At 37.9% G+C, this 112168-nt stretch overlaps 1 protein-coding gene across 7 annotated transcripts; it reads right to left on the bottom strand.

Annotated features, from left to right (window-relative positions):
- Positions 1–41703: 41703 nt before the first annotated feature.
- Positions 41704–108748, bottom strand: TRMT11 (tRNA methyltransferase 11 homolog). Of its 7 annotated transcripts, none has more exons than XR_004029350.1 (15): positions 108553–108676; positions 101339–101404; positions 99109–99182; positions 97009–97090; positions 96828–96920; positions 96459–96593; positions 95532–95688; positions 86665–86745; positions 83720–83884; positions 82286–82367; positions 82037–82168; positions 73878–73998; positions 51404–51623; positions 49478–49528; positions 41704–43580 (listed from the first exon to the last, which is right to left on the bottom strand). XR_004029350.1 is itself a non-coding variant. In XM_003255671.2 (13 exons), exons 1-13 carry the CDS (start codon positions 108622–108624, stop codon positions 51492–51494), a joined length of 1392 nt encoding a protein of 463 aa, XP_003255719.1. In that variant the 5' UTR covers positions 108625–108676; the 3' UTR covers positions 51053–51491. The 7 variants fall into 7 exon arrangements, 4 of the variants coding, with proteins under 4 accessions (XP_003255719.1, XP_030665504.1, XP_030665503.1 ...); XR_004029352.1 differs by lacking the exon at positions 49478–49528 and having other exon boundaries at positions 41704–42900; positions 43516–43580; XR_004029351.1 differs by lacking the exon at positions 49478–49528.
- Between the last annotated feature and the right edge of the window lie 3420 nt (positions 108749–112168).

Genomic DNA, 112168 nt, shown 5'->3' with positions numbered 1-112168 from the left:
GGGAAAAAAAAAAAAAAAAAGATTACATGTAAAGAGCTTTGCAGAGAGTATAATATGTAGTGAGAGCTCAATAAATAATTTTAAAATTACAAAATAAGACAAGGTGATATTGGTCTGTAAATAAATACAACCAAAACTAGCAATTTATGCAATTATCCAAATAATTGAGAACTAATTCTCATTCTTGAATTAGCTAGGTAATTTGAAATAACCAGCTATTTTAGATATAAAAAGTGATGTAGGTTTCAGATGAAAACAGTTTGGGATTTGATTTCTCTAGCAACATAAGTCAATTCTCTTTTTCCCGTTAAGTATATAAAATCAATCTAAATGTCTTTTCTCACCAAACCCCCTACATTTCTTGGACTTTGGCTCTCCCATTTTACTCTCTAATTAAAAGATGCTCATATTGTTTACTGTTTACTATAAAGAGATGTCTAGAAGGAAAGTACCTACACACAAAGCGGACATTTGGATATCTGAGAAGCCTAAAGGCTCACATATAGCTTTGCACACTTAAATTACTGGGCGATTGATAGAAACCCACAGGAATAGTTACCAAGGTAATCTTGAATAGATTTGCCCTGGTGTTCAGTAAATGCTACTGACTGACTCACTTATCAATCTGTATAGTCCAGTGCTTTTCAACTCCATCTGCATGTTAGAATCATCTGGGATCTTTTAAAACCCCTTACACCTTCTGGTAGATTGGTCTAAGTAGCGGCCTTATCATCTGTATTTTTTTAAGTTCTCCAGGTGATTCAAATGTACATCCAGAGTTGAAAACCATTGGCATAAGGTTATAATTTGAAAAAGGAAAAAAGAAAATACTTGTTATATACAGGGATGATGAAGATGGTCACAGTCTGATTTTTATTTCCATTAATAGTTTTGAAAGGAGAAAATAATCTCTGTCATAAAATTTAATTCAATTTAACTGTAATGCTTACTGCGTGCTTACTACATACCATATAGAGAGTATATATACTATATATACTATATAGAGAGAGTATATATACTATATATACTATATAGAGTATATATACTCTATATACTATATAGAGTATATATAGTATATATACTATATAGAGAGAGTATATATACTATATATACTATATAGAGAGAGTATATATACTATATATACTATATAGAGAGCATATATATACTATATATACTATATAGAGAGAGTATATATACTATATATACTATAGAGAGTATATATACTATATATACTATAGAGAGTATATATACTATAGAGAGAGTATATATACTATATATACTATAGAGAGAGTATATATACTATATATACTATAGAGAGAGTATATATACTATATATACCATATAGAGAGAGTATATATACTATATATACTATATAGAGAGAGTATATATACTATATACACTATATAGAGTATATATACTATATATACTATACACGGAGAGTATACTATATAGAGAGTACATATACTATATATACTATATATAGGGAGTATATATACTATATATACTATATGCTAATATTGCACATTGTGCTAATAATGGTCATAAATATTTTTTAAAAGTAAATAACACAGTTATTGGCAGAGGGAATAATCTGATGAGAGAGGCTATGCATACACACAAAAACATCATTAGAGATAACCATAATGCAATAATATGAACAATTAAATAGTCTGATTCCAAAGCTCTTAAGGAGGTCAGGAGAAATGGCCAAAGTGGTCAGAATCTCTGGGGAAGCTGGAACCTTGGGGAAACTAAAGTCTTGAAGTGGTAGGATTTGCAGAAACAGAGAGAAAAGAGGAAGAAACTTCAGCATTTCTTTTGGGATGTGTAATACGTTGGGAAGAATTCAGTTTTCAAGCTGTTTTTCTAACTGAGCCTCATTTGTGGCTACCTAGTTTAAAAGCAAGAACAGCCTGGCCCTGCCTCCTACAAGGCTCTCCTTTCTTCATAATTCATTGCCTGTGTGGCACGTGAACAAACACACACCATGATAAAACGACAGCCTCTTCCTGCAAAGGAAAAGTTTCTGAGATCAACTTACGGAGAAAAACAAAAACAAAGAAGCAATCCTATAAAAATCAAATATTTTTAAAACTTGAATTTGTTTCATTTTCACTCGTTGTCCAAGTGGGCTTCCTGACATTTTATTTTCTTGGCTAATGTTCTTTAGTTTACCATTTGTCTTCATCCCTTTGATTTGACTGTGCCCTCCCTTTAAAGTGTTGGCAGTACTTACTTTAAAGTAGGTTTTATTCTTGGTTTAGAATTTTTTTTCTTTAATTTGCAATTTGTGGTTGGGAAATGATCTGCTTTTTGTTTCAGGTTGTTTAATATTTTCCAATACAATGTTCTTCTTGCACTCCAGTGGGTTCATTTGCAAAACATTTAATGTGATTTGTGTCTTTGAAGAACAGTGTATTCCATTAGAACAAAAGTGAGCTCCTGCATAGAGCTTATGATGGTTTATAATTGGTAAACTATTAATTTGACCAAGTTTGTGAACTAATAAAGGGAGTAGGAAACTCTTAGATATTTACTCTTTTTCTTGTATTCATTAATTTATTCATTTAACAGCTCCTGCCTCTAAATAACTTATAATTCTTTGCAGGATTGGGAAGGAGTAGAAAAATATAAAAGAGAACCAGAACACAATATGAATAATACCATGGTAAAGGTATGCACAGGGAGCTATGGGGAGGCCAGAGAGGAAACCCTTCTCAGAGTGGTGCCCCCACTATAGTCAAAGCAAAGGGTTACAGCTGAACAAGTAAAAGAGAAAAGACCACCTCAGGCCTTCAGAGGAAGCAATATATACACATACCTAAAGTCATGTGATGTAATGAAACTTAGAGAATAGAGGAAGTGGTCAAGATAAGACAAAGAAGTGAACAGGAGTCAAGTATGAAAGACCTAGTATGCAATGCCGAAGAGCATGAACTTAACTCTGTAACAACATGGAATCGCTGAAGTACTGTAGGCAGGGAAATGCACGATCTGACTTATCCAGGTAGTGATTTGGAAAATGGACTGAGGGCAGGGAGATGAGATGAGGTAGATGCAGCAATCTGCTTGAGAAATAATGAGACTATGAACCATAGTAGTAGAAATTCAAATGTAGAAAAAGGGGTGAATTTGAGAGGTAGTAGGAGGTAGAACTGACAAAATTTGGTGAATGACTTGACGAGGACAGGTATGGGAATGGAGAAAGGGCAATCAAGAATGTTATCTAGGTTTCCAGCTCAGGACACTGGATGGATGTGATGCCTGTAACTAATCTATCCACTCTTACACTCATTGTGGCCTCAATAGATTTTGCTAGGAACTAAGTGAAACAAATGTGTTTAGGTAATAATGGATGTTTAAGTAATTCATTCATGATCTGATGTATTAAACCGGGCAAATTTTCATTCACACTTTTATTTAGATAATATCTGAATTGAGTAGTTCTTCCTTTTCATCTGTTAGTTTAAAGTAAATCAGCTTAAGAATTAGAGACTAGAAAATGCATCCTTTTAATAGGAAGCATCTAAGGACATTTTCCTCCAACTGTTAAAACCATAGACCTCTGATACCACTTCTCGTTCATTTGTTTTGTGCTTTGTTTTGTTTTGTTTGTGTCATTTTTGTTGTTGTTTTTAGGAAGATTTTACTTTTTAGAGCAGCAGTAGGTTGAGAGGAAGTTACAGACCACACATGCATCATCTCCACTATCATCAATATTTTCCAAGTGATACATCTGTTACAATTGATGAAACTATATTGACACATCATCGCCCAAAGTACACATTTCTTTAGGGTTCACTCCTGATGTACAGGGTGTTTGGACAAACGTATGCTGACATATATCTATCATGATAGTATCATACAGAGTATGTTTACTGCCCTAAATCATCCATTTGTTTTAACCTCTGAGTCTAGACAAGAGACAACAGGCAGGCATCACCTTGAACTCAGCCAGGATGTCAACGAGTGGCCTATTGCAGCTTACTGACACTGTAGGCTTTCATGAGTACATGGAAGACATTAAGGCACGATCAGGGCCTGAGGAAACAACTTTTCTCATGTTAAATATGTTATGCCACCTCACATAGCAAACATTTTTCTAATGTTTGTTATGTTCAGAAGTTAAAGGAATTTGAAACAGCAAGAGACCAAAAGAAAATGGGAAAAGGCCTCCTATGAAATTAGAATAGGTTCATTCCCTAAATAGCTAATGATCTAGAGTACTGCCTGGCACATGTTAACTGATTCTATATGTCAGGAACCAAGGCAGATCCCTCCCCTAGCAGAATGTACAGGCTTGTAAAAAAGATGGACATTTTTAGGGGAATAATTTTTTTCAGCTTTACTGAGGTATAATTGAAAAATTAAAATTATATATGTTCAAGGTGTACAACATGACGTTTTGATATTTGTATACACTGGGAAATGATTACCACAATCAAGCTAATTAACATACCCATCACCTCACATAATTACCATTTTGTTAGGGAGGAGCAAGAACACTTACGATCTACTCTCAGTAAATTTCACATATGCAGAATATCATTATTATTAACTATAGTCACCATGCTGTACCTCAGGTCTCCAGAACTTATTTACCTTTTAAGCAAAAGTGTGTGCCTTTTGGCCAGCATCTCTGCATTTCTCCCACCACTCAATTTCTGGTAACCACCCTTGTACTCTCTGTTTCTATGAGTTTGACTCTTTTAGACTCACACAGATCATGCAACGTTTGTCTTTCTGTGTCTGGCTTGTTGCATTTAGCACAATATCCTCCAGGTTCATCCATGTTGCCACAAATGGTAGGATTTTCATCTTAAGGCTGAAACAAAATTACTCTTATCTTACACCATACACAAAAGTCAACTCAAAATGTGTAAAAGACCTAAATATAAGATTATGTTTTCTTAGAAGACAGGAAAAGCTCTTGGACATTGGCCTTCGTAATGATTTTTTTTATATCATACCAAAAACTCGGGCCAAAAAGCAAAATACATAAATGAGACTACATCAAACCAAACAGCTCTGCACAGTAAAGGAAACAAGCGACAAAATGAAACAGTAGCCTATGGATTGGAATGTATCTGATAAGGGGTTAATATTCCAAAATTTATAAAGAACTCACACAACTCAAGAGTGAAAAAACAAATCACCTGATCATAAAATGGGCAAAAGACATTTTTCCAAAGAAGACATAAAAATAGTCAATGGGTGTATGAAAAGGTGCTCAACATCATTACTCACGAAGGATATGCAAATCAAAACCACCATCAGATACCACCTTCCACTGTTATGATGGCTGGTATCAAAAAGTCAGAAGATAACAAATGTTGGTGAGGGTTTGGAAAAAAGCGAACTCTTATACACTGTTGATGGGAATGTAGATTGGTACAGTCATTATGGAAAACAGTATGGACACTTCTAAAGAAATTAAAAGTAAAACTACTATATGACCCAGCAATCTATTTTCTAGGCATGTAGCCAAAGGAAATAAAATCACCACCTTCTAAAGATACCTGCACTCCTGTATTCATTGCAGCATTATTCACAAGAGCTAAGATATGGAAACAACCTAAGTATCTGTCAACGGACAAATGGAAAAAGAAACTGTGGTGCATATATACAATGGAATATTAGTCAGTCCTAAAAAAGAATGATATCTTGCCATTTGCCACAATATGCATCAGAACTGGAGAACATTATGAGACACAGAAAATAATTTCTCTTATGTGTGGAATATTTTTTAAATCAAATGTACAGAAAGAGAGAGCAAAATAGTGTTTACCAGTGGTTGGGAGGGAAGGAAATAGGGAGATGTAATTCAGAGAATACAGAGTAGCAGATATGTACGACGAATAAGTCTAGTGATCTAATGTACAACATGAGGACTTTATGTAATAAAATTGTTCTGTATGTGAAATTCACGCTGAGTAGCTTTAGCTGTTCTTGCCACAAAAACAAAAATGGCAAAGTGTGTGAGCTGATGTATATGTTAATTTGCTTCACTATAATAATCTGTTTACTATCTATATGTATCCCATAACATCATGTCATATACCTTACATATACGTATAATATAATGTATTTATTATATTATTATAATGCACAATATAATGTATTTATAATAAATACACTTAACCAATAATATACATATAATATAATGTATTTATAATATTATTATAATGCACAATATAATGTATTTATAATAAATACACTTAACCAATAATAAAAGTTTGCTGAAAATTCGGAAAAGGAAGGTATGGAATACTAAGGAAGTAAATAGCAGATTACCTAACTGAAGGGATCAAATCTAGTGCAAAGAGTCATAGATCTTCCACAGCAAAAGATATTAATGCTTAGGCTTAGGTACACTGGGGCCAGGGAAATGGACAGTACTCCAGACAGAAAGAAAGGTTAGAAACTACCCATCATTTCTGTTTCTTTGAACCCTGGTTAATAGAATATATAATATTGCTGTAATATACTATATTATATTATCAATATATTATTGTGTATTTTATTAAAATATAATATTATATATTACAATGTAATATCAATTGTGCACTTTATATTACAGTGTAATATCAATTACCACATCATTGAGGTAAACTCAATGATGGCACTTCAGGTTGCCTCATAGAGAGAAACCATGATGGGACACCAGTTTGTCAGGGACCAAAAGAATGTCAGAAAAGTGAAACTCTCCAAATAAGCTGAGGCTTCCAGCAAACAATCATGGTTAAAAACAAGAAGAGGTTTTAATATACCCATTAGCCATTTTCATGTCTCCTTTGGAAAAATATCTATTCAAGTCTTTTGCCCATTTTATAATCAGGTGATTTGTTTCTTCACTCTTGAGTTGTATGAGTTCTTTATAAATTTTGGATATTAACCCCTTATGAGATATGTGGTTTGCAAATATTTTTTTCTAATCTGTAGGCTGCTGTTTCATGTTGCTTATTGTTTCCTTGTTAACCACTTCTTTATTTAACTACTTCTTGTTTTTAACTATAATTTGTCAATGACGCTTATTGTATTAGGGTGAATCTTTGTACCTGCTTCTTTATCTGTTGAAAACAATGACCTTTGAATTAAAAGCTAGAGAACAATTTAAATAGGACATAAAATTCCAAAATGGCAAAAAAAAAAATAGAATAAAATAAAGTCTCTTTTATAAATTTGATTAAGTTTCAAGGCTCTCTGAGTCCCCATTATACATTTGATAAAGTTTCCTGGCTCAAAACTAGAACACTGAGAAACCTGACATAAAGTAGATCACAATTTGATTATAAATCATTTTAGAGCATAGAGGATATGCCCTAAGACTAATTTTCAATGTGAAAAAGAAACTATAAAAAGTAAACATGATAATGATTTGGGACAAGATTCTGCAAGGTGGCAACCAAGTCTTCCAACAAGAGAACACAAAGAGAATGGTCAATTGCTATTACATTATTACACATGTATATTATAGTGCACAATTGATATTACATTGTAATATATTAGTATTTTAATAAAATACACAATAATATATTGATAATACAATATAGTATATTATATTACAGCAATATTATATATTCTATTAACCAGGGTTCAAAGAAACAGAAACAATAGGACATACATATTATCAGAGTCACCCCTAAGGCTCTAACGATGGAGCTGTCCACTTTTGGTGGTATTAGCACAATATGCAAGACCGTCTCTAAACTAGGCTCAAGATCTGTCATTTAGTTGATTGTAAGGAATGCTACTTGATGACAGATTGCACTGTCCACACTCAACCTTATGGCTAGTTGCATCAGAGAATGCTGAATTCATAATAGGAAGCTCATATCACATAGTATCTTGGTGTCCCATGGTTAGGCATTTAGTCTTTGGGTGGTCCAGTAGCAAGCCAGAAACTGTTTTGAAAAGGAAAATTATTACTTGAAGAAGAGAGCATAGATTAGTTCCAAAACCCTACAGATCTGCATTATGATTCTCCTTTTAGTACTTGCCAGAAGCTCCAAACAGCATCCCTGTTTGCTATGCACATATTATCACTGGATCTGCTGGAACATAAGGCCCAGGTGTTAGGGCGGCAGTCACTGAAGCTGGAATTGCTGCAGGGCCTCCTCTCTCTCTGGTCCACATTCAAAACTGGCAGCCTATTGGGTAACTCAGTACATAGGTGGGAGTAGTATACTCAAATGTAGTATATGTGCCCTCCAAAAAATTGTTTTAACTGCATACAAAGCATTTTACCTCTTTATTCATTGTAGATGGTGTTAGATACAGAAACTTATCATCCCCTTACTCCAGACCACTGAACCCCCGGAACCTCACTGAAGGCCCCTGAATTTTTGTAGGGTTTATGTCCCACTCTCTAGTTTACATATTTCTCATTAAGGTATCTGATATGCTACTTTCTGCTTATTAGAGCCAGTCAATATTGTAATGTAGAAGACCAGTGTCCCCTACATTTTTGTGCAATGTCAAGCTAATCAATTTCTCTGTGGACTGTATAATAAAAGAAAGGAGAATTGACATAGCCCTGACTCAAGAGCATGAAGTCTACTCTTGGCTGTGCCAGATAAGAGCAGACTGTTTCCAGCGGCCTTTGCATATTGGTATGGAAGAAAAGGCATTTTTCAGGTCACTAGCTACACACCAAGTGCCAAGGGCTGTGTTTATTTATTCCAGTAAAGATACCATTTTTTGGACAGCAGTTGAAATTAGAATTACCTCCCGATTAAATTTATGGTTCATAGTCATTCTCCAAGATCCATTCAATGTCTGTACAGACCAAACAGGTAGGTAAAATGGGTATGTGGTAGGTATCACCCAGTACATTTCAAGTCTTTGGCAGTGGCACAAGTCTCTGCAATTCATCCCAGGGATGCAATATCACTTCTAGTTTACTATCTTTGTAGTAATGAGAAGTTCCAGAGGCTTCCACTTTATCCTTCTTACCATAATGGCTCTAACCCTAGGGGTCAGAGAGCCGATGTGGAGATTCTGATAGTTGCCAAGTATGTCTATTCCCATTATACATTCAGGAACTGGGGAAATAACTACAGGGGGGTCAACTGACCGACTGGGCCCACTGTGAGTTAAACTTGGGCTCAGACATCATCTGTATCTTGAACACTGAATGCTCCCATTTTAACTAGTGGGCTACCGTGGGTAGTTTAGGTCACAAGAGCTAACATAATTAAGACAGAGTATTTAGTAATTACTGAAATATCTGGGCATTTCCTTTTCCACAGTGCATAGTCACTCTAACAAATAGCCACAGGCCTCTTTGAGAAAACACGTGGATGAAGATTTATAGTATTTACTTGCAGCAATGATGCAGAGTCCTTCCTCAAGGAGACCTGGACTCCCCTTCAATCAAGGGGCTCTAAATCTGTGAATTAGCTTAGGTCAGTATACTTGGTGAGTGACCCTGACTCCCCATTATGGAAACTTAAGTCAGATTTTTGGCTATAAGAACTAGAGTTTTTCAGGCTGTGAGCGGTGGTTTATGCCTGTTGATTTCCAGCACTTTGAGAGGCCAAGGTGGAAGGATTACTTGAGGCCAGAAGTTTGAAACCAGCCTAGGCAACATACTGAGACCCTTTCTCTACCAAAAAATACTAAGACAAAAAAAAAAAAAAGCAAAATAACTGAATGCCTGTAGTTCTAGCTATTCAGGAGGCTGAGTGGGGAGGACCACTTGAGCCCTCCCTCCTCCTCATCATGCCTTGGAATCTGTGGCATCTCAACCTCATTAAATACGGGTAGTAGTGTGCTCACGCCAGCTCACTCCAGCTCACAAGAGCATGGTGTTAAATTTTCAGAAGTTTCATGAGCCAATTGTTAAATACAGCCATTATTTTTAAATTAAACGTATAAACTTACAACTTCAGTAAAAAAAATAAATCCCCTACCATAGAAAAATAAATAAATAAGGAGCTTAGCTATCTTGTCCTGGGATTTTCATGTTTAAAATGATTCTCTCTGGAGACACTGTAACAGAGGCCTACCTCCTGAAGGCTTAGGGTTATGATTTATTTTACCTTTATGGTCCAGGGACTCACCAGCTGAGAATTTAACAAGCAACTACATCTTTCTAAGTCCATAGTTTACTCATCTAAAAGACATAAATAATATTTGCCCCCAAAAGGGTTATCATGAGAATTGAATGTGACAATGTATTTTAAAAGTTGCACAATGCAGAACATGCAGAAAATTCTTAATAAATATTAGCTGTTACTATTATCCTATGAAAGAAAAACATGACTCGTTACCGTGAGTTCTTCCTACAAAAGTGTGACGTGGCCATCATACACTGTCCAGAGTGCCAGGACAAGAGCCCTCAAACTTCAAAATCTCCCAGGGTCACTTTTTGCCCCATGACTTTTCTGTAGCAGCTGTGCTCGCTCAAGTTGACGGAAGTTTTATACCTTCGGCTCCTTTGATGGGGCTACGTGCATACTCACGGCACTGGCCAAGTGTGTCCTCAAAGCAGCTTGACTCTCTAACCTTGAGTAAACTCAGCAATCCAGGGCCCATGACAAATGCGCAGTAAGGACGACGTTACAACAGAGGCGTTGCTTGATTTATTGTGTCTTATGAAATAGAAACCTCTTCACATCATGAGAATTAGTGATGGAATTTTAAAAAGAATAACAAAATGAAATCAGGAACGGAAGAAAAAAATGCCTGAGTCCAACTCAAAAAAAAAAAACCTTTCTAATAAAAAATGCAAACCAGATGCAGTTAGAGATGACTGATAATTAAGGATGATAAATGACTAATGTTTTCTATTGAATTACTAAGTGCACAGCATTGTTCCTACATGAGGGAACGATTTACATATGGCTGCTGGGCTATGCTTTCGCCTAAATTTGATTTCACAGGCAATTTTCCCATTCTCAAAGTGCCCTCTCTCTCCCAGAGTCTTGCATTTCCCCCAGGAAAGTGACTCTTACCTTTCAGAGGTCTCTTTTATAAGAATGGATGGGCTAGATTATGAGTAAATATTCTCTCCAATGAGCATAAAATTTATGCAATGAAGCCACAATAAGTAGAATATAAACCCTGTTTCCTCAGTGGGGTGATGCATTAGCACAGAGCTACCCATATTCCCAAACCCCAGTCTATCTTGAAACTAAGGATGTGTCTTGTTGAGCAGGGGGTAGGTGCACAGTCTATGATTAAGCATTTCTTTAAAGCCCAGAACAATCTCTGACTCTCACCATATTTATGATTGCAGCCTCTTTTCTGAGAGTTCTAGTCTGTGCCACATAACTTAGTATTAATGATATACTGATTTTTACTGGTAATAATTGCTTAATCTATACTAACATTATCTCCCCAAACTAGGTTGTGAAAAAGGTAGAGACTTGATCTGCTGCCTGCATTCACTTAATGTAGCACGAAGAATATCCTCAACAAATACTCAATGATTGGTTGACAACAGATGTTGTTCTAACATGATCGTTAGGATTATGATTGATTAGGATTATAAACTGTCTGGGCGCGGTGGCTCACGCCTGTAGTCCCAGCTCTTTGGGAGGCTGAGGCAGGTAGATTACTTGAGGTCAGGAGTTTGAGACCAGCCTGGCCAATACGGCAAAACCCCATCTCTAAAAAATACAAAAATTAGCCAAGTGCGCTGGTATGCACCTGTAATCCCAGCTACTCTGGAAGCTGAGGCAAGAGAATCACTACTTCAGCCTGGGCAAGAAAGAGAAACTCTGTCAGAAAGAAGAGGAAGAAGAGGAAGAAGAGGAAAAAGAAAGTAGTCAAATGATAAATCCCTCCTCTACCTGAATAGTCCTACTTAAAACTTAACCTTAGCCGTTCCCAAAGTTGCTGTGTATCAATTATTGTCATTTGAAATTGTCAGCTGAGTCATTAAATCATCACTCTAACATAGTGAAGAAAACAATGTTTACTTTATATGTGTTGAAGGAAAAACTGTCCCAGTATAGAATAAAGGAAATGCATTAGAATATAATTAGAATACATTTCTCTTAGAAGAGGAATCTTATTTTTTTTTTTTTTAAGTAGGGATGTGGTTTCACTGTTGGTCAGGCTGGTCTCAAATTGCTGACCTCAAGTGATCCACCCACCTCAGCCTCCCAAAGTGCTGGGATTATAGGCATGAGTCACCATGCCCAGTGAGACAGGATCTTGTTCTTTCACCCAGGCTGGAGTGCAGTGGCATGACCATGGTTCACTGCAGCCTTGACCTCCCAGCCTCAAGCAGTACTCCTACCTCAGCCTCCAGAGTAGCTGAGACTATAGGCGTTTGCCACCACACCAGGCTGATTTTTTCATTTTTTGTAGAGACAGGGTCTCAAACTCCTGGACTTAAGTGATTCTCCTGCCATGGCCTCTCAAAATACTGTAATTACAGGCATGAACCACCACACCCAGCCAGAAGAGGAATCTTGATTTCTCCAGGGCACCCACCCAGCTAGGGCCAGTAACACTTTCTATCCAGCCAGTAAGAGGAGTTTGGTTTAATTCAACTTATTACCTGAAAATATTCTATAGGGAAAGATTTAGAGAAATTTTCATGTGGATTCTTTTTCAGTTCATTTAACTATCTTGGACAATAAAACTTTCTTTACATTTACTGCCTTGCTTGTAAAAGGGGAAGAATTCTGCGTTCCAGATAGAGGTTTCCAGTAAATGTTGACAGAATTATATGAAAGAAATTACACAAGAAAGGAACGTGATCTCTTGGAGCCTCTTATCTCCTTTGTGTGTCCATGTGCCTTGTTTGATTTCCTAGTCACACTCTTTCAAAGCCCAGTTGTTGCACATCTGGAACAGGGCAGGTTGGATGCTGTAGTGATGACAAAGTTAAAGGAAAGTCACTCTTCAGTTCAGCATCAGACAGCCAAATTGCTCTGCTAGTTTTACATGTAAAAATTGGCCCCAGCTGCTCTGACTTCTTTTGGCTCCTGATTTAGAACACTAAATAAAGACAAATAATTAATCAGCCCATTGGAAAGAAAGTAAACAAATGTCATGTGATTTAGAGACTGAGGTTGCAATAGTTTGGGTCACCAGAGTTATTGCATATCTTCTTTCAGACTTTTCTTGTGAAGTGTTGGGTTAAATAGGGTAACTGAGCCAAATCTCCTGAAACACTCCACAGAGTTTGGATCTGGCTGTGGGATCTATGTCTTTATGCTGCCATGGCCAGAGAAAACATTACTCAGATTGACTTTTGATATTTGCAAAACCTTCTATTGACTAATAGTCTGGTTTTTGTGGAGATGATCAGAATAGAGGGGAGTCTCTCCCTTAATATTCTACAAGCTGATTTTTCTATTTGATTCCTCACAGGTGGAAATGATTAGCTGCCAAAATTAAATCCATTTTAATTCAGGTAGTAATTAGCCAACTGCTAATCAAAAAAACTCTACAATGGTTGAACTAGGGTTAGGAGAGACACACACAGGACATTAGACATTTTTTATTTATATGGTACCTGTACCATAAAAGCAACAATTCTACCATGTAAAGGTAGAGGCTATAATCAGTACATTTTTAGGCAATGGGTAGTTACTCGAGTTTAGAGACAAAGGGGTGAAAGGATGGTGTTTTGAAGTTTTGTGGAGTGAAAACCACTAGCTCATCTTTTTTATTTGCAAGTTGCAGAAATTCAACTCAACCTAGTTCAAACTAAAGGAATACCTGGCTGGCATAATTGAGGAAGTCAAGATAGGAACTGGCAGTGCTTGATCCAAAGGTTCTATCTATCAATGCCATCCAAATTATCTCTTTTCTCTTGACTCAATGGTCTCTTGATTTGGCTTCATTTTCAAAAAGACACATTCACTGATGGCATTATATGGGCACAATTATTGTCACATAGGCAGATATGGCCCAGCTCTTCTGTCCTACACTGATCTCTGATTGGTCAGGTATAGGGCACCTGCCCAGCCCAGGGAACAGTCAAGCCAGACTATAAGAGCTGTAACTGGGAGACAGATGGTTCTCACAAGGAAATGTGGGTTCTGCTACTAGAAAAGAGAAGACATCACTACGCATATCATTGCATCCTGTTTCTCCCTACCTCCCACCCCCAATCCCCCACAACGTACTAATCTTACTAGCACACTAAGTAGAAAAAGGGGATGCATACAATTCTAGTTGACAAAAATATAGTGGCAGAAGCAGTTAATATTCACCAACCGTATGAATACTCATAAAATACATTTCTCTGCCTCCTCTGCAGTTCCTTGGGGCCCTCTAATTAGATCTAGCCAAATATGCTGAACCACAGCGACACATGTCACTTCTGGGCTAAGGCAGTTAAAGGCCATGTGCTTTTTCCATCTTCCATCTCCTTTGTAACCATGACCTTGGAGAATCTATGGTCCAGATGGATGGACAAACTGGATCCACATGAGCAAAAAATAAACTTTATTTTATTTGGGGGGGAAACTTGGGGATTTGTCTGTTGCAGCAGCTAGAGGTAATTACCTTCACTACAATATTACCATTTCTCAGCAGCCTGTATCAGTCCATTCTCACATTACTATAAAGATCTACCTGAGACTGCATAATTTATAAAGAAAAGAGGTTTAATTGGCTCACGGTTCCACAGGCTGTACAGGAAGCATGACTGGGGAGGCCTCAGGAAACTTACAATCATGGAGGAAGGCAAAGGGGAAGCAGGCAAGCCCTACATGGCTGGAGCAGGGGGAAGAGAGATAAGTGGGGGAGGGAGGCTGCTACACACTTTTAAACAATCAGATCTAATGAGAACTCACTATCACAAGAACAGCAAGGGGGAAATCCGTCCCCATGATCCAATCACCTCCCACCAGGCCCCTCCTCCAACACTGGGGATTACAATTCAACATGAGATTTGGGCGGGGACACAAATCCATGCCATTTCACAGCCTCTGCAGAGCAATAAGAACTAGCAGTTAAATAAAACCTTATTTATGGATCTCACATAGTTATTTCAATGTAAAGACTTCTTTACATTGACACTTTCCTTTAATAAGAGAGTGAAAAGCAGTTGTTTCAAGGTATCCTGCATGTGTCTTCCTGATTAATTTGCAGACAATATGCAAATTTTTCTTGCACAGAGCACTTAATTGGCATTTAGAACAAAATAGCAGAAACTCGACACCCTAAAAAGGATGTTCGGCTTATGTCACAATGATTTTTTTGAGGTCTTATGAGAACTTTTCTAAAATGTATTATTTATCTATCAACTATTATTTTTTAAAAATTAATAAAAATTGTGCAGACGGAAGACAATCATGAAAATCAATTATTTTTATATACTTCAATAAATTAAAAAATGAACTGAATGAATACTGACTTTTAGATATTTTTCTAACAGCTAGTCTTGAAAATAATTGTTTAATTATTTGTTCTTTTTATTTGCTTTTTTTCCCTAAAGTCTGATGCAGGCAGGATCCAGTTCACTGAGGATTCTGGTGAATTAAGTAAGCTACTATTTACATAGGTTTCATTGAAATAAAAAATTGAGACTTTGTCATTTTGGATGCATGTTCTGTCTGATTGAGGAAAATAACACATAAAAAAATTCTTAAGAAAAAAAGCCTGACAAAGATATTTTACACTAAGAATGTAGAAAAACAGACATTGCCCCATGGCCTAACTAGCAAAAATAATAAAAAGCTAACTCCTAGGCCCTAGTGTCTTTTCTCTCCATTTGAATGGCCTTCTTGGTAATCTTTCTTAGCTCTAGGTGGTACTTAAAAAATTTGAGCTTAGATATTTCCACACCTACCCCAAGAAGTCTACCTTGATGAGAAAAGTCTAGATATAACTTATTTATTCAACAAATATCATGCTCCTGTCAGAAGAAACAAAACCTGTGCCCTGTGCTTAAGAAAGCTTCAGTCCAATGCTATCCAGTGGTTATGGGTAATAAGAAGTGCTTTCAGAGCATTAAACACAGAGACACATACAGGAGTTGGAGAAAGCATCCCTGAGGGAAACGATATCTCCGCGTTGTCCTCAGGGACAACTATCCTGGTGAAAATGCAAAAGAAGGGGATTCCAGGCAGAGAGCTCAAGCACAGAGGGAAAGGGAGCAAGGAAGATAGCTGGTTGCATTTCTTATGTAATCAGGAGATTCAGGAATCTATTTGGAACCAACTGGCAGCTCACCAAACATCTTTTCAAAAGACTTGATTTTACAACAAAGTTGTGCTTTATTTCTCAAAAGGAACATTCACAGGGTGTTGCATGAATCTTGGTTTGAGAACTTTTCTTTGCCCTTCAGTTCATCCCAAGAAGCTAAGATAAGGCATTTCACATTGTTACTCCTGCAAGGACTGTCAGGAACCCCAGGAGAGCCAGCCAGAAGGTAGGCAGACAATGACCTGCAGGTTGAACTAATTGGTGACTAATAAGAACAAACCTGCACCTAAACCCTGTGTGGTTCAGTGAGCTGCCTTCTGGTCCTTGACTGTGGAGTGGACCTTTACCTAGTTGTGCCAACACCTGAATGTGGCTAAATTGGTACAGATCTGCCACTCTCATGAAAACAACACTTAGAGGCCATATTTTCTGGAGGGGAGATCAGTAATATATTTTAATATGAAGGTGGCATATATCTATAAGACGCGTACACACTTTATTCATTTTTCCATCACAAAGATCATTGCTTATGGAAACCACAAGAGATTTCATTAAATGTTTCACTTTTCATTTGATTTCTCTCCCTCCTTTATCAGTCTATACCAAGTCACCAGATGCATGTTTGTTTGTTTTACGTTTGATTATTCACATATAGCCTCCCTTGTTTTAAAAGGATTTCTGGGTAGTTTACAAAACATATGAAACACAGAAGAATGGTATAAATTAAGAGTAACAAAAGAGTAAGTGGTAAGAGAGGCATACTGTTTAAAGAAAAACACAGGTACAACAGAGTTACATACTATTATGCCAATTTATTTATATCTCATTTTTTCTTTTTTTTTTTAAGACAAGGTCTCACTCTGTTGCCCAAGCTGAAGTGCCACAGTGCAATGTCAGCTCACTGGAGCCTCAACCTCCCAGGCTCAAATTGTCCTCCCACCTCAGCCTCCTGGGTAGCTCGTACTACAGTTGCACACCACCACACCTGTATGCCAGTTTACTTAAATAGAGAGATGCATATATATATATAGAAGACTGCAAAAATATTCTGGGTTTGTTTGGTTTGGTTTTTGGTTTTGCTTTTGCTTTTCTATAGCTTCCAAATATTCTAAGATAAATATGCATTATTTTACAACCAGAAAGTCTTTTTTTATAGACTAGGTGAGAAAGGAATAGGAACATATGTGCACACACACAAAGCCAAAAATCTCAAAACCATATTCCATAAAGTTAAATACACTTTTGATAGATGAGTCACAAATATAGTCCACAATGCCTAATGGCTACTGTCAAAGAGAAACTTGATTAGCTACCTGTTTCATATTGTTCACTATTAAATTATTTGTTAAGGAGAAATACCCATATTCCTAATATTAACATCCAAAAGAGTCTCCTGGAGTGATATGGTTTGGCTACGCCCCCACTCAGATCTCATCTGGAATTGTAGTTTCCATAATCCCCACATGCCATGGGAGGGACCTGGTGGGAGGTCATTTAATCATGGAGGTGGTTACCCTTATGCTGGTCTCATGATAGTGAGTTCTCATGAGATTTGATGGTTTTATAAGGGGCTTTACCCCCTTTGCTGGGCACTTCTCCTTGCTGCTGCCATGTGAAGAAGGAGGTGTTTGCTTCCCCTTCTGCTATGATTGTAAGTTTTTTGAGGCCTCCCCAGCCATGCTGAACTGTGAGTCAATTAAACATATTTCCTTTATAAATTACCCAGTCTTGGGTATGTCTTTAGTTGCAGAATGAGAACAGACTAATACACAGAGTCCTCCCTAAGACACTGAAAAATAATACAACATACTTATAAGAATCATAAAAGTATCTTGGCTTACTGTATAACTAGTCAACTTTTTGATATCCACTGACTGTAATAGAAGACTAAAAAAATAAACTAGGAACAATTTTATATTCATGTCACATGAATTGTTTGAATACTAGGTAAGTAACTATTCCAAAGTGGTTTCATGTTGTGACTTTGTGATTTAAATATCCATTTGAGAATGGATAACAAGAGTGGGTCACACGTAATTTCCCATTAACGGACTCTATTAAGTTAAAAAAAAAAAAGTAATTTTCCCTGACACTTAAAAATTAAAAATGGAATTATCAATATGTATTTGGCATGCTGCGTTCAATGATTTAGACTGTATTTTCCAAGAGAAAAGAGTTCAGTAGTCTCTCTCTCTTTGGTAGTCTCTCATTGTAGTAGTCATAAGGAAAGCAGAGACTGTAGGAGAGCACTCATTCTCCTGGGCTCAGAGTGGACAATGCTCCCCCCTGTAGTGGTACTCAACTTGGGCTCACAGTGTATCTGCTATAATATAAAGCTGCATTTCCAATTGCATTTGACACCCAGCCGTTGACACCTACAGGGAAAATGCCTTCCACAGGGGCATAGAGCTAGAAAGTTGCTCCTAGAAATCTTCGTCAGGGGATCACTAAAATTCAAGTAGGATCTTCCATAATCTGAATCCCAAAGATTCTATCATTTCATGTAACTTTTGTGAAGATTAAAGAAGACAAATATTTGTTTTCCAACTCTGTTGAAATCCTAAGACACACTGCTATGGACTGAATGTTTGTGTCCCCCAACCAAAATCCATATGTTGAAGTCTAAATTCCAACTGCGGTAGTATTTGAAGGTGAGGGTCTTTGGGAGGTAATTAGATCATGAGGGTGGAACATTCATGAATGGTATTAGTGTCCTTATAAGAAGAAACATAAGAGAGAGGATCTCTGCTCTCTGCCATGTGAGGATACAGTAAGACACATCTGCAAGCCAGGAAGAAAGTTGTCACCATAAACCAGATCTGCTGGCACCTAGATCTTGGACTTTCCAGCCTCCAGAACTGTGAGAAATAAATTTGTTATTTAAGCTACCCAGTATATTCTGTTATAGCAGCCTGAACTGAACTAAGATACACATATAAAATGTAATTGTTCTGGTTATTTTTATATATTCAATAGATGCTATTTTACAGACGAGCTCTTGGTAACAAGTTTAAGTTGTAATTTTCAACTCAGTAAGCATTTTTTGAACACCTACCATACTCAAGACATTCTGTTAGTTGCTGTGGAATCCACAAAGATAAGAACACAAGCATGGGATTTGCAGAAATAACACCGATTTCCTTTCACAATACAAGTGCTGAAAGAAAATATCAAACCACAATATGCTGCACTCAATGTTGGGGCTTCTACATTCATATGAGGATCAGACTCAGAAGCATGTGTTCTATGACCTTATGCTAAAGGGCAGCATTAGTTCAACTTCAGACCTCCCTAGAAATAGAAAATCCCCACCAATTTTTCAGGAAAAGCAAATCCTACTCAAACTGGAAGGAACACTGAGTAAATATTTTTGTCAGCTGGGATCCTAGTAGATGCTGTTAACTATATCACAGTGGTTCTCAGTGGTTTCTAAACCTGCTCTGAACTAGGTGCAAGTGATTCGAGGAGACAGAGCCACGAAGTGCTCAATCACACAGGTGGTTAGCACTGAGCTCAGACTGAAGTCAGACCCTCAAAATTTGGTGGCAGCAGCATCAGCATCATCTGAGAAGTTGTCAGAAATGCAAATCTCTGGCTCCATCCAAGACCTACTAACTCTCATACTCTGAGCTGGGGCATAGCTATCTGTGTGGTAAAAAACTCTCGAGATGATTCTGATCCATGTTGAAGTTTGAGTATCATTGATATACCATGACATGGAGGATATTTTAGCTGAGACTTGATTTTCTGAAACTGTTCTGACACTACAACTCAACCCTAAAGGACAATTGTAGTATGACTTCCAATCCCACATTCTTCTTCCCAATTCTTGGAAGAGTTCATTTTCGCTTCTGAGAGAAAAAAAAAAAAAAAAAGCAAACCCATTTACTCTCTCACTGATCATCGTGACAGCTTATATTCTTAGAACCAGGCCTGCACTGAATTATCTAAAAAGATCTCAAAGATCTTTAATATTCCACCAACACATGGGAAAATAAACCACTGACAATGTGTCAATGCCTTTTTTTGTTGTTTTTTGTTTTTGTTTTTGTTTTTGCTTTGCTTTTCTCTGACTGAGTTACTGAAAACAATTTATAGCTTTTATAATCCCAAGCTCTGTGGACTTACAGGAGATCTACTAAAAATGTCATAAATTCAAAGCAATTTGGTAAACAAAAAAAAAGGAATAAAAAGAATTCAAGCTAGGACATGAATGCCAATGGCCCAAGTGGTTTATGATTAAAACATGACGTCGACTTTTCATGATTTTTACAGCTAATTAGAAAGATTTATCAGTATCCAAAAGAAGCACCCCCACCCCCCGAGGAAACAGGGCTGCATGCAGTGATTAATGATAACCAGTTTTCACTGAGAGTGGAAAACTACTGCACTCCAAAGGCTCATGTGTGGAAGAAGAACTGTTACTTATGAAGGAAAGAACTGATCAGAGTTGAGGGTGTAAGAAGGCCATACATGACGCTCACTTGCTCCCTTCTTCCACATGTTTTTCATGACCAGCTCAGGTCCCATCGACTCCAAAAAGCCTCCCTCACTGACCTTTTCTTTCCTTCTCCTACAATCAAAATCACTGTGGCCTGCCAGCCACAGTGAATGGCATAGTGGCTGGGAGTCAGACCAGTCTGACTCTTTACTTGGCAAGTGTGTGCTGTTGGGCAAGCTCTTAATCTCTCTAAACCCCAGTTTCCCCATCTGTAAAAATATGGTGAATACTACTACTAACATCATAGAATTGTTATTTTCAGAATTAAATGAAATGACATATTTAAGTTGCTTGGCATATTGTTTCAGTAAATGCTGAATACATGGTGCTATTATATTGTCATTATTGCTCACATTTGGTTTATGTAGGATGGTGTCACTAACCAGATGTACGTTTCTGGAGAATAAGCAGTAGGTCTGTGACTTTCTGATATGAAAGAAAGGCAGAAGAAAAGAGAGGGAAGGAGAGAAAACCACTCAAAACTCTTCCCACTAACTGGATGATTCCTGGAATTCTGCCTATGGAGTTTTATTTCTTCATTTCAAGTTTCTGATCTCATGAGTCCATCTGATTTTGCAAACATTTCTCCCTTAGGATGAATGTAAAATCTGAGAGTCATTTTTATTCAAATTTAGAGAAAGAGAAATGTGTGAGAGTACCAGGTATATGGGAGAGGGCAAAAAGAAAGACAACAAGAGAAGAGGGTGTCTGTGCTGCAAAGTCAAGTCTGGCACACCGCCGAAGTTCTCTGAACTCTCACCACTCACAGCAAACTGGAAACCACTATAGGAACCAACTCGTCTCTTGATCTTGATACGGGAGTCCCAGAGAGAAAGCCAAAAAGTGGAAATTCCTTGGTTCTCTGATGGGAAGCACACCTCAAGCACTGTCTCCAGATACTTATCTCTTTCCTGCATTTAGTTTCTATCCAGAGAAATCAGAAAAGGAAAGGTAGCCCATGGCTACTATTTAATGTGTCATTTGTATGTTTGGTTTTATTTTGATTCATGTCATTCTGCTTTCACAGGACCCTCTAACTGCTCCAAACCCTCCCCAGGGGCCATTCGGAAAGTAGCCATATCTTAACTCTTCTAATGTGACTCTTCAAAAGTAAGGGTGATTTTAAAGGACATTTCTGCTGACAGATTCTCATTTGTTTCAATAAACCTAAAAAAAAAAAAAAGACCGTCTACAGAAACCAAAGGTATCACTACTGTCAACCTCTCACATCATGTCCACAGTTACTGCCTTCAAAAACAAAAGGAAAAGTGTTCCTTCAAAGTCTCCAATAACCAGAGAAGATGATGCCTCTGAAGGCTGGCAAGTCCCAGATGACATGGTCTGAAAACAGAGACACTCTGCTGGCGGCAGCAACTGGAGAGGCGCCAACACGAAGCTGTTAACAAAGGGGAGTTAGGATAACACGCAGCTTCGCAGCTTGACGACTGTTTCCAAGTGCATGGCTTGGACAAGGGTCTGACAGCAAAACCAGGCATAATTCAGTGTTGGAGTTTTGTTGTTTTATTTGAGAAGCTGACTTTATTAAAAAATAATAATAATAAAGAAAAAGAAGAAAAAAAAGAAAAGAAAACGAGATAGAAACCAGAGATACCAAAATGATTATTGCTTTGGGGATATTTTCAGAATTTGCCCAGAAACAGTAAAGATAATGCAGGGCACAGTCAATAGACATTTGTTCTGGTGGTGTTCACAGCTTTGTCTTCTTGGCATCATGGACAACATGGCAGAGCCAAAAGAATTTCCTTTCCCTGATCACAAACTCCAAAGCCATCGGTCTACTGCTGTTGTAGCATGTGGCCCAACATTTATAGCCTGGTTCAGCTGTGTGCTTAGTCAAGCACAGCCTTACAGGTGGTTAAGGCAAAGCCAAGGAAGGGAAGGAGGTCAGTTATTTACTGAGCATCTTCTGTGACTTGGTGTTGTTTGGGGCTCCATTCCTTCAATCATCATGGAACCAAAATGATTGGATTTCCTCAGCTTCAAGGTGTATACCCTGGTACCCTAAATTATAAGAACTGTAAGTTCTGACTTTCCAAATTAGCAGACTCTTGCCTTTTCCCAGAGTTACCTTCTCATGTGTCCAAGAATCCCCAGATATCCTGATTCATCTGAACTAGTCGTGGCCTATCTGATAGGGCAGAAATGCAGATGGCTTTCAAGCCTGGACAACTCCACAACTGCTGGCTCAAAGGTTAGTTCCTACAGAAACCAATGCCAGACTGCTGTTACAGCCATCATTTCTAGAGTGCACCTGAACTTGGTAGACCTGGCATATTGTCACTCACTAAGTAAGAAGAAATAATCTTTTTGGGATTCACTTAGTAAAAATGGAAAGAAAAAAAGAAGGATACAGAAAGTCGAAATTCAAACATATTTTGTGGGACTTGGTTTTAAAATTTATAGGAAAATGCAAAGAGTTAAGAATGGCCAATATGCTCTTCAATGAAAAGGAAAAATAAGAAAAGGTAGGATGACTTGCTTAGACAGATATAAAATATCAAATCACATCTAAAGTTACGATGATTAAAACAATGTGGTATTGGCACAAAGATGTACTATGTATTGATGGAATAAGAAACAAAGCCTTAAAACAGACCCATGCATAAACTGATACTGACTTATGCCAAAGATGGCACTGCCAAGCAGTGGGGCATAGATGATGTTGACATCCCTAACTCACACCACACATTAAAATTACCTCCAAATGAACCACAGATATAAACAAACCTGAAAGGCAAAACAACAAACTTCCTAGAAGATAACATAGGAGATTATAGATAACCTCATGACCTGAGTCAAGAGAATACAGTATTTCTTAAACAAAACACAAAAAGGTTCTCACCATAAAGGAAAAATAATGTTTAACTGCCACAAAAATGAAAACTTCTGCTTATCAGACAGTATTATTAAATGAGTAAAAAGCTATAATACAAGTAGAAGAAAGGCTCATATGCAGAATATTTTTTAAAAACTTCTGAAACAATAAAAAATGATGGACAATCCAATAGAAAAATGAGCCAAAGACTTTAAAAGACACATCACATAAGAAGAAATCCAAATGATCTATACACATGGGAAGAGGTTCTCATCCTCATTAGGAGTCAGAAAAATAAAAATTATAAGCAGTAAGTGATGATTACACAATTCTGTGGATATGATAAAAACTAACATGCCAAAGAGTTGTACATTTTAAATGCCTGAATTGTATGGCATGGAAACAATATCTTATTAAAGCTATTATTTTTAAAAAACACAAGCAAAAGTAGTGTACACCTACCTACTCAAATGAATAAAATTTAAAGATTGTGTCAGTCAGAATGTGGAGCAATTAAAACTCTTAACCACTCCTGATGGGAGTGTAAATTGGTACAGCCACTTTGGAAAACAATTTGGCATAATCCATTAAAGTAGAAAATAGAGATACTTTATGTATGATCTAACAAGTAAATTCTGAGGTATCAACTCAACCAAATGCACATATATGTTCACCAGGAAACATGTAAAAGAATGTTTATAGCAATATTATTCATGAATGCCAGAAATTAGAAAAATGTAAATGTCCATCATCACTAGAATGGATACAAATCTTAAACTACAGTATAGTCACACAGTAAAATCCCACACAACAAAGAACATGAACAAACTTCAGCTAGAAGCAACAATATAAATGAATCTTCAAAACTGTTGAGCAAAATAAGCAGCTAAACTCTGAAGATGCCATCTTAAGTGGTAAAACTATACGGGTAAGCAATGAAGGATTATCTAAAAGTCAAGATATTGCTTACACTTAGAAGGCACACAGGTGATTCTGAAGTAGCACTTTGGCAATACTGTATTCTATTTCTTGATCTAAGTGGTGATTACATGAGGTTAACTTTGTGACAATTTATTGAGCAACAGGCATATTTTATGCATTTTACTGGCAAAACAATTTTTTTTTTTTTTTTGAGACGGAGTCTCACTCTCACCCAGGCTGGAGTGCAATGGCACGATCTCGGCAGCAATTCTCCTGCCTCAGCCTCCTGAATAGCTGTGATTACAGGCACACGCCACCACAACTGGCTAACTTTTGTATTTTTATTAGAGACACGGTTTCACCATGTTGGTCAGGCTGGTCTCGAACTCCTGACCTCATGATCCGCCTGCCTTGGCCTACAAAAGTGCTGGGATTACAGGTGTGAGCCACTGTGCCTGCCCCCCCCCTTTTTTTTTTTTTTTAAAGTCATGAATGAAGTTGGTCAGTTGCCCAGCATTGCAGCCATTAAGCAATTCACCCTTGTTTTTCACTGTGGCTAAAAACCAGACACCAATGTCCTGGCTGGCTGGGTGGATGGCACTCCCCCAAGCCTCATCACTGATAAGCCATGTGACTTGTCCACTGCTCTGCCCTCAGGACAAGTGTAACAATTCACCTAGGGCTTACAAGCATCTCTAGGCAAAGGACTACAGGATTATAACTCAGTCCGTGTTACAGACTACATAATTGTGTCTCCCCAAAATTTATGTTAAAACCCCAACCCCCAACGGGATGGTTTCAGAGGTGGGGCTTTTGAGAGTTAAATGAGGTCATGAGGGTGGGGCCCCCATGATAGGATTAGTGTCCCTGTGAGAGGAGAAACAGGTTAGAGCTCCCTCTCCCATCTCCCCTCTCGACCTACATACGTGCACCAAGAAAGGCCATATGAGGACATAACAAAGAGTGCCCTTCCCAAGAACTCAGCCATGCTGGCACCCTGATCTTGGATGTCCAGCTTCTAGAACTGTGAGGAATGGGTATTTGTCGTTTATGTCACTTGGTCCATAGTGTTCTGTTACGGCAGCCCAAACTGACTGACAGTCCATGTAAGGCCACACCCAAAAGGCCTGGAATTGTGATTCACTCACAGCCAGGCCCAGACAGGATGAGTTCTGACCCCACAGCATCCAGCCACACCCTGGCCTGGAGGCAGAGGTCAGCTTTGGTCCTGGCGCTCAAAGTAAGTTTCTTCTAGAGGGTTTCCTTGCTCCCCTACTTTCACAATCCAGCCTTGATCATTGCTCCCTCCAACCATCAAACAAAGGAAAGGGTCTGAACCCTAGTGCCTTTCCCTAAGAAGCCTCTGCTCCCATGCAAGTGTAAATAGCTATGCAGACACCCAGGACATTCCCAACTTTGTCTAGCAGCATTTGAGCTCCGCTTTTCTATAGTCTGAGCATCTGTCTCAGCAACTGTCCTTTTATGATCATGATAAATTCATGCTGGTACTATTATTTTCATTGTACATGTGAAGGACAACTTCAGTCTACAGTCATACCACCCTGAACGCTCCCAATCTCGTCTGAAGGACGTCAGAGAAACAAAGCAACTTGCCCAAGACTATACAGCTAAAGAATAGTAATAATATAATTTCTGTTATTAAGTATTATCTATTGAGCACTTGCTATGTAACAGGCACTGTTTTAAATACTTTGCAAGTATTCATTTTATAATTCTTCCCACAATCCTAGGAGATAAGTACTTCTATTATTCCCATTTCACAATTAAGAAAATTGAGGCACAGAGAAACTGTCATTTTCTCAAGATCATAATAATTAATGAATGAAGGAGTCAAGAAATGAACCAAGGTTGCTTAACCACAAGCTTTAGCCAGCAGTTCCCCAGAATTAAAGTGTAGGTTATAAGGTTTTCAAGTTTGAAATCTCCAGATGTACCAAAAGCAGGTCACTACCAGTGAGTGAAACACGAAGAGGGTATCCTACATGCTGCCTGAAGGCGTGGCTCTATGTGGTTGCCTCTCAGCCTGCAGGACTCAGCTCCCACTCCAGCCCTGCCTCATCATCATGGCAGGAGTTCTCCAGCAGTGGACACGTGATAGAAGAACAAGATTATTTGACCAATTATCTTCTCTCCTTTACACTACTCTAGCTAACATATTCCCTTTTTAGTAGGTAGACTTGTCGAACTATGTACCTAACAATAAAAGAAGAAGTTTCATATTCAGTTCTCTGGTTTTTTTAGCTGTCATTTTCATAGGCAAATGGTTCACACTTTGTGAGTGAGATATTATCCAGTGGCTCTATACACCTCTGCTGATAAGGACTCAGCTGTGAATAGAAATGCTCCTAGACTCAAAGCAGGATCACCAACGCTGCCTGGGGGATCAGCTCACACATCTAAAGTAAAAGCAGTTTCTGTTCTAGTATTAAGTAATTACAGCTAATTATAATTTTTAATGATCCTTGCTCCACACCAGAAGGTTCTAACTAAACAAACATAAAACAAGGCTGCTAAACAAATGATTAAGAGGTGGAACATAAGACAAAAACCACCTCTGGGTGGAACACATTATCACAGATTTTTAAAGTAAACATTGACCTTAGGATAAATCTGCAGCCTAAGAGCTGTCTCCTTCCTTTTCTATGAACCTGGGCCTAACTTACATGATTTTTTTGGCCTACAGAAACCCTGTGTCTGACCTGGTATTTGCACTTTATGGTTTGGCTGTTTTGATCTTGCCATAAATTGTCACGGTTATTAAATACAGTTTCAAAATTGTCTCTAATCTTTCGTGGTGACTTTTTTTTTCTATCTTGGAGGCAAATTAATTTTTTCCTGTGAGACTGCCTTTCCAGCTTCCGAATGCAAGTCAGTCAGGAAATGTGATCCAATAGCTCCTGCCTCACTTACCCTTACACAGCCTCAATCCAGGAGCCCACCGCTCTTGGCTACCCCGGCAGCTGTGTATTACATTTATTTGAATCCTATTTTGAGAATAGAAGGTACTAATCCTTCTGGAGCTGTTTACAAGTGCTTAAAGGGGTCCACAGAGCTGTGGTTTAATCCAGGGTATCGGTCAGCTCACAGGCAGATTTTCAGAGACACGTGCGCTGCCCTCAGACACATCAGAGGTCAAGGGTCCCAAATTGTTGCATGTGCCCTTTCTCCCTCCACCCCACGCCCACCTTTGCTCATGAGTCAGCACCATCACTCAGAGCTCACCACCATCTTCTCCCTCCCTCCCCCAATGCTCACAAGCCCACCATTCTCCTAACTTCTCCTCACCAAGGGTTGCCAATCTCTAGCTCCTTCTAATCCACTGACTGAAGGAACCTGCATGGCAGCTTCAGAAATGTAAGATGCCAAATCATATTGTAGGACACAGCCACATCAGTGACATGGCCTTGCTCCTCCTGTGGTCCTTCCTCGGCCCACTTCCGTTTTGATCCAACATCCCATGCCTCACTCTTGCTCCTAGATCTCTGACCCCAGTTCCACTCTGATGACACATTCAAGCTTCAGACTCAGAAGGCTCGGATCCTCCCAGATTTCTACCCTGGGCTGTAAAAGCTTTTGCTCACTGATTGTTTATTTTTCCATGGTTCAGAGTGATTTACAAAGTCATTAGGAATGACAACTTCTGTCTAGAGACCCTTGCCTCTCAAAGCATGGCCCATGAATCGGCAGCAGCTGGCTTCACCTCCAAGCATGATGGAAACAGAGAATCTCAGGCTTCACCTCAGACCCATATGTAATTTCACAAGATCCCCAGGGGATTTGTCTGCACATTAACATTTGAGAAGCTCTGGTCTAGAAAGCAGAAACATCTGTTGCAACACAAAGTTTAATTTATCCTTTTAAAAAAAAATCTCCAACTGTAAGATCTCTTCACAAAATCAAACAGAACTGTTACACCAACTGTAAGATCTCTTCACAAAATCAAACAGAACTGTTACAGAAATGTTTTCTTAATTTAAGGTCCATTGAATTTGGTTAATTAAAAATAAAAGCTAATAAGACTTTTCCCACATTCTTAGGGAAATTTAGTTTTTCTATACTACTCTGCATGGTACAACATGGTAGAGTCTGGATATCTAAACCTTAACATATCTTCTCATATTAATTGATACACAAAGCCCACTGAGTCCTTACTTTTAATCAAAAATAGCCTTTTCTTTTTTTCATGTTATAAAAGCAAAATGTATCTGATAGAAAAATCATAAAATACGTATCACTAGAATGAAATAAACAAGTCAATAAAATAAAATAAAGCAAAACTACTCAGAGATAACTATATGACATTGGAATACTTTCACTTATATGTAACATTATTATAAATAACAGATTATAAAATGTGATCACATGATATATACCCTTTATTATTATGAAACATGCCCAATAAATATTAATTTATGATATTGTTTAATGGCTGAAGAGTACTGATGATACAGGATATTAAATCAGCCAGTGTTTCACCAGAATCCATTGCCATCCTTTTCCAAAGGCATTTTGAAAATAGAATAGGAGCTATATGTTAGTTGTTCTTGAGGCTTGATTCAATTTATTTTTTATAAGGCAGTATTATTTATTCATTTAGCAAATTTATATCAGCTTCAGTCCTTTACATTCACTAATAAAAAATAAAGAAACACACTTACGGGAAAGATGTGTGAATTTTTATGCCGCTCTATGAATAATAAAACTAAAAACCTGTCAACTAAGTAATATCTTTTGACAGTCATTAAGTGGATTAGCCTGTATTAACATTGCTATTTTCCATATGATAGATTGATAAGTTATTCATGTGTCCTATTTGATTTGGGGCCAATTTTCAACTCACTTGGATGTTCTAAGAGCACCTGAAGACCTAAGTCCTAGGTTTAAAAGCTAAAATAAAACCACACTAAAGTTAAGTCTGAAGTTGCCACGAAAGTAGGCTACCTATATCCTGATGATTATTAATCAATATTAGTCTTTTCACAGATATATACATATTACAATAAAGTACCTCAAGGTAAGGGAGAAAACCTGTAAATAAAATTTGAACAATCACAAAGTGTAAAGTTGTAGTGATTCAAAAGTGTCCTCCCTCTCTGCCTTAGGAACAAAATTGGTATTTTTCCACAACACGAACTATATTTCGATTCCTTTGCTCAGCTAAGATTCTTTGGTCTGAATCAACAGAAAGAGATCCTGGCTACCTTAGGCAAATAAAAATGAAAAATATTGGCCAGGCATGGTGGCTCACACCTGTAATCGCAGCACTTTGGGCTGCCAAGGTGGACGGATCTCTTGAGGCCAGGAGTTAGAGACAAGCCTAACATAGTAAAACCTCATCTCTATCAAAAAAAATAGAAAATACAAAAATTAGCCAAGCGTGGCAGCATGCACCTGTAGTCCCAGCTATTCAAGAGGCTGAGGTGGGATCCATTGAGCCAAGGAAGTGGAGGTTGCAGTGAGCTGTGATGACGCCACTGCCCTCCAGCCTGGGTGAGAGAAGGAGATCCTGTCTCAAAACTGAAAAAGACTGGATATAGGCTAGCATAAAGGAAAAGCTGAAGAGCCAGGTCTTGGGCAGGATGGTGATCCAGAAGCTCTGGGATCCAGGCAGGAAATGGTCCTTTCAGCTAGTATGCTAGAGCAAATGAGCTTCAGTCTCATCAGAGGGTGTCCAGTTAACCTCACTTTGGAGGGGCCATCGGAGGAGAGAGGACTGTATGTGACAGATCCACCAGCCTGCTGGCTTCTGATGAGGAAGGTGCCATTACCAAATGAAGGAGAAATAGGTACCAGGGCAGATAACAGCAACAGTCAGTATTGTCTAATGTCAGATTGAACTGTTTACAGGTATTAATAGCTAAAAAAAAAAAAAAAATTGCCTGATCCTTAATTCATTCTGAGAACTGTCATGCAAGTAGAAAGTAAGGAAGCCTATGAATTTAAAACAGTGATTTACTGAGAGGCAAGATAAATGATTTCAGAGAAAACAGGCCATTTTACTTTAAATAAACAAATAATTCACCTAAATAACCAAAGTTTAAGAACTGTATTAATGACTTTAGCTATCTTTCTTCTCTGCCAGCAGACAACAGCTGTAGCATGTGTGGTATCGTGTTTTGAGTTGGGAACCATATTTCCCAGATTGTAACATCCATAGAAATCACCCGGGCATCTTGTTAAAATAAAGATTCTGCTTTGGCAGGTCTGACGTGGGGCCTGAGATCCTGCATTCCTAAAAAGCTCTGGGGCTTCAGATGTGCTGGTCCATAGCCAACACTTTGAATAGCCAAGTACAGGAGGACTGAGACTCGGCTCCTGTGGGGCTCTGTGATTCTCCCCTTCTGTTAAGCGGGCCCTCTTTTAGCCACTGTACTTCTCACCAGCACTTCCAGTTCCTAGAAACCACTTGCCTTTTGGCAACTCTTAGAAAAATCTGGTGGGGAAAGAAGTTGAAACTGCCCACTCCAATAAGTTTTGTGTATTTCACTCATGCCAGTGATCCCATATCCCTGAGCACAGAAACTACACAAACAATGCATTTGTTCTCTGATCTAAAAGCAAAGAACAAGTAGTCTATGTTGTGTTCTCAAAATGCTACAAGACTCAGAAATCTAATATAGTGACTTACCCCTAGCCCTTCAAATGGGGCACAGTTCTGTCATCAGGGTTGGGGGATTCATTTCTCAATCAAAAGAAAAAAGAAGAAACTTTGAAACTCAGCTATTGTGTGCCTTCTGGACAGAGCCCAGGCCTTGTCCTCACCTCCAGCAGTGACTAGCCACATCCTGTGAGCAGGGCCAACCCAGACTCTCTGGGTACTGTGACGCCCTTTGATCTGCATCGTGTCACATACACACTGAGTGATGGAGCCATTCATGAATGGACTATTCTCTCTGGAGAGAGGGCAGAGTCAACAGGGCTCTTAGACTACACTTGGTCTGAGTTGCCTGAAGGAGAGGTGGGGGTACTGCAAGGCCCCTCTGGCCTTTCACTTCTCTGGTGGACAGCTTGAGCCAGAGAGCCCGTGATAAGATAAAATTTAAAAAGAAACAGCAGATGTCAGATTCTGAGGTGAAACATTATTTTTAGAGACTGTAATAGAGCAGCTATCACTTACGAGAAAACATTCCTCAATGTTGACATTTGAGTTCTTGACCTAAAATTCTGAATTAAAAAAGTCTAATAAAAATCCTGCAACCAGGTCCACCGCATGAAGAAAGGAAGAATAAAACAGAACCTACTCATGAAGAGGAAAAGTTCCTGTGCTTTTCAGGTAAATCCATGGGGTTTATATACTCTTTCTCTGGTTCTTGATGGTTCTTGACAGTTCATGTTCACTAGAATGCGGGAGCATGGCAGACTAGTGACAACATCATGGTCTGCAGAAACAGTTCTTGCCCACGTTTCCATTGACCATGATTTTTATCCTTCTTTTCCTCCAGATAAATTTTCTGAGTATTTCCTCAGAGCTGTTTTTGGACGTGGTGACATGCAGTTCCATGCCAATGAAAGCCTCAGGGTTTTGTGGAGGATTTAATTTCATTCAACCAGACACTATGATTAGACATTGAGATGAATGGACTAGGGTCTTTATCCTAGAGAAACGTACTTACTGTCTAGAGGAGACGAAAGCCAATTGCTATTGATAGTACAGTAAAACAGTCAGAAGCACAGAGCTCATCAGTCAGATGTAGGTTCAAATCCCACCTCCATATTACTCACTATTAAACAGCTAAAGTTGCTTAAGCTTTGTGAATTTCCATTTCTTCATCTACAAAATTGATATAATAATCCCTAGGACATAAAATGGTTAGAAAGATTAAAGGTCACATAAAATGCACTTATCACAATGTCAGACACTTAGCATATACTAGTAATGATTAATATAAATACTGCAGCTAAGTGAATCTCTCACTCCCAGCCTCTGCCTTCTGTCCATGAACTGCTTTTCTTGCTATTCATGTTTTTGTTCTGTTTATAAAGGCTGCCACAGATACTCCTTTTAGCCAAATAATGCCCAGTCCAAAATATATCAGGAGAGTAAGGAGGATCGCCCTGAATAGTGTGATTTGCTCTTGGCATGCACCAACTCCGGGATCTTTCGGGGTCCAGAATCTTAGAGAGGATAGAAACTCAGAAATCTAGTAACTAACCCAATTTATAGTAAAGCTGTTATTTGTTCCAACTCCTGGGCATCGACAGGGAGACTAAGGGTCCCAATAAAGAGTAGAGGTAGGCTGGGTGCAGTGGCTCGTGCCTGTTATCCTAGCACTTTGGGAGGCCAAGGTAGAAAGATCACTTGAGGCCAGGATTCTGAGACCAGCCTGGGTAACATAACAAGAACCTGTCTCTACAAAAAAAAAAAAAAAAAAAAAAAAAAGTAAGTAGAGAAAGAGAGAGAGAAGAGGTGCAAGGAGCCAATTCATTCTTCGATTCAGTCTCCAGGGGAATACAAGAGAATAATTTCAAAACCCAAGGCAGGCTCTTAGGCCTCTCTGAGGTATAGTAACAAAATCCAGCCAGCTCAGCCATCTCCGTGGGTTCTATCCTTTTGAAATACCACTGGGGATGTATGTGTCCAGGAATTTATCCATTTCTTCTAGATTTTCTAGTTTATTTGCATAGAGATGCTTATAGTATTCTCAGATGGTAGTTTGTATTTCTGTGGGATCAGTTGAGATATCCTCTTTATCATTTTTTATTGTGTCTATTTGATTCTTCTCTCTTTTCTTATTAGTCTGGCTGGTGGTCTATTTATTTTGTTAATGTTTTCAAAAAACCAGCTCGTGGATTCATTGATTTTTTGAAGGGTTTTTCGTGTCCCTATCTCCTTCAGTTCTTACACTGTTGGCGGGAGTGTAAATTAGTTCAACCATTGTGGAAGACAGTGTGGCAATTCCTCAAGGATCTAGAACTAGAAATACCATTTGACCCAGCCATCCCATTACTGGGTATATACCCAAAGGATTATAAATCATTCTACTATAAAGACACATGCACATGTATGTTTACTGCAGCACTGTTCACAATAGCAAAGACTTTGAACCAACCCAAATGCCTATCAATGATAGACCAGATAAAGAAAATGTGGCACATATACACCATGGAATACTATGCAGCCATAAAAAAGGATGAGTTCATGTCTTTGCAGGGACATGGATGAAGCTGGAAATCATCAATCTCAGCAAACTAACACAGGAACAGAAAACCAAACACCACATGTTCTCACTCATAAGTGGGAGTTGAACAATGAGAACACATGGACACAGGGAGGAGAACATCACACACTGGGGCCTGTCGGGAGGTGGGGGGCTAGGGGAGGGATAGCATTAGGAGAAATACCTAATGTAGTGTTGGGTTGATGGGTGCAGCAAACCATCATGGCACGTGTATACCTATGTAACAATGCTGCATATTCTGCACATGTATCCCAGAACTTATATAATTGAAAAAAAGAAAAAGAAAAAAAGAAATACCACTGGGGAGATGGAGCTGCCTAGCTAAGCCTTCCAATCCTTGCCAGCCCTTTAGCAAAGCTGCTCTAATAGAAAGACTCTGAAGACGAAGGCAATGAGGAGATAATCTCCTAGGCCATTAGGTCTTGACCTAGGTTCCTTGAGCCCCAGTGCTGTCAAAATGCTAAAACCAACTCACACGCAGATGCTGGGTTTGATGGACTGAAGGCAGTGGTGTAGATGACACATTTTCTGTGTTTTCCTGAAGACTAATTATTGCCTAGGCAGAAGCATTTTAACTATTTTAATGGTTGCCAAACATATTACAAAGCTCCTGGTCTCAGTGAATTTCAAGCAACTTATTTAACCAAGCCTGTTTGGTTCATTGGACAGAATGATTTCTCCTCAAATTACAGAATTACAGTGTTCAGATCTCTGATTTATATTCAACACTAACCAAAAAGCCACTAATCCCTTCCAATCAATAGGGTACTCGAAGTTTCTCTAGACATCCCCTAATAGGGCAGCTAATACAACCAGTGCCTCCACCCAAATATCCCACCATAATTTATCAACACCAATTCTTCAAAAAGTACTGACTTTTCCCTAATACAGGAGATAAGTAGCTTCAAAGATACTAAGACATAAGAATTCAATTCAATTCCTGGCATCAGAAAATCAAGACAACCATAGACACCATCAGATTACTTCTCGCCACGGAGGACTAGGTGAGAGGAAAGAGGAAGAGAGGAGAGCTGCAAAGGCTTGCCAACCTTGAACTCTCTCCCAGAAATCCTGCAGCTTTGCTCAGGCTGCTTGGTAAAAGAAAGATAATGCTCAAGACAAGTTTATTATTTACTGAGCCTCTGCAAATAAATAATTGTCACTTAAAAAAGGAAGAAACATACAAAAGGCATAGGCTTAGGGTTCCTTTGATAAAATTGCACCAGAGTTCACTGAACAGAAAGACATTGATCCCTTCCATAATTACTGCACCAAGAAAGCCTCAGTGGGCCCAACCCAGAGCTCCTATCTCAATAGACACAGCTTTGGGGCCAGGTGCAGGCACACAGAAGTGAAAGCCATGTTATCACCGTTCTTTGCTTCCTATCTTCTGTGGATAAAGCAGGGCTCCAGCCCCTAGCTATCAGGCCAGTTCCCCTTCACACATGCACATTTAACTGCACATCAGAGTCTGCATTCCTTCCCAAGCAAAACTTCCTCTGAAGTAAATGGCAAGCTTTGCCTCAAGGAGGATGGTGACATCAGTCCTGAAGTAATAGTCTTACAGCAGTCTGTATTTTCTCCCAACTTTCATGCCTGGCCCATATCTTTACTTGATGGGAAACCACTCTACAAACAAGAAAGGAGTTGAGTAGCCCAGGAAATAAGCTTCAGCTGACCCCAAAGGTGACCAATCAGGAGGCTGCAAAGGAGGTCACATTCTTTGCTTAGGTATGCACCTAAGAGAGGCTACCACTTCTGGCTAAGTGATGGGAGAATTCAAGAGAGGATCTGAAAACTGGCAGAAAATAAATCTACCTTTTATCCTTCCCTATTGGCCCAATAATCTCCCCATATCTCAGCAGTGGAAGCTTTGAAATCAAATAAAAGGACTTCTTGGGCAACATCTTGAACAATTTGACTCCTTACCATGATTCAACTCCTCGCCTAATGGATTTAGTTTTAGGCTCTGTGTTTTCTCTTCCTTAGTCTTTATAACCCTTATAAACTTTTCCAAATGCATTCACACAAATCATCCCAACAGTTCTCATTCCAAGAGAGATAGCTATGGAAAGGTTATTATCTTACGTTAACAGTGAGAAATAAGACAAAGATGAATTCAGAGCTGTCCTGGGAGGACTGGGATGGGACGTCTTACTCCTGGTTCTTTGCTTTTGCCATTGTTCCACATGGGTGTTTCAATGATGGCTTCACATTGGGACTCTTGTATTATTTGACATTGAGCTAAGCCATCTGTGACAGTGGTTGTCTCAAGGCAGGGAGCTGGGTGTCTGAGAGACCCACGGGAAGGAACAGAAGAGGGAAACTTTTCTTTGGGTATACGCTTTTGAACTGTCTTGAATTTTAAACCACGTAAATTTATTGCTTATTCAAAAAATTTAAATAAAAAGCTTTAAAAAATGGACTGTAGAACTTTATAGAACACTGAGGACGCATGAAAAAGACGGCTGTAGAACTTTATGGGAGGAAACATAAACACTTAAAGAAACGGGTTTAGTCATACAAAGAAATCATATATACTGAAGGGAAAAAACGTCAATTCCTTTATGATCAGATGTTGCACCCCACAAAACCTCTCTGCCCTTCCCAATCTCACCTAGTACCTCATCCAGAGAACAGTGTATTGAAAGTGGTATAGTCTTGTTTTTTATTTTTTTTTAAGTGCCAGAGTTTGGGACTCAGAATAAATATGAGTTCTTAACAATTTAACATAAATGGGTTTAACCAAGAACTGTGTACAACTGTTCAACATAAGACATGTATCTTTTATTCATCTGATGTTCATAGTGGTTGCTGGCTGGCATATGCCAGGCACACAGTAAATAGTGAAGGAGAAGCAGGCAGGGAGTGTTAGAGAAAACCAGGCAGGCCACAAGCAAGGGCTAGAGGATTCCATGCTGTCCTTCCTCTCATCCTCATTAGTAATGGGTTTTTAAAAGGTCGTCAAGGCCAGGCACAGTGGCTCATGCCTGTAATCATAGCACTTTGGGAGGCCGAGGCAAGGGGATCAGTTCAGCCCAGGAGTTAAAGACCAGCCTGGACAACACGGAGAAACCCTGTCTCTACAAAACATATAAAAATTAGATGAGTCAAGTGGCATGTGCCTGTAGTCCCAGCTTCTCAGGAGGCTGAGGAGGGAGGATTGCTTAAACCCAGGAGGCTGTGGCTGCATTGAGCCAAGATTGCACCACTGCACTACAGCCTGGGCTATAGAGCCAGACCCTGTCTCAAAAAACAACAAAAATGTTCATCAGCATATGGTGACTCAAAAAGCCTAGTTGCTCTTGGTAAGCATCTTCAAGGAAAGATGGGAAAGAGAAGTGTTGGGAGTTCTGAGCTGTTTTCTTTCGGGAAGTACCCCGTGTCTTAGAAGACAGCAGAGTGGGCTCCAAGGTGAAGTTCGGAAATAGGCAACAGTGCTTGAATCACAAACCATTTTTTATTTATGACAGATTCCTTGAGGTTGATCAGTAAAATATCCTTTATGTATATCACCAGATTTTAAAATCATGACACTTCAACAGCTCATTTGTCTTGGAGTGGAGAAGCAGCTCCCTGAAACAGTGTTTGTATTTTGCCTTGGAGATAAGGACAAACATGAGCTGGCAACTCACAATCTTTATTTTCATCAGCTTGCTCTTCTGCAGGCCTACACCGTCAGCACTGTGTGAAGAGTGAAATCAATAAAAATCATCTCCCTCAGTGCAGGAGGCCAACATGAGACTGTTTCTTGGCTCTGGAGCAAGTGTCTGTCAGTCAGGGTCAGGGAGGTTTCTGCTGTATTTATCTGGGAAATCTCTTACCACAGTGTAACTGGGCACCTAAGGGGGCTCTATAGATGGGGAAATGGAAGCTTTGTGGTGTCAATGCCTTAATTCAAGCAGCCTCAGCTATGCAATTCACCCAACTTAGAAGAGAGCATTAACTGAGACCTAGAACCAAGGCAGAAACAGACCCTGGAGCAAAGGCGAAGTCACAAACTCCCTCTCCACAGGCACCCTTTGTCAAGGAACTCAAGCACTTCAGCCAAGGACACCATTTTGAAAGAAATTAAAACTTCCCAAAGAGCCTTGGCATTACCAAAGGGGAGAGAAGGTCACAGGGAGTGGGCTTCTCCCAGAATTAAGTGCAGATTCTGCAGCAGGGCATACGAGTCCTTTAGGATCTGGCTCTCATGACCTGTCCAGCTTCATTTCTCCTCTTTGGCTAATACATTTAGCTCCTGGCACACCAACTAGTTGAACTGTTACCTAAATATGCTTTTCCAGTGCTATTCTCTCTGCCTGGAATCCCCCTTCCTGCCCTCACCCGCTGACATGATCAAGCAACTTCCACTTCTTTAGGGGTTTACTTAGATGTCTTCTTTCAGACTTCTTCCTTGTCCAGGTCCTCTCTCACATGTGTTTTTAAATGTAGGTTTTATTATTATTCAGGTATGGTGAGACCAACAGATCAGAAGACAATTGTCATTGAAAAGACAGTTTGTTCCTTGAAGCTCCCAAGAGGAGAGGACACACCATGCCATGCAGGGCCATGTGGGGAAGCACCAGGGTCATTCCCGAGGCAGAGGGGAGGGGAAAATGTGGACAAGAACCTTTATTGTGGTTCCCAGAGGAAGGAACAGGTGAGGCAGGATAAGCAGGCATAGGATTAGCTAGTTTGAACAATTTCAGCAGGCTCTGGGGTATAGGAGTTGTCCCTAAGTTACCTGGTACCTGGCCCGAATGTGATTAGGTCTGAGAAATAGTGACTAAAAGCATAAAAGCTGTATAACAGAGGAAACAGAGTGGACTCTGGACTGGTTAGTTTGTATAAAAGACACACCTGAAGGGAGGTGAAACCTTTATCTCTAGGAACTGGCTGGTTCTAGTCTCTCCAGGATCAGCAAAGCCCCAGATGTCAAAATATCAGAAACACATGGTTAATACACTACCACTGATAGAAGTGGCTAGGTGCTCCTCTTTGACTCACCCTGGGCTTGCCCTGTGGAAAGACAGATCACACTATTTTAATTGACTACTTACCTCTTTGTTTCATACCACCGCCATCCTCCAGACCATGAGCTCATTGAGGATAGGACTATGTCTAATTCCTTGTTGAGAGGCAAAAAAAAGCACACAGAGATGAACTTGATACACTTCCAAGGTCTAGCCCTAGGTTCCAATACATCAGGTGACATCTGCCGCCATAGAAGCAAGTCTTCTGGGTCATTTACCCCTAGCAGGAATGGGTCAGGTCTTCCCCAGAAACCTGAATCATCACACAGCACCAGTCCTGCCCTTCTCGTTTCCTTAGGAACCCACTTAGGATCATGAAAGATCTTCTCTTTGGTTTCAGAAAGCCAGACTGGAGGCAAAAACATGGTTCTCCTGTTTTCAGGTTCTTGATCTGTTTCTCCAAAACTAAGAAAGAAAACAAGCTAACAAATGCAAGATCCAAAACCAGATCTTTGTTCATTTATTTTGGTCCAAAAGATAAGACTGTAGACTTAAATGTCATCAGACCTCATGACTTTGCTGGCAGCATTTCTGTGTGAAGCTTTTAACCAATCAGTTTAATCCAAATTAGTAGGAGCTTCAGAAAAGGCTTTTGGCTGGTCCATAGCTGGAAAGACATCATCATGAGCTCTGCCAAATGCATAAGGATATATAAGAAGGCGGGCAGAGGGAAATTGGCATTTTTTTTTGGCCAAGTATTTTTTAATAAATTAAAAAACAAATGAAACCCCAGATTTAACTAAAATTTTCCCCTATTCTGGCCTACTCTGTAATTTTTATGTTGCTGCCCAAAAGCTATTATGTAGTTACTTAATAAGAGAGAGGAAGGGGAAGTATTTTTAATTTTAAAGGATGAGAGGAGAGGAGAACCCTTTGGGTTTTTCTTTTTCTGCATCTGGAACCCAAACAGTGGTGGCCTGTGTATTTCTTTAGCAGGTTTTTCTTTAAGACAACTAACAATAGCTTATCAGTTTCTTTACATCCTAACTCTACAGTGTAGCTCACTAACTTATATAGCAAATGGAGCACGTCCACCCTTCCAGTTTGGGCAGAAGCACATCACCCAAAGCCAGTGTTGCTCTCGCAGCTTCAAGCAGCACAATGGAGAAATTTCATCTCATTAAGTAATTCTAGTATAAACTTCTTGTAATAAACTTGGAATGGCATGATCCAGTCTCAAGAGTATTGGGTCATGTCAATTCTCTTTGCCAAATATATATATCATGCTGGGGGAAAAATGGCACAGAAGGAATCTTAGAGCTCTACAATGTATTTTGACTCAGTGGCTTTTTGTTTTTTTTGTCCCATACAGGGATCTTCTGCTTCTCGCATAAGTAATCATTGCCTGGCTTTGCTCTTGGATACTCAAAAGCCTGCTATGCAGTTCTTCATGCTTGTACCATAGGCTCCTCTTGTTCAGGATGTCCAAACCTAAACTCATCCTTTTCCCATTATCATCTGTTAGTTTGTACCCACCCAGTGCCCTAGCTGGAATCTCGGATATCATCCCTGACTCCTCATCTGGTTCCCAACTACCAGGACCTACCTGCCCACTTCACCTTCTAAATATTTCTTCATTCAATCCCTACTACAACTGCTCTCTAACATGGATGACCGCATCAATCTTCTGATCAACATTCCAGCTTCTATTTACATCTCCCTCCATTCCAAACCACTTATCATCAGAGTGATGGCCTGACCAAGTCTGATAATATGGCTTCCCCAGTGAAAATCCAGGGTAGGGGGATTGGGTAGCATGCCCAAGGTAATCAAGCAGAAATGCAAACCCCTTCCTGCCTTGCTCTGACTTTACATTGTTGTTCCCCAGTTCACACTTCAACGACCATGAACTGCATGCAGTTTCCCTACATACCATGCTCTCTATTCCTTTGCTATGTCCTCTGCCTCACACATCGTTGTCTCCTCCCGGATCTCTCCCCAGCTTAACCTGGCTAACTACTACCTACCCTTCCAAACTCATTTCAGGGATGGTGCTGTAGGGATGTCCCAGTGTAATTATTCATTAAACTGTACTTATGCTTTATGCACTCTTTGGTATAAATAATGTATCTCACAATAAAGTTATTAAACCCAATATAAAAACTTCAAAAGGCAATTCAGGAAACACCTCCTCTTGGAACCATCTCCCATGCCCCCAGCCCCAGGGCAGGCTAGATTCCTTGCCTGCATGTTCCCACAGGGCCCCCTATATCTCACTGCACTTGATGCCTTGCTAGGATTATTTATCTCTACAACTACTGAAGGTTCCAAGCTTCTTCAGGGTAGGGATTATCATTTCTTACCTTTGACCCAGTAGTGCCTAGCATACCAATGAGGACAAAATATTTGTTGAATGAATGAATTAATGAGTAACATGCCTTCCATCTGTCTCTATTGTCTATTCCCACTGTTGGTTCAGATTCTCACATGGACTATTCATTTACCTCCTGGCCTATCTCAAGCACATTCTACATTCCATTGCCAAAATCACTTTTTTTTTTTTTTTGAGACCACATCTCACTCTGTCGCCCACACTGGAGTGCAGTGGCATAATCATAGTTTACTGTAACCTCTAACTCCTGGGCTCAAGTGATCTTCCCAACTCAGCCTCCTGAGTAGCTAGCACTACAGGCATGTGCCACCACACCTGGCCAATTTTATTTTTGTAATTATAGGGCCTCACTATGTTGCCCAGGCTGGTCTCATAATCCTGGCCCCAAGTGATCCTCCTGCCTCAGCCTCTCAAAGCTCTGAGAATATAGGCGTGAGCCACCGCAACGGACACCCCAAATCACCTTTCTGAAATCAGTCCCTATTCTCAAATCTTTAGTCCCATGACAACTTTCTATTGTCTATTTTTTTGAGATGAAGTCTTGCTCCATTGTCCAGGCTGGAGTGCAGTGGTGCAATCTTGGCTCACTGCAACCTCTGCCTCCCAAATTCAAGCGATTCTCCTGCCTCAGCCTCCCAAGTAGCTGGGATTACAGGCGTGTGCCACCACGCCCAGCTAATTTTTGTATTTTTAGCAGAGATGGTGTTTCACCATGTTGGCCAGGCTAGTCTCGAACTCCTGGCCTCAAGTGATGTGCCCACCCCCACCTCCCAAAGTGCTGGGATTACAGGCATGAACCACCATGCCCAGTCCAATACAAATTCTTTAGACTGACATTCAAGGTCTTTCGCAACATGACCCCAGCCTACCTTTTTCAAAGTCCTCTCCCACCATCATACACATGAACCCTTCCCTCTAGTTAGTCTAGTTAGGACCTATCATCTTCTGAACTTGACTCACACGTTCTCACATCTGAACTTTCCTCACACTATTCACACACACCCCCAATCTGAAATGTGCTTCCTTCCTCTCTCCACTTAACTGAGTTTTTAAAAACTTTGTAATGTTCTGGCTTAAGCACCATATCTTCTGTGAAATCTTTATTAAATATTCTACTCTGAAGAAAATTCTCATCCTTCGAAACTCCACTGAGGCTTCTCCTGGGTACTTAATTCATTCTGCCTTGTGTTAACTATCTTTTTATGTGTAGGTCTCATCACCCCAACCAGACTGTAAATTCCTTTGTCATTATTTAGATCCATGCATGGAACTCCCATAGACATCAACCAATCACCAATGGACAAGCCTTAGAACATGTATTACAGAAAAAATACAGTAACACAACTAATACAGAGGAACAACAATTGACATTAAAATAGAAAAAAAAATTAACACTCTTGGAATCTGTAGAAAAATGTAAAGAGAAAGAAAATTGAAGATAATACATCAGCTAGAATACTTATTTGCCTGCTTCAACATCAATAATAAAGCATACTAGGTAAAGTGGTCCTTTTCAACTGACTGTTACAACTCTCTCGGGTGCTGGTTTTGGAAAATCTTCTCAGCCTGAGACTCAAACTATTAATCACCAATTGTCTGAGTTAAAACCATCAATTAAAAGACTTACGCATCCCACAAAGGACAGAAGAATGCCCTGTTGAGAGGTAACTTTGGAGCAATGTGCTGAGCATTTCTGTGAAGGTTTGGTAAAGGGCTGCCAGAGAAAATATAGAACAAATGTAGAGCAAATTTCCAAAGGTCACAGATTCCAGATGCCTGTGGATGGTAGGAAGTATGGAAAGTCTGTCCAATGTCTTGATTGTAGCCCATGATTGAGTGGCTTTAGCAATAAAAGGTGTATCGTTGTCATACCAAATGGTCCAGAAAGCCAAACACATGACACAGATTAGTTTCAAGGGCCAAAGTGGTGTGGCTGGAGTCAAATGATTGCACTGGAACAGCAACCCTGTAACCTGAGAAAGTGTCAATAGCATTGATGAACAACCAATAGCTCTAAAGAGGGGTGGAGGAAGGTCTGAGGTAATCAATCTGCCAAGAGCAGTGGAGACAACACCCCATGCAGTGTGTTCTTCCTTACCAAGAGGCAACAAGGTCAACTTTTGGCAGGAGTCACAAGTTTAGCACCAAATGGTAGCCTTTGCATCAGAAACATCAAGTACTTTACTTGTGCCCTGTCTATAACAGTGGATGTGTTGCCATGTCCAGTACAATAATGGATCCAGGCAGTAATGATGGCAATCTGGGTGGTGCTAGCTAACCAAGTGATTCTAGCTGGTCTCATTAGGGAACGAGACTTTACAATGGATGTCAATATGAGTGACCCCGACAGTTCTATCAGCTGCCACAATTTGTTTCCACTGTTTAAAGCCCCTAAGGAAGGATGTCTTCAATCTGCAAATCTCTAGTTTTCCAAGTGGCGGATGAAACCATAGGTCTTTAGCAACAACCTAGCAGTCAGTAAAAACATAACAAGGCTCCTCAAGGAGGGTATTGGTCGGAGCTTTGAGAATGGCCTTGAATTCTACTTAATGACCAGATCAACTATATCCATTTTCAGTTCTGCTTACCTGGCACTGAGGTTGAACAGCCATCGCAGTCCATTGAAATGGCGCTGGTTTTCAGCTTAGCCAATCTATCAGTGAAAGAAGCAACAGGCATTTTGAGGAATCTCCTAAATGCCACCTAAATGTATTTTTAAAGCCCCTATATGTAACCTTTATGAAATGAGGGTGCTGAGTCAGGGGCTTTGTTTCAGGCAACAGAATGGGCGATAAAGCTTTCCCCCAAATGATTAGCTGCCACTTTTTCATGTAAATCCAAGAAGTCATTGGGGCTAGGTCTGTTGCATTAATGATTATTGCATATAATGATTTTATATGACAAGCAAGGCTAGTTGGGCCCTTTCCACTTTAGTAGTCATGAGGTCTGTTTGATCTACTCCAAAAAGGGAACGGCAGGCTAGATGGCTTAAGTGTTCAGTTTTGACAGATGCCCAGTAGTGAAACAGGAGAGTTGCCCGACTCCTTCGTGGAACTTGTGACAGGGGTGTGGCTCAAACCCCTTATGGGAAGGGGGGCACGCAGACAGGCAGATGCAGGAGCTGGGGCGAGCGCTTTTGGGCTCCAGCCACACAGTAGCATCTAGGAGTGTGTTAGCATTAATGGTCTTTTAGCAGTTGCCGTCTGTGGACAGCTAAGTGTTAAAACAGCTCAGTGGAGAGTCAGGGTGACAGCCCTTTACACCCTGCCCTCTTGATACCAGGGTCCTTGTCCAGCATGCAGTAAGAATCAGGTCACACACAAACTTGAAGGATGGTGAATATGGGGCTTTAACTGAGTGGTGGAGGTGGCTCTCAGCGGGATGGATGGGGAGCTGTTAAAGGGGATGGAGTGGGAAGATGATCTTCCCCTGGAGTTCAGCCGTCCTGCAACCAATCTCCTCTCCAACCATCTCCAGCGAAACTCTTGACGTTCAGATGCTCCTTCTCTTCTCTCCTTCTCTGCCACTCTTCTGCTTGTGGAGCCTAGGGTTTAGGGTTTATATGGGTATAGGATAAGGGGGCACGGCAGGCCAAATGGCAACATTTGGGCACAAAAACAGGAATGCCTGTTCCCAATTAGGGCCGTGGGTTTCCAGGCTTGAGGGTGGGGCCTTTGTCAGGGTGCTGCCCTCTTCTACCCAGTATTTCCCTGCTTCCTGTCCATATCAGTAGTAGCTAATACTTAGTTGTTTTTCAGAAGGCGTGTATCTGGCCAGCCATGTCAAGGAGTCCAGGCATCCAAAACTCCAAGGGCACCTCTGGATGAAGCGTATCTCCTTTTACCAGGGTCTCCAATCAGCAAAGTAATCAGTTACGGGATATTCTGTAGCTCAAAGGTATCATTAGGTTTGTGTAGCCTCAAAGATACTAGTACCTATCTAAATGGGGCTCTTTCTGGTTGGGCTCTAGCACTTATAGGGCAGAAAAGTTCAAGCATATAACATGTCATTTTCTGCTATATATTCAGATGCAAAAAAGAACAACAGTGCATTGAATTGGTTCAACAGGTTATACCCACAAGGTCATGTTAACTTTCCTTTCCTATTACGAACCTTGCCCAAACCCTATCAGTTGAAACCGAGTGGACCCTTCCCCAACAGGACTGTGTAAGATGGTGAACTGGGCACCTGTATTCAACACAGCCATACAAGTTTGCACCCCTTTCTCCTATAAAGTCCCCCAGCATATTCAGATGGGAACATGTGGTGGTTGGTCCTCCTTTGAGATAAGGAGTCCTGGGCCCTATCCCTAATCATCTTTCTCCTTAAAGCCGCTGAGGTCAGGTTAAAGGTGGAGGGAGAAACAAGGGAACATGGGGTTGGGGTGGGAGGCTCCATGTCAGTATGCAAGGCTTTACATCTACTTTTAGTATTAAGTAGTATAGCAGCTGCTTGGAGCTCAAATAAATGAAATTCCAATGATTTTGGTCCCCAAAACAAAGCAAAATCTGACAATGTTTTGGCATTGGGGACCCTTTGACTCAGCAACCATGGACACATGGTCTTCAGACTGAAGCCACTGGGTTTGTGTCCTTTGCCTGACTCTAGCTTGACTTACATTGACATTTTTCTTTTTTTTTAGGAGTTCGTCTTAATTGACAGCATCTTCACCAGTACCAAGAAATATCTCTTAAGTTCTGGCCCAGTTTTAACATAAAAGGTAGAGCACTTTTCCAAGGTTGGGGGACCAACTGCAAGAATTTATCTACAATTCTCTGGGTCAGTTTCTCATGCTTCAGTAGGTCGCCTTCATCAGCACAGTAAACTCAATTCAGGACAGTAAAAGACCAAATACTAGTTAATGCCTCTTCTATCCCTTCTCACAGGAGTTTGTCTCAGGGATATATCCCTGAGATGCCAATGCTCTCTGAAAGCAATCAAGACCCACTGGAAAAAAAAAAAAAATCCCTTATTATTTTCTCTGAATGGATATTAAGTCTGGCATGACAGACTGCCAGGAGGAGCTGAGCCATAAAATAGCCCACTTGTTGCCCTTGTTCCTTAACAACCATGATGTGCCCTGCCACCATATGTCCCAAGCAAAACAGCCAAAGTTCTAATGATTCACCTATTGTCTAAGAAGGTACACCCTTCAGCCCACTCAGGATATATCTTAGTACTAATTGTTATAGTGGGGTGTACTTGAAGCTAACTGGCAAACTGGTGAGGAAACACCTCTCCAAACGCCCAGAAAAGGGTTAGCAAAAAACAAGGGACCATTTGGGTAACTATCACTGGACCTACTTTCTGATACTTGGCCTGCAACCACTGCCCCATTTGCTCCTCATTAACAGGCAATGAAGTTGAGGACCATGTATCATCAGGTTGATCATGAAATCTGGTCAACATGCTTGCTAACAATTACTAAGGACTTCCTACGAATCATGTTAATGAGCCCCAAAGCCCTCCTCCTCTTCCAGAAAGCTATGTGTCTGTCAGCATCCCATCCTCATGACCAAAAACCATCAAGAACAGTGAAGGGTCTGAGATTTTGCTCTATTGCAAGCGCCTGCCATATTCATCGAAACTGGTAAAAGACATACTAGGTCGCATACAAAGAACTTTATTACTTATGGTACAGTAAGCAGGGCATGATAGTCTGCAATTTTTTTTTTTTTTTTTGAGATGGAGTCTCACTGTCACCCAGACTGGAGTGCAGTGGTGTAATCTCAGCTCACTGCAATCTCCGCCTCCCGGGTTCAAGCAATTCTCATGTCTCAGCCTCCAGAGTAGCTGGGATTACAGGCATGCACCATACCATGCCTGGGTAATTTTTGTATTTTTAGTAGAGATGGGGTTACACCATGTTGGCCCGGCTGATCTCAAACTCCTGACCTCAGGTGATCCGCCTGCCTCGGCCTCCCAAAGTGCTGGGATTACAGGCATGAGCCACTGTGCCTGGCCTGATAATCAGCATTTTAACAATCAGTTCTTCCTTATACCGAAGTCCCAGAAGAGTGACCAGATTAGGCCCAGATGGGTGCCTGCATTTACAGTAGGTTGTATTACAAAGAAGAAATATTAAGCTTAGGGAACCCAATCTTTTATAATGGGCAGTAAGCATGCCTTTACTCTGAAGGGAAGACACTATCTTCCAAGGTTGCACACAAACTTAAACCTCTGCTCCAGAAGTTAAAAGCGAGGGGGAGACAGGGGAGAGAAAGGCTCTATATCTTCCAAGATTGTTCACTATACAAATATCCTCAAAAACACAGTACGGGACACAAGAAGTCTGTGCCTTTCTTAGAAAGACATATAGAAATGCAAGAGATCTATGGCGAATTGCTTCTCAATTGGTATGTAGAAAAATGGAAAAATGCAAAGGCAATTTTGCTCTTTGTGCAGAAGTCACTCCAACTTGTGGTGAGATACTCCAAGATTTATACACAAATTTTAAGGGACTCCTAAGATTTTTAAAACTCACCAATAACAACTCTGCCCATATTGACCCACTTCACCAACTTACAACACATTACTTTGGCAGTCCATCAAAGCACAACTCCAATATCATAAGTACCATTTACATTTTCAATTTTAATTTTCTCCTCAGCCTTTTTCCTTTTCTTTTAATTTGACTAACTTCACACATAAGCCCAGCCAATCTTCACTGCTGCATGTTAGCCAAAATAGAGTTCTTCCAATAAATCCTCAGGAGAGAACCAGGGAAGCTTGATTAAAGGAGAGATTTTTAAAGTCATAGAGGTCAAAACAGGTTCCCTTTTAGGCAATTCAGTTTGGCATGACTGCAACATGATTATCTTAGTAAGAACTTTCAAATTTTAAAACAAAAATATACTAAGCACATCCTAGTATCGCAAGAAATAGGGCTAGCAGTTACATAAGGGAAGCTGACTTATCTTAACATTCATCTATTAAGCCCTATTTTGTTCCATGACCCAGGTTTAAAAGACTGCCATTACAATTAAACCTCCATCCCCCAAAGAACCCTGTCTACAAGGGCTTATAAAGGAAGGGATAAGAGCCAAATTCCAGGTTGGCCTCAGTTATGTCTAAATGTCAACTTGCTTATCCCACACAGTGAAACATACGAACATCGTAAGGCAGATCTCTTTTAAGGGAAAGGGGTCAGGTTCCCTAGTTTTTCACCCCAAAGGATAGACAGGAATGTGCTGGTCTCTATGATTCTATGACCAGATAGAATCACAGTATGTTTACCATTTCATTATAATTCTTTACACTCTAGACATTTATGTTCTCAAACCACTCTGTTTTAGAGAAGATCTCAATGTTTCAGTAAAGTACAAACACCATCAGTCTGCTGTTATTGTCTCCATGTGTATGTTCTGGATTAAGGCACTTTTTTTTGTTTGGATTACAAACCACATTACTTGATAAATATCTGAGAAAAATGGGAGTGAGTGAGTTGGAAATCAAAGTAGATTTCACTTATTCTATGAATACAATCCTTCTAAGAACAAAGATTCTTGCAAGTGTTTAGTTTTCTAAATAACTTTATAATGGAACAGAACCGTAACCCAGCAAAAAGAGCCAAGGTTCTTATTTTGGAATAATTTATTCTCTTTTGGTCAAGCAGGTCAACAATAAGGTCATCAATTGCCTTGGCAACACTCACCTCCATTTCCACCACTGCAATGCATTAATGAGTTTATTTATGCCTTGCTTTATCTACAAAGAATTTTTTTCCTATTAGAACTATTAACATGAGCCTAGTTCCACTGTGCTTTTTCAAGGAAGATTTATTACAATGGGATGGAAAATAAGATCATTTCCCAAAAAAGTCACCTTCAGTTTTCAACAGAGAAACATTATGCTTTATTCCATATCTCTTTGGATAAGCAATATTTGATAATATTTCCAGCATAAGATGTCAGCAGTTCTTCTAACACCAAACGACTAAGAACTTTTATTCAAGAGCCAGAGTTGCTTATATTGGCATCTATATAACACAACCTCAACATCTAATTTCCTGGTGTTGAAAAAAAGTCAAATCCCTGCTTCTTTAATTTACGAGTATAAAACATATTACCTTAAAAGCTATTTCCATGTCTCAAACTTTTAAAGCACAATTTTAACCCAATAAAATAAACACACCCACTACAATGCCTCCTGTGATGTTAACACATACTCTACTTTCCCCTACAAAACTTGAAATAAGGTTGTTGTTGTTTTTTGTTTTGTTTTTACTTATAATTGCCATCCTTCTTAAATATGTAAGGAATCTCAATATTTGACTGAGTTTTCTCAACAAGGAAATAGTGGCAATACTGACTTACTTCCCACAGCTTAAACAGTTTGAAAATGTTTTATTGCTCAATCCTTGTATTTAAAGAGTTAGTCACCAGGAAGTCAGTGGCAAGCTGGCCCAAAGCTGGGTCACTCTGGGCAGGAAGTGGCTGAGAAAATTGTAGCAGATTTTAAACTTTTCAAAATCTGCTGGCCACTTTGGCCAAACACAAAGACCACCTACTCCACTATTCCCTCCCAGCTATCACAGCAAAAAGTACTCACCAGAATAGACAGGAAGGAGACACCTCTGAGGAACACCACCAAGGTAACCGTCTGGAGTTTATGGATATTTAATATATGCCAGAAACAAAATTACACATTTTGTCATATTATAAACATTAAAATAGGCCAGTCCACAGACCACCTAGAATTCCTTCACAGATTATACTGTAAATCCAAACTACAGGACTTTCTGAAATGCAGGCAATTTGCTAGGTGATATTGTTGCTGTAAGCACATGAGGAATACAGTGGTAACAGAAAACCAGAGCAATCCTGGAAATGATCTGCTGTAACTTACGCCGAAAGTAATAAGATCCTAACGCCAAAAAATAAAATTCCGTCATTAAAATAAGAGGGCTTGAGACCTATGCTCTAAAACCAAAATAGTTTGGAAGTAATCAGGTTTCTTTTTTATTTATGAGTACCAACTAAACAAATTATACTCTGAGCCTAGTGACATTTCAGGAATGGGAAACTGAGCTTCCTGATTAATACGAAAATAAGCCTCATAATAGGAATTATAGTTTAGAAGACCTCAATTAGTAGTAATAACAAATAATTTCAAATATTTTTTAAGTGTTGGATAATTTTTAAGGATAATGTGACTAAAATTAATATTCCAACTTTCCAGAACTATTTGGACTAATTTTTGTGACCACCCAAAAAAGGGGCTAAGCTAAAATTTCATATTCCAAATTGAGTCAGTGACAAAGTTTCAAACTCACCTCCCATATAACCTCGAAACATTTTAAATAAGATGGTTTATAACAGAAAAACTGAAAATAAATCATCCTTGAATACTTTAAGATTTCCCCCCAGTGTACCACAAATCACATCCAGAAACCCAAACAAAATAATCAGTGAAATGTTTGAGATCTGCTGCTGGAATCCTGAACTATAAGACAAGAAAAGGAGAGAGACCAAAGCAGATAGCCTGATGTCTCTTTGCTTGGGCAGCACTAGACTTTTAGAGGTCCTAAGCTGTGCACATTAATACTCTGAGTCCATAAAAGTCAGCAGTAACACCAAAATAATAATAATAATAACTAATATAGGCTCTGGTTAGAGAGAGAGGATCCGTTTACTGCCACCCTGCTGAGGTACATTTGACCACCAAAGGCAAGAAAGCTATTAGCATCCTGAATTCATGGGTCTAGTGGTTTTCAAGCAAGATATTTTCATGATGGACACAATGTGGACTCAGCAAAGTTTCTCCTTCAAGAAAAATATAGCTTCTATTTCAAAGGGCACTGATTAGGCTTAATACCATTAGGGAACCATCAAGCATTTGTGTTGTTGTTACTGCTTTTAACTATCAGTTACTTTCTAAACCAAAAATTGTGGGTAGTTAACTTGACCAACAGTCAACGGTTAGGAATGCAGGAGCAAATCCAAGGTACAAAAGAGCTTCAAATGTAGACAGGCCTTAAGGAGTTTGGAATCTTTTTAGGTTGTCAGGTCTTAGCCTTTCTTATCATCACTATTAGCATTGTTATTACTTCCTTGTCTGGAATTTCTAAATAAAAATTTATTTCCCTCATCACATCCCCCCTGAAGACACCTAGATATGACACAATTTTAGAAATTCTCAATATGGTTTATTAGTGGCAATGTAAATCGATGACAATCAAAAACCAAATAAACATATCTACCAAATGAGTAAATTCTTCACTACTATTAATTGCTTATAATATATCCAGCAGATGTTTTAAAAGTCAACAATATTAATTCCCTTTGTAGATGAATTATAAAAAAATAACTGTTTTGAGTCTATCTCCATCAGTACTTGAAAGTACAAATATACATTAAATAAGATTATAAAGACTGTAATACATACAACAAAAAAGTCTATAAAACAAAGATAACTTTAAAAGCATTGCTCAATTTACTTTGTAGCTTTTCTATATAAAATATTTTAAAACCGTACCTATTTTCCGGATCATACATGAAAGTTCACATCCAGATGTCTTTTTAAATCAATTCTTATTCTTTCTTCATTGTCAAAATCTTAATTTTCATTCCTGGGTGGATTTTTCTTCCTTGGCAATTCTTTTTGTTACCCCACTAAAATATTTCTCACGGAAGGAATTATGACCTTGGTATGGCAGAAAATGATCACTTAGCAGATGTGAATACTGGTCCCGATTCTGTTTGGTTGGAAAATACAAAATGTAAAAATAATTTTAGTTAGCTCATACCAAAGCAGTTGTTTACCTTAAGCAAAATCTTAAGCAAAATCTCACTCTCTAGTGCATATTTATCTTCCTTCACTACCTGAATTAGAAATATGCCATCACTTTACATCCTTATCATGGTTGGATATCCAAAGTGTTTTCATTTACCTCATTAAAGCCTCACAAAAGTCCTCTGTACAGAGGACAAATGTCTTTTTTTTTTTTTGCCTCAGGGCAAAGAGTGGTTCCAGGTAACAGAGTCAAGGCTATAACTTTCTTCTGATTCCCAGTTCAGCACATACTGAAGTCATCTGTGCCTATGGATAAAAAGTACTAAACAAGGAAGCTTCTACTCAAGAAAAAGGTATGAACCAACAAAATAATGCATTTGTGTGAGGTCATAAAGACACACAAAATTGTCTGGAGGTATTTCTATATTCAGTTAATGAAATAAACAATTCGTGGAAACTTTAAGTGAACATAGTAGATGAAAATACAGGCTAAACAAGAGATTTCCACACTTGTAGACTTCACAGACAAGTAAGGACTACTGCTCAGACTGACATCTAATGGTAATAGCAACCTGGGTTAATGTCAAACATATTTTGGCTTAGAAAATTGAGGTTCCTGGCAGGAAACACTGAAACACTGGCTTCTCATCCAACTGTGAAAAATATCTAATTAGACATAAAATCTCATTTCCCATGTGCTTCTATAAATTCATATTCAATTACACCTGGATTAATGTGATTTTTGAGGACAGGTATGGAGACTTAAATGGAAAACACGAAGCCTAATTTTTTATCCAGATTTCAGTATCAAAATGGTAGCTAAAAATATAAAAATATATCTGGAATATAACAATCCTCAAAATATTTTTTCATTTTTGCAAAAATATTTTTGCCTGTATAAAATGAGTACCTTCATTTTTCCATCATACCTAACATTAATAAAAATCCAGATTTAGCCAAAATAATGTTGGCACATTTGTTTATTCAGAAACTATTTTTGCCATATATATTTTTAAAATCACACCAAAAACCCAGATTATTAAAAATTAAACATGCCCAGATTTCCTGATTCATCAGAGAAATAGGTAGCTACTGAAATTTTATGGCACCCAAGTATATTCCAGTTCCAAATTCCTGCAAACATATGAAAACATGTCAAAGGTTACTATTAATAACTTTATTAATTATTAATTAATAAATTATCTATTATTTTTAAATTATTAATAAAATATCTATTAATACATACAATCCCCAAAAAGATAAATTTTAGAGAGTTAACGTGTAGGTATACAACTAAAGATACCAAATGAAAGGTAACATTTGCTGGGTATTTTGTATGGACCAAAAACAATACTAAATGCTTTATATGTACTACCTAATAAAACTTGTCAGCTCTAAGAAATAAGTAAACGGTTAGTACCATTTTACAGATGAGGAATTATTTAAGAGTACAGGCCCAAGATAATACACCTGGTAAGTGGCAGAGCTAGGCTTTGAACACAGATCTGTTTGACTCTAAAGACCGCACCCTTAATTACAACGTAATGAGGTTTTCTCCAAAACAGCTATCTTTTTCCCCAACTCATGAAGCAGGAGGAGCGCTAAGAATATAGGTGATGGACTAAGGCCATGACAGCTGAACTGCCCACCAAGAAAGAAGTAGAACTGGACGAAAGGTCTTACTAATGAAGGCCTATTAACTAAGGATATATTTCAATGGCACAGACTTTCATATCAAGAGGAGGTATAAGAGCCACAGGGAAGCTGAAGGATAACAAAACCCTGAAAGAACAGGTGACTCCACAGGTGGACTCAAGTCTGGTCCACATATCAGGACTGTGCCAGGACAACGGCAACAAAGAACAATGTTCCACCATTTAACGTCAACTACTTCAACTTTCATCAAAAGTCTGACTGAAGTCCATCAACTACTCCTCCAGGTATTTGAAATTCTGTCCTTATGTCAGTAAGATCATTAGAAAACTTGACCACTTCCTGAGCTGTGTTAGCTTAATCCTGGCAGAATGTTTTTCTTCGGTTTTTATTTTAAAGCTATGTCCAGATGCTGTCATCTTTTCAGCTACTATGTTGATCCTCACAATTCTTGGCATCGTTCCCCATCCAGTCATCAAAATCAGAAACCTGGGTCAAATCCCTCTTCTCAGATTTGGTCAGTCCTAAAATCTTGGCTCGTATATCCTAAACATCTCAAATCCACTTCTCTCCACTCATAACTCCAATATTTAATCTAGGCCTCCCTCATCCTCGCCTCTTTTCCCTAAATGGCCAGCTGCCTTGCCTCCAGTGGTTCCTTCTCTAGTGTATTCTCCATACTGAGACCAAACCTAATTTATTAAAATGCAAATTTAATACGCCAACCGCTTGGCTAAAATCTAAATAAGTTCAAATTTTCCATAATTCTCAGGCTTTCCCTTGATATTTGGGACTTACATTCAATTACCTATCACTTTGCAGAATGATATCTCACTTTCCTCTGTACAAGGGGAATCAGAATGCAGTCAGGTCTTCTAGCTCTGCCCTCATGTCCACTACTCTCCTCATGGCCCCTCTAGGCCATGCAAGATCACCTCCCCCTCAAACTGCCTGTGGATTACTTCATGGAATATTCTAGAACTGCAGTAGTAAGGAGGCTAAGGTAGGACAGAAGCGTGATTCCAGCAAACTGACCCAGGCTCAGTTACTAGCTTGCCTAGCTGACCTAAGCTGTGGTTATGCAGCTCACAAGAGGGAGGCAGAAGACAAAGCCCAAAGCACAGTGGAAGATGGGCTTCCCCCATGGACCAAAGGAAGGGATTAATAATATAGTTTATCTTTGACCAGAGGAATAGAAATAGGGCAACTGTTGGTAATAAAATCAGAGAATATAAAGATTAGAGTCAGAGACTGGGAATGAACAGCAAAAGCCTGAAAAATCCAAAAGTAGTGATTAAAATGTATGCTAACGATTATTGAGAAAACATTCACTACTTAAGACATTCTTTACTGTAATAATTTAGACCTCTCAGAATAAAGGCAAAATAAGCCCTTAACCGACCATGTGTTCTACTCAGTGCTATGGGGACATGGTGGCAAAGACATACATGCTACTGGAGAAGTTGGGAAAGATCATTAACCTTAGAAATGCAACTCCTGGGGGGAAAATCCTATTTTCTTATTTCCCAGGTAGTAGAGCAGAATCAGTGTGAAGTGTACGTTTGGGTTCTGTGCTAAAATTCCCCTTTCTAGAAGACCAAATGACTCCTGATTGCAAAACACAACATCTATCATTTATAACAGAAACTCTGGAAAACCCAAAAGCTCCAAATCCCTTACACAGCCAGAGATCTGGCAGGCGCCAGTCTATTATCTAGCAGCACGAGTCCTGCTTCGAGTAAGACATTCCAAGGACTTTGGCTACTATTTTCACTTAAGTGGAAAGACCATAGTTCATAAAATGTTTCTCAAGAAACACTCAGTATGTCTATGGTCCAACACATATCACATATAATCATACATATAAATACCACATATCTATGAACGATACACATTTAAAATACACCCAGACCATACGAAATATACTATACTCTATGCAGCATTCAGAACTTATATTACCTTAATGCTAAAAAAAATGGCAAACTCATTTTTTTGTTTTCTCTTTTCTCTCTACCTCTCTTTCATCCTATCTTTGGTTTAGTTTGCCAGGGCTTACATCTGAGATGATGATATTCAACTCTACATATTTTTCATCACCTTTTCATGACTCTTCTCTATTCACATTCCCTGCGCATCTCAACCAGGAATATCTACAAGTTTTTTTTTTTTTTTTTTTTTTTTTTCCAGCACAGTATCTCAAAGGCCAAAGTGCTTACTTAGAAGGAGAAGAGTATCCTCAGCAAACACAATCTTTGATCTCCCCCATTAACTCAAGCTCATCCCAGTGTTTGACTTTTGGTTTCGCTAGCATTTCTAAATCTGTCTACCACTATTTATTGTGATATCATCTACATATCATAAAACCTGAGTTCTGCCAATGTTTAGTAAGCAAAACCTATTTGATGGAAAAATAAAAACACACAAGAATTAGGAAATGGCAAGAGAGAAGACTATGGTGATAAAAACACTACACTTTCCAAATTTCTTAACCATTGGTAGTAATTAAGATGATATGAATAAAATATTAAGACTATTGACTATACTATTATCATTTTTTATAATCAGAAGAGTTTCTGTAGGCAAATTTGTGCTAGCCATAAATGGCTACGTAAGGAAGATATACAGCATTCAGCCCTATCATTTATCTATCCTTTTAAGACAATCAGCAATTGTAAACATTATAAGAAATATACAAGTTATGATTCAAGAAAGGAAGATATATTTCCTACCAACTATGTGTTATTACATAATTATTTAATTTTCTGTATCTTTTTGCAGAAGAGTATTATCTAACTTTTACAGATAGGGACACAAGGGGGCTAAAGAGTTTAAATAATCTACCACAAATCACACAGCTGGTAAGTAGCATTGCCAGAATTGTAGCCTAAATCAGACTTCAAAACTCATGTTTTTCCCATTATGATTCTCTTTTTTTTAGTAGAAATTACATCAAAACAATGGCTAAAGAGTTAATTTCCCACATGGAGGATTAGTGGGTCATTCAAAATAGAGTTTGACATTTAGAGGACATTCCTCACTGAACAGCAACATTATGGTAGCACATATTTCAGATCTAAACTTTTAGGCAGGACTCCTTTAACCACTGTCCCACCCAGCCAATTTCCTGTCCTATCAGTACTGCTAATTCTAAACATAAACCACTCGAGGAATTTTAACACACTTGCCAAAGAAATCAAAGGAAGGCTTACAAATTGGTAGTTTACTTTTATGTGTACACTACCCTCTGCTGGCTGTAGCATAGCAATCCTTTAGAGTACTTCCTGATGTGAACTGAAATAGCTTACAGCACAGCAGACCATGCATCTGCCAGGAGCACCCTGTCTTGTTAGCTGTTTGTGAGTCCCGGATTGCTGTAAACATCTAGAGTCCCACAGTCCCAACATGACCAGGCTGGCCTTTTCCTCAGGGAATGTTAGCATTTATTCACACCATTTCATTTTTAAATAATGATGGAGAAATAGACAACTACATATTCACCTCATCGATTCTAACGTGTAACACTGTCTCAGTGTCCAACCTAAAATTCCAAATTACTCTCTAGAACAAGAAAGAAAAAGTATATAAACTTGACCTTATTCAAGTCAATCTTTATGTTTACAACTATATATCAAAAATACAGCATTAAAAAGAACCAAAAAAGATGCTAAAAGTATTTCAGCCACTTATAATAAATTTTAATCTAATGGGGAATTCATTCTCAAGAAAATAAATCAAGCTATATGTTCTGTAGTCACATTTGAAACTGCTGCTTTAAATGCAACTCATGACCCTCTGGATTATACTGCGAGAATACATACATAAAAAAAGGCTTCTCGAACTGACCATCATAAACTGCTCAGACTTCCAACATACAAAAGATTCTTCATTGAGAATTCCACTTAGATAAAACTATCCTCCTCATTACTGCCTTCTCCCAGAATTTGCTATTCTCTTTTATCACCTCCTTTTTAAATAAAGGGAAGGTGTTATAATTTTCCATAATACGTCAATTCAGCTGCTTTATTGGTTTGCTTCTCATGAGAAATGAGGCCTAGGGATCATAGGATTAAAATGTTTTTGTCCCACTGATTTTTGAAGAGTAATAACAGGGTAATGATAAAATTCAATGTATTTTCAAACAGAAAACTTTTGGCTAGCCATAACTATCTGTTCCTACTCTTCCTTCAAATGGATGATTTAAATACCACTGATATGATTGTTTTTATTCTAGAACGGCCTAGAGTAATCACTTAAAAGTTAGTATTCTTTCCATAAATATTTACTGCATGGTGAGCAAAAGAGTCAAGGTCTGTGAATTCACAGAGCTTGTATAGTGGTGGGAGAGACAGACATTAAACAATGTACATCCAGACATATATTTACAAACTGTGATTAAACACTGGGAAGAAAAGAATACAGGAAGAATAGAAGGAAACACCTATTCAGAAGGGGTGAAGGGAAAGGACAAGAAAAGCTTCTCTAAGGAAGTGACATTTATCTGAGACCTAGGAAGAGGAAACACAGTGTGTGTGAGAAGACTCTGAGACTAAAAGGAGGTAAATCCATTCTGGGACCTGAAAGATGACGACCAAGGTGGGTAACAACTGGTAAGCAAAAGGGAAGGTGGCACAAGATGAGACTGGACAGGCCAGAAGTAGATCAGGCTGACATAAAGGTTATGTAAAGGATTCTGAATTTTATTCTAAATTCTGCAGAAAGCCATTGATGAGATTTAAGCAGAGAAGTTTCCTTATCTATTTATATTCTGAAAGATACTCTGGCCACCATGTAGGGCATGGAATGGAGGGAGAAACTGCAGAAGCAGAGAAATCAGTAGAAGATTATTACAGGTCCTGGGAATGGGGTGGGGAGTAAAAACATATACAAGAAAACAATCATCCGCTCAGTTGTCCCAAGCCAGATTTCTGAAACATCACCCTTAGCTCATCTCCCTCACCCCAATTATCCAATTAGTCACCGAGTCCTGCCACATCTACCTCCCCCCAAAATTCTCAATTCCACCAAGTCCTCTACAATCTCTATTCTAGCTTCCTTGGTTTATAGCCTCATCATCTTTGCCTGACTATTACAGGAGGCTCCTCAGTGGTATCACAGCTAACTTTCCACAGCTCAAATTCACTAACATAGTGAAGCTAGGAGGACCTTCACAGAACACAGAGCTTCTGCCACTCTCCAAACATCCCCCATGGGCTTGCCCTTTTACCAACAGGATAAACTTGAAACTGTTCGGTAGGTAAGGTCCCTCAACACTGGGCTTCCCTCTCTTTAGTCTTCCAGGTCATCTCCAGCTGTTCCTCCCCCACTGCTCAGTATTTCCAGCTACACTGAAGTCCAGGGTTCCCCGCATGTACCACAATGCCTCTCATGCTTCTGTATGTTGCTTAAATTTTTGGCTTTCCAACCAAATTCCCCACCTCTCTTGCCTCAAGCACCATCTCCTTAGGTAGGTGCTTTCCTATGTTCACACAACACCTCTCATAGATCACTACAGAACACAAGATGCTATGTTGGAATATGGTTTGAATGGCCATTTCTCCTGATGTGCAAGTTTTCTAAGGATAAGAAGCTTTAGTCTGTTCAGCCCCAACACCTGACATGAATGGTCCCATAAACACATGTTGCGTGATGAAAACTATGGCCTTCCTCTCAAGGAACAGGTAATTAAGTAAGAGAAATAAAGTATACAAAAATAGGAAAAGTATATGAATGTAAAAATTGTTAAGTAAATGGCTTTTTTTCCTATTTCTCGTAGTACCTTCTCTAAAACTTCACCTGTCCTCAATTCTTACATTAGTATCTGCTTATTTACTCTCAGCAAAACAAAAACAAAAAAAACTTGCATCCTTCTTTACAGAGCAAACAGCAGTTATCAGATATGAATTTCCTCAACCTCCTTGCCCCAACCACCATGCCCATCCTCTACTACAAACCAGCTCCTACTCGCTTCAGTGTAAAGTCTCATCTCCTGCACCACTCCCGATCAATATAATGATAAAGTCAAAATTCTCTCCTGGTGTCCCTTCATTGCCAAGAGGTAATTTAATAGAATTCCTGAAACTTCAGTGAAAATATCTAACAATGATCATCAATTTATAAAATCACTATTCTTTAAAAATAAGATATTTCCACTTTCTAGAGGATGAAGTTGCAGAGCTCTACAGTCATTCAGCAGAAAACCAAATGGCTTCTATTTTAATTGTAGGTCAGGTTTAAGCTGTCCTTTTACTCACTGACAGTTCCTGATAATGAGATAATGATTTCTTCTACCTCACTAGTATTAACCTTAAGTCATTTATAGTCTCAAAGTGACAGTAGTTTATACAAAACAGCAGTTTCATTGCAAACGCTTGAATACAAATGGCTTATGAAATTTATTCTATGATAAGTGAAAACCAGTGATGCTGTCACCATAGTGAAAGCCACTAAACTAGAAGTGTTCATTTAATTTTGTGGGGAAAAGCTTTTTAGATTCATGGAACCGATTAAAGCTATGATACACATTCTTAAGTACGGTGTGAGGAAGAAGGCAAAGAGATGGAAGAGAAAAACAATGGGTCGGTTTATTTTCTTGTAATCAGCAGAGAGTGAAATGAAATGTAAATGACAGTGCTGAATATAATGGGGCTCAGTTCAGCTTCAGGGTAATTACCCATGTCCGGCTTTTGTTTAAAAATCCTGCTCTCCTTATCAAAGCTTCCCACTGTTTTACATCTGGTACTGGACAGTAGCTATAGAAACCACTTGTGCTAAAGTTATACAACTATAAACAGCACTAGGCCATTTCCAAACCAAGGACAAGCAGGTCAAAAGTCTGGCATCCAATACTGTTAAGAGAAACCTCTAGCATTATTCTTAATGGGAACAAGGTACCATTGGAAACCTTCATCCTTGAATTAGGTATTTACATACAATCTATACTTTTTAAAAATTTCACTACATGATAGTAAGTTACCTAAAATCTATGAAAGTATTAAAATCTTCATATCTAGAGTGCTCAAAATGAGTGACGACGATTAAACTTTGACATCTGGCACTCAATACATAATTTCTTAATAATTATAAAAAAAAATGGGGATATTAGTCCTTATCATGACAACATAGAAGTATTAACACTTTCTATATGCTATCTACTAGAATCTACACTTTATAAAAGTCAAAACTTTATCTCAAATGATAAAAGAATACAAAGTCAACACACTAAACATTTAATGACCACTTATTAGTTACTGTATCTAATATTTCATTAAAACTAAAAATCTTGTTTAACACTTTCTTGAGTAGCAATAAATGAGTAGCAGACCAAAACATGTGCAGGCATGCACATATATATGCTCTCACTTTAATGTAGAGACTATTCCTCTCCTAGGTGAGTTTTTTAAATTTCCATAATCCATTAAAATAAAAATTAATAAAAAGGAATATGCATTTATACAAAGATCAAAACCAGGCAAACCTATATTGCTTAGGGATGAATTCAATAGTGGTAATATTACAAAAGAAAAGCAAGATAATGATTACCATAACAGTCAGAATAGTGGTTACATTGCAGGAGGAGGTATTTATGATCAACAATGGCCACAAAAGGGAGGATCTTCTGGAGTGATGCATTACTCTATAACCTTGACCTTGGTGGCAGGTACATGTATGTTCACTTTATAATTACTAAATTGTACATTTATGTCTTATGTAAAAAATACACATTAAAAATCTCAGAGTTAGATTCTTAGAAGATCATAAAGTGAAAAGAGGACATAAGTTTACACGTGAATTTGAAAAACACCAGAAAGATAATTCTAAGTTAAATAAGCATATGACAAATAAGAAAAATACAAAAATATACAATGAAGAAAATCTGTCACTCATGCAAGAATTATAAAAGAAGCTCTAAAGGATTATGTTGATTCCACATAGAAACCTCCCATTTCTCTAAATCATTCATACCTTGGAATCCCTGAGTTATATTTATATTTTCAACTGACCTATGCCTAAGATTCTTATAACACTAGTACTTTAAAAACTGTTTTATTGGCATAGCTTAAAAACATGCTGGAACCATAAAGACATATGTTCTCTCAGGCTTCAGAGAACTGCTTATTTCTGCAAATAAAATAGTTCTTTCTAAACAGAACCATAAGATGCAGGATCCAGATATCTTAAATGCCTGCTTTCCTGGAGCTAGTGGGGAAGAGAGTTTTGCTTTTTCATGGTTTATCAAAAACAATAGTTTAAAACTATTATGATAGCATTAACTTAAAAAATCCCATTTGACAAAATCATTTTATTTGCCTAAGTATAAAAGAAAAATGATCCTCCATGATGTAAACTCAAGAAAAAGTACCACCAACAGCAAAAGAAAAATTCATTTGGAACCAAGTGGACCAAATGAACCTGAAAACTGAATTCAGGCAGCATGATATGCAGCATCACCAGGCTGCTGTCTGCTTCTCCGAGTCTTTTTTAAGTACCTCAAGTTAAGTCATAATTTATAAATAATGCAAATTGGTTTCCTTCTGACTCACTATGCAAAATAATTTTTAAAAAGACTCTCTCTTTCTCTCAGATACACACATGAACTTTGATGGTGATAAATATTGGATTGTATGAAGACCTAGAATGAGTTTATGTCCAATATGTCTTTAGTGTCACCATGCCTTGTTTTTCTCACCAATAAATGAGGTTATTACCTGTATCTATCTTACCCTTTGTTTTAAACGCTTCATACCTAATCTCTAATCTTTTATACCTCTAATCAAAAGGGAACCCACAGTTTGGGGAAGAGACAGGCAAAAATCACAATATATTTCAGAAAGAAAAGTCAATCAGAAGAGACTCACTTTAATTCAAATAGCTATGAAAGAAAAACACAACTAACAACATTAATCCTGAGAAAGGATAATGTCTAATGGAAACAGGCATCAGCATTAGGCCAGCAAAACACCAGAGTTTAGGATCAGCAACACTACTATCATTCTAATATGTAAACTATTTATCATAAAGACGAATTTCTTCCACTTCAAGCCATCTATAGGTCATTTTCTGAAGTGACCTCAGTGTCTATTATCTCCTTTGTTTTAAAAAATACTGTTATAAAGTTAATAGTTCTTTTGTCCTTCATGGCCTCAAAATCTTTCAGTCCTTTAGTTAAAACCCTCAGTTTTGGCCACACTCCATTCTGATTAATGCATTCATCAGCTTCATGTTACTGGACTCTTTCATTCAATCCAAAATAAAAAATTACATAAACTATCATCAACTGCCACTGTGACCTTCCAGTATTCCTCTTTTAAATAATCTAAACTTACGATGTAGCTATAAAAAAAAGACAACTGATTTATACATTATAACTTTAGTCTAAATTAATAGCCATATAATATCTTGAATTAAACGTACCCATACTTCAAAACTTCTCAAACCACTAGGAATATAAGGTAGCGTGTCAGGTAAATAAACCACAAAATAAATAGGGCACATGATGGCCCACTTAATGTAATAGTAATTTAAAATAACTTTTTATTTTTAATCATGTATCTATTATAGAGTAGACTACAAAAGTTGCATGAATTTTTTAAACAGATTTCAAGGAAATCTTGAAAAGGCTACCCTGGGTACTCTTTTCATCTGTTCAAGTACATTCTATGGAGAAGGTTGAGAGAGAATTGTTTCAGGTGACCATCATTGAAAACGTAACTATTATACCTCAGTCTGTTGTGGACAACTCTGGAGATCAGCCTTTTATCCTATACATTTCATATAAGAAAAATGTCTTATAGAAGTAACCACTGTGACTACAACCACATATAGCAGCATCAACTACATGTTGTATTAAGCGGGACAGCAAGATCTAGTAAAACAAACCGCCGGGCGTGGTGGCTCATGCCTGTAATCCCAGCACTTTGGGAGGCCGAGACTGGCGGATCACGAGGTCAGGAAATCGAGACCATCCTGGCTAACAGGGTGAAACCCCGTCTCTACTAAAAATACAAAAACGAAATTAGCTGGGCGGGGTGGCAGGCGCCTGTAGTCCCAGCTACTTGGGAGGCTGAGGCAGGAGAATGGCGTGAACCCGGGAGGCAGAGCTTGCAGTGCGCTGAGATTGCGCCACTGCACTCCATCCTGGGCAAGAGAGCGAAACTCCGTCTCAAAAAAAAAAAAAACAAAAAACCCAAAAAACCACATTCTACCATGGCCCCAAAAGTAACACTAGCTATACAGCAGGACAAGGAAAGACTATCTTTAAAAAAAAACTAGTAATACGTCACTCAAGAATATTTACCGGCCGGACGCGGTGGCTCACGCCTGTAATCCCAGCACTTTGGGAGGTCAAGGTGGGTGGATCACGAGGTCAGGAGATCGAGACCATCCTGGCTAACACGGTGAAACCCCGTCTCTACTAAAAATACAAAAAAAAATCAGCCGGGCGTGGTCGCGGGCGCCTGTAGTCCCAGCTACTCGGGAGGCTGAGGCAGGAGAATGGCGTGAACCCGGGAGGTGGAGCTTGCAGTGAGCTGAGATCGCGACACTGCACTCCAGCCTGGGTGACAGGGCCAGACTCCGTCTCGAAAAAAAAAAAAAAAATTTGCCTTTTAGAGCCAGGCGCGATGGCTCGCGCCTGTAATCCCAGCACTTTGGGAGGCTGAGGCGGGCAGACCACGAGGTTAGGAGATCGAGACCGTCCAGGCCAACATGGTGAAACTCCGTCTCTACTAAAAATACAAAAATTAGCTGGGCATGGTGGCTGCGCGCCTGTAGTCCTAGCTACTCGGGAGGCTGAGGCGGGAGAATCGCTTGAATCCGGAAGGCGGAGGTTGCAGTAAGCCATGATCATGCCACTGCACTCCAGCCTGGCAAGAGAGTGAGACTCTATGTCAAAAAAAATAAATAAAAATAAAACATAAAAAGAATATTTACCTGTTAATCTTGGCACATTCTAAAGGTAGAAATATGCTTCAGTAGACAAGCAGCAAGATGTAGAAAAAAGGACACAGAATTTCAAGTACAAAGAGGAGTTTTGGTCTCAACTCTGCCACTTACTATTTAAGCAAAATGGGATCGTCCCAGGCTACACTTCCTCATTTCTAAAATGGGGAAATTAATAAAGTCAAATGGATAGGGAAGTTTTGTAAACAATAATGCATTATAAAAGTGTTACTCATCATTCACTTGGCTTTCAGAACATATCAACAAGGAATAATGAAAACACCTGGCCCTTCTTAACAGGCAATTTCAAAATTTTAATACGGTTGTCAAGAATGTTCTTCTTTACTACATATGTGCCATAAGCAAGTCTGAAAACTATGACCAATAATCTAAAACTTCAACATTTTATAAAATATCAATATTCCTTAGACAATTTTTGTTGTAACTTACATTTACACTTTTAAAAGAGCGATAAGGAGAATACTTTATGACAGCATACCAAGTGGGCCAAAAGTTATATTGAAGTTAAACCTAACAAGTGACAAATCAAAAATGAAGAGACATAGTATACAAAAGTGTAAAAATCTAAAACTAACAGTCTTCCATTGCCAAAATCAACAATACTGAACAAGCCCAAGAATAATTTGTTAGACGTGTGTGAGAACTGTTTGACAATTTTATGTCACCACTTGCATTACAAAGCACTGAGTTCTTGCTGCAATTATATACATTCTTCTCCACACAAACAAAAGGTAGAAATGAAGTAATTAATTAAAAACCAAACATGATTAATTTAACATGACAAAGTATTTTCGGTTACAGTAAACATCATACTAGTAAAAATTCACTAGTTAAATTTGATCTTATATAGGGAAGACCATTTCAAAAAATTGTTTGAGGCTTTTCCTTGTTTTTTAAATCAATTGGAAAAGAACAAAGCAAAATGATAAAAAGTAAACCTGACAAAAATGAGCATTGCCTTTACAGGTTTAAAAATACCAAAGGTGAGTACCCTCATTTATCATTTTAATATAGGACAAAAATTCTCAAAAGCCCAGTTTTCCTCAAGTCTCAAATAAATTTGCTTAGGGAAATATTATAAATCTGGGAAAAAATACTAGACTTTCTTAAACAAAACTCAGTGGAAAGCAAGTATAAAAATTAGTCCACAAGGGATCTTAATTTTTAAATTTTTCCATTAAAATAGAATGGCTGATTTATTATATGGCTCCATGAATTATTAAAGAGTCTCCACAGGTTTGTTCTCCTAATTCTTTGGAATACTATTTATGTAGGCCACACAATAAAGAATGCTAATGCCATTTACTTTACTTTCTAATATCACAACTTAAAACTGCAAAATCTACAGGTAATGTTTGTTTTTTACACGTATTACTCGTGTGCCTGGCACATAAATGTTAGTTACTATTATATTACTAACTCAAATGATTCTATTAAATGCTATGATTTCAGGCAGGCCAACATTCAGATTCAGGAAATACAGAGAATGCCACAAAGATACTCCTCGAGAAGAGCAACTCCAAGACACATAATTGTCAGATTCACCAAAGTCGAAATGAGGGAAAAAATGTTAAGGGCAGCCAGAGAGAAAGGTCGCGTTACCCACAAAGGGAAGCCCATCAGACTAACAGCTGATCTCTCGGCAGAAACTCTACAAGCCAGAAGAGAGTGGGGGCCAACATTCAACATTCCTAAAGAAAAGAATTTTCAACCCAGAATTTCATATCCAGCCAAACTAAGCTTCATAAGTGAAGGAGAAATAAAATACTTTACAGACAAGCAAACGCTGAGTGATTTTGTCACCACCAGGCCTGCCCTAAAAGAGCTCCTGAAGGAAGCACTAAACATGGAAAGGAACAACCGGTACCAGCCACTGCAAAAACATGCCAAATTATAAAGACCATCGAGGCTAGGAAGAAACTCCATCAACTAACGAGCAAAATAACCAACTAACATCATAATGACAGGATCAGATTCACACATAACAATATTAACGTTAAATGTAAATGGGCTAAATGCTCCAATTAAAAGACACAGACTGGCAAACTGGATAAGGAGTCAGGACCCATCAGTGTGCTGTATTCAGGAAACCCATCTCACGTGCAGAGACACACATAGACTCAAAACAAAGGGATGGAGGAAGATCTATCAAGCAAATGGAAAACAAAAAAAGGCAGGGGTTGCAATCCTAGTCTCTGATAAAATAGACTTTAAACCAACAAAGATCAAAAGAGACAAAGAAGGCCATTACATAATGGTAAAGGGATCGATTCAACAAGAAGAGCTAACTATCCTAAATATATATGCAACCAACACAGGAGCACCCAGATTCATAAAGCAAGTCCTGAGTGACCTACAAAGGGACTTAAACTCCCACACAATAATAATGGGAGATTTTAACACCCCACTGTCAACATTAGAAAGATCAACGAGACAGAAAGTTAACAAGGATATCCAGGAATTGAACTCAGCTCTGCACAAAGTGGACCTAATAGACATCTACAGAACTCTCCACCCCAAATCAACAGAATATACATTTTTTTCAGCAACACACCACACCTATTCCAAAATTGACCACACAGTTGGAAGTAAAGCTCTCCTCAGCAAATGTAAAAGAACAGAAATTGTAACAGACTGTCTCTCAGACCACAGTGCAATCAAACTAGAACTCAGGATTAAAAAACTCACTCAAAACTGCTCAACTACATGGAAACTGAACAACCTGCTCCTGAGTGACTACTGGGTACACAATGAAATGAAGGCAGAAATAAAGATGTTTTTTGAAACCAACGAGAACAAAGACACAACATACCAGAATCTCTGGGACACGTTCAAAGCAGTGTGTAGAGGGAAATTTATAGCACTAAATGCCCACAAGAGAAAGCAGGAAAGATCCAAAATTGACACCCTAACAGCACAATTAAAAGAACTAGAAAAGCAAGAGTAAACACATTCAAAAGCTAGCAGAAGGCTAGAAATAACTAAAATCAGAGCAGAACTGAAGGAAATAGAGACACAAAAAGCCCTTCAAAAAATTAATGAATCCAGGAGCTGGTTTTTTGAAGATCAACAAAATTGATAGACAGCTAGCAAGACTAATAAAGAAGAAAAGAGAGAAGAATCAAATAGATGCAATAAAAAATGAAAAAGGGGATATCACCACCGATCCCACAGAAATACAATCTACCATCAGAGAATACCACAAACACCTCTATGCAAATAAACTAGAAAATCTAGAAGAAATGGATAAATTCCTTGACAAATACACCCTCCCAAGACTAAACCAGGAAGAAGTTGAATCTCTGAATAGACCAATAACAGGATCTGAAATTGTGGCAATAATCAATAGCTTACCAACCAAAAAGAGTCCAGGACCTGATGGATTCACAGCCGAATTCTACCAGAGGTACAAGGAGGAACTGGTACCATTCCTTCTGAAACTATTCCAATCGATAGAAAAAGAGGGAATCCTCCCTAACACATTTTATGAAGCCAGCATCATCCTGATACCAAAGCCTGGCAGAGACATAACCAAAAAAGAGAATTTCAGACCAATATCCTTGATGAACATTGATGCAAAAATCCTCAATAAAATACTGGCAAACCGAATCCAGCAGCACATCAAAAAGCTTATCCACCATAATCAAGTGGGCTTCATCCCTGGGATGCAAGGCTGGTTCAACATACGCAAATCAATAAATGTAATCCAGCGTATAAACAGAACCAAAGACAAAAACCACATGATTATCTCAATAGATGCAGAAAAGGCCTTTGACAAAATTCAACAACCTTCATGCTAAAAACTCTCAATAAATTAGGTATTGATGAGACGTATCTCAAAATAATAAGAGCTATCTATGACAAACCCACAGCCAATATCATACTGAATGGGCAAAAACTGGAAGCATTCCCTCTGAAAACTGGCACAAGACAGGGATGCCCTCTCTCACCACTCCTATTCAACGTAGTGCTGGAAGTTCTGGCAAGGGCAATCAGGCAGGAGAAGGAAATAAAGGGTATTCAATTAGGAAAAGGGAAGTCAAATTGTCCCTGTTTGCAGATGACATGATTGTATATTTAGAAAACCCCATTGTCTCAGCCCAAAATCTCCTTAAGCTGATTAGCAACTTCAGCAAAGTCTCAGGATACAAAATCAATGTACAAAAATCACAAGCATTCTTGTACACCAATCACAGACAAACAGAGAGCCAAATCATGAGTGAACTCCCATTCACAATTGCTTCAAAGAGAATAAAATACCTAGGAATCCAACTTACAAGGGATGTGAAGGACCTCTTCAAGGAGAACTACAAACCACTGCTCAATGAAATAAAAGAGGATACAAACAAATGGAAGAACATTCCATGCTCATGGGTTGGAAGAATCAATATCATGAAAATGGCCGTACTGCCCAAGGTAATTTATAGATTCAATGCCATCCCCATCAAGCTACCAATGACTTTCTTCACAGAATTGGAAAAAACTATTTTAAAGTTCATATGGAACCAAAAAAGAGCCCGCATCGCCAAGTCAATCCTAAGCCAAAAGAACAAAGCTGGAGGCAATCACGCTACCTGACTTCAAACTATACTACAAGGCTACAGTAACCAAAACAGCATGGTACTGGTACCACAACAGAGACATAGATCAATGGAACAGAACAGAGCCCTCAGAAATGATGCCGCATATCTACAACTATCTGATCTTTGACAAACCTGACAAAAACAAGAAAGGGGGAAAGGATTCCCTATTTCATAAATGGTGCTGGGAAAACTGGCTAGCCATATGTAGAAAGCTGAAACTGGATCCCTTCCCTACACCTTATACAAAAATTAATTCAAGATGGATTAAAGACTTAAATGTTAGACCTAAAACCATTAAAATCCTACAAGAAAACCTAGGCAATACCATTCAGGACATAGGCGTGGGCAAGGACTTCATGTCTAAAACACCAAAAGCAATGGCAACAAAAGCCAAAATTGACAAATGGGATCTAATTAAACTAAAGAGCTTTTGCATAGCAAAAGAAACTACCATCAGAGTGAACAGGCAACCTACAGAATGGGAGAAAATTTTTGCAACCTACTCATCTGACAAAGGGCTAATATCCAGAATCTACAATGAACTCAAACAAATTTACAAGAAAAAAACAAACAACCCCATCAAAAAGTGGGCAGAGGACATGAACAGACACTTCTCAAAAGAAGACATTTATGCAGCCAAAAAACACATGAGGAAATGCTCTTCATCACTGGCCATCAGAGAAATGCAAATCAAAACCACAGTGAGATACCATCTCACACCAGCTAGAATTGCCATCATTAAAAAATCAGGAAACAACAGGTGCTGGAGAGGATGTGGAGAAATAGGAACACTTTTACACTGTTGGTGGGACTGTAAACTAGTTCAACCATTGTGGAAGTCAGTGTGGCGATTCCTCAGGGATCTAGAACTAGAAATACCATTTGACCCAGCCATCCCATTACTGGGTATATACCCAAAGGACTATAAATCATGCTGCTATAAAGACACACGCACACGTATGTTTATTGCGGCACTATTCACAATAGCAAAGAGTTGGAACCAAACCAAATGTCCAACAACAATAGACTGGATTAAGAAAATGTGGCACATATACACCATGGAATACTATGCAGCCATAAAAAATGATGAGTTCGTGTCCTTTGTAGGGACATGGATGAAACTGGAAAACATCATTCTCAGTAAACTATCACAAGGACACCAAACACCTCATGTTCTCACTCATAGGTGGGAATTGAACAATGAGAACTCATGGACACAGGAAGGGGAACATCACACTCCAGGGACTGTTGTGGGTTGGGGGGAGGGGGAGGGACAGCATTAGGAGATATACCTAATGCTAAATGACGAGTTAATGGGTGCAGGAAATCAACATGGCACATGGATACGTATATAAGAAACCTGCACATTGTGCACATGTACCCTAATACCTAAAGTATAATAATAAAAATAAATAAATAAATGCTATGATTTCTAAGAGCTGTAATGTTACCATCTGAATTATCAAAATGCCTTACTTCCTTTAAAATACCAAAAGACATATATATGAGAAGTAAATGACTAGGAGAGGAGAAAAAAAAAAGCATCCTCTAACATACAACAGACTCCTCTTATTCAATGTGATGGACATTGGTAATGGTTAGTGTAATGGAATGAATTCTGTTCTACCCTAAAATTCATATGTTAAGGCCCTAACCCTCAATATGACTGTTTTGAAGACAGGGCATTTAAGGAGGTAATTATGCATAAACGAAATCTTAAAGGCAGGGCCTTAATCCAATAGGACTGTCATTCTTTTAAGAAGAGGAAGACAGTCGGGTAAGGCTGGAGGATGGCTTGAGCCCAGGAGTTTGAGGTTACAGTGAGGTGTAATAGTGCCACTGTATTCTAGCCTGGGTGATAGAGTGAGACACTGTCTAAATCCAAAACAAAAAAAGGAGGAAGAGACACCAGAAGTGCAGATGCACAAAGGAAAGGCCTTGTGAAGACAGCAAGACAGTGGACACCTGCAAAAAGCCAAGTCTGCTGACACCTTACTCTTGAATTTCCAGCCTCCAGAACTGTGAGAAAACAAATTTGTTAAGTCACCCAGTCTGTGGTATTTGGTTATGCCAGCCCAAGCACACCAATACAATTAGTTAATTTAATTAGGTAAATAAAAGCAGGAAGAAATTAAAATGCTTTGTAAACATATTAAACTTATTTTAACTTAAAAAACAATATTCAGTTGTATATATTCATACAGAATCAAGACCGATAAAGAATTCTAGTTTTGGCTTCGATAAAATGATGCAAGAGCTTACAAAGCAATCTGGGTGCAAAAATCTAGATTGCAATTACTTTTTTCAAAGCCATTCCCAATTCAAGTCTTTTGTTTTAGCAACTCACTTTGTTCTTTCTAAAGCATTAACTTAGTTTTTATAGAAATTACAACTGTATTCATACACAAATATTTCACTGGTCTAACTAGTATTTAAGTAGATTACATAATTACTGTAACAAATATAACTGGCACGAACAGCTCTGAGAACACCACAACAGACTCTTGTTAAACAGATAATTCAGCTGATACAAGCAGAAGTACTATATATAAATATAGTAGAGATCAAGTGACTCACCAGCTGAAAGTATTCAAAATACAACATATTATTGCATCAGGCAGTGTGGTTTTTATTTTTTTTGTTGTTGTTTGTTTGTTTTGAGACAGAGTCTCACTCTGTCACCAGGCTGGAGTGCAGTGATGTAATCTCGGCTCACTGCAACCTCCACCTCCCCAGTTCAAGTGATTCTCCTGCCTCAGCCTCCCGAGTCACTGGGACTACAGGTGTGTGCCACCATGCCCAGCTAATTTTTGTATTTTTAGTAGAGATGGGGTTTCAATACGTGGGCCAGGCACTTCTCGAACTCCTGGCCTCATGATCTGCCCACCTCGGCCTCCCAAAGTGCTGGGATTACAGGCGTGAGCCACCGCGCCCGGCCCAGGCAGTGTGTTTTAGAGAAGGAATGGCCAGTATTGGTTAATCAACAGGGTTTGAAATGGACATTAGATAAGAGGGCTTCTACTGAATACCCAAATAAATGTTAGTCATTTAAAATTTTCATTCTAGAAGGCTGTAATGATGCCAATTTGGAAACTATTTATAGAATTTCTGAATCTGTAATGTTTTAAATGTTTAATGGTTTAATGGCAAATCATCATCCTTGAAATAAAATTTGATTTCCAAAAACAACTTTAAATAATTAGTCTGGTATAAAATAAGAGCAGCAAAGTCCAGTAAAATCATTTTAAGAAAAGCAAAGTGTTACTATAAAACAAAATAACTGATTAATAAAAAAACACTTCTTTAAAGGCAAATCTTAAAGGTAAGTTTCAAGAACATGCTGAAAAATTATGACAGAAATAGAATGAGTACAAAGATTCCACTCCAAAGATGTCATTTGAATATAAACTTTTAGTATTTTTGTTTTAAAAATGACTGCCATACATTTTCATTTTAATTACACCACATATACCTATACATCCATATGTTTATATGTATGTATATACTATACATACATATAGTAGATACCAATCAACTACTTATATAGATGTATAGGTTAGCTTTCTGAAATGCCCTGATATTGGAGCCTGATTACAGAAGATAGTTTATGTCACACTGAAAATTCTGAATATTTTTCAGTAATAAAAAAAGATTTTGCATAAGGTAGTGACATAATGAATGCAGTGTTTTAGGAAGATTCATTTAACATATAAACTAGAGGTATGAAGGAGATCATTTAGGAGACTGTGAACATAAACCAGATGTATGGTAATAAGGGTCTAAATTAGAAAGAACAAATGGAAATAAAAAGGACGAAAACAATGATATAAAGTAATATATGCAAAAGGCACTGTACAATTATTAGTTTTCATTACTATGAAATAATCCATAAGATGGGAACTATATAAAAACAAATCAAATGCAGGCTAGAGATGGGTATGAAAAAATCTTCAGTCTGGACGCGGTGGCTCACGCCTGTAATCCCAGCACTTTGGGAGGCCAAGGCAGGCAGATCAAGAGGTCAGGAGTTCAAGACCAGCCTGGCCAACATGGTAAAACCCCATCTCTACTAAAAATACAAAAAAAAAAAAATCAGCCAGGCAAGTGGCAGGCGTCTGTAATCCCAGCTACTCAGGAGGCTGAGGCAGGGGAATCACTTGAAACCAGAAGGTGGAGGTTGCAGTGAGCCAAGATTGCCTGGGTGAAAGAGGGAAACTCCGTCTCAAAAAAAAAAAACACAAAAAAAAAAAACAGTAAGGAAAAATCTTCAGACACTACCACCTTTCTTCTGCTTACCCTAAAGGTCCAAAGCAAGAATGGGGGTCATCCAAGTTTCCAGTGAATTTAAGAGAGCTTTGGTTGTCAATTGACAGAAGTACAGCCCAAAGACCTTTTGTAGATTTAATTAAGCTCCATTATGAGGCATTATTCATGTCAACTCTCGTCTGGGCATGAAATAACAAACGTTTCGTTCTTTCTTAAGCTTAAATGAATTTTGTATGTAAGAGAGTATGAATTTTATAAGAATGTAATGAATGTAAGAGAGTAAGAATTCTGTATGTAAGAGAGAGACAAAGAGAGAATGTGTTGGGCCCTAACAAACTGGGGACATTTACTTTCTCTCTTTATTTATAAAGCAACATATTCTCTTCATTACGGTCTGCAAAGTAGATTCTGCTTTTGGAGAAAAATGGTAACTAGGACATTGCTAATTAGATAACAGTTGTTTAATAATGCTGTTTTATAACTGAGTTAGCAACAAGGATATCAAATAAAGCCTGAGAAGTGAGGGTCAACGTCTATTTGAACTCTACTCAATGCCTATGTCTATATCCAACTCCTACCCTTCAATCCCAACTGGATGCCACAAATCTCTTCAACTTCTGCCTCTTCCTAAATTCATCTGTAATTTTTAAAATATCAAAGAATAACATTTCCAAACTCTATCACAGGAAAACTATTTAGAAACAACTACTTTTGATTCTTTCAGAATTTATCCCAAAAATACTAAAGCAATTTACCTCAAATTTCTTCACCTTTTCCATTGTGATCAAGCGCCTTGATGTGTGACTGGAAAGCTTCTGCTCGCAGTTGCTAATGAGTTCCAGGCAAGGGTGCCAAGGCACCATCTCTTCAGTGTATCTGAAGAAAGAACAGCTGACTGTTAGGAACACTCACATGTGTGGCCCACAAAGAATCATGGGGATCGTCCAGTGTAGTGTGGGATGTTCTTCCACTACATGCTCTTTTTCCCCACATATGCTAACTGTCCACATGATCCATAAACTATCTATAAGCAAAGTAGCTTAATTTTATCATATCCCAAAAATGCAGTTAAATTTTTTACCTGTAGAATGAGAGAGAGAGAAATATTGTAAGTACGTTTTGTTGAAGAATGACAAACATTTAAACCACAAAAGTACAAGATGATTCCACCCTACAGAATTCCACAAGAGTAGACAAAAATACACTCAGCAACATCCCTTGACATTCATGAAGGACTGATTCATCTGTAGATTTTTATAAATTCCCAAAGTGTATAATCCACTACAGCATATACTTTCCCCTCTAAAATGAAGTGCCCGTAAAATTTTAATAACGTCTTGAGACCTCTATTACGTTTGTAAATACAGAACTAAAGTTATTTGTAAAATTATTCAAATAAACTACAACTAAAAGAAACACTACAGATTACATCAGTCTTCTGGTCCTATGAACCAGGAAATAAAACAAAAATATGCCAATGAGTGGTGGATACTGCTGCTGTACAGCACATGTCCTACATGGATGAAGATGATGACAATGTCTAGAAAGCAGGAGTCAATGGCAGAAGTTCAGAATCTGGCATCTGACAGGTTGTTAGCATCAATCTTGGCCAAAGAAATAGGTAACAGAGGTGGAAGAAACAGCTATGGAACAGCATGTGAAAGAACAGCAAGGGAGGAGACTCACTAGGCATGGGTACTTTTAAGAACACTGTGTTGGCCAGTATTTATTTTTCCTTTACTATTTTTTACACCTTTTTGGATGGTGTCTGCACACATTTATTATATAGGTAATCTTAAAGGTCTGCTCCAAAATAGCAAAGGTGCTGATTAGTTTTTCATGTAAAGGACCACAATCTCAGCTACCTGTTTTAATGCATCAACACTGTTTTCACCACCACTCTTTCATGAACTTTTATAGGTCCCACTGACCTTCAATGAGCTCTCCCTATTACCTCAACCATATGCTCAAACCCATCATCACTCACTTCCCAAGCTTCATTCATAATGGACTTCACTTTATTATCAGTGGAAAGAATTATCTTGAAGTCATTCTCTGTCTTCTTCCTAGAGCTTTCCAACAAGTAATGAGCACTTCAGATTTCACCTCATCTAGTAATTCTTTAATGTTCACTACACAGCCAGAAATGTTGTACTTCTTCTAACAATGACATCAAATTTTGAATCTTCATGCAATGCGTTTATGACATGAAAGAATACATTCTTTTTTTTCTTTTTCAGAGACAGGATCTTGCTCTGTTGCCCAGGCTGGAATACAGCAGAAAGAATATATTCTACATCATGGTTGAGACTAAAATAAAAAGTGCTAACGGAGAGAAGATATAGCCTTAACCTTAAGCTTGCAAACCGTAGGATCTATAGATGCTGGAAACAGTTTGTGTCAAACTAATACACTAATTTTTAAAGGAAAAAAATCTTGTACTTCCTGGTGGACTGACTTAAAAGTATTTTTTTATTAAAATGTCACTTAAATATGCACAAGCATAAATTAGATATAAACTCTTCATGTTTAGATCCCCAATATAATTATAAAACCCAAAAAGCAAATTTATCAATCAAATCCCAAAGTACCAATACAATTTTAATTAACATCTATGACATGAATGATGCTAAACTGCTGAACTAAGTTGCTGCATTTGGTTAAACAGCAGAAAAACATTTGCATGTTTCATATTATCTTTTTTGACTTGATCTTAATTCATTTTTAACAATTAATCTATTATATTAATAAGTCAATCAATTTAACAATATACTCCCAAAGTACCATACTAAAAAGATTAAAAATAGCAGTTAAAAAATTCTTCAGCCGAGCGTTGTGGCTCACGCCTGTAATCCCAGCGCTTTGGGAGGCCAAGGCGGGTGGATCACCTGAGGTCAGGAGTTCAAGACCAGCCTGGCCAATATGGTGAAACCCCATCTCTGCTAAAAATACAAAATTAGCCAGGCATGGTGGCACATGCCTGTAATCCCAGCTACTTGGGAGGCTGAGGCAGGAGAATCGCTCGAACCTGGGAGATGGAGGTTGTAGTGAGCCGAGATCACGCCACTGCACTCTAGCCTGGGCAACAAGAGTGAAACTGTCTCAAAAAAAATAAAGTAAAATAAAATTATTCACTGTACATTTACCAATATATTTCATTCCAATGGAATGTTGGCAAATGGTTAAGTAGAAGGCATAAATCTGTATTTTGCCTGGACCATTGTGACAGTACCAAATCCTATCTTAACTCCCTGTTTTTATTAATATCCCCCTACAATCCAAGTTATCTATTTAAAAACTAAATCATCCTTAATAGGCAAATCCACAGAGATTGACAAGTGGTTGCCAGAGGTAGTGGGGTGGTAATTGCTAATGTCTGTGGGGTACTTCTCGGGGGTGAGGAAAATGTTCTGGAATTACCTAGTGGTGATTGTCGCACAACTTTGTGGATAAACTAAAAACCATGAAGTTGTATACGTTAAGGGGGTGAATTTCATGGTATACAAATTCTATTTCAATTTAAAAAAAACAAAAAACAAAAATAATTGTGTACATAGGCCCCTAGATTTTCCACGAATCAATTTTGACTGTCACTCATTTTCCTGTGAATCTTCATGCTTCAACTACTTTCCAAATGTCACTAGAATTTCAGCTCCCATTTGAGAAACAGATTTTGCATTGATTGAACATTTACTAAAAACAGCTTAAAAATCACTTTTTCCTCTTTCCTAAGTAAGAGATGAAAAACATGTTCTCTTCACTGATTATAGGCACCGCAAAGTTCATCTTACTACAATCAAAATTTATTTCCAAGTCCTACTTTGGGGCACATTATTAGCTTCTTTCTCACCTTTTTTAAAATTTTTAATTAATGAATTATAATTGTATATATTTGGGGGGTATAATGTGCTATTTTAATATAAGTATGTCATGTTATCACTAACACTAGCAGCTGGATTTCTATAAAGGTCATTGTTTATAAAGAAACACTGTTTCTAATCACTTCAAGAGTTATCTGTGTACAATGAAATTAGATAAAGCTAAATGGATATATGGAGCCTGGGCAAACAGCTACACTCACTCAGTAGCACACTGACTCCTATGACATCAAACACCTGTATTGTATGTGTACACACTGGATTGACGCCCTGTACGCATGATTGTAACACAGATAATCTGGGTCATTTGTAAGTAGTCAAAATTATAAATAATAAACTCACAAATACCAACAGTCTACAGTAATTTTATGTGTTAAGTCTCTATAAGCAGTAAAAACAAGCTATTATGAGAGCGCAGAGGAAGGCCTGATTAATTCTGCTGAGAAGTGTCTGAGAAAGTGTCACAGAAGCGGTGACAATTAAGCTAGGCCTAGAAAAATGACTAGATTTTTACCAGTTGAGGAAAGAAGAAAGGGCATCTCAAACAATGGGGACAGAATAAACAAAAGTGAAAAGACATAAAATGCACAGAGTATCTTGATGCTGGCAAAAAGTCTGATATACTGGAGTGGGGAGAGTCTAGACTAGAAGGAAAAAGAACAGCAGAAGTTTCTGAGTAGCAGTTTCTTTACTGCAATTTAAATTGTCAAACAGTGAGAAAATCCTTTTCTATCATTAGCTCTCACAATTTTCCATATACAACTAAGCTTTTAGGCAGTATTTTGCTTTTATGTATTATACTTTTCAATCAATCCTGGGTTAAAATAATACCTGAACTTGGTTATAATGTGTAACTTGAATCATATAACAGGGTTTGGCTGAGAGTAAATTAATTCAGTAATAGAACTAATAGCTTACATTCACCACACCAAAAATACAAAAGTCTTAAAATTAAACTACACTAAGGTACAATTGTAAATTGAATTCCTTTTTATTCCTGGTCCAATATAAAGCCATATTTTCAATATAACATAGTTAAACTGATTCTAAACTGTTTAATTCAGAAGAATATTATTTCAAAGTTTTACAGATGCCTTTAGACTCAAATTCATCTTGATACTGTGTTATTTTCAAAACAGTAAAGAATTTTCAAAAGAGTAAAGACCTTGAATATGAAAAAAGTTCATATTTCTAGCATAAACTCAAGACAAATTTAGTTCACTATTAATAATTAATAAGATCGCTTTAGGCTTAAAGAGAGAAGACACGATTGAGGTCTAATAATGAACATCAGGGGATCTGAAAATAACCCTCTCTGGGGGCCAAAAACTCAGGGAAATAAATGCCACCATAGTCTTCCCACATGTGTTAGACACATAACTAGAAGAAATCTATCCACTGATAAAACATCTAAGACAAAAAAAAAAATCACTAAAACATGTCTCCCTTTTCCCTTTCTAAAACATCACTTTGGTTATATGTATTTGGAAATCTTCCCTCATCTAAAATTACTAAAATAGAGAAGTCATTGAAGAAATATCCAGTGGCCACTTTTTAAAGTCTTTAGAAATACATTCAGTTTAAAGAACCTCCAATATTACTTTTTATAAAGGAATGAAAGAACTCCAAAATAAATTCTCAACCACATATGATTTTGATTATAATTAAATAATAAACCACAAAACAGTGAACAGTCAGATATGCTAAAAAGGAAGGACTTACATAAAGAACTACTGAGGATATTTCAAAAGGACAGAAGAGCCAGCTCAAAGAAACTCCCACTGGTCAAATCTGGGACAATTAGAGCAACAAAATACTGCTACTAATAAATTACAACCCAATGAATAATATAGGAATCCATGACTCCATACCACTATAAATAAATTAATGAAGTAAATGGGGCAGAAAGAAAAGCTCTTTCTTATAGACTACCAACTTACAAATGCAAAAGAAATGATGGAAAAAAGAATCATTTGGCAACCATCTCAGAAGTGGCTGTCAACAATGGAGTCATCAATCTGAGTAGTGGTTTAATGAAAAACAAGATATTAGTGTAATCTTCTTATTTCCCCATAAAATACAAATCAAAGAAGAAAACCATGATTCAGAGAGGAGAAATCTGACAGAGAAGAGCCTGACCAGACAATCAAAGTTAACATTACCAGGAGGAGTGGCTTTGTGTGCCCTATAATGTGCTGCAAAGATCATGTTTGTGGTATTCCTACCAAGAAAGCATGACCTCAGTCTGGTCATAGAAGAAATATCAGGGGCCCCGGTTGAGAGTCAACCCTCAGAATATAAGCCATGTCCTCTACAAAACTTCCAAGGACACAAGAGATATGGAAAGACAGAAAATACTCCAGACTGCAGAAGACCAAAGAAGATAGGATAGATGGTTACAGCACAGTTTCCTACATGGATTGCAACTGGTAAAATTTGAATGGTGTCTATGATCTGGATGGAATACTGTTATAAATGCTAACTTCCAGACTTGCAGGGTGGATCATGGTTAGATAGGAATGCTCTTGTTTCTGAAAAATACAATGACATATATAGGGGTAAGAGGGCACCATACCAACAACTTCTCAAATGGTTTCAAAAAGATTAGTGATAGGCTGGGCACGGTGGCTCACACCTGTAATCCCAGCACCGAGGCGGGCGGATCACGAGGTCAGGAGATTGAGACCATCCTGGCTAACACGGTGAAACCTTGTCTCTATTAAAAGAAGTACAAAAAATTAGCCGGGCATGGTGGCGGACACCTGTAGTCCCAGCTACTTGGGAGGCTGAGGCAGGAGAGTGGCGTGAATCTGGAAGGTGGAGCTTGCAGTGAGCCAAGATCACGCCACTGCACTCCAGCCTGGGTGACAGAGCGAGACTCCGTCTCAAAAAAAAAAAAAAAAAAAGATTAGTGATAATAGATATGTGCAGGAGCCGGGGGGAGGTAGATATATGTTAATATTGGAAAAATCTGGATAAGGGTAGAGATGGGAGTCTTCTGTATTGTGTTTGAAACTTCTGTAAGTTTGAAATTATTTCACAATAATTTTTTTTTTAAATTTTAGCCGTACAACTTGAATTAAACAAAAAGCAAGTAGCTTGTTGCTGGAATTCAGTTTGTCTAAGGCAGCAACCCTTTTTACAAAGACATGAACAAATATACTCTTATCTGAAAATATTAATAAAACCTCACCTATCATTTCATGTACTAAATATACGAGATCTGGCAGGATGTTAAATTAAGTGAATACAGCACTGGGAATAAGGAAACATATTAGCTAGCTGGCTTTTAACTTTAGATAGGTCATTTCACTCCCTGGAATTAAGTTTCCTCATTTCTAAAAGAGGTTAAATGAGATGATCATTAGCAACAAAAAAAAACTCAGTGTTAAGGGATCTGGGTACAAATGTATTCTCTCTTATCAGCTGATAATGAAATGCATAACTAAAGTTAGGCCATGGTAATTTCAAATACAGCATTTGTAAAACAAACAATACCAAATAGCTGAGGGTCCCAAATGCTGAGGGACTACCAATCTTTGTAGAAAAAGACAGTTACCACTGTATAATTATGTATAGTAATTACAGGAATTGGCCGGATGCCATGGCTCACGCCTATAATCCCAACACTTTGGGAGGCCGAGGTGGGTGGATCATGAGGTCAGGAGTTCAAGACCAGCCTGGCCAACACAGTGAAACCTCGTCTTTATTAAAAATACAAAACTTAATGGGGCGTGGTGGCGTGCACCTGTAATCCCAGCTACTTGGAAGGCTGAGGTGGGAGAATCGCTTGAACCCAGGAGGTGGAGGTTGCAGTGAGCTGAGATCGTGCCACTGTACTCCACTCTGGGTGACAAAGCAAAACCCTGTCTCAAAAAATAAATAAAATAAAATACAAATACAAATATAGGAATTAAAATAATTGTATTAAAAATATATCTATGGCAGATTGAAGAAATAACCTACTGAGCTTGGCAATACCTTTCAAATTTAAACATTCCATCTTGTTCAAACATCTTATCTTTTACTGTTAATATATATAGCTTTGTTTATATTTAATAGTTACTGAATAGCAAAACTCAAAGCAATAATGCTGAACATAATCAGGGCTTTAAATATAGGCACAGCTTTTATTTTGGTCTTAGCTTTTGATTTATTGTACTTAAGATAATCATAATAGCCAATATATATTAAAGCTAGCATTAGAAGGTAGTAGATGCGTGAATCCTTTAGCTAAGCTGTTGAAAATTACATCTATAGACTGGCAAAAGAGCTATAAAACAGCTGTGATCTATAGGTACTAAGCTAAGTGTAGGGTACAATAAGGGGTAGCAAAACTTTTTCTGTAAAGGGCCAGAGAGTAAATATTTTAGATTTTGTGGGTCACATGCTGTATGTTTCTGTCACATTATTTTGTGTGGATATTTTTTAACAACCTTTAAAAATCTAAAAACTAGTCCTAGCTCAAGAACCTTACAAACACAGGCTGAGGACCATACCTGGCCCATAGGCTGTGGTTTGCCAACCCCTGATATAAAATAACAGGTTCAAAACAATTCAGTTGATGAAAAGAAGGAGGCTGAGTACAGTGGCTCACTCTTATAATCACAATACTTCGGGAGGCTGAGGCAGGTGGACTGCTTGAGCCTAGAAGTTTAAAACCAACCTGGGCAACACAGTGAGACTCCACCTCTATGAAAAATAAAAATAAAAAATAGCTGAGCATGGTGACGCATGCCTGTAGTCCCAGCTACTCAAGAGGCTGAGGTGGGAGGATCACTTGAGCCTGGGAGGTCAAGGCTGCAGTGAGTCATGATCACACCACTGCACTCCAGCCTGGGCGACAGAGCAAGACCTTGTCTCAAAAAAATAAATAAATAAAAAGACTATTTTATACACATTTGAAGGCAAACAAAGGCCATTACAAATTAAATACAAAGATGCGCCAAATGCAAGAAGAGATAAACAGAAAATTATACTAGATATGCAAACATTGTAAGAAAAATGAAATTAAAAATAAGATTAAGATTACATACTCTGGCGTATACACCGGTAACCAATAGACTAGTCTTCCACCTAACACGAGCGTCTCAGCTGCGAAGTTTAACAGGTCAAGAAACATATCACTCAGACGATAACTCAAGGAAACAGGAATATGGCTTTCTGGACTACACAAAGGGAAGAAAATTTCAAAATCAGTGAAAAATTTTAAGAGTGCTAAGTTAACGGGGAAGCCACATGCTTCTTCTCAAAGTAGTAACACGTCATATTTAAATTTCACTTACCATTTTTCCCATTTTTCTATCCCCTTTGGTATCTCCTTCTGTGAACCTGTTCTTCTTGTAGATTCTCTGATACCATATGGAGCTAGACAGAAAACAAAGGTAACACAGATAGTCAAAAGTCACCAAATCACTGATCAAGGGCAAATAGCCATGCTGCCTTCAAATGTGACACCTTGAGAAGAACACAACATCACCGATACACAAATCCAACTGAAAATGTACAACATAAAGACTTGGGGGAGGAGCAACTGTCTTCTTAAAATATGTCAATGTCATAAAAGTCATTGAGAAAAGCTGTGGAAGTGTTACAAATTAAAGGAGGCCTAAAAGATATCATTACTAAATGTAATACCTGACTCTAGAGTAGATCCTATCCTAGAGGGAAAATATATGCCATAAAAGCTATTACTGAGTCAGCTGACAAAATTGAATGGCAAACTGTAGATGAAAGTATTTTATCAATTTACTGAACTTGATAACTGTATTTTTGCTAAGTGACTATCTTTATTCTTAGTAAATACACACTGAAGTATAGGAGTAAAAGGCCACAATGTATACCACTTACTCTCAAGTTGATCAGAGAAAGAAAATGTATTTTATATAAGTAAACACAGAGTGGGAGAGCAAATAATAAAGCAAACTGTTAATTAAAAAAACCTAAATTTTCATAAAGTATATTCACACTGAAACCATAATGCCTTGATAATTTTTCTTTTGTTACATTACATTTGACAAAATCTAAGTTAGCAAAGAACTAAAGAGAGCTGAGATAGAAGGGCTGAACTTTGCCACTATTTACAGATTTACTGTCAAATACTATAGAAAAGGCAGACCTGTTCTTAGATAGGCTGCCTAAAAAACTCAGGACCTCGTGAGGCATGGGAAAATAAATTTTCATGCACATTCCTGAAGCTCAGTAGGTTCACAGGCCCAGTGGTTCCACAGAACCCCAAATTTCTTGTAATGCTAGAAAGCAGATGCCAGTGAAAACAGGCACTACAAAAACACAAATGCTTACACATAGAGAAATGTGTGATATCCGAAACTCTGTTCAAAATTTGACACCATAATTGCAAATGACATTTGAGCTCCAGTTGGTATAATAACCAACTATAGTCAATACAAAAACAAATACTAAATATATGCCTCAAAAAAATAAGCTGAAGGGAAAAACGGATGACAAGTTAATATAAAACGATATAAAAGTGGATGGCAAGTCAATATATTTGTTTAGAAAAACAAAACAGTAAGCCCTTAACAAGGTAGTTAAGTACCTTCATAACTTTCTCCTTACAAGATAAGGAAGCTAGGGGTAGATGGGAGAAATACTGACAAGTTGGCATTTTGTGCATGTGTTGGTAAATTTTGTACTTTAAATGTAAATGATTTTACAAAACGAATCCCACTCCTACTTTTGTATAAAAATAAACTTACGATCAGTAATGATTGCATCAAAATATGTGCCCTTCCTCCAGGAAGGTTTAGATGCATCTGAAACCAGGACATCAAGGTAATGCTTCTCTAAACCATATTGACGAAGATTGGCCCTAATGTTTTCATCTGGTCCTCTCCACTTCTGGTTTTTCCTAGTAGCCTTTCCTGAAGGGAAAGAAAAAGGAAGAGAGAAAGTATTAAACAGAGTATTCTTATTTTCTGTCATTTAGAAAAAGTAATGTTTTAACTCACTGAAACCTACATTTATTCAAAATTTGCTTTCATTTAAAATCTTAATTTTATGTATACAAGTAAATAGTTATTTTAATTTCAACATAACAGTAAAACGTACTGATGTCTAATTTATCTTGTTCTGTCAACTTCCAAGTAAAAGTGCCTTAAAACACTCATTTGATATTTTCAAGTATGAAGATTTTTGTAGTAAGATAGAGTTGAAGAGAATATGGTTCCTTTCTTCCAGCAGTAAACAGTCCTGTGTAGAGACAGTATGAATCAGATAAATGAAACAGAAATGAAGACAGTGAACTTGGGAAACGCCGCAGTTGTGACCGTGGAGAAGGGAGGCAAAATGGAGACATTGCTAATGAAAGTTAAAGTGGGAGTGGAAGGAAGGCTAAAGAAGCTCGTAAGTTCCTTGTTTAGGAGACATGATAGTTTAGGATGATGACACCAGTGATTAATATCAGAGAAACCAGGAAGAAAAACAAGCTTAAGAAAAAAGATGAGATCCATTTAAGATATATCAATCTTGATGTACCTTGAGGTACCTGCAGAACATTCAGAAAAAGATACGCAGTGGGGACATTCAGCAGGTAGTTGAAGGCCAGAATATACAGACTTTGGAGTTATCAGCATATAATCTTATACTGACTCCATAAGGCGGAATAACATTCTTTTTGTTCGCTTAGGAAGTAGTTACATGTTTGCTCTATAATTATTCTTATAAAATCAAAAGAAGAATGACATGACTCTGAAAAACATGCAGTGTGCTGGAGAAGTGCTCAAAGATAGGTAGATGCCTGGAAAAAAAAAAAAACAATATATAAACAGAAATCAAAGAAAATTGCACGGCATCAAGTAGACTGAGAAGAAACAAAAAAGTAAAAGTACCACCTGCCGAGACCACTGTCAAGGAAACCAAGAGTGGCTGTATAAAGGTCAACACTGGTCAAATGCTATAAATGTGTGGCCTTTGTTAGCATTTTCAGCAGAATGATAGGCACAGAAGCTGGAAAATAATGGCCAGAAGAAAGATGAAGAAGAGGAGACAAGAAGTTATACTAGTTTTTCAAGAAGCATTTTGGCAAATGGAAAAGGAAAACAAAGTGGTAGCTAGAGAACCTCTACAGATTTGCTAAAAAAAAAAAGTTTTGTATTTTTAAAACAGGAGAAACTTGAGAATATTTTAGGATAAAGTAAGAGTTCAGAACCATAGGAAACAGAGGGTGTACCTAACAGTATCTTGGATAAGCTCTAAGGAAACCACCTCAATCAGAATTCTACCCCAGTAGGCTGAAGGTTACAACATAAGTTTCCAAATGTAACTTTAATAAATAAAAATTCAAGTAAATTATGTAAGACTATTTCCTTAAAAGAAATATAGTGCTTCTACTAAAAGCAAATTGGAATAATTCTTAGTACTTTTTAAAACAGATTTCAGATAAAGAATATCTTTTTCTTGCTAGCCCATTTATGTACACCTAATAAATTGTAACTCATTTTCCTAATAAATGTTACTAAATTCTTTACAGTCAAGGTAGGGAAAAAGATAGGTCACCAGTACAAGATATCAAATTACTTCCACAAAAGAAAATAAAGTACAATAAATGCTCACCAATACAATAACTTACACTGGGTGAGGAAAAGGAAAAGAGTATTATAAGGGCTGATCCCAGTTATTAAAACGAATATCAACATAAACACAAATAATCTCAAAATCATCAACAAAATGACATTTTCAATACCATTAAGCTATAAGGAAATATTTTTTCAGTTTGATTCAATTCCATCCAATCACACATCATTATTGAAGCTTCTAGAGTTTAAAATATTTTCCATAATTACCTGAAAAGTAAAGCAGATGACTGTTTCAAGTACCCTCAGTTCAAGGCAGAATCTTTAAAGTTACTTTAAAGAGGTTTTGGTCAGTTATAAAATTAGAAACATAAATAGTACCTCAAAGACTAGTTATTAATCCAGTATATATTCAATGTATGATCAGTGAATAATTTTGGTGATAATCTTTAAATGAGTGGTGATAATCTTAACCAAATATGTTTCATTATCATGTATATTTATTAATTAGTTATAATTAATAAATTATAGCTCTGAATTGGTCACTGGGTTATCACTTTCCTGCACTTCCTGAAAGCCCTCTGAGAGCAGGACTTTTTCTCATTCACCTTTGTGTTCCCCCAGGAAATCACTCTGTACACACTGGATCATAAAAGTAGATACCCAATGAAGTCTTATAAAAACAAGTAAAATTATATCACAATTTTGTATTCGAAGATTAAAATAATGCCATATAAAACTACAGTTGACCCTTGAGCAACACGGGGGTTGGGGTGCCAACTCCTCAGTCAAAAATATGCATATAACTTTTGACTCCCCCAAAACTTAACTACTAACAGCCTACTGTTATACTTACTTTATTCAGTAAAAATAGATTTACTATTCATGAAGTGGAAGTGGATCATCATAAAGGTCTTCATCCTCATCATCTGCATGTTGAGTAGACTGAGGAGGAAGAGGAAGTGGAGGGATTGGCCTTGTTGTTTCAGGAGTGGCAGAGATGGAAATAAATCTGAGTATAAGTGGACCTGTGCAATTCAAACTTATGTTCTTCCAGGGTCAGCTGTATTTTTAAAGGTACATTTGGTACCACAGCAACGACTATAACACTGTCTATAATCTCTACTCACCCAAGCCATGAACTGTGTTGTAGTCTATGTCTGTCCCATACACATATGCACCAAAATGAGCACATGCTATCAGGAGGCCACCTGAAAAAATCACACAATTTTGACCTGTTAATCAGTAAGTCCCAAACTCCTGTTTGTTCCTATTTAACTTCGTCCAGTCTTAGAAACTAGCTGCAGGCAGAGTATCCTGGAATGACATTGGTCATAACATACTTAGTAAGCCTCAGGACTGAAAAAACAAACCCCTAAGCCATATTCACTAAACTGGTAACAAAGTAGAGAAATTAATGTATACCCTGGCATCATTATTTTAAACAGCACTATTTTACCTTTTTTTGGTCAAAATAATGTATATTTAGACATTTTCATCTTATTTTTAGAACTCTACACAAAAACGTTTTGCTCCTTTCTTAAAAATGAACATATAAGGCTGTTTACACAAACAGCTGGCAATAAACAGAATAAATTCTGACAACTAGGCTCGATTCCCACTGAAGTCAGAGTTTCAAACAAATAAAGAGGGCATAATTACTATGTGAGACATTAGTTCTTAGAGAAATTAAAAGGTTAGGACTTATTTTAATTTTTTTAAGAATTAACTATTTTAATATAGTTACTCCTGTAACCAATCAAGTAATTATCTCTTGTTTTAAACTGTAAATATAAATTTCTAAATAACGATTATCAAACATGCACAAAATAATTAATAAACTTTTTATTAGTGCTGTGACCAAAGTAAGAACAACTGTCCCAATACAATCTGACTAGACAAAGTAATGTGACAGATGTGACCAGCTCATGCATGAAGAGAAATCTTAATAAAATGAAACTCTTTAAAATGAAAGGTAATAGTATTTTTAAATTAAGAAAAAATTGTACACAATTAACTGAACTGTTAATAATTGTACTTTTAATTAAACTTCACTTTTTTTAATCATTCAAACTAAAATGCTTTTAGTGCTTGGGCAAGTCTTAATTAGCTATACTCTAGGAAGGCCTGCTAGTCAAGTTGAAATCATAAATATATTCTTCTATTACAAAATATGCGCAGACTTGGACAAGGGGAAAAAATACTAGGGCTCTTTCCCTTATATCCTTTTGAGATGTAATCTCTGTAACTAAGATGGGTAGTGCCTCTGGAGGGTCAAGATCCATAAATTAATGGTGTTCCTTCCATAGCCATTTAAAACATAGTGTGGTAGCATGGAATTAAAAATACTTTGTTCATGAAAATATTATAACTGACTAGTTCTTTTCAGAACCCATGAAGAAGAGAAATGAAAGACTAAAAGTACAGCAGAAACCAAAACCTATGTCCTCTCATACTAACTACAAAAAGCATTTATGTGAGAGGGAAGGTTAAAAAGTCCTCATAATTCTTAATCTGGAAATGGAACACTCCTTATTTAGAAAAGGCAGCATAAGTGATGACTTGGAATACTCACAAAGTCACTTCACCCAAATTACAAGGAATTACTACAATTCTGCCAGTTAAGGCAGATACTCACCTAGAAGAACTAGTTGTCAAGGGGAACAGAAAAGCTTTCCTGTGCTTCCTTAAACAGAACCTTATCCATTTGCTTAGAGTGAGTTTTGAGAAGACCCAATTTACAAGTACACTGCTGAAAGGAGATGAATAATCTGTTAGACTGCACCTGATACTTAACTTCGTGCCTTTTAAGCTTTTTTTTTTTTTTAAATAAAATCATAATAAATTAGCTTATCTGAACGGGTCACTGGGTAATCATTGGTAGTCATCCAGTTGTTCTTTTGATTAAATTGAAGCACTTTTTATATTTAGCTATACCTCAGTTGGAGTTTTTTGGGGGATCTTTTTGGTGGAAGAAGGGGTGCTAAAAAAAAAAGGAGAGTGAAGCGTCAAGGAGGCAAGTAACATGACTCACCCATTTCTTTTTACATTACCAAAAGTAAAAATACTGCATATGTAATCTATGCTAGCAACTCGGTGTTTCAATTTCTCATTACTTAAATAGTAAGCACTTTAAGGTTAGGGTAATATCTTACAGGCAAAATAATACAATAAGAATTGACTTTATTCCATGATGTAAAAACTAATTCATGATTTTCATCTTTAGAGAACTAACTGGAAAGCTTTGCAAACGTGGAGCAATGAGAGACTGGGCTTTGGTTTTGCTGAGAGAAAAAAAAGAAAGAAAAATGGCAATATTATTGCATCTGTTTTATCTTTTTTTAAAAAAGAATTCTACTTAAATAAATTAAACTAGCAGGCCGAGCAAAAGAATACTGCTAGACAATGGGACTCCTACTGGACAAACCATGAGATTCCAGGAAAAGGGGACTACAAAGTGTAGTGGGAAAAAAATGCGAAAGAGAATATTATACAAACCTACAGAGATCCATTATCTCACTCTCCTAACCTTCTCTTTTTCTCCCCATTTTCTCTTCCCAGAACCAGGATAGTCAGTTCCCTAACACCTGGTTTCTGTGTCCACTATTTTGCAATGATAAAACTTCAAAAGGAGTTACACTCCTTTCCTTCCACCTATGGGTCATCTGAAGGTACACATGGCCAAGGAGTATACATTAGTCTTCTGGGTGAATTCTCATTACTGGAGGAGCTGACTCACTTGACAGAGGGGATGAGAGGGAATCAGATCTATGGCTGCAGAGTTCTGTGCTACCTAAAGCAACTGGCATGCACTTGCACATATTATTTTAATTATAAACAAAGAATTTGACATTTATAATTTTATATTTCAATTCCCTTGCCTGCTGCTATAACATGCCAACAGTTGCAAATTATTAATATCTTGGAAATTAGCCAAAAAGAGTAGTAGGAAATGAGTTTATGGTCAAATTCTTTATCATCACCATTTAATATTAGCTACATCTAACATCTTTCACCAAAAAGGCATCTAAAATCTCATCAAAATAATAATTAAAAAGTAATAATGATAACCATTACAGTTCACTAAATGTCTACCACATGTCAGGCAACTTCCTAGAAATATTATATACACATATTGCCTCACTTAATCCTCATAATATATTAGTATTACCATTTTACAAATGATAGAAGTGAAACCCAGACAAGTTAAGAATCTTGCCCAAAGTCACATACTAATTGGTAAAAAGATTTAAACTTTGCTCTATTTATTCTTTTCTTTATATCATACACCTCCTTTGGGATTAGCACCAATTGAAGTAAATACATATTCACTCACCAATTAGATAAACAAAAGCAAAATATGTTACTAAACAAATTATATTAAGTAAAGCTACACACTCTGTTAATAAGAGTGCTATATATGCCATTCACAACTCTTATACTGTATCACAGACAGGGCTGTGCCATTAACAGGTATTCAATAAATTCATGATGATCATTCCTTTAGCCAGACTCACATGAGAATAGTAGCACTTCCTAACAACTAAAAGCTGACATAATGCTATGTCTCTTCCCCTTTGGGAAAGTGGAGACACACACACACTTTAAAAAAAAAATTTTACTAAAATGAAAACCAATGTATTTGTTAAAATAGAAAGAAAAGTGTGTTTCTGCCGCTCACAATGTCATTCTGAACAACAGTAGCAAACAGTCTAAAAGAAAAAAGGAAAAGTATTTAGGCATGAAAAGATTATTTTTCTCCTTTCAGTCTCCTAGAAGCTTTCTACCCTACTCTATATCCCTGAGAAAAATCACGAACCATGAGTAGTAAGTGGGCAATAAACTTGGAAAACTACATACATTTCAATTTTGTACCTTTAAAATAAAAAGGGGATTAAACACATGTGAATTTTTTAAAAAAACTATTTAAAAGGCAACCAAAAGAAAAATATCAACAAATGTTTTATGAAAACTATGGCCATGGAGGAGGACACAGAGCTACATGTTTCTCCAGTCCTTCAGAAGGTACTACCCATCGGTGAGGCAAAAAGGCCCAAGAGAGGACAAACTGTGCTTAAGACCTGCATCTATTCACAATTATTGGTTATTATGTTTCAAAACAAAAGCACCAAAAATTGACTGATGTCCTAAAGCTATACTTAAACTACAAACACAAATTATGAAAATATATTTCAGCAGCACTTTTGCAAAGATCCTCCTCTTATTTTCTATTAGTTGTCCTATACGAACAGTCAGATGTTCCAAATATACTACCCACTGTGAGGAGCTGCCCTAAAGCAAACAGAAGCAGGTCCCCTTGCCCCTCAACACACTATGAATGGTCCATATATTGACAGCTGTGAAGATAATTTCAAAATCTAGCCTTATCTACTCAACAAAAAAATATTACCCATACTGGCAACTATATTTTTTAACTCTGTGGTCTAGTCTATGTGTATGTATATATATATTAATCATTAGATATATAATACATGTATATATCTAAAAGAATTATTCTCAATTAACAAAAAAAGTTTTTAAAGTCCAAGAACAAGATTAAGAATAAAAGCTTTAGCATTTGGAAAAAGATAAATTAAATCCATTCTTCACATCATACCAGAGAATAATCTCCAAATGAACCAGAGATCTAAAAAGAAAAAATGTAAAACTACAAAAGTACTAGAAGAAAACACAAATGAATTCCTCTGTAACTTGAATGTGGGGAAAACTTTTGCATGGCAAAAATCAATTAGTAGCAAAGTCAAAAGATAAATGACAAGCTAAGGGAAAATACTGCAACATACATCACAGAAAAAGAGGGGGAGTGTGAGGGGGTTGTATCCCAAGCTTACAAAGGACCTTGAAAAATCGGGGAAAGAGACCAAAAATGCTATCAAAAAATGGGAAAAAGACAAAAAAAGACAAATCAAAGAAAGTCATAATGGCCCTTAAAATATAAAAAGTTGTGATACTTCATTCGTAACCACAGACATACAAATTAACACTACACTGAGATACCATTTTTCACCCAACAGAACAAGCAAAACTTCAAAAGCCTGAAATATACTCTGCTGGTGAGATTGTGGAAAAACAGGGACTCTCCTACAACTGTTGGTAGGAATCCAAAATAGTATAATGGAGACAAATTTGGCAATATCTAATGAAACTGCATATGCATACACTCTTCAACCCAGAAATCCTACTTGTAAGAATTTACCCTAGGACAGGAGGGTCCAATCTTTTGGCTTTCCTGGGCCACACTGGAAGAAGAATTGTCTTGGGCTGTACATAAAATACACTAACACTAATGATAGCTGATGAGCTTTTAAAAAATTGCAAAAATTCTCATAATGTTTTAAAAAACTTTACAAGTTTGTGTCAGGCCACATTCAAAGCCATCTGGGCCACATGTGGTCCATGGGCTGCAGGTTGGATAAGCTTGCCCTAGAGCTACATCTCCAACATTACAAAGGTATATATTCATAAGGTTAGTCATTTCAAGCATTATTTGTAACTGTAAAATACTGAAAACTACCGATGTCCAACTATAGGAGATTGTTTGAATACATTACGGTACATACACTCATGAAGCAAAACTAAAAAAGAATAAAGATAAGCTCCATAAACTGACAGGAAGTGATTTCCAGGACATACCATTAAGTGAAAAAAGCAAAGTTAAAACCAACACACACAGTATGATACCTTTTGTGTAAGAAAGTAGCGAAAATAAGAAAATGTATATATTCCATTATGAATAAGAAAATGTATTAGCATTACAAAAAGAAACAGGAAGAATCAACTAGAAAACAATGAAGTTAGCCACCTAGGATAGGTGGGAAAACAGGCTGGAAGCGTTATAAAGGTAAAGTGACACCTCTCTGAGTACCACTTCTTGTGCAGTTCTGACTTTTGGAAGCAAGTTCATCTTATACATATTTGAAAATAAAAGTAAATCAATAAGGAGTGGGGGATGGGAGATAAAAACCTAAAACAGAGGGCAAACTGGAACAAATGAACCCAAATGAATTTTAAATGAAAAGGGAAAAAGCAGGCACAGTATTTGACTTTACTGCCCCTTAGGGTAAAGAACTGAAAACACATCCTGAACTCTTATTCACGGGATTTTTTTAAGTGGCATAAGCAAAACAACTGTGAAACCATTTCAGATATAGGAAAGAGGAAAAGAGTAAATGGGTTGATGTAGACAGGAATCAGGGTTCTCACTGTGGAAGAAGGTACACATAAACACAAAATAGGGTAGTCAAAAGGAAATCTGTAAGGACTGACTGCAATTTGTAGTATATGTGCAAATTTACAGTGTCTAAAATATGTATATGCATGTGTATGTGCATATGCACAGTATATAGGAATATATACATGTATATTTGCACAAGCACTTACATGCATATTGTGTATATAGGCATATATATTTTCTAGTTTGTCCACTGAAAGGATCTATAATCCAGATTTCATTTCCCTGCTAAAAGAAACAAAAATTCCTTGGAGAAATAGTGACTGATACCAGAGCTTGAACAAATAGAAGAGAAAGGAAGGAAGTATGCCAAAGAAACAAGGATAGGAACATGTCACAAAGACAGACTCAATGTGAAAGAGCTCTCACTGGGCAAATCACAATTTGAGGAACAAAAGTAATTAAGAAAATTAAGAAATATAATGAATTATAGACCACTGGGGTTAAAAAGGAGAACCCACTAGTTCATATTAATAACAAATAGAAAAACAAATACATGGAAGAGAGGAAAGGGCTTTTGCTTACAGTAGAATAATGAATGTTGACTTGTAACTGTAGAGGGAGCACTGGAGTTGGAAAATCATCCCTTTGAAACTATCAAAGTAAAAACTGGTTCAGGAAAGAATTATCAATGGCTACTAAACCTGACGACCTGAGTGGTGAGAGGAGACTGGATAAGGAATAGAATACTACATGGTCTTAATGTGTCTCTCCACAGATTGCTTAATAGCAAGAAAAAAAATAAAATAAAACCACTAGTAATTGTACTGTTTATGATTATGAATGGAAAAAAATCAAACACAACCTAGACCAGATGATCAAAAATTACCAATACCAATGCAGGGCAGAATGTAATCATGTACACACCCCTGAGAAGGCCACAAAAATCACTGATGTAGTGGTCCAGCTGGGAATGTATAACCTAATCCTAATCTTGAGGAGACATCAAACAACCCAAAATGAGGAAAAAATTAGATAAAAAATAAAGGGAAGAGAAATAGCATCTTGAAAAGTACAAATTTCATAAAAGAAAAAAAAAGAATTTGGCTGTGTTCCAAATCAAAGACATCAAACAAATATTAACAGCAAAATATAATACCTGATCCTAGCCAGGAAAGGCAAAAGGATGCTGTCAAAAATATTAACACTACTGGGTCAACTGGCAAGACTGGAATATGAATATCAAAGTACTATATTAATACATCTATTAACATTGAAAACAGTACTGTGGTTATGTAGAAGAATATATCCTTATTCTTGAGAAATAATTACTTGAAGGGTAAAGGGATGTGATGGATACAACTTTCAAATGATGCAGGAAAGAAAAGATTATGTAAATATAAACAAATAGAACAAACGATAAAGCAAATGAGGCCAAATGTTAACAACAGCTTAAACTAAGTTAGGGATATATGCATGTTCTTTGTCCTACTTTTATTCTTGTAGCTTTTCTGAAAGTTTGATATTATTTCCAATAAAAAGTTTAAAATTTGGGGTGAGTTACTTAGGATAATGAGAGTGGGGTAGAAAAGAATATAGAGTATGCTGAGGGTTGGTGATATGGAGAAACTGGCAGAGAAGAAAGACTCACCAGTGAATTAACTCAACAATAAACAGAGGAAGTTATTCCATCAATTAGAAATTTATTGACCTTGATACTACTTCTTCCTAAGCATATGTGGTCATATTCCTTAAGTTACTACATGGTGTAATAGCTGGTTGGCAGATCCCAATGCAGAGAGAGGCAGCTCGAAGTTAAGGGCATGAGCTCTGGAGTTAGACTGCTTGAGTTTGAATCCTATGAAACCAATATACTATATAACCTTGGCCAAGTCACTTCACCTTTCTCTCTGCCATAATTTCCTCAAGCAAATTTTTAAAGTATCTCCATGTTAGTTGTTGTAAGAATTAAACTAGATAGTAGCATCAGAATGCATAGCATAGTACCTGATACATTTACTATTCAATAAACGTTAGCTCTGCATCATCACTGCCCAAGGGGAAAGATGGCTGCAGGGATAGGCTCCAACCACAAAATGAGCCATATTGAGTTTGGTCAAACAAATTTAAATACAAGTATTTGCTGGGTATGGGCAAGATCCAGCAAAATTGAGTGGAAGTAGGAAAAAGTCTGCACAGAGTCAGATGGAGTTTTAGGACTTCCATAAAAAATTATCCCAATCATATGCACAAAAAAACCAAGGTCACTGCCACAGCGACCAGGCTATCTAGCCCATTGATACTTTGACACTTTTCTTATTTCACACTTACTTATAAACCTCCACAAACCAACTCAAAGATAGGCTATATTAACTGTTTTTCTCCATCCACATATACAGTTATGAATTTAAACTGTATGTATACATTTAAACCAGATAAATACATTTTTTTGATCTTGTCATTCAAGTCTTTCTTTCACCAAGAGTTTTCCTATTTAAATAAACTATATAGCTTTACAACATTTCTACAATGTATGGTATTGCAAGTTTTTCTGCTACAAAAAAATTAGATGGATGCTCCCCTCTAGTGGTTTATCTGGAATAAAACCCATACAATTCTATCAGCATCATCTTTGAAGTGGCAAAAGTGTTAAATACTAGCTATTACACAAGTATGTGGTTGTCTCTTGGCCACTATCCAAACACAATTAAAATATTATCCATTTACTCTTTTAGCAAAAATATTACTATGACCTTCATTAATAAGCAACATCTCTACACTAGCTTAAAAGTTAAATAAAAATACCTGTTCCAACAAATGGATCAAAGACAATATCATTTTCTTTCACTTTTCCATGGTTAGCCATAATGAATGACAAACCAGCATCCATACTTGTATTTCCAATAAAGTGTCTTTTTTTGACACTGTATGACTCAATAAGCTCTCTCTGTCCATCTGCAATCTAAATCGGAGATATTTCTCATGTTAGTACAGCCATACAGAACAGACTTAAGATAATCACTCACAATAAGACCATTGTATTTTGCTGATAAGAACTTCTTTCCACTTATTACTGCTCTAAACTTATTTATTTAAAATAATGTAATTGAGGTAGTTATGAACAAAGCCTTTTATTGCTTAACGTCATTCCATTTACTTTGTCTTTTCAAAACAAGTATGAACTGCATTTGAATGCAATTATTCCAGAGGTAGGTGTTAAGGTATGCCCATTTCTTTGTTCTCCTACATAACAATAATCTCTAATATAAGTCACAACTTCCACTCACAGCTTCCAATCACCCACTTAAAGCCTCAGAGAAGTCGGCAGAAATGCTTTACAGTAATTCCATTTCTTTTGGAATGGAAGGCCCAGATTGGAAATCTCCACAAATGAGATTCCTCAACTACCATAGCACTCTGTGTTTTCTCTGCTTTATAAAAAAAAGAAACAAACAAACAAACAAAAACAGTCCAGATGTTCTGGTAAGTCTTGTTTTAACACTTCCAGGTATACCAACTCCTCCCTATACCTAACAAGCCTCTTGCACTTCATTTAAAAATCTCTTGGAAAACACAAAACAAAACATAATCACATACTCTTCACCAATTTTAATCCATTCAGTAGTTCTGAATCTTTAGCTGCTTAAAAGTTCTACATACGAATCAACAAAAGGCCTAATACGTAGCTTTCAAAAAAACAAACGGACATAGGTAGAAAGAACACTTGCTCACCCATCTACCAAAATAAATATTATGTGGATTCTCAGGGATGCAGTTTGGGTCCAAACCATAATCCTCCAAAACAGAGAATACATGTTGTGGTTTCTTTAAATTCACTTTTCCTTCAAATGGCAGAAATTCAAGTGCCTAAAAGAAACAAAAGAAATGCTAATGTCTTATAATAATTTACAATGAAAAATGGCGCTTATCTAATAACATTACCTTGTAAGCCTGGAGTCAACATTAAATAAAACATGAAAAGCACTTAGCACAAAATGTGGTACAAAATAAACACTTCACAGACATTAGGTATTCCTATATATCAACAACGGCTAGACTGCATTCATCATGTAGGTTTTTTGTTTTGCTAAATTTACTTACATCTATTCGCTTGATTTTCTCTTCTTGTGTCAATGTCTTATTAAAAGTGTGAATCTTTATTTTATATGTAGAGTCTGAATGTAGAAATGGAACCTAAAATAAAAGGAAATCAGTTTTCTGAGCATTTTAATTCTACAGAATCTGCACGCATGCCTATATAAAACCACATTTTACTACGCACCATCTTCTCCACAGGGTAATTTTTAAGAGAACTGTACAGCTCCTCAGGAGATTGTCCATGACCCCACAGTTCAAATATAGACCTAGGAAATAAATGATTGGTACTAACCTCAGTAAAGAACTTAGTTCACACAGGAATACGTACAGTCATTTTACTAGTTCTTTATGCACACTCCACTGATTATTGCCTATGTTTTGCAAAGTATAAATTAATCAGTTATTTTAGATAAATGGGTAAAAAGCTCCAGAAAAGCCAATTATTCCCAATGTCTTCTCCATAATACAGAAAGACTAATGACCAAATAAAAATGTTATTAACGTTTAGCTGGCCAGGCACAGTGGTTAATGCCTGTAATCCCAGCATTTTGGGAGGCCGAGGTGGGTAGATCACTGGAGCCCAGGAGTTCAAGACCAGCCTGGGCAACATAGTAAAACCTTGTCTCTATAAAAAAGGCAAAAAATTGGCCAGGCATGGTGGCACACACCTGTAGCCCCAGCTACTTGGGAGGCTGAGGTGGGAGGATCACCTGAGCCCTGGAATTTGAGACTAAAATGAGCCAAGATCATGTCACCGCACTCCAGCATGGACAACAGAGTGAGACTCCGTCATGCATGTGCGCGTGCGCACGTATGGACACACACACACAATTTTAGTAACTAAGTTACCCAAAATGTTGAGATCTAATAAGGCATATTCCTAGGTACTTGTTATATTTTTCACCCTTTTGTCGCATGCTCAAAATATTTCATGTTAATAATAAATTAACTTTCAATCCCTTCTAACACAGAAAAATTTGAATTTAAGTTGGTTTTGAATCTATGCTTTTATAAAAGTCTATCTTCATTCTGATACAGTTAAACTGTAATTTTTTTCCTTTGCAAATGATTTCTTCCTTTTCTATTGAATTTACAGAGAAAAGGCTTCTACAATAATATTAATCTCACTTAGCTATCACTTAAGGTATACCTCAGCTACACAAAATATATAGATAATAAAAAGCAATTAAAAATTATATTACACAATCGTTAATTGTACCATTAATCAAATATATGAATTAGAAGAGTTATGAAAGAAGCATACAAGTTCTTAGTACTCCAGTGGCTATTTTAAACCTAACAAACAATTATTCAAAAAGTTTTTTAAAAGTTATGTTTCTGTTTTCTACTCATTTTTATTTCATAATAAGGCCTGTTAACAAGCTTCACTGTAAAAGATTAAAGGCTGCAGGTAGTTCTCAATAGGATGAAGTTAACTAAATTTTGGGTTGTATCCAATTCCGTAATACAACAATTACATATGATGATATAAAACATTGCTAACCATGTTAATAAAACTAGATATATGTAAATTCTTATTTGCATTCCATTAGCAAATATAATTTCTACAGAAAGTTTTCAGCAATCTGCCAAAATGTTCAGGAAGAAAAAGCAGCTTAAAGATAACACAAGCTGTTTGGTATTTAAGATGCTAGTTAAAAATACAGTTTAATTTCCAAATCTGATGACAGAAAATTTTCCAATAGTACAAAGAAAAAAGAAATGAAAGAAAAGAAAAAAAAAGTGGATGCCAATGATAAAGTCTAGAAACACTGAGGATAAACAACGAACAGCATCATTACATTAATTCATACCAAGATTTGATACTCATAATTCTTTTTTCTACCAACTGAAACAGTAAAAGATATCTCATGGCAGTCCTCACTTTTTGTTACCTTACACTTCACTAATCTGCTCATCCAATTAAAAACCGTCTATGAAAAAAGCATTTTTGGATTTTCAGCACTTTGGTTATAATTATATGTGGCATCTATCCTGGGTAAGAACATAGTGTTTATATCTCATACTATACTAGCGCATAATATGGAAGTTTTAAAAAATTATTCTAAAACAAATGTGTCTACATTTCCCCAGAGATTCTTTCATCCTTGGTTTCGGCAGGTAACACTCCTCTGGTCCCCCACCGCCACCCAGTGGCAGTTGTATGTAAATGCAAACTAAACTGAGCCTTCACACTACTTTATGCCAATATAGCAAAAAACAGGACTGAGTGGTTATGAGAAGTACCAGTATATTCATGCAGGAGAACATAAGTTTCTCTTACTTGGCACACACTGTCCGTTTCATTAAATTTCTTGCAATATCTTCAGATGGAATGCTAAGAATCCAAAATGGTGACTAAAAGAAAGAACAATATGTAACTTAATTCTAAGTGGCTACATGGCCTCATATGCTTTTATTCAAGAAGTCAATAAGCAGAAGTGCCTATTTGCTACTTTCATGTAAGAATATCTGATCTGGCTGTAACCAAAATAAAAATCGTTCCAATAGTAAAAAAGTAAATTAGAATAATATAGTAAAAACATTTTTATAATGACCCTATAAACGAATATATCCTCAAATGAAACATTAATTTTGTATCTTCCCTTTTATGTAGCTTTATGAAAGGAATTAATGCATATTATATCCCAAAGTATAATCTTGAAATTCATCATGGCTAATCATCCCTTATAATACAGCTATTTTATTTTTAATTTCTAAGTAATGTATTTCTTAGTTGCTAAATGAGACCTTTTTCTAGGTAGGTGTGGCCATCTGAGGGTGAAGAAGGGGCCCTTTGAAACAACTATGATAGAAAATCATGAGGTACATTATTAAATTCTCATTAGCTTTTACTATTTTATATTTTATCTAGGGGAAAAAAGCTCCAAGTGCATCAGGGGTGTTTTCCCAATCCTCTATCCCAACACCCAAGATTACAGGCACTGGTAAGCTGCACCCAGATAACCTCTTGCCAGAACACAGCAAAATCCAAAAGGATCCTGACCACATTTCATCACCCTTAGCCAATTAGATCCGCACTCTCCTTCCTTTCCTCCTCCCCTCAATAAGTGAAAGTCACTCAGGAATAAAAGTCCAACACTACAGGACTTTCAACTTAAGCTCTTTCATCTTTTGCAAGAAATCCTTCCTGTCACACCTAGCTTTTTTCTTTTTTCTTCAACTTTTAAGTTCAGGTATACCTGTGCAGGATGTGCAGGTTTGTTGCATAGGTAAACGTGTGCCATGGTGGTTTGCTGCACAGATCATCCCGTCGCCTAGGTATTAAGCCCAGCATCCATTAGCTATTCTTCCTGATGCTCTCCCTCCCCAGACTCCACCACCCCCAACAGGCTCCAGTGGGTGTTGTTTCCCTGGACATGTCCATATGTTCTTATCATTCAGCTCCCACTTATAAGTGAGAACACGTGGTGTTTGGTTTTCTGTTCCTGCATTAGTTTGCTGAGGATAATGGCTTCCAACTCTATCCATGTCCCTGCAAAGGACATGATCTCCTTCCTTTTTATGGCTGCACAGCATGCATGATCTCGTTCCTTTTTATGGCTTCCATGGTGTATATGTACATTTTCATTATCCAGTCTATCACTGATGGCATTTAGGTTGATTCCATGCTTTGCTATTGTGAATAGTGCTGCAATGAACATATGCATGCATGTATCTTTATAATAGAATGACTTATATTACTTTGGGTATATACCCCATCTTTTTTCTTCCAATATTTACCCTACCCAACAGAAAAATTCAAAATAATCCAAACAAGAAAAAATATTTTCATCTTAGTATTACTTTTATTGAGAAAATTTTTAAAGCAACGAATAAAATGAAATCGTTAATTATGGTAGAGCTAGTCAATGAAAAATATTATGTAGCTATGTTAAAGATAAAGGCCAAGTAACAACTTAGGCCTATATTGACACTACCAGGTGAGAAACACAGGCTGCAGAAGTAGAATTACAATAGGGAAGAAAAAGTACACGAGGAAAAAAAAAGACTGGAAGGCAGCATCCCCAAATTGTAAGTCATGCCAAGGAGGAACTGCAAATTATTTTTTCTATTTTCCAAACTTCTGTCATACACTGATAAACTATAGTTTTATGCAAAATACAAAGCTTATAAATTCACAATCTTATACAATGCACAATTTCAAATTTTAAAATGATTCTCAACACGAGCCCAACATTCTGCTAAATTCTAAATTCGAATTCTAAACACAGCTCACCAATGGAGCACAGCCCTTTTTTAGGTGAAAGGACAGATACAAATTATGACACAACTGTTGATTAAAAATTTAAAACAAATAAAATACTAGAAATAAATCTAAATTACTTAACAAAACCACAATTTTTCCCAAAATATCCTCTTTATTCCACTGCCTCTCAAAACAGATACAAGTAACCATACAAATATAAATTTAAGATATGCACTTCTTCTCTTCAAACCCAAGGCTCTATTTCTAAGTATACTCCATATGGTCTAATGAAAATTTAACTTACCTTTCCATAAGTTTCTTGACTGCTGGCAAACTGACCTCCAAAAAGTGAAAGCAAAGACTTTATTTCCTGTATTGAAAATATTATAGAGAAAATACATTTTAACAAAAGGAACTAAAAATGTACTAAGGGAGATAGGTATTACACGACTAAAAAATAAGAGTAGGCTGATGATCTGAGGCATTTAAGTTTCAACATCAGACAATTACAATTAAGGGTTCAGAAAAAATCTAATAGTAAAAACCGCAGGTAAGTAATTTCTGAGAAATTTTCGACAACAGAAGAGTTAGCAAACATTTGATCAAAAAATTCCCTGATTTTGAAAAGGAAAAAAACAGATTACACAAAGTGCAGATTAGTAAGACTGACGATGAATAAAGTTAAAATGAAAATCAGACAGATGATTTGAAGATGTTTGGAAAAGAAAAAAATAATCAGCCAGGGCATACCACTATATATTCATTAAGCACAAATAACTATCTCATCTTTCTACATAAAGTTACAGAACTAGAAAGAGAACTAACATAATAGATACTTTAAAAGCATCATTCATGCAAAGTTGAAATCTGTCCAGATAGTGTTTATATTCTTTGAAGGAATCACTTTGTACTGATAAACCCAAATAATTATACAAATTTTATAATTTGTATGACTAACAAGTTATCTCCTTAAATCACATAAAACAGGTAGAATCACATTCTTCCGTATAGGTCTTACGGAGGATGGAACCTAATGAGAGGTAAGTGTCCCACTGCTGGCTGCCTCCTATCCCCTTTCCTCCCAACCAGAAGGAAGAGCCTTTAACCCCAAGCCCACAGCCATCAAAAGGGAAAATGTACCCAGACCAGGAAGTCCCCCACTCCAAGACCAAAAAGAATGAGAAGTTCAAGCTACTAGTGCCATTTCTATTTTTTCTCTGTCTATGCAACAAATCGTTTTTTAAAATTCAATGTTAGAAGGGGCTGAATTCAGTCCAATCAGATAGATCGACCAAGAACTATCACAGACTACTGATAAATCAGGGAAGGCAGCCCAAAGGTTATTTTGCAACAAGGAAAACACAAATCTGAATAGGAGACATCATGAGACTTAAAAGTTAAATAGACCATAATCTGATTTTCAGCTCTTCCAAATACTAGCGATGTGGCTTTACACAAGAATCTTAAATCTTCCAACTTTTAGTTCCCTCAAATGTAAAACAGGAATCATAGCTACCTCATCAGGTTAGGTCAACTATAAAGAGAGAAGCAGAGAACCTAGGCGGTTATTAAGGGAAGCAAAATGATGAGGACCCTGATAACGATCCTAGAAGTCCAGTGGCTCAAGAAGTCAACCAAGACTGATAGAGTTACAGCACTTAAAAAAAAAAAAAGAATAAAGTTATAGATTAAATTACTTGATCTTGCATGATTGTTGTTTGTTCTATATTAAAGCATATTGTAAAGTCAGTTTTACATTTAAAGCATCCAACTACAACCAAGTTAAAACACCAATGTTTGCTGCTCCTGGAATATACTGTTAAAAAGCTGCAACAAGCTAAAACACAAAGATCCTAAGAGTTAGGTGGGGAAAAAAGTAAAAGATTAAAGTTTTATGGCATAGCATTATCTCTGCTACCCAAAACTTAAGCAGCCACCTAAAACTGAGAATAAATATGATAACCCAAGTTTCAAATTGAAAAGCAAAACATGTTTAAACTACTTCATCAACCTACTTGGAAAAAGCAAAACACAAAATGTTCATTAATCTGTGGCAAATTCAACTTTCCAGTTGAGACTCTTTCTACATTAGGAATCAAAAATAATTTATATTGAACATTGGATATAAAAATGTAGCATGATCTGGGGCATGTGTGATGCATTAATTCCATGAGCTTTTCTATTATTTCAGCTACTTGCTTTTTCATCCATTTAAAACGTTGCTTCAGGACAAGCAATAAAACCCAGGAGTTTGAACTTTAGTAAACGTTATTTAGTACAATAAGTACTATATTAAGTAGCTGCCAACTATACTTGGCTCTGATTAACTCTATCAGAGGTAAAACTGGACCACACTTATATTCCTGATCTCTCATTTTAATTCATAAAGGCAGCCATTCATTATAGCTTCCTTGCTTATCAGTTCTAATGCAGTAGATGGGCCCAAAAGTATAGACTGTCCTTTGGATTGCCTTTCCCAGAAGAGATTCTATATCACTGATTTTAATATTTTAAGCAGCCAGGTGTGGCAGCTCCACCTGCAATCCCAGCACTTTGGGAGGCCGAGGCGAAGAGATAACTTGAGACCAGGAGTCTGAGACCAACCCTGGCAACACAGTGAGAGCTCCCACGACCCCATCCCGCCCCCTGGCACCAACACTCAGCCTCTGATCAACACCTGGCTCTACAAAAATAAAAATAAAAAAATTAGCCAGACATAGCGGTGCACCTGTAGTCCCAGGTACTCAGGAAGCTAAGGTGGGAGGATGGCTTAACTTGGGTCTTTGAGGCTGCAGTGAGCCACGGTCACACCACTGCACTGTAGCCTGGACAACAGAGAGAGAACTGTCTCCAAAAAAAAAAATTTTTTTGTTTGTTTGTTTTTTTTTGAGATGGAGTCTCACACTGTCACCCGAGCTGGAGTGCAATGGTGTGATCTCAGCTCACTGCAACCTCCACCTCCCAGGTTCACGCGATTCTCCTGCCTCGGCCTCCCGGGTAGCTGGGATTACAGGTGCACACCACCACATCTGGCTAATTTTTTGTATTTTTAGTAGAGATGGGGTTTCACGATGTTGGCCAGACTGGTCTCAAACTCCTGACCTCGTGATCCGCCCGCCTCAGCCTCCCAAAGTACTGGAATTACAGGAGTGAGCCACTACGCCCGGACCCCCCAAAAAATTTTTTAAGCAACTAATATGTGCAAGTCCCTGATCTACGTAAAAATACACACACATTTATCTTAGGGAAATTACGGTCTAGTACAACTAACAAAACCACCTCACAACTGAAATGTAAAGTGTAAAAAACAGTACATGTTCTTAAACAGGTAAAAGCAAAAAAGTATTAGAGAACAAGAGAGTAAAAGATTACTTCAGTTTGAGAAGTAAAGTTTCATGGAAACTGCCTTAATCTCTGAAAAAAATCTAACCCAATGACAGAGGAATTCAACTTCCAGGGATGGCAAAAGAGGTAATTCAGATTAAGCCTCCTGCTGAAAAGAACTAGAAAAGCTGGCCATCTAATTGAAGGCATAGAAAGATAAGAAAAATTACCAAACCAACATCCAAGAGAGGACAAAAATTCCGAGGTGGAGCCACTTTTTCCCTGAGACATTTACAAATCCAAAAACAGCTGCAAGAGTGAACAGCCCTTCTGAGTGCCCGACAGAAAGGGAAAAAAAAGAGAAAGGGCCACCCAGGGGGAGAAAAGGATACTTGATGAACCACCTAATTTACACTAGGATGTCAAAAAGCTACACTCTGTGAGTACATGGGAAACAGAACACAAACAGGGCTTAACACCTGGAAATGAGTTAAAACCATCCTAGATTCCTCATGCTCCTATGCATTCCTATCTTCTTCAAGAGGATGTACATCATCCCAGCCCTCAAATTATTTTTTCAGATAAAATTTCAAATACAACATCTGGCATATATTTTAAAAATATCCCAGCACACTATATGAAAGAGAACCAAAAGAAACAATAGAAACAGACCCACAGGATCCCTTTTATCATATACTTTAATATAACTACGCTTTCTACATTGAAAGGGATTCAAGAAAAAAATAAGAATTTTGGCAGAGGAGGAAAAACTACAAAAAGGAAACTGTGGATCTGAAAAATAATCATGTAAAACATATAAAGCTAAAAGTAATAAATATGTGATTAACTCTAAATGAATACTTACTATGTAAAAATCAATCAAGAATGGGAAAGACCCAAACCAGACTAAAGGGAGCATGGGGAGCAAAGGTGAAAGCAGGAATTCAGGGAATAATGAGTCAGTTTTGGCAGCACTAAGGACTAGGTGGGCAGTGAAAGCACAAAGAACCATGCAGTGGTGGACCTTGAATGCCTGACTAAAGATTTTCATCTTAAGAAGAACGAGGGTGTAAAACAAAACAGAGTTTTTGAAAGAATAAACTGGCACAAGGGTAATACACTACGAAGAATTTACAACGGAAAAAACAAGTAAAAATCACCAAGTACTAAGGTTGTTATTCTGGAGACCAAAGTCTAACCACTCCATTGTCACTGCGTTGCCTTACTTTACACAGTCACATTCCTGAGCCTCTCTAGTTCTGGTCCAGTATTCTCTAAGTGGTATCTTTTCTCTGGTACTTCAGAATTATCTTTCTAAAACACAAATGATCTTGTCACTTCCTGGCTTAAAATGAAAAACAGTCAGTGGCTACCCATTAAATCTAAAAATCCAAACTCCTGGCCAGGTGCAGTGGCTCATGCCTGTAATCCCAGCTTGACGCAGGCGGATCACAAGGTCAAGAGATTGAGAGTATCCTGGCCAATATGGTGAAACCCCGTCTCTACTAAAAAACACAAAAATTTTAGCTGGGCGTGGTGGTGCAAGCCTGTAGTCCCAGCTACTCGGGAGGCTGAGGCAGGTGAATCACTTGAATCGGAAGGCGGAGCTTGAAGTGAGCCGAGATTGCACCACTGCACTCCAGCCTGGCAACAGAGCGAGACTGTGTCTCAAAAAAAAAAAAAAAAAATCCAAACTCCTTAGAATGGTGTCAAAACATTTGCAAATCTAGATCTTACCACCTCTCCGGCCTCAGTGCCCACTACTTCAACCTCCCTACCCAAGCCTTCCAAATTATCATAACCAATCACACCTCTGTGTCTTTAAGCCTGTTTCTGCTTCTCACAGAAGGGGGCTTTCCAATCCTCTTCACCAACAGAACATGTCCTTTGTCAATTAAGACTTAATTAAAAATTTATTTCCTCCAGAAACTCAAAACATTAATACTGAATCAATGCCACAATCTTCCTTCATGACTTCTAAGGCCAATGAGTTAAACACAACTGAAGAAAATCACAGAATCTTAGCATGATTACAGATATACGACTTTCACCTTCAGCTGGTTTTCAGCATTGCTCTAATACCTATGCTCTTCTCCACTCAATCGTTTTACTTTTCCCTGTCAACTCTCCCCTTTGTTCTCAATGACTATTTCAAGTTTTACTATTTGTCTCAATTTCCCCATTCAACTGCTGGCCAATCATCTCTCAAGAAATAACTTCCACTCATTCATTAACTACAAAACAGGCCCTCAGGCAACTACTCCACACCCACCCTTACTTTCCTTGTCCAATCTCCCCTCCTACTGAAAAGAGAACCCCTCCCACCATGCCCTTATATCCCTTCTCATCCCATCAGCCTACAAATATACTCAAGCTCAATCTCATTCTCTCCATGGGGAGAATCCTCCTTTCACCCTAGGTCCTCCTCAAACTGTTAACCAATTTGTTACTTTCCCTTATGCTCTAGCTAAGGGCACTCAGTCATCCTATCTCCCCTTCCTCACTTTCCAGTGATTACTAAACCAAGCCACCTGGCTTCTCCTACTAAAACTCAACATATCCGCTTTAGCAAAATTCACCAATTAATTATCTTCTAATTGAGACTATCAATGACACTTTTTCATTCTTTTCTCACTAAAAAGCAACTGCATTCGACATTATCCATTTGTCCCTGCTTCCTGTAATTTTAAACTTCTGATTTCTGAGGTCTCACATCCTTCTGGCACTTGCCCATCTTCTTCATAGCCTCCACCAACTTTCCCTTATTATCAATGCTTCCAAGCATCTATACTTGGCCCACTACTCTTTTGACCTTATGCTTTGAGTAATTTCATCCCCGCTCCTAGTTTTCCTATGAAGAAGACTCCCAAATATTTATCACTAGTCCAGATCACTCTGCCATACTCTATGCATATTCATATATCCACTGCCTCTTGGTCATCTCAGGTTGATGTTACACAAGCACATCAAATTCAGTGTAAACAAAAAATAAATCTTACATCTGCCTATGTTCTCTATTTTAAATGGAGACACTCCTACCTATATACACCCCAGGAGTCATACCTGACTGGTGCCCCTTTCCCACATATTCAGTCAATCCAGCCTTAATGATTGTATGGCCTAAATATTTTCCCAGTCTATCCCTCCTCTTACTTCTTGCCCTAGGTCAGACCTTTTTAATCTATTAACAAGACTATTCCCACAGACTCCTAGTCTCTGGCTCCAGTCTTATTCTTTTCAAATCCATCCTCCATAGTGTTGTCAAATTGATTTAATTTTGTGGTCACTTTTTTACTTAAGGCTCTTCAATAAATCCCCCTTCCAAGCTCCAGGGTATTCAAGGCTTTCATTTTCTGGCCTCTATCTACTTCCCCTGCCCTCTTCTTACCACTCTCTGCCACATAACTAGTGATCCAGTAATAATGAACACCTTGTAATTCTAATTTACTGATTTATCTCCTTGGCCCTCTAACTCCTATTCATCCTTTATTTCAAGTGTCATCTCCTCTGGAAGCCCTCTTAAAGGCCAACATCCCCAACCCCTCAGGTACATTAGATTTCCCTTCCACGTGCTATCGTATTTCCATGTGCATCTATCACTGCACTTACCGACGCTCTTTTGTCATTCTACGCCTATGCGTCTGCTCAGCCCTTAGTCTAAACAGTAAGCTCCTAGAGGGCAGAGGTTGTTTACATCATCGTTATATGACCAGCGTACCGATCTTCGACTACATGCGTTCTGAAAACGTTCCTTGAATAAATAAAACAGTCTTCTCAACTTCTCCATCATCTAATCCCCACCACCATTCCCTCCACTGAGCTTGATCCGCAGATTCCAATACTTAAAACACCAGCCTGAGCATTTGTTAGCTGTCTCTATTCTCCGCGAGACGAAGAGCTCCGGGAGTGAGATGACCGGTCATATTCACCTGCCTAACTCCGGTACTTGGTACACGGGCAAAAGAATGAATGAAAACGTTTAAGCAGGCCAAGGGGTTTGGCCTCAGACTTCTCTCACACACACCCTCCGCCAAGCTCACCCCGCCCGAGGACTGGGGACGCGTAACCCGCGCTGACCAGCAAAGACCCCCGAATCCCAGCTTCCTCGGGCTATGCAGAGCACCTCCACCCACACACCCACGCTACTCCAGCGTCCTCTTCCGTCGGAAGTTCCGCAGGGCGCTACGGACTCACCGGCAGGCGGAACTCTAGATGCTCCTGCGCCATGAGGAGCAGATACCTGTTAAAGGTACACGACAGCGCCATTGCAGCTGCCCACCGTGCGCCTGCGCGGCCCGCGCTAGGTCCCACCGCTTTCTCTCTCCCGAAGCCGAGTCTCCACTGAGACAGAGCCTGAAGGGCCGGAAGCGGAAGCTCTGCGAGGCAGGCGCTATCCCGTGGTTTCTCGCGCTCCAAGTCCGAAACTCCGGCCGCTAGGGGAGGGGCTTCCTCGCCTGCGAGTGTCTGGTGGTTAGGGGTCTCCCAGCGCAAGTAGCTGGTGAGCGGGGACGCGTGGTTTTCAGGAGCAGCCTATGATAATATGACAGTATATTTCCCGTTCCACTTGGAGTGTGCTTCCAGCTTTCTCTACAGCCCTTCAAAACCTATTCTTCAAAACTGGACTGAAATTTCACCATTTCCTTGTAAATTTCACCATTTCCTTGTAGGCTTGTCTTAACCAGCACAGCTTTGAGAACTGATTTAGTTGGACCAGTCATTTAACACTTAGTATACTTTTCGTATTTATGTAACAACTTTTCGAGAGCACATGCCTTATAACCCAATTATAATAAACTCTTGAGGTCTGAGATAATCTCTTATGGTTCACTCTATTCTTAAGAAAAACCAAAAGAATATCTTCCTCAAAGTAGGCAATAATTATTAGGTTGTGTTATTTGTTAGACTCAGGACTAAATCCCCGGCCAGCCATAAATTAAAACTTGGAGAAAGTTCACACTGGCACAGATTTCATAGCAGATAGTTTATAAAATATATTTTAATTGCATATTCTATGTATATATGTGACTTTTTTTTTTAAGACAATCTTGCTCTGTCACCCAGGTGAGTGCAGTGGCGCAATCATAGCTCACTGTAACCTTGAACTCCTGGGCTCAGGGGATACTCCCACCCTAGTCTCCCAAAGTGCTAGGATTACAGGCTCAAGCCCTCCCTCCGGGCTGTTTCTGCTTTTCAGAGTACTGAGCCCTTTGCCCTATTGAGAATTATTTCTTTTGCATTCCTCTGTGGTATTGCACAAGGTGCAAAAGAGTATGTATCTGGCATATCCCCAGCAGCATGTGCCAGAAACGTAGTTGATGCATAGTGGTAGTGATTAAGAACATAGGCTGTGGTGTCAATATTAGATTCAAACCTCACTTCCACCATTTACTATGTATATGCTCTTAACCTCTCCAAGCTTGAGTTTTCTTTTAAAAATGAAAAAACACACTGCCTCCTGCAAAGGACTGTTACAAGGATTAAGTGGAATAATGTTCACAAAGTGTTGAATATAACATCTGGCATATTGAATGGGGCCAATAAGTGGCACTTGACATTTTTCTTACGAAAATCACATGAGAATTTTTGTTAGCAAGAGATCTGTTTTTGTTAGGAATATGTCTCAAGTTCACTTGTGCTAAGTGACTCTCAGAAGCATAGCTGTCTCTTGACCCCAAAACTTCAGAAAAGGGGGTAAAAGTACTTTGAGACAAGAAAAGAAAGTTGTTTACTATTTGAGAAGAGAGGCCAAGGTTGGAACAGAAAACCAATGAGATGTTGGGGGAATGATGTGCAGTCTTGATATGTCCCATCCCCAGAACTTGTCAAATCTTCAGCAAAATTAATATGGAATTTTGATGAGGCAACTTTATAGAGAATATCAAAGAATTGCTGATTTTCATGCCTGGATTAATATGATGCTATATAGAGACAAATGAGACTACAAGGCCTGGAGAACCCAAATGGAATCAGGTGTCACTGATTTTTCACCCAGCTCCTTTGTGCTACAGTTCAGGACTAAATCTATACTAAATCTCCACCTCAGAAACCAGCAGGAGAGTATTTACATCATGAATCTAAACTGTTGGATACCTGGTCTGGAGAAGTAGAGATTAACCTTGCACAGGCTACTAGAATTAGTGTGGAACTACTGTGACATCAATGAAACTGCCTTTGAGGACTCACAGCCAGACCTGCTGAAAGTTTTTGAGCTTACAGGAGTGGTTAAGAAGCAGCAGGACAATAAGGACTTTGGAATTTGGTGGTCAAACTAGCATCTAGAGACTTGCTCTTTTTTTTTTTTTTTTTTGTACTGTGAGGAGCAAGGAGGTTCATAGTCTGACTTCTGGGAACTGATCCAAAGTTCCATCCATGTTCCATCTTCTAGGGCAGACCTCTTAGAACCTGTCTCCTTCTGTGAGACAGCTATTGTGCAAACGTTAAAGCCTCTGGTATAGGCCACCTGTTACTAAAAAATCAGAGGACATTCCTGGGAAGTAAGGATCAGAAATTGGAAAGAGGAATTTTGAGTTTTGGTTTTAATATGCCACTTAAGTATTGAGGCTAGTAGGACACACTCAGAGAAATGAATAGAAAGTTAACAGGTCCCAGCAGTAGAGGTCATATGTAATATCAAAACTGCCCATGCGTCTATCTCAGGCTGAACATCTAACACTTGAAAAGGGTCTAGATATCACAATGAACCATAGGGATTTGTACACCAATAAGAGGGAGAAAATTTCTCTTCATATGTATTAAGACTATGATTTTTGCAATTAATAAAAAGAGGCTTCTGAATAGTTTGGAGAATAAAATTTTATTGGAATAAGTTATATAAGAATTGCACAAACTTTACTGTAGCGGAGCATTACTGAGGTTTGAATTTCTTGATGTCCCAGAGGGGTCTCCCCTCTTGTCAATCATAATGAAGATAATTTAGGAAAAGAGAGAAATAATACTGCCTACTCTAAGGAAACAAGCCTGTATGAGTTGGAATTCTGAGGCACCAATTCAGACTTAAGCAGCTGGAGTTGATTTAAGTATGACTCAGCTGCTTGAGGTCAAATTTCCAACAAGATCCCCAGAAGCAGAGAAATGTAGATCCCATCCTCTCGTCTAAAGACTCCCCAAAACAAACTTGAAGCCCTAGTTACAAACTATGCCCTCTAATTTGCTACCTGGAAAGCAGGTTCTATGCATAGAAAAAAATGTGAAGCGAAACAGGCTGGAGACTCAATAAGTCTTTGAATGGGATGCCATTTATTACTTCCCTTGGCAGAACTTGTGAACCAGAGGTAACAAAGGTTACAGCACATTTGCCTCATCTGAGCCATGTCTTTTGTCCTCCCCCTCCTTCCTTAAATCAGAAGCAATCATGATTTCTAAACAAAGAAAAGCTTCTGGCAAGTCATTTAAAGTAGGTATGCCTATCATCTTCTACACACTTGTTAAATCACACAGATTCTTGTTTAACCACGATTCCCAGTAATCCTCATCTCCTGCTCCTATTTGCTTCCCATAAGTAGGAAAATTATTGTATATAGTATAGATAGTCTCAGGTCCCATAAAAGAGATTTTCTTGAGAGTCTACCATAACAAGGCCCAAAGGGGAATTGTACTTAATCCTATAGGGCACAGGCTCTCAAACTTGGCTGCACATTGTAATTACCTGAGGAGTTTTTTAAAAATACCGAGGACTGGAATCTATCCCCTGTGATTCAAATTTTATTTGGCTCGGGTGTGGCCTTGACGTAAAGATTTTTAAAGGTTTCCCAGTTGTTGATTTTATGTGCAGCCAGATTTAAGCACTACT

The sequence above is a fragment of the Nomascus leucogenys genome, chromosome 3 (assembly GCF_006542625.1).
Source record: "Nomascus leucogenys isolate Asia chromosome 3, Asia_NLE_v1, whole genome shotgun sequence".
Taxonomy (NCBI): domain Eukaryota; kingdom Metazoa; phylum Chordata; class Mammalia; order Primates; family Hylobatidae; genus Nomascus; species Nomascus leucogenys.
Note: the sequence above shows the minus strand (reverse complement) of the source record. Positions and strands in the feature narration are given on the sequence as shown.

Excerpts from the sequence above, each read along its gene's own strand:
- TRMT11 (XM_003255671.2), bottom strand. The coding sequence starts at position 108,624 with ATGGCGCTGTCGTGTACCTTTAACAGGTATCTGCTCCTCATGGCGCAG. Across the intron at positions 86,746-95,531 it reads TGATCCATTTGTTGGAACAG|GTGGCCTCCTGATAGCATGT; the intron begins GTATTTTTATTT and ends TGATTTTTTCAG. Across the intron at positions 73,999-82,036 it reads TTACCGGTGTATACGCCAGA|ATACACTGAAGAGATGGTGC; the intron begins GTATGTAATCTT and ends TTCTTTCTTCAG.